General features: G+C 39.6%; 4 protein-coding genes across 5 annotated transcripts; 2 read left to right on the top strand and 2 right to left on the bottom strand.

The window, feature by feature from the left end:
• Positions 1-7,656: 7,656 nt before the first annotated feature.
• On the top strand, positions 7,657-9,529 carry LOC149500747 (uncharacterized). Its single transcript, XM_089735766.1, has 3 exons — positions 7,657-8,325; positions 8,647-9,258; positions 9,458-9,529. Exons 1-3 carry the CDS (start codon positions 7,657-7,659, stop codon positions 9,527-9,529), a joined length of 1,353 nt encoding a protein of 450 aa, XP_089591892.1.
• A 7,628-nt stretch (positions 9,530-17,157) lies between these two features.
• On the top strand, positions 17,158-55,976 carry LOC114242468 (facilitated trehalose transporter Tret1). The gene is made up of 10 exons (XM_089735945.1): positions 17,158-17,225; positions 45,615-45,685; positions 46,794-46,990; positions 47,357-47,520; positions 48,387-48,537; positions 48,860-49,088; positions 49,847-50,018; positions 50,617-50,731; positions 51,484-51,867; positions 53,155-55,976. Exons 1-10 carry the CDS (start codon positions 17,218-17,220, stop codon positions 53,416-53,418), a joined length of 1,755 nt encoding a protein of 584 aa, XP_089592071.1. The 5' UTR covers positions 17,158-17,217; the 3' UTR covers positions 53,419-55,976.
• Positions 55,977-56,327: 351 nt separating this feature from the next.
• Fatp3 (Fatty acid transport protein 3) lies at positions 56,328-83,188 on the bottom strand. The gene is made up of 12 exons (XM_028173650.2): positions 83,009-83,188; positions 78,632-78,898; positions 73,084-73,234; positions 72,197-72,434; positions 69,536-69,767; positions 69,036-69,237; positions 68,283-68,475; positions 67,623-67,701; positions 66,916-66,989; positions 65,335-65,530; positions 57,924-58,014; positions 56,328-57,080 (listed from the first exon to the last, which is right to left on the bottom strand). The coding sequence occupies exons 2-12, from the start codon at positions 78,844-78,846 to the stop codon at positions 56,769-56,771; spliced, it is 1,983 nt and encodes a 660-aa protein (XP_028029451.2). The 5' UTR covers positions 78,847-78,898; positions 83,009-83,188; the 3' UTR covers positions 56,328-56,768.
• A 9,942-nt stretch (positions 83,189-93,130) lies between these two features.
• On the bottom strand, positions 93,131-110,212 carry LOC114242518 (facilitated trehalose transporter Tret1-2 homolog). 2 transcript variants are annotated; one of them, XM_089735625.1, is made up of 11 exons: positions 110,055-110,212; positions 107,821-108,050; positions 104,215-104,324; positions 100,899-101,052; positions 100,221-100,390; positions 99,556-99,679; positions 99,174-99,272; positions 97,335-97,393; positions 96,204-96,359; positions 94,029-94,211; positions 93,131-93,374 (listed from the first exon to the last, which is right to left on the bottom strand). In XM_089735625.1, exons 3-11 carry the CDS (start codon positions 104,248-104,250, stop codon positions 93,147-93,149), a joined length of 1,209 nt encoding a protein of 402 aa, XP_089591751.1. In that variant the 5' UTR covers positions 104,251-104,324; positions 107,821-108,050; positions 110,055-110,212; the 3' UTR covers positions 93,131-93,146. The 2 variants fall into 2 exon arrangements, with proteins under 2 accessions (XP_089591751.1, XP_089591750.1); XM_089735624.1 differs by lacking the exon at positions 104,215-104,324.
• Positions 110,213-115,668: the final 5,456 nt, after the last annotated feature.

The following is a 115,668-nucleotide window of genomic DNA, read 5'->3' on the forward strand; positions in this document are numbered from 1 at the left end:
TAAAATACGTAAATAAGTGAAATCGTTGGTGTTTCTCATCGCGAAGTGGTACGAGTCTGCAGTAAGGACTACATAAAGGTATTGTGCATCCTTCCTTTAACGCAGAACTGCCGCTTCTTATCGTTTCTTCCCGCAGTCTGTGTCCTTCATTTGCAACGACCAAATTTCAAATATTTTCATAGTTTGCTTATCTCGCGTCTACATTTTTTGGTCCAAACGAGCCGGATTCGTATTAAATCAGCGCCAACCATTGCCTAGGTTACCTAATTTACCTAATAATAATATAATTAGAACCGCGTACCAAGTAGGTACTTCGAAAAAATATCGCTTTTCCTGCTTTGGTCTTAAATATCGTTTTCGTTCACATTCTTACAATTAATTCACTTATTTACAATATCAAATTAGGTACCTAGATAGAAAACCCGCGTTCTGGTTTCATAATTATATCGGTTATTGCAAACAGTAGTTTCTTTGTTTAGATCACCGGTCGAGCGTACGCCTCGAGCCGGCCGCATACATTAGTTTTAGGTATTCAGTGTAGGTTCCCCGTGTGGTGTCGGGTACCTTACGTAGAATAGCACCACTCCCGCCTCTTCCTGGGATATCGTAAAAGGCGATAGATAGGAAACGCCAGGCGACGGGTAGTAGCGTATTCCTGTGTGCTAATAAACACCCGCCGCTTCGAATATTATCTTTAGTTTTTTACTCTAAAATATTTATTAACATTTGTACTATTCGCATAAATTTGTACTCGTAGGTAGGTGTTTACCTTTCCCGCCGCTTCGAATATCGTTAGTTTGTTAATTTGAAATATTTATTTTACGTTTATCTTAAAATGGCACCTTCAGATACTAATTTAAAGATGTTATATGCCAAAAGAGATAGGATATTCTCCCGCATGCAAAGCATTTCTAGCCAAGTTAGAGATATGGATTCAAAGTCATTCAACGCTGACGCTTTTTTGTGCGACTTTGAAACAGTAGATTCATTGCGTGAAGATTTTGAAGGTGTGCTCGATAAAATAATCTTGTTGGAGTTAAAGGCTAATCCCGATTATTTAGTTAATTATCAACCTCTTACGGCGTTTGAAGATCTCTTAGGCTGCGTGAAACGAGCTGCCAAAAGGTTACAATCGCAAACGGGGGATCACGTTACGCTGGCTGGTCAACATAGGATTCCAAAACTACCCCCAATAGAAATTCCCGAATTCAATGGCGATATAAAAAACTGGCCTTTGTTTATCTCTAGCTTTCGGAATGTCGTACATAATAATACATCGTTAACGGACTCTGAGAAACTTTATTATTTGATAGGCAAATTAACCGGCAGGGCTCGTTCCATATGCGCGGGAATTACTCCAAGCGCCGAAAACTATTCGTTAATTTTTGATTTATTAAATAGCAAATACGAAGATAAACGTCTATCTGCTACTGCGTATTTAGATCAATTATTTGAATTTAAACCTATCTCTTCTGCGAAGCCTAGTAATTTAGAATTGTTTTTGGACAAGTTCGCATCGTCGGTAGCCGCTTTAAAAAACTTGAAGGTCAATGACCTATCGGATTTTACATTTTTGCATGTTGCGCTTAAAAAATTAGACACAGACACTGCCCGTGCGTTTGAATCCTATCAGCGCTTAAATAATAAGGGATGCGAAAGACCATTGTTTTTTTTTTTTTTTTTTTTTTTTTTTTTTTTTTTTTTTTTTTTTTATGATTGAAAATTTACTGGTGGCCCGAAGGCCTTTCCAGTTTCACCAGGACAGGTGGGCGAGCTAAGGCTCAGCCAAGAGGGGTGGGATTTGCTAACAACTGCCCGAGCGCCTCCGAAGGAGACCTAACAACTCAAGAGCAATTGTTTCGCGAATGAATCTACTACCGGATCGGAATCGCGACCCGCTGAGAAGATCCGGCGAGAAACTCAGCGGGCTGATGCATGGGTTAGGTTGCACGTCGACCTCTTTGTCGAGTTCGACGAGTACGGTTACCGGGGTCCCTAAGCCTGCCCCTAGTATTAGAGCTGAAGGCATCTAATGCAAAGGTTATTGGATCTGATGGATCCGTAAGGACGTGTCTAGGGCGTCGACGGTGACTGGCTCCTGCATGATCAGGATTCGGAGAGTAGTCAGCGGCGGCAACGATAAGGCGATTATCATGACGCATAGCCTTATCGAAGTATCGTTCCGACGCTGACTTCATGTATTTCCGAATTGATTCGAGGCCCAGGTCGTCGTGTAGGTCAACGTTCCTCACGAACCACGGAGCGCCGACAGCTAACCTGCAAAAGCGGGATTGTAGGGATTGGAGGGTGTCTATGTGTGTGCGGGCCGCGTGAGCGAACACCACACTCGCGTAAGTCATGACGGGCCTTATGCAAGTTTTGTAAAGTGTCACCTTGTTCCGAAGGGACATTTTACTCCGCTTACAGATCATGGGGTAGAGTCTACCGAGAATAAACGCGGCACGGTCACGGACTGATTTTATATGCGGGCGGAATGTCATCGATGCATCCAGGGTAAATCCCAGGTACTTGACCTTCCTGGCCCAGGGTATGGGTTGTCTAAAGAGAGTAATCGGGGGTGTGAGATTCCTCCTCCTAATCCGGGAGGAAATCCGTGTGGAGCTTCCCCTCTGAAATAGCACCGCAGTACTTTTCGCTGGGTTGATGTCTATGCGCCATTTTCGGAACCACTGTCCTAGGGCTAGGGCTGCGCTCTGAAGCTTCTTCGCGATTAGGGACTTATTTCTACTAGAATAGTAAACAGTCGTGTCGTCGGCGAATAAAGCTAAATGGGTCGGCGGCGACCGGGGAATATCGTTGACGAATAAGCTAAATAGGAGGGGTGAGAGGACAGAGCCTTGCGGGACTCCAGCTGTGAGAGGTCGTGGGGAGGAGCGGGTTCCCTCGACTCGATATCGAAAAGAGCGGTTCGACAAGAAGTCCCGTATGATGAGCACGAGACTATCCGGCACGCCCATGTTGAATAGTTTGAAAATCAAACCATTGTGCCAGACTTTGTCGAACGCTTTTGCGACGTCGAAGAAGAGAGCTCCCGTGTATAACGGTTTTGGTCGATTAAGCCCCACAAGAATGTGCTCCGTGAGGCGGTGCACCTGTTGAACGCATGAATGATTTGTACGGAATCCGAATTGTTCATCGATGAGAATGCCCTTGGATGAGACGAAATCTCTGAGGCGCTTGTAGAGCAGACGCTCATACAGTTTGCCTAGAGACATGAGGAGGCTAATCGGGCGGTAGCTCGTCGGATGATTTTTTGGTTTACCGGGTTTATGTATGCCGATAACGTCCGCTTCTTTCCACACCGCGGGAAAGATACAGTTCGCCATAGCGGCATTGAAAATAGATGCCAACATCACGATGAGTTGGACGGGTAGAAGTTTAATAACGCGGTTAGATATACCGTCGGAACCGGGAGCCTTGCGAGGACGTAGGTCTTTGATCAAGTCTTTAACTTCCATCGGGGTGACGGGTGGTAACGCATCCGAGGGTGGCAAGGAGGCTCTGCGTTCTACCTCACTGTCTACTAATTCTACATGAACAGGGTCCACGGATTGAGTGCTGGGCGTGCACTGGGTTTGCAATGTATCGGCCAGCAGCTCTGCTTTTTCGTCATCATCAAAGGCCGCGAGTCGGCCTGAGGGGCCTACGAGGGGGGGCATAGTTACTACCGTATCCGATTTGAGAGTACGAGCTAAGCGGTAGTAAGACCTTTGGGAGGGCGCGAGTCCTTCTAAGAAATCAGACCATCTGGCATCTCGGACTTCGGCGATGCGAGACTTTACGTCGCGTTGTAGGGCACGCATTCGAATACGATTTTCCGCGGTAGGATACCTGTCGTAGGCGCGTATCGAGGCGTTCTTAGCTCTAAGGAGTTCCCTAATATCGTCGGACAATTTGAAGCGGTGAAGGAAGTCCTCCGCTACAACTTGTTTCGATGACCTATCTAATGTCGAGGTGATGTGTGATGTTAAGATGTCTATGGCTTCAGCGGTATCCTGAGGAGACGGGGTAGAGTCCGGGTTAAACGGGAGCGATGGTGGATCAGATTCAGCCAGGCTGATGCCCAGCGTGTGCCAATCCACCACAGTCCTCGTGACGGGAACGGAATCGGGAGCGCGACCGAGCTTCATGACGACGGGACGGTGGTCTGAATCTAACTCTGAAACTACTTCGATCGAGTGTAAGCGCAGAGTTACGTTTTTTAATAACGCTATGTCGAGTATATCCGGGCGATGCGCGATATTTAGCGGGTAGTGAGTCGGGGTTAACGGAGCGACGATATCGAAGGCGAGATCATCGACTAACGCGTCAAGCCGCCTGCCATTCGGGGTTGTGGTGTGTGAGTTCCACCTGATGTGTTTACAATTTAGGTCGCCCCCCAGAATGACAGAGCTCCCCATACCGAGCAGCGCCTCAATATCACTGCTTAGAACGATCTTATCCGGTGGAAGATAAACGGACGCGATAACGATCGGCGCGTGTCCCGTCAGTGAGATTCGGCACACTGATGCTTCGATATTAGCGAGCGCGGGAGGATCGAGCGGGACGCAATGCAGGGCTCTTCTATAGTAAATAACGGTACCACCACCACGGGCAGAGAGCCTGTCGTTCCTGACCATGTTATAGTTCGCGATTTTAGGGTCACGGCGCGCGGGCTTAAGTAGGGTCTCCTGCACTAAGAAAATGTCAATTTGATGGTCACGCAAAAAATCACAAACCTGATCACGTTGATTTGCGAGACCGTAAGCGTTAAAAAATCCTATTGTTACGGATAAGGGTTTTATTCTACTAATGTACGCCATTGATTACCGGCGGAGTGAGGGGAGGACGTACGTATTTAACGACGCGTATACGTCAGCGTATTCTTGCACAACGGCGATGAAATGTTGTGCAGTGGAGGCGGCGCGAATGGCGTCACCCAAAGCGTTAACACGCTCAAAGTTGATCGACTGAAAAAAGTCAATCGCTAGAGCGAGATTTTCGGACGCGGTCGGAGGGCAGGTCGCGGGGGAGGGACGTATCGCGGGGGTGGGACGAGTCGCGGGGGAGAGAGTTGTAGCCGTGTTCGTGTACGGCAACGGTTTAGCCCAAGCCGAGACGCTGGGCACCGACGCCGGCACGAAAGCAGGCTTAGCCTTCGGCACAGAGGGTACCGTGGCTTTGATGTCTGGGCCGGAAGCTCGGAGGCGGTTTTGACGGGCGACGCGGCGATTTATTTTTGGAGCTCGGGGGCATCCACGGTAGTTCGCGGGGTGACCTTGTGTTCGGCACAGGACACAGCTAGGCGGTTCCGTCGCGGTTTTTTGGTCGCGAGCGCAGAGGGCCGTGGCGTGATCGCCCAAACACTTAACACATCGGGGGCGCGCGTGACAGTTACGGGAAGAGTGCCCGTACAGTTGGCAGTTATGGCACTGACTAGGAGTGCCTTTTTTATGGGGGACTTCGACGGCAATACCGGAGAGCCTACAGACGGTCCGAATGTTAAAAATTTGCTTACCCTCGGGGGTAGGCTGGAGGGCGACTAAAACCATATTGTATGGCTCCCTACCGCGGCCGGTGTGCATGCGGTGCACGGAATTTACTGGTAGGCCTTGTTCTATCAGATCTGCCTTGACGAGATCGGCATCTAGCTCCTTCGGGATTCCACGTATGACAACGCGGAGTTCGCGCTCCTCCTGGAGCGTATAAGTGTGGAAACTTATACGCTCCTTTCGGAGGTAACTTGAGAGGGCCCTATGGTCGTCGGGTGTCGTTACTTTTATTTGAATCCCGTTGGCGAGATTACGGGCGCTGGCAAAATTAATATTTTTGGCCTTAAGGGCCAGGGAAACTCGGTCCCAAGCTGCCTTCTCTTGAAGGATAACCGGGGGAGGGGTCTGAGTTTTAGATTGCGCCACCGGTCGCGGCGACGGAGTGGCACGGGCTGGAGGCGCAACGGGAGTCTGAGGGCGGGGGCGCGACGCGTTCGCGGCTTTGCTAATTTTAGCGGCCGCGAGAGCTCGAGACTCCGCGGCACGCTTCTTACCCTTTTGTACCAGGGTGAATCCATCCGTCGATGAGGCGGGGGCGAGGTCGACCTCCATCTCCGAGTCAGAGTCGGAGGACGAGGAGGCGGGCGCAGGTGACCTACAAGCAGGAGTTTTAGAGGGCGCGACGGAGGCCGCGGATGATCGCGCTGCTGGAACGGTGGCCACGGCGGACGACGCAGTAGTTTTACTCGCCAGTATAGGCGACGCGGGAACGGCAGGCATGACGGAGGCTGCGGTGCTCGATGTAGACGCTTTGCACGAAGGCGACGCAGGAGCAGCGAGCGCGGCGGAGTCTTCGAGAGAGCTCGCAGTGTGATTGGCCTTGAAAGCCAGAAACTCTGAGGCGAGCTGTGGGTGACGAAGTCGGAGGAATTCCACGAATACAGCGTCCATGATCGCTGAGTACCCAGGTGGGGCGGCCCCGGGTCTTGAAAACACTCGCCTTGCGGCGAGGCCCCAACTTCTCGGACCTGAGCGGTTCTATTGAACACAGGTGGCAATGCGGCGCGATTACTACAGGACAAAGAAAAAGCACAACAAAACAGAAATTACAAAAAGAAGCAAAACAAATAAATACTTGCAGGAAAACACTTTGTCGGCAAATGTTCCACGAACACAAAAATAACTAAAACAAAACAAATAAAAGCTTCCAGGAAACACACTTGGTCGGCAGATGTATCACGAACACAGGCCGCGCGAACAATGGCCGGGCTAACAAAAGCCGGGCGAACAAAGACCGGGCGATCGAGTGGACGATGAGCACGTCCGCACGTGACGGGTGCCTCTATCGGAATGACCATTGTTTGTAGATCTAGTGTCTTTTGTTCGTGATCACATAAAAGTATTAGAGCGCACGTCATCAGTTCCCAAGGCTGCCAACAAAGGGCAGTTTGACTCTAAGTTATCATCTACACAGGCTTATACATCTAGTTCTGAGTCAACGGTATGTAGTCTGTGTCGTGACAAACATGATCAAATTTATAAATGTGGGGTTTTTAATAGTTACAAACCGAATGAGCGGTTTCAATTCGTCAAATCGAACAATTTATGTATAAATTGTTTAAGTAGCGGTCATCGTGTTTCCGCGTGTAGGTCGTCCTCTTTATGTAAAAAATGTAATTCTAAGCATCACACTTTATTATGTTTCGGAATTGAACCCGTCGCGAGTAAAGCGCATTCGAATGCTAGACGCACGCAGTCACCAGGTACACGAGCATCGGCTGTCGCACGGCCCTCCATGCCTTATTCGGTAGGCTTAAATGATATGGGCATTGCTCCAGCTCGCGTCAGCACGGATGACGTAACGCTGTGCACTTTATCGAAAGGTTATAACCGCATCTTACGCAGTCCTACTACGGTACTAATTGCGACCGCACGTGTAGTTATTATTGATTCACGTGGTAGGGAGCATTGTGTACGCGCGTTGTTGGATGGCGCGTCTCAAAGCAATTTTGTCACTCGTGATTGTTGTCGACGATTGGGTTTGAACATAAATAATAGACCTGCTTGTTCCGTAGTAAAGGGAATAGGAGGTTCTAGCAAAACAATTCAAGGTTCTGTAGAAATAAAATTTTATTCTCGTTTCGATCGTAACGTAAATTTTACTATGGAGTCGTTAGTAGTAGATAAAATTACTGAACGTTTACCAACTACCACAGTTGATGCCTCTCTTTTATCGAATTTCGAAGACATAGCATTGGCAGACGATACTTACTTTAACCCAGGCCCGATCCAACTGTTGATTGGAGCTTCGATTTTCCCGCATCTGCTCTTATCGAACAAGGTTCAAGGACGGCCTTCGCATGCCTCGCCGATCGCGTTAGAGACTATCCTCGGTTATGTTATTGTTGGTGACGCTCCCGTTCGTGTAGCTAGCAACGAGAGCGTTTCATATTGCTGTACCCGAGACCCGTTAGACTCCACAATTCGGAAGTTTTGGGAATTAGAGGAGGTAGACGTGCCGTCTGTACTCAGCCCCGAGGACAAAATGTCTGAGGAGTTTTATACCAGTACTACCACACGAGATAGTGACGGACGATACGTGGTGGCTTTGCCCTTTAAAGGTGATGTTAACACTCTCGGTAATTCGCGTCAAGCGAGTGAAAATCGATTTTACTGCTTAGAGAGAAAGATGCAAGCTTCTCCGCAACTAAAATTAGCGTACGACAACATCATTCTCGAATATTTAGAGAAGAACTATCTCTCAGCTGTAGATTGTGACAGTTCAGATATTTCTTATTTTATTCCGCATCATGGTGTAATCAGACAAGATAAGGTCACAACCAAATTAAGAGTCGTACTCGATGGTAGTTGTAAGACTACTACTAATGTTTCGCTCAATGATCTGTTATATCGTGGACAAAATTTCCAAGGAAATTTATTTAATATTATTATTAATTTTCGTTTGTTTCCGGTTGCCCTTTCCGCTGACATTCGTCAGATGTTTCTGAGTATTGGAGTCAGAGAATCTGACAGGCGTTTTCAACGCATTCTATATCGTTTTTCTCCTCAACAACCATTACAAGTTTACGAATTTAATCGTGTAGTTTTCGGGCTTAAGTCTAGTCCTTTTCATGCGTTGCGTACTATTAAACAGCTGGCAGCTGATGAAGGTGTCGCTTACCCGCGGGCCAGAGAAATTATTGATACTAGCCTGTATATGGACGATTTTGTTTATTCAATTCCAACTGAAGACATCGGCATATCGACCGCTTCTGATATGATAGGTCTCATGAAGGCCGGTCAGTTCGAGCTGGTGAAGTGGACGAGTAACTCACAAGTAGTGTTAGATTCGATCCCGCCGTCGCATCGCCTGCCAGGTGTCAAGGAGTTCGATGAGTCGAACCAGCATAAAGTACTCGGCTTGTGTTGGTCTCCTACGTCGGACAGTTTTTGTATAAAAGTTTACACTCCGATTGAAATTTGTACTAAACGTACAATACTGTCATGTGTTGCTAAAATATGGGACGTCATGGGATTTGTCGCACCGGTCGTCCTGTTCGTTAAACTTATTATTAAGCAGTTGTGGCTGAGCAATTGTGACTGGGATGACACTCCATCCGAAGATATAGTAAAAATGTGGAGCCGATTCAAAGAAGAACTTCCTTTGCTTTCTCATATAAAGATCCCACGTCACGTAGGTATGAACGTCGACAGCATCGCGACTATCTTAGGTTTCGCGGACGCCAGTGAGAAAGCATATGGAGGGGTGATATATTTTCACGTTCAAAATAACAATGATAATACAATACGTTTGATAACAGCAAAATCAAAGGTTTCTCCTAAAAAGGTTGTGTCGCTCGCCAGACTTGAGCTTTGCGCGATTCTCATACTCGCTCAGCTCATAAAAAATGTAGTAGTCGCTTGTCAAAATCGCATTGTTTTTCGCAATATATTCGCGTTTTCAGACTCAACAGTCGCACTTTGTTGGACACATTCATCGCCTCATCGATGGAGCACCTTTGTGGCTAACAGAGTGACGAAGATACAAAGCTATTTATCTCCACAAAATCTATATCACGTGTCTGGTAAAGACAATCCCGCTGATTGTTTGTCGCGTGGCCTCACTCCTTCCCAAATAATTAATCACCCGCTTTGGTTTAGTGGCCCCCTTGGGCACATTTGGATGTCGCGCAGTGGCCTGCTGTTCCTTTTAATCCTTCCGTAGAGCCTGAGGCGCCGGAAGAAAAGAAACAGACTTTTCTCGCCGCTACTTTAAATGAAAAATCTCCTATATTATCACTAGGAGATCGTATCTCATCTTGGTCTAAACTATTGCGCAGTGTAGTTTTCGTTTGTCGATTTGTAAAATTGTTACCTCACAGATATCGCATGTCAGCATCGGATTATGAGTTCGCTGAGTCATTAATTCTTCGTGAACTTCAACGGTTTTATTTTCGCGCTGAGATCGCGAAGCTCGAGGAAGGTCAAGTTTGTAGCCCTGCATTTCGACACTTAAAACCATTTCTTAAAGATGGAGTAATTAGAGTAGGGGGACGTTTAAGAAACTCTGACTTGAGCTACGACGAGAAATATCCCATTTTGCTTCCGAGAAAAGATCCGATCTTGAATTTACTTGTCGAATATCATCATAAATTAAATTGTCACGCCGGTCCTGACCTGCTGATGGCGCTCTTACGTCAGAGGTATTGGATACTTTCTGCTCGTAATTTAATTAGGAATAGGATACACAAATGCATGCCTTGCTTTCGACTTCGTCCTAAGCCAACATTCCCTGAAATGGCGGATCATCGTTCTTGTCGTGTCGTTCAATCCGCTAAACCCTTCATTCACACGGGTACAGATTATGCTGGCCCTTTCAAGGTTACCATAACACGTGGGCGAGGTATTCGTTCTACCAAAGCTTACGTGTGTTTATTTGTTTGCATGACTACGCGCGCGGTACATATAGAACTGGCTGGTGATTTAAGCACAGCTAGTTTCATGGGAGCCTTCAAGCGGTTCCTATCAAGACGAGGCCCGGTGGGTAGAATTTATTCGGACAATGGAACGAATTATATAGGTGCTAAACGCAAGCTTTCAGAACTTCATGAATTTCTTTGTTCAAAGTATCATAATACAGAGTTTGGTCACGTCTTAGCTGAAAATCGCATTGAATGGTCCCTAAATATACCGACAGCTAGCCATTTTGGCGGGAATTGGGAGGCTAATATCAAAAGCTTAAAGTCTCATCTATATCGCGTTATAGGTGATACAATTCTTTCATTTGAAGAGCTATGTACTGTTCTCACTCAGATCGAATCGGTAATGAATACACGACCTTTATGTAGAACACTCTCTAGTGATCCTTCAGAACCGCTTGCCTTAACTCCTGCGCATTTTTTGAATCTCACGCCTTTGAAATGCTTGCCTGCGGAAGAAATCGATGAAAATTTAACTACTCTTGCTAGACACGATTTGCTAGACAAGTTAGTTCAATCGTTTTGGAAGCGCTGGAGACGGGAATACCTTCATACGTTGCAATCACGCCGCAAATGGAACACGCCGGTCGATCCAGTCGTCGTCGGCTCGGTGGTGATTCTGATTAACGATAATTCGCCTCCTCTACACTGGCCTTTGGGTGTCGTGGAAGAAGTGTTTCCGGACTCTACGGGAGTTACACGCATTGCACGGGTTAAGACCGCGATCGGATCGTATTTGCGTCCCGTGGTGCGACTCTGCCCACTACCCAACCAGTAGCTCATTTAGATTTTTCATATTATTTAGGTTAGTTGTATATAGATATAGTATAGATTCTTAATTCTTGTAGGAACATAGCGTAGTAGTAGATAAACGTAGCGTACTTATTTGAATTTATTGTTATTCGTTTGTTAGATAATACACTTTTTAGTTTTTTAGTTAGATAATACACGTTTTAGTTAGATAATACTTTGAAGGCGTCCCTTCAAGCCCGGGGGAATGGTTGCGCTGGTTTAAAACTTAGTTAGTTTTAGGTTTCGAAAAATAGCAACATTTTAATTTGGTTTTGCAAATCCTGTCCCATCCCACTCCGGCACTTTACCTACGGACGCGTGCGAGCGAGATCGTGTGGTGACATCAAGACGAAAAAATATGGCTGAACAACCGCGCGCGCGCTTCGTGTCTTTGTTATGTAAAATACGTAAATAAGTGAAATCGTTGGTGTTTCTCATCGCGAAGTGGTACGAGTCTGCAGTAAGGACTACATAAAGGTATTGTGCATCCTTCCTTTAACGCAGAACTGCCGCTTCTTATCGTTTCTTCCCGCAGTCTGTGTCCTTCATTTGCAACGACCAAATTTCAAATATTTTCATAGTTTGCTTATCTCGCGTCTACAACAACCTTCTGACGATAGTAAGCCCGCAGGCTCGATTCTCATCAGTCTCAGACTGATGACTCAGACACTTCTTTCCACATCGTCGGCAATTTTTTTTTTATTGCTTAGATGGGTGGACGAGCTCACAGCCCACCCGGTGTTAAGTGGTTACTGGAACCCATAGACATCTACAACGTAAATGCGCCACACACCTTGAGATAGAAGTTCTAAGGTCTCAGTATAGTTACAACGGCTGCCCCACCCTTCAAACCGAAACGCATTACTGCTTCACGGCAGAAATAGGCGGGGCGGTGGTACATATCCGCGCGGACTCACAAGAGGTCCTACCACCAGTAAGTTTAAGTTTAATTGCTAACTCGACCGGCAAATGTTACTTTTTGAACAATATTGTTTGATTTATTAATTAAGTAGCTATGAGCCGCGGTTGCGCCCGCGTGGTTAAGGTAAATGTCAGTAGGTATAGTTTCTTGTGGGAATGAGACGTTTTTTTGCGGGATTTCATGTCTCCCCTGATCTCAAAAACTTGTACAAGTATGAAGAAAAAAATGTTTTAAGCTGGAATATCTTTCGCGCGCTCCGAACCTGGGCCCCAAATGTTCAAAACGAAGGCAATTTACTTACATTATGAATATATTATTATATATGTATGTATCTCACGAAAATTTCACTCCCACGTCTGCTGACGAGTTAAAGGGCTAAAAGGGTCGAAAGTCCAATAACGTTGGCAAGTTACATCCCTTTCGCGACCCCAATAACTCACTGAAGTTTCAGTGGAGCTTATTCTCAGTGTGGAACAATAATGTGGCTGTACAGTGTCCGCTTAGTATACCACCACTCATATCTACCAGTGGGTGTCATAATAATAAATAAATAATAAACAAATATTTACTAACAATCACGCCACGTTAACTGGTCCCATGGTAAGTTCGTAAAGAACTTGTGTTACAAGTACCAGATAACGGATATAAATGTAAGATTTTTATTATACACATACATATATATATATAATATACATCCATAACCCTGGAAAAGACATTTATATTTATCATACAAATATCTTCCCTTGGCGGGATTCGAACCCGCGATCCCCTTGTATAGTGACTATGTCACTCACCACTACACCAGACGGCCGTTAATAATAATAATAATAATAAGGTCTTCCCAGGCGTGGCAGTGTTTAATACACTATAATAATAATAATAGTCATTTCCACCACAAGCGCTGTCCTCAAGCACCTCCACCACAGCCTGAAGTTAATTGATCTGAAACCCAACACTTTCATGCAACTACAAAAAGCTGCTATATTAAATACCTGTAGAACTGTTCGTAAGTTTTTAGAAACAGAAGAAAACTCAATTAACTAACGGACATTAAATAATATTTATTCCTTATTATTTACTTGGCTAAGGCCCGTAAATGATAAATACGTACCAGCTTAAGCTGAAAAAAATAAAAATAAAAAAAAATAATAATAACTGGGAAAAAATCACTCACGGTCATTCGGATTTAGGCATCTCTATGTTATCGGTACCAGGGACCGACATTTTTTAATAGTTTTAATAGTTAAGTGAGATGTTTGCATTTACTGATTCTCGTCCCCCTGAAGCTCTTCCCCCAACAAATAAAAAAAAAAACACGTGTGGCACTCGGGACTGCCGCGGTAAAGCTATTGCATAGCATTTTTTATCAACTTATGCAATTATAATTAGACAATAATAATTTAATATTAAAACAATAATAAAAGAAGACCACGCTATATTAAACATTAAAAAGTTGTAAATATATCTGGGCTCCAGTAACCACTTCACATCAGGTGGGCCGTGAGCTCGTTCACCCATCTATGCAAATAAAAAGTATAAATTAGTTCAAGAAGTCGGCTTATGCAAAGAATCCAATCACTAGTACAAAATTTAAAAAAATCAAATAACTAAAACAAAAACAAAAGAAATCAATAATTTCATGATGCGCATGCAGTGTGACGTCACGCCACGCGCTTATTCACAAACACTACACAAGCGCAACGTGTGAATGTGTTGAACGCGAGCTACATGCGGTAGGCAGCGGCTTGGGCGGTAGGCAGCGGCTTTGCGGTAGGCAGCGGCTTGGTTGCGGTAGGCAGCGGCTTGGCTCTGCCCCTGGCATTGCTGAAGTCCATGGGCGACGGTAACCACTCACCATCAGGTGGGCCGTATGCCCGTCTGCCTACAAAGGCAATAAAAAAAAAAAACCTGGAAGGCGGAGTGAGGGGTGTAAGGTTTTTTTCGTTACGGAATTTCATGATTCGGTCGCCGCGCTCAAGGCCCGCGATAAAATCTATGCAATAGCTTAAAATTCTTCTTTAGTCGAGAAGAACTATAAAATTGTAAATAGCGACCCGCCCTCGCTTCGCATCGGGAAATGGTAATTTATTATTGATTTCTCCACTATTTAATGGATGTTATTATACATATAAACCTTCTTCTTCAAACACTCTATCTATTAAAAAAGATCGCATCAAAATCCGTTGCGTAGTTTTAAAGATTTAAGCATACATATGGATATAGGGACAGAGAAAGCGACTTTGTTTTATACAATGTAGTGATAAGATGTTGAATTTTCAAATTCTTCACCTGAAAAATGACATAATTTGCATAAGTGCCGTTATAGCGCTGTATGTGCTATATACGTATATAAATAATACTACCAGCCTTTAACTTAAGGTGCTTTTGATGTTGATATTGAGTTTTTGTTTTATTATTATTATTTGTTTTTTTTTGTTTTTATTATTATTATTGCTTTTGTTTATATTTTGTTTGTTATTTAATTCTAGTATAAATGAAATGTAAATGATTGAATGATTTTTACTGGTGGTAGGACCTCTTGTGAGTCCGCGCGGGTGGGTACCACCACCTCGCCTATTTCTGCCGTGAAGCAGTAATGCGTTTCGGTTTGAAGGGTGGGGCAGCCGTTGTAACTATACTTGCAACAGTTAGGAGCGCTAACTACAGCACCACCGAGCTAAACCTGTATTTACAGGGGGTAGAGTGCATCGTTTGTCGTGCAACCTAACCCATGCATCAGCCCGCTGAGTTTCTCGCCGGATCTTCTCAATGGATCGCGATTACAAAATACTATTTTTTTTGTACAAAATATAAAAAATCTTTATTTTCAAAAGCGAGTCAAAACAATACAATGATTGGAGCCTCTTTTTAAGCGTGCAAGCCTTTACTAGGAGACTCCGCTCTTCCATAAAATTACCAACCAACCAATTATACATAACAAATGTATGTGTGTATGTGTGTGTGTGTGCGTGCGCGTTTATTTGTGTGTTTTACTTTAATATATTTAGTATAGCCTCTGTTTCGTCATCGTTTTTAGATCTGAGCCATTTAGAGATACTTATTTTACAGTCAGTGTATAATTTATCATATATCACATTATCATATTTATTATATATATCGGATAACACCCCGTGGGAGATTCATTGCCCACCAGTCCTGGTGAAACTGGAAAGGCCTCGAGGTCACCAGTAATCATTCAATCATAAAAGAGCCCGTACGGGTAAGTACAATAATCATGCCTATTTTAGTCGCTATGCTGTCGTGCATCAGCTCTGATAGGATACAATATATCTCCACCATAATTAGGCCGCAATCGTTGTAATCATACATAATACATTGGAATATCAAAGAAAATGTATTTGATTGAAGCATTTTTAATAAGGCAGTTGTATAGTCAATGAAAAGTTGTGCTTGAATTTAAAGTTCGATCTTGAAACGTAAGCTCTTACAGCTTTAACTAATCAAAGCAGTCAAGCGAAATGCGAGTAAGAAAAAAAGTAGAACGAATATAGGTCGCGTTTGATTAAGTGGAAAATTTGAGAAACACCTTATTGCTACTGTGCAAAGACCTATATTACATTGGCAGAATCTTTAAAGTTATTGCCAACCTCAGCATCCAAGCAATGCGGCGGAGTAAAGACGGTTCTGCTGAGCAAATATTATTGTCAGTTTCGTTTGCAACTTATATCGGTTGGTTAATAGAAGCCTTTCCCGAGAAAGCGATTTGTGTTGCAAGGATTAAAAAAATCTGGGATTATTTTGATACGTAAAATTATTATTGTGCATTAAAAAGAAATTATATCAACAGATTTTAGTAAAATGTAAGACGCGAAGTTTGTTTTCGGTAAAAAAAACGAAGCTCTCTTACCGATGGTATGTTTCACACGTTTTGACCTAAAGCATGTATCTTATGATGGATGGAATTTAAATTGAAACAGATTTGATTTTTAGGTTTGATGTATTGTCTTATCCGTTTCTATGTAATGGCGTCACTAAAAAAATCCTTGATAGGTATTTCCATTTTTTTAATCTAGCAACACTGAACTAACTGTTGCTGGGCGGGCGCGGTGTTCCAATCGGTTCACGCAGAGTTTCAGGCGCCCAACTCACAAGGAACTATATAGAGTTGTTCATTTCTGCAAATTTATTACAATTTTGCATATATTTTTAGTAGACAAACTAACGTAATAGTAACCTACATACCCTCAGTTAATAACATAAAACAGCCTAGCTTTACAATTAATATGTGTATAGAATTATCTTATATATGAAAATGAATCTGTGCAATGTATATCTGAATCTGCGCATAGCTTCAGAACGCCGGCAACAAATTGAATAATTCTTTTTTTTTGTTTTTGCGTTTGTTATTGTCAGGAGAAGGTTCTTAATGAAGAAAAAATTAAGAGAATGTCGCGCAAAATTAGAAAATTTTACCACCATATTAAATTTTTTAATTATTTTTTAATGTAACCTTATGGCGTTCAACATAACATTGACAGAATGCGTGCTGAAAATATTGTAAAATATTAGGTAGTTTATTACGAGTACCTTATAATGATGACAGGACGTAATGTGAATGCAGCTTACCCACCTAAGGCAGGATATTGAAGTCTCACGGAATGCAAACAACAAACGAATAATCAGAAATAAATCAATAAACATAATTTTAAAATTTAGTAAGCAAAAATTTCTTTCATCATGTTTTTTTTAAGATTTTCTGTTAAAATTTTTAAACAGCTGCTTCTTATGGCATTTAAAATCATCTGTATATCTTGACGCCCAAATTCTCTATTCTCGAATAGTTAGTTAATTACTTTTAGATTGTAATATTATTTTAAATAAAATTCATTAAAATCTATAGCGTTCTCTTTGCCTACGTTTTACTGTACTGTTTTTTTTCACCGTGATACGCAATATCATCAGCTCTATACAGTTCAAATACACCCTCGTACAACCAACAGGCGTCAGTCCTCAGTTCTCCCCTCGCTGTGAAGGATAGTACACGTTCACTTCACCACTCACCACGCGGGAGATGCAAAGGTATGATTATATTAGCCAATTAAATTATAAGTAACTCGTTTGTTACTAAAAAAAAAACATGTAATTAATAATTTACGCAAAAAAAAGATTTATTTTAATTTAGTAATATGACATTGAAATACCAGGGTCACATGAAGTGTAAAGAGATTCTAAAGTACATTAGTGACAAATGGATCGCGTCTCGTTAAAGACGAATTGTACTGGATTCTACGCGCCTGGTGACTATTTTGTTTTCTCTTATATTATGATATTATGACGCGCATATTATTAAAAATTAAGCTTCATTCCTTCCTGGCTTAAACAGAAGACAATTTTGATATACACAAATTTCAATTGAGAGAGAGAGAGATATATCTTATATCCAAAATATAGATTAAGGCGGTCAAATTTAGTAGCATTATAAGAATGGACATCGTTTTTGAAGTTCAACATAATAAAATTCAAGCTTCTAATGTTCTAGATAATTTATGCAACCATTTTAGGTTATGATTTGTTTTATTTTGATCTAAATACACAGAATAAATAAGTCCAATAGGCGAGATAAAAGCATAAAATACATAAACATATTTTAAATCGAATGTCAGAACTAATTTTTCTTAAACTAGTGAAACCCGCTTTCGTTCCATACCTAAAGTTATTCTGTTGATTATTCGAAAAATTCTTTGATACGAATCCGGCCTTGACAATTAAAAACGCAATATCAAATAAAGCCATCAAATTCTGTCGAAACATAACTGATGCTCGGATGTGCATGGTCCATTTGGTAATCTATATATATCAACACGTGAAGCAAAAACTTTGTACCCCTTTTTACGACAATTGCGTGGACGGAGGAGTATGAAATTTTCCACACTTATAGAGAATATAGAGAAGGAATGCAAAATGTGATTAATTTTTTAAATTATGCATAAAAAATACATTAAATCAATAAAAAAACATTACACACACGACCATGTATTTGACACACACACGCATGCATACTATTTGTTTATTGTCAAACTTTTCTTTTTGCTTATAGTCTGTGGTCAAATTAAGAATAGCTTAAATAATAATATATCCTATAAACCAATTTATAATTACATAAAAAATACAATTCAAACAATATAAATGACAAAATTTAGTGAAGTGAAGTGTAGTGACCCCAAACTAATGAACATTTTCCAAATAAGATATGACCTAAAGGTCTAAAGGTCTAAAGGTCTGTCACCAGATCATAAAATTAAAAAAAAAAGCTTAAATATTGTTTGTCTTTATTAATATTTGTCTAAGGTGTAGTTTATAGAAGTATAAGTCTTTGACAATAGAATCATAATAATGTACAGACCTATAATTTCAATTAATTATAATAGTCGAATTTCGACTACCGTGGGACCACTAGTCAATAAAATTATGTCATTGTGACCGAATGATTTCCGGGTTTGAACCTTTTTTTAGTAATGCTGTGAGTTGAAAATTGATTAAAACGAAAAAGCGACACCAGAAAGAGATACAATTATAAGATTTAGCTAGATTTGGATTGGATAAATCCAGTATGGAATATGGAATATAAAAAAAAATACATGTGTGCAATTCACACGTGGTAGAAGTGAAACCTTCCAAAATTAAAATACAATTATCCTAAACGTCTTAAGTATATGTAAAATTTTGTCATTAGTAAATAATTGTAAGGTAGCGCCCTCTGTGAATTGATATTTTAATTTCACGTATAATCCTAAATTAAAATTCACTACAAGAGCTTTCATACACACGTTAGTATTAAAAAATCTCACAGATGGCGCTGTATTAAATAGTATGTATATTTCTGTCTCATTCTTTGCTGGCTTCATCCTACACATTTTTGTATTTGAGTCTCTTACCTGTCGTTTTTTCCGTTGCATCCGGTTTGTAATCACAACGATTCTAAAGAAGTTTTCACTTCAATAATATTACCTTTACTGCACACATTCCTTTATATCAATTTAAGCACGTGGTATAACATACGAGTCGCTCCAGCCTATTTTGAGAAATGAACCTTTTTTATTGCTTAGATGGGTGGACCAGCTCACGGCTCACCAACTACTAACACATTTATTTATTTTTATTGCTTATACGGATGGACGACCTCACGGCCCACCTGGTTAAGTGGTTACCGGAGCCTTGAGGCATGAGTTGGAAGGTCTCATTTTTAGCATTACAACGGCTGGCCCGCCCTTGAAACCGAAACGCATTACTGCTTCACGGCAGAAATAGGCAGGGTGGCGGTACCTACCCGTGCGGACTGACAAGAGGTCCTACCACCAGTAAAAAATGAGCAGATGATGTATCTGCTAAAATTTTTTAGCAAATACGTTATTAAAAAGCACGGCGCTGATTATATTTTTGAAAATATCATGCCGCTATTGAGCCAAGTGATTATCAAATCCAACAAGAATTTCGCTCTTGGCTATTCACGCTTTAAGCTGTTATGCAAAAAGTGTTTGGAGCTTTCAATGCGAAGCTTCATCTATTATCTTCTCTCAACGAAAGAAATATTTTGGTGAATTTGCAAATTTTTAAACGATCTGAACGGTTCTAATTTGTTATTCCAGAGTTGAATTTTTTTGTTAATGTTTAGAAGACTCATCCTAGTTTCCACATAATTTGTTTTAAATTATGAATATACCTATCTGAAATGAGAAGTATTTCCACGGAGAGTGACATTGCTGAATCTTTGCTACAAAAGAATATTTTTTTAAAACGCTTTTATTAGTTTTCTTAGTATTTATGTTAGGGTATATTTCATATTTATCTCTTATACTCTCTTCATAGCTGCCACGAATGTGCACGCTAATTACTCGCAATCAGACTATAGGCGAAAGAAGAAACATTAAAATATGCATGGATAAAATATTGCACATCAGTGATTTGGGATTCCCTTTCTTTAGAGTATCCGATCTTTGGTTTCTGTTCAGTTCTTCGCGAACTTACTAACTTTATACTAATTATACTAATATGAAATTTGTACTAATTTCACATTCATAATTATGTCTGAAGATTGACCTTGTAAATTTGGTTTAGAATATTTATAGAATAACTAGCTGACCCGGCAGACTTCGCAGTGCCTCAATCGATAAATAAAAGACCTAAACTTTTGTATAAAATACACTTAAAACAAACAAAAAGAATCCGTCCGACGGGGCATACATCAAAGGAAAAACAAAATTATTTTTTTATATAATTCCGAGCATTTTCATATTTATCTACTTTTTAAACCATCTCTGGACTTCCACGAATAATTCAAGACCAAAATTAGCCAAATCGGTGCAGCCGTTCTCGAGTTTTAGCGAGACTAACGAACAGCAATTCATTTATTTATTTATTATTAATCGTACGTGATAAAATAAGAAAGGTGTAAATAGCCATCCGGGTATCTGGCTCGACGCCAGCGGTTTTAGTTGGTTACATTTATTACTTACGTTACGTAAATTACATTATCTAATTACAAACGTCACTTTATCGATTATTGAGTAGTCATAAAATCTATGAGTAAATAGGGAAACGTTGGTTGTAAATAATAAAGTGATACAAAAACATTTTTCATCATCATCATCATCATTGTCACTGGCATTGTCATTCTTCTGCCCTTCTCCAGTCACCAGGGGTCGGCGCAATATGCTTTTTTTATAGCCTTTGTAGGCAGACGAGCGTACGGCCCACCCGATGGTAAGTGGTTACCGTCGCCCATGGACTTCAGCAATGCCAGGAGCAGATCCAAGCCGCTGCCTACCGCAAAATGCTTTCTCTTTCCATACTCTACTATCATATACCATTTCACCGCTCACTCCCTTCTTACCCATATCGTGTTTCACGCAATCCATTCATTTTTTCTTAGGTGTATATCTTCCTCTAAAGCCTTCCACATTCATAGTTAAAGCTCTCTTAACAACCTCATTGCCATTTCGTCTCATAAAATGTGCATAATATCCCAAACGCGCGCTTCTTAACATCTCTGTCACAGGTGCCACTTTCAGAGTTCCTCTAACTTATTCATTCCGTGTTCTATCAATCCCATTCCATTATTTATTAAATCATAATAAATAATTTAGTGCTTAATTTTTACCTCTAACATAATATTCATACCGTGTTCTATCGATTCCGTTCCGTTTCTTGTAAAATCATCATAAACTAGAGGTCCCATTTACGTACAACCACCACCTTACCTATTTTTAGATGACACCAATTTGAATCGTGGATCAGAGTTATACAATAAAATTGAGATTTCAAATTCGTCTTTTATAGTGGGTAGCGAAATTCACCTTCAGTAACCACTTAATACTAGATAGGGTGCTTATTAGCAGCTTTAGTAGCTTTAGTTTAGTAGCATAAGTAGCTTATTCCCCCTTTAAGTGCAATAAAAACACTATAAAAAGATCTAATTGGACTTGAAGCCATGAATCTGCATTGGAGCTTGAGAAAAAACTTTGATGCTATTATAATAATAGAGGTCCCGCAGTAGTCGAAATTCGACTATAAATAATTGGAATTGTAAGTATGTACACTATTATGATTATATTTTATACTTCTATAATCACAAATTTCGCCAAGGCTACACTATAAAAAAATATTAATAAAGACAAACAATATTTAATCTATTCTCAATTTGACCACAGACGTCAAGTACTTCAGTGTCAAGAACAAAAGTTTGACAATAAATAGTATGCATGCGTGTGTGCGTCAAACACATGGTATGTAGTGTGTGTAATGTTTTCTTTATTGATTTAATGTATCTTTTATGCATTATTTTAAAAAAAATATTATCATTGTGCACTTCTTCTCTATATTCTCTATAAGTGTGGAAAATTTCATACTCCTCCGTCCGCGCAATTTTCGTAAAAAGGGATACAGAGTTTTTGCTTCATGTATTGATATAATATAGATAATTTAATACTTTTTTTGTGTTTAATGCAATTTTGACAGTCGTATAGACATTTTTTAGAAAATATTTTTAAAATAAACTACCCTCGTTCCTTTAAGCCGTTGTCCTGAAAAAGAGGGTACTAACATTTATTCCCACCCTTCCTCAATCTGCACAGTTTCGATGTGTTCTCATTGGAGATATAAATATGTATAGCCCGCAGTGGGAGAGACCGACTCTCCGTGTAATTAGATAATGAGTCTGATGCTTTAGTTTTTGGTCCACGAAAAACGAGGAAAATGGTTTTGGTCATAAATTGTCTTGTATTGCACGTTGCGACTCTTGGATGCACCGATGTAGGGGCTTCCAGAGCTACGACGTGTATTTCTTTAAATAATATTTGATATTTTCACTGGTGGTAGGACCTCTTGTGAGTCCGCGCGGGTGGGTACCACCACCCTGCTTATTTCTGCCGTGAAGCACTAATGCGTTTCGGTTTGAAGGGTGGGGCAGCCGTTGTAACTATACTGAGACCTTAGAACTAATATCCCAAGGTGGGTTGCGGCATTTAGGTTGTAGATGTCTATGGGCTCCGGTAACTACTTAACACCAAGTGGACCGTGAGCTCGTCCACTTACCTAAGCAATCAAAAAATAAAAAATAAATGAAAAAAGCGACAGCTTATCGATGTCGCTCGCTTTCGTGGCCCAAGCTGAATTCAGAACATTTCAAACTTTTCCCCAAAGACTTTGAAAGCTAGCCACAGACTTGCGCGGCTGATGCGGTTTGCCGTTGTTTGTGTGTGCTGAGCAGAAATGCTTTGTCGATTATGAAATGTTTTTTCGTAACAATATTTTAATATTCAATTACTGATTTTTCAAATCGAGGAAACATTATTATAGTCGAATGCCTGACTGTCTCGTCGCTGTCATGTCCAAATTATAATGATGCGATCTTTTTGTGTTTTCTTGTTTATTCTTCGGATGATTTTCCTATTAATATTTCTTTAAAATGTTATTTATACTTAAAGGAAGAAAAACTAATTACATTGTTCTTGATTTTCTTGAAGAGACCAATGTGGAAGAAAGAATTAGTTAGTGGCGGATCTACCCTAAGGCCCGGTAGGCCCAGGCCTAGGCTGGCCAGATTTAGGGGCGGCCCCAATCGTGTCAAAAAACTTATTATATTAACGTATGGCGGGCGGCACTGCATGGTGCAATCTATACCGCATAAAACAATTTTTTTTCCTAAATTTCTAAAACTATTTAGATGAAAGTTGGCAATAATGTAATTTCATTATGTAGTCTATATGGTGGATGCCGAGAAAGGGGCGGATGATGGCTTGGGGCAAATCCGCCACTGGAATTAGTGAAAAACTAAACGAAGTTGGCTAGGAAATCAGTTCAGAGGTCTCTATGTTAATGTCTATGAATCCCGTAAGATCAGGTAGGGTGTGAGCTCGTCCACTCATCTAAGTAAAAAAGAAAGGAACGATCAATCATTACATATTACGTGGAAATTAGGGATATTTTGGCTGAATTTAAATAGCATGTTTTTCTTTTGTGATTACATCTATTGCGGAAAATTTATTTTGTAGAACATCTTCAAGCAGCGTAGTGTAGGAGGAGGAAGTGACATCCTGCTTCCGAACAAAGAGGCAGGATGTTTATTAGATGAAAACGGATCTTTCAGGGAAACTCTGTTATTAAATTTATTCGGGTTCGTGTTGAAAAGTACTAGGCTCTCATGACTTTGAAGGAAGCTCTTTGTCTTTTCTGCTTTGATGAAATCTATATATTAATACGTGAAGCAAAAACTTTGTATCTCTTTTTACGAAAATTGCGCGGACGGAGGAGTATGAAATTTTCCACACTTATAGAGAATATAGAGAAGAAGTGCACAATGCTTTTTTTTTTTTTTTTTCCACAGGAGAAAATCGCCGGATCCCCACCCGCACGGCAGGTGGGGTATGTGGGAGTCGAACCTCACTAAAAACTCCTGCCGCTCACAGCCGGCGCCCTACCCCGGACCGGGTGGGAACCCAGTCGGAGTTATTGAGACGGCGGGACAGGTTTTACGCAGAGCACATTACATCCATCCCGCCGTCCCCTAGACGCCGGACCGGCGGCCGCCAGCAACATGACCGCCGGTTCCCTCGGTCGACGGGCCAAGAGCCCGATTGATAGCGCCGCGCTACACCTTCCCCCGGAGCGGTCGGGGGAACGCGACCTACCACGCCGCCCCACGCCTAAGCTCCTCCCCGCACAAAGCGGGTGGAGCCCGAAGCTCTTAGGGGGCCGGGTTACGGACGAGACCCCGGTCCCGACCCCCTGCTCGGCGGCGGCGGGTTTCTGCGTAGTGAGGAGAGCTTTGCCTCACTCGCCCCGCCGCCTCCTTCTGCGAGATGGTGCACTCGCAGAAGTCGAGCATAGCCTTCCAGGACTCGTCACCGCCAAGCATCGACGCCACGACGCCAGGCAGCGACAAGTCCGGTCCTATCTTTGCGACCAGGACACGGCGCTGCACCTCCCAAGCGGGGCAGACAGCGAGCGTATGCTCCGCCGTGTCCAGGTCGTGTCCACAATGGTGGCACCTCGTCGTCGGCTCAGCTCCTATCCGATGCAGATACTTTCCGAAGCATCCGTGCCCAGTCAGCACCTGCACCAGACGGAAGGTGAGGCGTCCTCGGCCACGATTCACCCAGTCATCAAAGACTGGGTAAACCGCCTCAACGGTCCGTAGACCCCACGTGGGGTTGGCCAACCGCCTCGACCACGATTCGAGCACGGACCGCCGAGAATGGGCCTTCCGCGCCCGCAGCTCACTTTTGGAGGGACGCACCACGCCCAGAGCACGAAGCTCGCTGCGCCACCGATAGTCGGCAGCGAGCGACTCCGCCTCCAGCTCCCATGGCGGCGTCCCCGCCAACACACACGCCGCCTCGAAGGAGACGGTGCGATATCCACGGATGACCCTGATAGCAACGGTGCTAATATTTTTATAAAATAATGCATAAAAGATACATTAAATCAATAAAGAAAACTTCACACACACTACATACCATGTATTTGACGCACACACGCATGCATACTATTTATTGTCAAACTTTTGTTCTTGATGTCTGTGGTCAAATTGAGAATAGATTAAATATTGTTTGTCTTTGTTAATATTTTTTATAGTGTAGTCTTGGCGAAATTTGTGATTATAGAAGTATAAAATACAATCATAATAGTGTACAAACTTACAATCCCAATTAATTATAGTCGAATTTTGACTAATGCGGGACCTCTAGTATAAATAATTTTGAGATTGTTCGATTTTGGTGTTTCAAAATTGGTTTACGAATCGAAGGCGATACTTTATCTTCAGTAGACTGATCCATTTGATGTTACCGATTTCGCTTGTAAATAATTTGTGGCTCACGAATTAAAATTAATTAATATTTGATGTCTAGACACACGATTTCGTCTGTGTTATAATTCAGAAGTAATGAAACACGTTTTTTTTTATTGCCCTTTTAGGCAGACGAGCATACGGCCCACCTGGTGATGAGTGGTTACCGTCGCCCATGTACTTCAGCAATGCCAGGGGCAGAGCCAAGCCGCTGCTTCGTGAGTGCTAGAGATGACTCTGTCATGGAGTCATTTGGTTCATTCTTTTCTTTTATTCAGGCGAAAAACAAGATTCTCGGATCTGACTAGACACCAAACCCTCCGAACCGATTGGACTTCAAAGTCGGCAGGCTATCCAAAGCCCACTTAGGCGCTGCTGCAGACTCGTACCCTTGGTCTAAGCCGCTGGATCAGAGCCAGCGTGTATCACCTGATTGCTCTTTCACAATGACAAATAACCTTCTAGCGTTAAGACTTAAAACAATTTTGTGATCGATTCTTGAAATGTGTGAAAATTTAAATTATCCGCTAAATACATGCAGGTTCATCTGATATATACTTATTCTAGTTCTTACTTCTAATTCTTAATTCTAATACTTATTCTATTATAATTTGCGTAATTACTGGTGGTAGGACCTCTTATAAGTACGCGCGGGTAGGTACCACCGCCCTGCCTATTTCTGCCGTGAAGCAGTAATGCGTTTCGGTCTGAAGGGTAGGGCAGCCGTTGTAACTATACTTGAGACCTTAGAACTTATATCTCAAGGTGGGTGGCGCATTTACGTTGTAGATGTCTATGGGCTCCAGTAACCACTTAACACCAGGTAGGCTGTGAGCTCGTTAATCCATGCAATAAAATAAAATAAATAGTTCGATTTTGAATGGCCTTAACACGATCAAAACTACATAAAACTCGAATATAAGAATTAAACTAGACGAAACCGTAAAATTACTTTTAATTATAATAAAAAACTTTTAAAACTGTATCCATTTTGTTGTGTAAAAATGAGAAAATAATCTAGAGCCTTCCTAGTGGCATACACCGAACTGGTAACAATATAGAAATGTCCATCCGTTTATCGATTTTTACCGAGAAAGGACAATGGCTGATATCGGCGACAGCCTAATTTATGTTTCCTGTAAATATAGGATGGTGATTGAAAATACACGCGCATTTTATGAGCAGCAATTTGTTCAGACAGTCAAATGTGGACATTCCAAATTCCTTGTAATACGACCTAGTGTTTTCAGGCATGACATGATTATCACCGACGAAATTAAATTTAAATTTTTGGATTATCCACGTATTGTTTCATTCAAAAATTTGGGTTTTTTTATTGCCCTTGTAGGCTGACGAGCATCCGGCCCACCTGATGGTAAGTGGTTACTGTCGCTCATGGACATCAGCAATGTCAGGGGCTGAGCCAAGCCGTTGCATACCGGTTGGCATTATTGGTGGTAAGACCTAATTCTAGCGCAATCATGTGTTTCGGTTTGTAATCCGGGAAAGCCGTTGAGACTCCGACCTCACGTCTCAGATGGGTAGCGACGTACAACACGTGAGCCTTGAGAACCCGTTCATCTAAAATAACTATACAATTACAAAAATCATCTCGTTGCCTATTACATTGACTTCTATGCTATGAGGTGTTGATCTGAATTTGCAGCGTTTCTGAAGCACACGTTAATTTATCATTCTGGTATACTTTTTCTCGTCTCGCATATGTTAGTTCTCTGAACCTATGGGATGGAGTTGAAAAATGCTTCAATAGACTCGAGCATCGTTTAATAAATGAATAAAAGTTCACACCAATATATCAGAGTTCCGCGAAGCGTATTCATACCTTCCCCTCATTTTTAGGCGCTACAATTGCCTGATTCATTGTCCTTGGAGATTTTTTTATCTGACGCTGCCCCCCATTATCTTCGAGAGAGCTCCCTCTGTCCCTCTCTTCCTAGATATTCATCCCAATTGGTGGTAGGGTCAGCTTTCCTTATTTTTCTCCTCCACTTCACTCTGTCGTGGACATCATCGTCAGTAACATTTCTTCTTCCTCTTGTCTGTCAGCATTACATTTTTTTTTTCTTAGACGGGTCCACGATCTCGAATTTCGCTACCCACTATAAAAGACGAATTTGAAATCTCAATTTTATTGTATAACTGTGATCGACGATTAAAATCGGCGTCGTCTAAAAAAAATAGGAAAGGTACCTACATATGCTAGCTCACACTACACTGTAGCAATAGTAGATACAAAAAAATTAATTTTAATTATTTTTTTTTTACTTTTTTTTTATTGCCTAGATGTGTGGACGGTCTCACAGCCCACCTGGTGTTAAGTGGCTACTGGAGCCCATAGACATCCACAATGTAAATGCGCCACCCATCTTGAGATATAAGTTCTAAGGTCTCAAGTATAGTTACAACGGGTGTCCCACCCTTCAAACCGAAACGCATTACTGCTTCACGGCAGAAATAGGCAGGGTGGTGGTACCTACCCGCGCGGACTCACAAGAGGTCCTACCACCAGTAAGTCCAGTAGTCTCTCCATCTTGCACTTAGAAAATAGTAATGAGTGTCTGGGCTGATTTCAATAAAACTTTCTGGTTTCACCTGTAAAAGTTTCACGAAGAAACTCCTTGGTGTGTCTTCATGTCGAGTTACTGCTCCGTTCCAAAATGAACCTTATTTTCTTTGGTACAAAGTGCATTGCACAGAACCTCCTGCAGATTGCGGCAATGTGTCGTAAGCATTCTGCAATCCTTAAAACACTCCCGACCCTGCTCTATACACTATCTAGATTAAGTAAATCTAACACGTACGCTACAGATGTCACGTAGATACGTCACGTTTTGATAGATGTTACCGACATGACACTTATTTTTAGAGACATGCGGAATTATTTTAAAATTCGTGTCCTATTTCGACTGTAGCGAGAGCAGAGGACATAATAATATATACTTATATATATATTAATACGTAAGTCAAAAACTTTGTAGGTACCCCTTTTTACGAAAATTAGACGCGGACGGAAGAATGTGAAATTTTCCAAACTTATATAGGTAGAATATATAGAGAAGGAGTGCATAATGTTAATTTTAATTATGCTTAAAAAATATATTAAATCAATAAATAAAAACATTACACACACTACCATGTATTTGACACAACACATATATTTTATGTATATATATTATACTCTTTGTTTATTGTCAAACTTTTGTTAATGTTTGAAGTCTGTGGTGATATTGAGAATAGATTAAATTACTGTTTGTCTTTAATATTATTTGTTTATCGTGTAGTGTTGACCAAATCTGTGATTATAGAAGTATAATGTCTTTGACAATAGAACCTTAATAATGTTCAAACTTATAATTTCAATTAATTATAGTCGAATTTCGATTACTGGGGGAACAATAGATACTTGAGACTTGTCATAGTCCCATTACTCAGTAGGAACACACCGGACGTCTTGTCAGTAAGGCCACGGCCGCTTGATTGTTTCGTGGCCGCTGAACGTAATGGAGAAAGACGATTTTGGAGCTGATTTGTTTGTCGACTCCAATTAGTTTATGATTTTCATTAACCAATAAATTACTAAAGATTAAAGTCGATCAAAAATCTTATGTCATAAAAAAATTGTACATTGTGCACCAAGGGAGAAAAGTTGGACATTTCCTCCTGCGTGTATAATTGCCAGGCTTGCCAGATTGCTGACCGGACGTATGGGCGGGGAGCCCCCAGGAATCCTAAAAAAAAAAAATTAACTGTTTTTTTATTTTTAAATAAACTACTACTAATTGAATAAGAACTGTCTGATGAACTCATCTTTGTTTAATACTTCACTATTAAATTTTATTGCATTTTGTTTATTTCACTTTTACACTAAACACAATATTGCAAATTACCCGAGCACAATAGTGAGTGCAGACGTAGACACTAACACGCATGCGCACTTGTACAGTACCCAGGGAGAAAAAGTTTCAATTTCTTCCCTGTACAGCGGGACGAAAACCGAACATTCGGCGTAGGTAGGAGAAAAATGATATTATTTCCATTGAAAGGAAAATTTAAGGAAGTTTCGTATAAAATACATTCAAAATCTGTTAAAGTATCATGAAAGATTTTTTGACAATCTCTATATAGACAAATCCGATAGAGCTAAGCTACATTTTTTTGTTTAGTAACGGTATAGGAGGGGACTTTTTGGCGGGAATGCGAGTAGTAAAGTTGTGTGATTTGTTTTATTTTGTCTATTTAGTGTTTCTTCAGGTTTAAATGTGTAATAACGATGGTTTATTAACTGTTTAATATCTGTGAAAGTTCACAAATGTGGGAAATGCAACAAAGCCGCTGGACGTAACTTCTCAGAATCCTCCAAAAAGTCCACTGAAAAAAATTCAGTAAATGACCACCATTTTACTGAGATTATATTTCATCCCATATCATCTCATCTCACTATATTTAATTTCATCCTAGTTGATTATTGTCTCAAATTAATCATCTTCATTTCATTTCACTTCATTCCATTATATAATTTTTCATAAAATTAAAAATATAAATTAAAATAAGACATGACCTGATAAAGGTCTTCGTTACCAGGTCATAAAATACAAAAAAAAAAAAACGGTATAGGAGCATTGGCGCTGACATATTTTTTGCAAGACAACGCATTGTGATGTCATGTCAAAACAATTGACAATGTCATAATCTATATCTAATCTATACTTTAATATATAAAAATCTATACTCTAATATATAAACCTACAGTGGTTTTTACGGATGTTCCGTTATAACTACCAAACCATGCATCTGATTGATTTGAAACTTGGTATTCCTGTAGAAAATACATTTACTTAATGGATAGGCTAATATTTATATGAGTGTTGGACTCCCTAATAATAATGATAATAAATAATAATATTAATTTTAAATGCCCAGCGAAGCGGGCAAGTACAGCTAGTATAAAATAGAGTCGTGAAGTATCGATGCCTGATCCAGTGATACGATTGATTACAATTTCAGATCATTGAGTAAGCACTAGCAAATGTGTTCTTCACTTCAACGTCTATAATAAGAAAAACGAAAAGCAGTGGATTTTAGACCCAAAAAATTCAAGGGATCCTCTTATGACCTCCTTAATAATGTCGGTTTTTCGACTCTTATGTGTATACTGTCCCTATAACACGAAAAAGATGTTAAAAATACCACTGAAACAATTATTTTATTTAGGCAAACGTATCTTAAGAAAATTATGAAGGCACCACAGAAATAGATTTAAGACCGCTTGTCTACCCAAGTCACTCATAAAATATATTTTATATGGCAACACTAAACCACTGTCAGTCATTCGGGGGTTACGGCCTCGTGAAAAGGAAATAAAGATTTCTTGTAAGGGCAACACTGATTTACAAATGTTGGCCCTTTGCTATCAAGATTTTCTTGGGTATAGAAATAAATTTTAAGGCAAGATATTAGTATTGTATAACATTGTTATTATTATTTTTGTTGGTCATTGGGTGAATGAGCTCGCTTTCAGACCTGGTGTTAAGTGATTACCTAAAACATTGAGCCGTGAAGTATTGTATATATTAGTGTTATATATAATGACATGGAATATTCTAAAAGTGGTTAAACAATAATAAAATACTTAATTACGTTTTCTGTACAATATTAAGAAAACAAAATTTAACGCCATTATTTTCCACAAATTCTTTTTATAGTATTCTTGAATTAAATAAAACTGAACTGGTCATTTTTCTCAATGACAAAGAGTTCTGTCAATCTATCTAAGAAAAATACTAAAAAAAAATGTTTATATAAAAAAATTACATAAAAAAAGGTTTTTCTTTACATATCACTGCATAGTATAAAACAAAGTCGCTTTCTCTGTCCCTATATCTGTCTGTCCCTATGTATGCTCAAATCTTTTAAACTACGCAACGGTTTTTGATGCGGTTTTTTTAATAGATAAAAGTGATTGAAGAGGAAGGTTTATATGTATGTATAATAACATCCATTAAAGAGTGGAGAAATCAATAATAAATTACAGTTTCCGAAGCGAAGCGAGGGCGGGTCGCTAGTTAAATATAATGTGCATTTAATTTATAAAAATAACACGAGTCGAATCGCGGCTTGAACATAGTATAGACTTGTTTCGACCTCTGGTACATTTCAGTCCCGTAATTCAACTCCGGGCAACTTGAAGATCGTTATTTAAAAAGTTTCAAAGCTATAACATGTTACAGAGTGAAGGTTTGGATTGACTAGGCAGTAGTGGGTGGTGGTACGTTATGATGGAATGAAATCAAATTTGATATTTTTGTTTTGCCATAACAGTTTAAGTTAGAATCTTGTTTGGTGATTTATGACCTGGTAGTCTGCATGTTCGTCGTTCTTAGATGGTGACACTGGTAAATTTGTTATTGGCATCGTAAGTATGCGGCCCATCTGATGCTGAGTAGTCAGCGGCACTCATAGAAGCAATTTTTTTTTTTTTATTGCTAGATGGTTCGACGAGCTCGCAGCCCACCTGGTTTTAAGTGGTTACTGGAGCCCATAGACATTTATGGCGTAAATGCGCCACCCACCTCGAGATATAAGTTCTAAGGTCTCAAGTATAGTTACAACGGCTGCCCCACCCTTCAAACCGAAACGCATTACTGCTTCACGGCAGAAATAGGCAGGGTGGTGGTACCCACCCGCGCGGACTTACAAGAGATCCTACCACCAGTAATTATTACGCAAATTATAATTTTTCGGGTTTCATTTTTATTACACGATGTTATTCCTTCACCGTGGAAATCAATAGTGAACGTTTGTTGAGTACGTATTTTATTAGAAAAATTGGTACCCGCCTGAGATTCGAACACCGGTGCATCGCTCAACACGAATGTACTGGACGTCTTATCTGTTGGCCACGATGAATTACTCATAGATATCAAATAATATTGCATTACTGTTTGGCAGCAAAAAGAGGCACTTTGGTGGTACCTACCCGTGTGGGTTCACAAAACGCCCTACCTTGCCAAGCCGTAGCGTCGAATTTCCTTAAAACGCCCAAACACAATCTTATTAAAAATATAATTTATCCTCTTTATTTATTTTTTTGTGAAAATTAATCTTTATTGTGAGATGTCTTAATATTCATAAAGATTACAAAAACTCGAAGCAAATTCGAAAGTTGGATTTGTGTTATTACTTCGAGACGACTAAAATTTACTAGTAGAAATAAAGTCGTTTATACTCCCTATTGCTTGATGAAGCTCCGTAATAGCGGCCCCAGCTACTGACGGGCTGGCTTCGTTTAATTTTCTCCAGCGCACCGAAAACGATTTGCGTAAACGGAAATTGCGCGTTGACTCTTTCAGTTTATGTGCGCCTGGTATACGAGCTTGTATTCAGAAGGAATGTTTCTGTTAGTTTCACTACAAAAAAATGTTAATTATTTAATTAATATTATTATTTTTTATTGCCCTTTTTGTACAAGACGAGCATACGGCCCACCTCATGGTGAGTGGTTACCGTCGCCCATGGGCTTCAGCAATGCCAAGGGCAGAGGCAAGCCGCTGCCTACCGTTAATTACTCTCCACAGGCCTTTTTTTTTTATTGCCTTTGTAGGCAGACGGGCATACGGCCCACCTGATGGTTAGTGGTTACCGTCGCCCATGGACTTCAGCAATGCCAGGGGCAGAGCCAAGCCGCTGCCTACCGCTTAACACTCTCCGCAAGCCTCGTTTGAAGGAGGACATGTCATAGCGCTCGGGAAACACCGTGGAGGGGAGCTCATTCCATAGCCGGATGGTACGTGGCAAAAAAGTTCTCTGGAAACGCACTGTGGATGACCGCAGTGGCTCCAGGTAGTAAAGAACGCCTTGTTTGAAGAAGGACATTTTGAAATTGCGCGTTGACTCTTTCAGCTTATATGCGCCCGGTATACGAGTCTGTATTCAGAAGGAATATTTCTGTTAGTTTCACTACAAAAATGCTAATTATTTCTCTTCTTTTTCTCCACCTTACCCCCTAGGTGGGGTTGGCACAGCTAATGTTTCTCTTGCATTCTCTTCTATCAGCCGTCATCTCAACACTTACTTCCTCTCTCTCTTATATCGTCATTCACACACTCCATCCATGTCTTCTTCGGTCGACCTCTTCCCCCTCTTCCTTGTACTACCATTTCCATACATCTCCCAGTCACATGCATCTTCTCTCTACGCATCACATGTCCATACCACGCCAACCGTCCGCTCTTTAGTTTGTAGATTACCGGGGCTACTTTCACACTTTCTCTGTGAAGAAAATGTTAATTATATAATTAATATTATAATTTTTTATTGCCCTTGTGCAAGACGAGCATACGGCCCACCTGATGGTGAGTGGTTACCGTCGCCCATGGGCTTCAGCAATGCCAAGGGCAGAGCCAAGCCGCTTTCTACCGTTAAGTACTCTCCACAAGCCTCGTTTGAAGAAGGACATGTCATGATGCTCGGGAAACACCGTGGAGGATAGCTCATTCCAAAGCCGGACGTTGCAAAAATGCTGGTGAAAACGAGATGATACTATCTATCATCTCAAACAAATTAATTATTATAATCTTTAATAATGAAATTAACACATTGAACTCCATGACGGACATCGTGTGGCTACAGCATACTTATCCCTAGGACCGCATCAAGATAACAGGATCGTCCAAAAGTCTGTTTTTTCGCAAACATAGTCAAGAAATAGCTCGAAAATAATCAATAATTTACGGAAACAGTGATTACTTATTATTTCCCGAGAGATGTTAAATGCAGACATGGTTTCTTGTGAGGGGTCCAACGTGTTAACTGTTCTTATGCTACATTAAAATGAACTTAGGTTTTATTTGATCTCTCAAAACAGAAAATCGTGAAATTTCTAACAGTTGTCAATCAAATACGGTGGAATTAATTCAGAGGATCAAAAGTAAAGTAAATATTGGAAGTAAAACATTTTATTCCATGAATTAATCATTTATTTATGTTACCTTGGATCCCAAGCCGAGTATAAACTTGTTTTCTTTTCGAAAACAGGCAGGAAAAGTAAATACGTAAATATTGCCCACAGCCGTCATAATGATGGAACCAACCGATAACTTTTCAATTTCAATAACACGTTAGTAAAGTCGGTGGTCTTTTGGGCAAGACGTCCGGTGAACTATATATTATAGAGTAATGCAACTAGATAGCGGTTCGAATACCAAATTCTCAAAGAAAATGAAGTGTAATGAAAATTTAAATTGATTTTATTGTAATACTATTGCTACAGTGTATTGTGAGCTAGCATATGTAGGTACCTTGCCTATTTTTAGACGACGCCGATTTGAATCTTGGATCAGAGTTATATAATAAAATTGAGACTTCAAATTCGTCTTTTATAGTGGGGGTAGCGAAATTCACCTTCGGTAACCACTTAATACCAAATAGGGTGTGAGCTTATTCCCCCTTTTAGTGCAATAAAAACACTACAAATAGATCTAATTGGACTTGTAGCCATAATTCCGCATTGGAGCTTGAGAAAAAACATTGGTGTTATTATAATAAAAATGATGTAAATTTATACTGAAAAAATGTCAATTCATTTCACAAAGTAATGTCCTAGAATAGATATTCTATGCTAAGGGTGGGTGCTGAATAAATAATAGGTAGATCGATACTCAGTGTGTTGAGATCCCATAATAGCCGGCACTGATGTCACGTCACTTCATAAAATACAATATCCGATATAGACGTCAAAAAAGTTCAATATGATCATCTTTCACGAACAATACTTGGATAATTATGACCAGTCAGGAACATATTTTAGTTCTGTAATTCTCGAAATTAAAAGAATATAGTCTTATAGATTATTTACCCGCGTGGGCCTATACATATTATTATAAAGTACGCCTTATACCAGTAATTATTGTTCAGATAGATTCTTACTGGTGGTAGGACCTTTTGTGAGTCCGCACGGGGAGGTACCACCACCGCGCCTATTTCTGCTGTGAAGCAGCAATGCGTTTCGGTTTGAAGGGTGGGGCAGCCGTTGTAACTATACTTGGGACCTTAGAACTTATATCTCAAGGTGGGTGGCGCATTAACGTTGTAGATGTCTATGGGCTCCAGTAACCACTTATCACCAGGTGGGCTGTGAGCTCGTCCACCCATCTAAGCAATAAAAATAAAAAGATAAAATCATTATTTATCGAATTTATTATACTCGCATACATTACGCTAATATGTATAAAAAATACATTTTTATTTATTTAAATACCTACTTTAGGTAGCTTCACGAATGTGCTAGAACACAAAAATGTTTCACCCTCTTCTTCTTCTTCCTAGCGTTTTCCCTTCCTACTTAAACTCCTCCACTTTGCCCGGACTTCGGCATCCTTGTGGGTGAGGTTGTTCTCCTCCATATCGACTTTTACCACATCCAACCTCGTCAAATGCAAAAAAATCAAAACCACACATACAAGTAAATCCATTAATCCATTTGATGTTATAAAATCTCATTTCGAGTGCATTGAACCTAGGATTGTGTATTCAAATTTATACATTTCATGAAGGCTTAGACTCGCTACGGAGCAACTGCTTAGTATTCTCAGATGCTGGTGTAGGTTTTAATGTGAAATGCAATGGGTATAGGCGTGCTATGCACATATTTTTGCAGCGTAAACATTGAATCTAAATTTAGACACGTCATGATTTCAGAACTTCTTTCAATATGGTTGTTATAATGTAACAAAATTAGATGAACAGACCGAAGCCTTGACACAATTGGGACTTAGACCTCGTGTCTCAAGGTGGGGGCCGGCATTGACATATCTGTGTGCTGCGCTACCACTTAACACTGAGTGGGCCGTGAGCTCCTCCAGTGCAATCAAAAATACAATAGTAGAGGTCAACTTACCAGGACAACAAGTGTATTAGGAAGTAATTCGCGGTACAACGTACAAATTGATCTCTCGAGAATCCTAAGATATTTTGGTTTATCTTGAACCATTATAAATTCTAATTTTCAAGTTTATATTTGTTTGTAAACGCATTGAGATAAATCCAGAAATCGAAGAACAGCTTTATGGCTATAAGTTTCCAGTTAATTCAAAGTATTTTCCAACGCCCCAAGAACAGAGCCATACTTTTTGTAGAATTTTGAATACTTTTTTACTAGCTTCGGTTTTTATTTAAATTCAATGTTACACTCATTTTCATCTGCACATTATAATGTTCCAACTACTTTTCCTACTGTTTGCTATATTATCTATTAGGATGACCTCTTACCATGAAAATAATTACGTGCTGCTTATATGGGAGGACGAGTTCATGGCCCATCTGGGGTTATGTGGTTATCGGAGCCCATAGACATCTAAAACGTAAATGCCACCACCACCTTGAAACAAAAGTACTAAGGTCTCACTTTTTAACAGTACAACGGTTGCCCTGCCCTTCAAACCGAAACGCATTACTGTTTCGCGGTAGAACTGGGCAGGGTGGTGGTACCTACCCGTGCGGACTCACAAGACGTCCTACCAGGCATATTAAATAACAAAACCAGTCTTATCTTACACAAAATTAACATACGTAATGCAGATATACACAAAAAAGTACCAGGGACACATGAGTATTTAGAAGTAGTAGCGTGCACAACAGCGTTTTTTCATCTAAATTTCAAAGCGGCCTCGTGGGTATTCGTAACACGGTTTTAATGCAATTCACCTCGACTATGCAAACAAGGGTCGCGTGCTTAGTGCATTTTTAGCTTCGGCTGTGAAATTTGTTTTCAAAGAGACTAATTTATTACGGTGAAAATGAAAACGTTTCATTTCCTGGAATGCAGAGGTCTTAGGATTGTCTTAATTTGTGGTGAATTTATCAGACACAAAGCCATGTGAAATCAAAATGTTCTAGTATTTTCTTCGGTTTTTGGAGGTCGTCGATATATTAAGACTACAGACTACTTTTAAGATTTAATCTCGGTTTTGAAGTTATACTTCTTTAGGCGCGTTATGAAAAATTGATGAGAGTGAAATTTTACGATGCGCGCGCACCGTGACACAAAATTAACAGAAATGAAGTTGCCCACCAAAGAAAAAATGCTACCAATAAAACAGAAATGGAACCTCTGTTAGTGGCGCATGTTGGCACGCACGCCGCCTCTTTTCACTGTGTATTTATATTTATAATAATTATCCACATGCTTTGAGTTTCTACATATAAAACACGTGTTTTCATTTTGTTTTCAATATACATGTGCGAATTTTATATGTGCGTCTGAATTATAATCAGAAGTGATTTAAATTGAATATTTAAATCAATACTAATTAATATTATAAAATATTTGTGAAAAAACTGTGCTCATCAACCTTCCTAAGTGCTCCAATACAATTGAGGTTAACTATCCGTATGTATTATTTAGTAATATAAATGACAAAATTATTATTTAATATAATTCATACTAAATATTATTAAATTATTAACGTTAAATATTTATTATTAATTATTTAATATTAAAAAAAAAAAAAAAAAAATTTAATAAAAATAAAGTATAACTTCTTACGCGCGTACATAAGTACACGCACCCTTTTTTTTTTTTATTGTCATTAAATATTGCTAAAGTTTATATAATACGCTAATAATATATAAGGACGCTTACCGTCATACCGTTCAATTTATTCTATGTTAATATTTAATGAATGAATGATTTATTTTATTTCAGACAACAATAAGTCCATATGTATACTAATGACACGATAAGTAAGCTGAAATTGTTATTTTACCATTATTAATTTTTAGTAGACACTGTATTGATGTGAGAATATTCAGAAGATGATTAATGTTTAATTTACTGTTTAAAAAGACAAATTACTGTCAAAATACACAAATATTGATAACCATAAATATTAAAAATAAAATCTGTTACAATTAACATTAATGTTTTGAATAAATATTGTAATTATTGAGAAAATTATATTGTTGGGGCCATCTATTATCAGTCTGGTAATGATAATGTTTGTTTATATTAGTTAAAAGTAATGAATGTAAAATAATAATAAAATTACTTGGGAGTCTTGTAAAATTCACAAAAATATTTGTTTTGAATATTAAACTAAATTTGATGAATTGTTTCGTAGTAAATCTATTTGTTTGTATAAAATAAGTTGTAGTTTCTACAACCATCACAACAATTAAAACTGGCGAACTGTCTAAAAATAAAAAAACTTAACTTTTTGTAATATTAATGCAATAATTGCTTGGATGGGTGGACGAGTTCACAGCCCACCTGGTTTTAAATAGTTGCTGGAGCCCATAGACATCTACAACGTAAATGCGAATGGTTTTGTTTTTTCATTTCGTTTTCGTTGTGTTGCCGTAAAGCAGTAATGCGTTTCGGTTTGAAGGGTGGGGCAGCCGTTGTAACTATACTGAGATCTTAGAACTTATATCTCAAGGTGAGTGGCGTATTTACGTTGTAGATGTCTATGGGCTTCAGTAACCACTTAACACCAGGTGGGCTGTGAACTCGTGCACTCATTTAAGCAATAAAAAAAATCTTACGTGTGAAAACCCGGGCGTATCGCTGACATATACGGAAAAGTAGTTTAATTTAATAGAATTTAGCATTCGGTACCGCCATCTTGAAGTTGACAACCGATCTGTCATGAAGACATTCATTTCGTGAAAATAATAATCTCAGAACGCGCTTAAATTAGGTCTTAATTCTCCTATTGGTGATCGTCGCAGTTGGCATCTGTATTTATGTGAAGGTATTACTCATACGCGCTCTGTATTCTTAGTGAGAATATTTTCACGTTCTCTATAGCGTAGAAGTTAACTCAAACTTGTATGGTATTGGAACGTTTGCCTGTTTTACTGGTGGTAGGACCTCTTGTGAGTCCGCACGGGTAGGTACCACCACCCGGCCTATTTCTACTGTGAAGCAGTAATGCGTTTCGGTTTGAAGGGTGGGGCAGCCGTTGTAACTGTACTGAGACCTTAGAACTTATATCTCAAGTTGTTTGGCGCATTTACGTTGTTCATGTCTATGGGTTCCGGTAACCACTTAGCATCAGGTAGGCCGTGAGCTTGTCCACTGCATACCTACAAATTTCAGTTAACTTTTACGCTATCGAGAACGTTAGAAATCTCGCACTCCGCACACTAAATGTGTTTGTCTTTGTCCCCCACATATACGGCTCTAGCCCAAATCACACATCAGAACCTCTGGTTGGCGCCGTTCTCTGTAAATAGTTTATCTTACTCTTGTCTCATTTATACAGCTCTGATTTCGAGTCACGTATTTTGAATTCGGGAAGGTATTTCTCGCCCAGTACAGGGTCAGTTGGAAAAATATTTGAGTGTATAATCCCGTTATTTATTTGCGAAGGTCGGTTATTGGTTAAATAGTGGTTCTTTGGGCCCTTACGTTTACTCTACAAAAACGTGATTGATTTTTTTTTGTGGACAACCAAATGAATATTAATAAATTGAATAATGATAATGTTTTTATATTGGGAATACGAGAAGAGTTTCTGGTAAATTAGGAAATCATGAGATGATTGGTACGTTAAAGGACTCAGGTCTAATAAAATACAAGAGCTCATTCAATATGACAACAAAGTAATAAGTAGAAACATTCAATCTGTGAAATTACCTTTTTTCCCTACCTAAGCATTGGTAGTCTAAGAGGCTATTCCAAAACGGGTGGAGTGGTATTTAAAACTTACGGGCTCAACCTGAGGAGACTTGCTAACATTAGCAACATTAGCAAGAGCAGTGCTTCCAAAGATTAGCTATTTTTTTTTATTGCTAGTTGGGTGGACGAGCTCACAGCCCACCTGGTGTTAAGTGGTTACTGGAGCCCATAGACATCTACGACGTAAATGCGCCACCCACCTTGAGATATAAGTTCTAAGGTCTCAAGTATAGTTACAACGGCTGTGGTACCTACCCGCGCGGACTCACAAGAGGTCCTACCACCAGTAATTACGCAAATTTTAATTTGGCGGGTTTAATTTTTAATACACGATGTTATTCCTTCACCGTGGAAGTCAATCGTGAACATTACCAAACTAATGACCAATGACCGTCTCCGACACGTATATTGAACGGTAATGTGTGTTTTACTTAAGAGGTTTTCAGATAATCAGTGAGTATCGGTTTTCGGGCTTACCTGCGGCAATTCAAAAAGTATAATTAGAATTAAAAAAAACGACTTTAACCAAATAAAAAGAGAATGTCATCAACGTAGTCAATTAAATATGCATTAACAAGGTAAATTCAAAAACTACTTGTCAGCTGATGTTGATGGAATTTAAATGGAACCACATGAGAAGTCCTAGTTTTCGATCTATAGAAAATCATCAAAATGGTTTGTTGCAAATGATGTGACAAAAAAACCAGCAGCATAACGACAAGTTCTTTTATTTATGCAAGAAAGCAGAAAGCAGGTAGAAATGGCTGGCATGGCTTCTCTTATTAACACTATCCCCCCTTCGTTGGCTTTGGCTAGCGGCAGTGGCGGAAGGGGGCGTGTTAACATGGCTTGGCGGCTTGGCTGGCGGCAGGGCATAACAGCTGACGTCACGTCCGTTGCAGGTTTCACTTAGAAAAAATAAATAATAGTATAAAAAACTAACAAAATACGCTTTTATAGAAAATCCAACTAAAAAAGCGTGGGGTGCTTTTCAGGATATTATCAAAATAACCCTTCTACTCATATCTGTTCATAAAATATTTATAACTACTGATACCATGCACCCCACGCTTTTTTTACAATAAAATCATTTTTTCTTACACTATTTTTAATTCAAATTTATTAAAATTTATTTTCTATTTTTTAGTTGAAATTCAATTGTTTCAATATTTTTTTTTCAAAATTTTTTTAATGTTGAATTGTCATCGGTCCTTATTAAGTATACTAAATTTCGAGTTAATCCGACGTTTTGAAGGGGTCTAAGTCAAAATCGTGTTCAAAGATTCCGTTACATACTAACATACATACGTCTGAAGCTAATAAAAGCCTATTAAAATCGAGTCGAATTGACAACTTCTTTTTTCGAAGTCTGTCAATTTCGATGGCACAAATATCCGGATTTAGTGAATTGGAACTGTGACCTCATGTCTCAAGCTGTGTGTGAATAAATAAATAAATATTTACTAACAGTGACGCCACGTTAACTGGTCCCGTGATAAGTTTATAAAGAACTTGTGTTACAGGTATCAGATAACGGAAATAAATGTAAGATTTTTATTATACACATACACATATTTAATATACATCCATAACCCTGGAAAAGACATTTATATTTACTATACAAATATCTTCCCTTGGCGGGATTCGAACCCCCGACCCCCTTGTATAGTGACCATGTCACTTACCACTACACCAGACGGCCGTTAAATCTAATCTTCTTGTTTTAATTGATCCCATTAGCTGGTCAAACTAGACGACTTTATACTGGTGGTAGGACCTCTTGAGAGTCCGCGCGGGTAGGTACCACCACCCTGCCTATTTCTGCCGTGAAGCAGTAATAGGTTTCGGTTTAAAGGGTGGGGCAGCCGTTGTAACTATACCTGAGACCTTCGAACTTTTATCTCAAGGTGGGTGGCGCATTTACGTTGTAGATGTCTATGGGCTCCAGTAACCACTTAACACCAGGTGGTCTGTGAGTTCGTCTACCCATTTAAGCAATAAAAAAAAAAAGACGAGTCGTTTCATGTGTCATTTTTTTATGTGCTAGTTGATGACCATAGACATTAAAACGTGAGACCCGTCATCCACCTTGAGACACTGCGTGTAAATCTCAACATTAGTATTTTTATAGGGTACATTCCGCCCTCTAAACAAAAACGGATTTCTGCTCCGAATTTAATTTTATTTATTTATTTATTTATTTGGGAAACAAACAGTACAATACAAACATATAATATTTTTTAAAAATATAGCTAAAACAATAACCAAATATGTTTCCACAATCAAAATCACATATAAGTAGAAAGTGAACAAGAAGAGAAATTTAGAAATTTAAATTACAAAAAAACAAAAGCAACACAATACGCTCATATTATTTTATACATCAACTTACACTATAAAACTATAATGCTCATCGGGCTAAATCACCTTATAAATATTTTAAAATAGCTTTTCTATATGCTACAAGTGACAAGCAAAAGATGTCAGCATTAGAGAACTTAGCATCATACAACCTACAAGATCTACGGACAAAAGAGTTAGAAGCATATTTCGTTCGAGCCGTGGACATGTGGAAGGAATCCACTAAGAATACCCGATTCGCTTAGTTAATAATGAAGAAAGGCTTCAATTTATTATGCGGACCTTCAATAAGGCCGGACGAGACACTACGTTGTTATTATTAAATACGAAGCAGCCATTTCATGAAAACTATATGTACCTAGGTACTGCCCGCATGAAATTTTTATGTCCGGACGTAACTGTGTCATCGGTAGATTAAATTCTTTGAGCGATTCTAAGATTTTTACCTCTTTTTTATTTATTATTATTTTATTGCTTAGATGGGTGGACGGGCTCAGAGCCCACCTGGTGTTAAGTGGTTACTGGAGCTCATAGACACAATGTAAATGCGCCACCCACCTTGAGGTACCCCACCCTTCAAACCGAAACGCATTACTGCTTCACGACAGAAATAGGAGAGGTGGTGGTGCCTACCCGTGCGGACTCACAAGAGGTCCTACCACCAGTAAAAACCTCTCTTAGTTAGCATATCTGTGTAATAGAGGTATTTATGATGAATATGCGTTATGAATATTTTACTATCTTATTTTAGTATCTTAGGATTTGTTTTTTCCAGAGTCTACTAGATGTTTTGTTGCCTTAATAATAGAGACGGAAACAATTACTTCAGTGCGCCATGTAGGACACCAGTGACCTACAGACAAAGGGTTAATTTTTTATTGATTAAGTGGGCGGACGAACTCACGGACCACCTGGTGTTAAGTGGTGACCGGAGCCCATAGACATCTACAACGTAAATGCCCCACCCACCTGGAGATATAAGTTCTAACGAGATATAAGTTAACTGTATAATAACATCTTAAGGTTAATAATTTTTTCAATTTCTTTTTAGTTAAAAATAATTTGTTTTTTTTTATAGCATCAGCTTAATAAATATTTTCGGTGTCATACACAATATATTTTTTATAATTTTCACATTATTACGCGTCCTGTTTGCTTGAGATGCCTTTTGACAATTATCCATGGTCGTTTACATGTGTAGTAAGACGAAGAAATAGAAGAGGAAATCTTGACAAATAGCTCTGTAGCACGATAGTGTCGGGCATAATTGCCGCAAGCTCTTTAACTTTAAGAGCATGCTCGAAGTTTTCCTCGTCCCAAATTTTTCTGGAACATATCCGATAGCGTATCACGTGTAGCCACAGAGTCTCGCTTCTTAGCTTTAACGTTAGTATTATCAGTGAAGACTGAGTGAAATCTTTTAAATAAACTTCCACCTTAAATTAATACGATCAAATTGGTTTTTAGCTTGTTAAGGGACCAATAGACACATTGATGAGAATTTTGGTGATAATTTTTATTACATTGCTTGGGTTTCTTGAATAAAACCTCCAAATCGATCTTGAGCTTGTATTTTCTTTATTCGGGTTTTTTCTTCATTTTTATGTTGCGAATAAGTTAGCTTTTTTACTGGTGGTAGGACCTCTTGTGAGTCCGCGCGGGTGGGTACCACCACCCTGCCTATTTCTGCCGTGAAGCAGTAATGCGTTTCGGTTTGAAGGGTGGGGCAGCCGTTGTAACTATACTTGAGACCTTAGAACTTGTATCTCAAGGTGGGTGGCGCATTTACGTTGTGGATGTCTATGGGCTCCAGTAACCACTTAACACCAGGTGGGCTGTGAGGTCGTCCACCCATCTAAGCAATAAAAAAAAAAAGCTTGGCACGGCGATTTTTAATGAAGTGTAAATGGTGTAGAATTGTAGACAAACAAATAAAAATTTCAACATTGCTCCTTAAAATGTCGTAGGCGTTATAACATTGCTATGTCTTTTCTCTGAATGAAAATTTCTGATTACTGGTTGTAGGGCGTCCTCTGAGCCCGCATTGATAGGCACCAGCTTCCTACCTAGTTCTTCCGTGAAGCAGTAATGCGTTTGGATTGTAGAGAAAATCGTTGTGCTATAAAATTGAGATTCAATATCTCAAGGTCGGTGGCGGCATCTACATTGTCTACGGTCTCCGGTAACCACTTACTATCAGGTGGGCCTCTGGTGGTAACCTCTTCTATCCACATTAGTAATTACATGTCCTCAAATGGGCCGATATCATCATTTTTTCTTGACATAGCGGGCGTATGGTGGGTGCAAAGAGATAACTAACTTATGTGTATTATCTATGCAGATGTGGAAAGGGCCAATTGGCAAAAGAAGGGTAGGGAGACCGAAAAGACGATGGACTGACGATATAACCGAAATAATAGGAAAGGACTGGCAAACTATCGGCAAGGACAGAGATTAGTGGAAAGGACTGGAGGAGGCCTTCACCCGAAGAGGGGTCCATATCCAATAGCAAAAACTAACTCTTACTAACATTTAGACAATATCTCCTTGCGTCGATAATCCTCAATGCTGAGGATCGTGGACGTGGTCGTCCTCTAACAACTTTCTCCTGCGCCATTCCTGCCTGTCCTAGGCTGTGTGGGTAGCAACATTTAGAAAATAAGCAAAACATTAATAACTAACTAAACATTAACAAACAGATACCACATTTGCAATGAAAATGAAGGATAAGGCTTTTTTATTTTATTTATTATCTATCCATGCAGCGCAGACGAGCATATAACCCACCTGATGGTGAGTGGTTACCGTCGCCCATGGGCTTCAGAAATGCCAAGGGCAGAGCAAAGCCGCTGCCTACTGCAAAACGTCTTCACTGTTCCACTGTTGATTCCACTCTAGCGATGACACCTCGATTCTACCGAAGCATACGACCCGAAGTGAGCCGATGTTTGACGAGTCGTTGCGGCTCGCATCCACTAGGTGGCACTCTTTTCTTTCGTTAGCCGTGTACGATACGTTGCCAGATACGATATATATTTAAATTATTAACGGATTTATTTTACAGGAACCGCATCGAGAGAACCGCTTCAAAACAATGGCGTGGCTCGGTGCGGCGCATCATCTCCGCAACTGTCTGTGAGTACTTTTTTATTTCATTTAACTCTTAGAACAGTGAATCTCGCCGATCTGCCGCGGCATTCTTGTATGCCGTCAAATTCTTCAAGTTTGACGCAGAAGTTTTTAAGTGCGTCCTCTTTTTTCCTTAAGAGGCTATGCCAGCGTAGCCCTAGCGTGTAGCCGAGCTCTCAGGGCTCAAACCGGAGGTGTTGATAATACTGGCCCTAGCAAGAGCAGTGCTTCGCAGAATCTACCACCGGTTTGGAAACGCGACCCACTGAGAAGATACGGCAAGAAACTTAGTGGGCAGTGTGCCCTCAAATTCTTAATATCTGCTGCCACCTTTTTAAGTGTGACGTCAAATTTTGCTTTGAAAATTATTACCATACTACTAAGCATAGATGAATATAGAAAAAATGATTATGTATAATATGCCGGAGAAATCACAATTATTAACACCATCGTCAGACATCGTAAGGGCGAATAGGGTGATCGAGCTAAGAGAAATATTGAGTACACCAATCACGTTTGTAGCCTTAGAACAATTTAGAAATCTTCTCTTGACGTTAGCAAACGAAAACGAATGACAGTTCTTAGGATGGAGGCACCGCTCTTCAAGAAGGCTGGTTGGTAAGTGTGATGACGTCTACGCTCCTCCATCGGCTAGGCTCTGTCGTAGCACGAAGTTAGCCGAGTTCCGACGATACCGCAATCGTGCTGCCATCTCTCGGGAATCGTGCTGCGTTTCGTTTAGCTACCAAGCTTATACATAATATCATCTTTTCGCATTAAAAGTGTACCATTTTCAAAAATATTCGAAATTGAGTTAATATGCGGAATCATTTGGTATCACAAGTATTTTTCTCATAAATACTGTCCAAAGAGCGTATTTTAGTTTTTTTTTTTTTTTACTTTACCTATGTTTCGACTACTATTAATAAAATTAATACATAATTTTACTATTTAACTGGAAAAAAAATAAAAAAATAAAAATGTTGCAAAGATGATTAATATTAAAAATATCACATGTTAAACCTTTAAAACACTCTCCTGTAAAATTAGTAAGTTTTGAGATTGTACAGTTTTAATGCGAGAAGACGATTTTTTGTTGTTGTTAAAATTCCAGATAACCTGTCCTGTTTCACACACGGGTGTAGCACCGGCTGGGTGTCCGGAGTCCTAGGAAACGAAGCGTTGACGGGCGGGGCGTGGCTAGCCGCCCTGCCGTGCCTGGTAGCACTACCGGCAGCTCCATTCTTCGCCGTGCTGGCTGACGCGAGGGGAAGGAAGGCGGGCGCTTTTTGCATTTGCATCAGTTTTATCGTACGTTCCACTTTCAAGAGTAGATCTGTGGTGGCATCCACGCTTCTCAAGCGAGAGTTTTGAGGCCGATAGTTAGAATACTTACGACTTTTTTATTTTTTTTTATTGCTTAGATGGGTAGACGAGATCATAGCCCACCTGGTGTTAAGTGGTTACTGGAGCCCATAGACATCTACAACGTAAATGCGCCACCCAGCTTGAGATATAATTTCTGAGGGCTCAGTATAGTTACAACGGCTGCCCCACCCTTCAAACCGAAACGCATTACTGCGTCGCGGCAGAAATAGGCAAGGTGTTGGTACCTACCCGCGCGGACTCACAAGAGGTCCTACTACCAGTAAAAAAATCTTCCTTTCTAATTTTCAGTTGAGCTGGTCTTTAGCGGCGTGGTGTGGCCCGCGAGGAGTATGGGCTGCCAGGGTTGCAGCTGGCGCAGGGGGTGCGGGCGCGCTTGCCCTCGCACCCTTGTACTGCGCGGAGATAGCGCCACGCACGAGAGGGCTGGCTGCGATGCCAGCACTGGCTTGCAGGTTACAGACCTATGATTTTTTTTGACACACATGGGCCGGTTTCACCGATTTTTTTCCTTACCCAATCTGATAGCCTTGAGAAGCTATGTCAGCGTAACTCTAACATGTCACCTACATACTACAGTTATCGGGGCTCAAACCAGGAGGCGCTGCTAACACTGGCCCTAGCAAGAGCAGTGCTTCGCGGAATCTACCACCGGATCGGAAACGCGACCCACAAAAGTTCCGGCGAGAAACTCAGTGAGCTCGCCGATTTGTCGTCCACTATATGGCCTATATCTTTTTTTTATTGGTGTACTTAACGCAGGACAACTAATAAAGCTGTGTCCGTGTTTACTCAGGAAACCGGCTGGAGTTTTATTGTCCTAATACGATAAGTTTATTACACAGAATCTATCTATCTATATATATAAAAATGAATTGCTGTTCGTTAGTCTCGCTAAAACTCGAGAACGGCTGGACCGATTTGGCTAATTTTGGTCTTGAATTATTTGTGGAAGTCCAGAGAAGGTTTAAAAGGTAGATATATATGAAAACGCTCGGAATTAAATAAAAATAACAATTTTGTTTTTCCTTTGATGTGTCCCCCGTCCCGTCGGACGGATTCCTTTTGTTTGTTTTAAGTTTATTTTATGCAAAAGCTTAGGTCTTTTATTTATCGATTGAGGCACTACGAAGTCTGCCGGGTCCGCTAGTACTATAAATTCTCACAGCACATAAGTAACATGGCTATTGTATTCCTATATCTTGCAGAAGTCGGTTCCTTTATATAATAAGTATTGAGGACAACTAAGCTGATTGAAAAAAGATAAATGTATACCAGGAATACCATAAACTTGAAGAGTAAAAATTACATTAATTTTCAGTTGCGGCATCCTGTTTGCATACGCGGCAGGTGGCATGCTATCAGCGCACGCATTGTCCTTATCAATGGCAGTACCGCCTTCCGCACTCCTGGTGTCGCTGATATGGCTGCCAGAGACACCTTCGTTTCTGATCAGCATCGGAAGGGTTCAGGTCAGGAATCTTTAAAACTTTTACTGGTGGTAGGACCTCTTGTGAGTCCGCACGGGTAGGTGCCACCACCCTGCCTATTTCTGCCGTGAAGCAGTAATGCGTTTAAGTTTGAAGGTGAGGCAGCCGTTGTAGCTATACTGAGACTTTAGAAGTTGTATCTCAAGGTGGGTGGCGCATTTACATTGTATATATCTATGGGCTCCGGTAACCACTTAACACCAGGTAGGCTGTGAGCTCTTCCACCCATCTAAGCAATAAAAAAAAAACTTAACTAAGTTTTCTGAATACCACCTTTAAATGGTCCCACAAATCTTCCTTGCAGGATGCGGCAAAGATAATTTGCTGGTTCGACGGCTCCGATTTCAGGGAAGATCTCACCGATGTCATAGAACAACAAGAGGTGAGGATCAGGACCTCAGACTGCTACGGGAGTAGACGAGAGGCGATGCGACGTCAAGACTCCGACGCGTTCCAGCCCATGTTGAAACGTAGCAGCGGCTTAGAATCTAACAGCGATAAAAAAACCGAGCAGTCAGCTTGCAAAGAGTTATGTGAGTGTTCCTAACTGGTTATGTTTTCCTGGTAGTAAGATGATAGTGCTTCGGACTTGACTTCTTGTACTGAATAATAGTTTAAAAAAACTAACAAAATCGCTTTTATAGAAAATCCAACTAAAAAATAGAAAATAAATGAATGCATGTTGAAACGTAGGGAATCCAACTCCGATAAAAAAACTGAGCAATCGGCTTGCAAAGAGTTATGTGAGTGTTCCTATACGGTTATGTTTTCCTGGTAGTAAGATGATAGTTCTTCGGACTTGACTTCTCTTGTAACTGAATAATAGTTTAAAAAAACTAACAAAAAATACGCTTTTATAGACAATCCAACTAAAAAATAGAAATCAAATCTTAATAATTTGATTTAAAAATAGTGTAAGAAAACATGATTTTATTGTAAAAAAAAGCGTGGAGTGCATGGTATCAGTAATTATAAATATTTTATGAACAGATATGAGTAGAAGGGTTATTTTGATAATATCCGGAAAAGCACCCCACGCTTTTTTACAATAATATATCGATTGAGGCACTACGAAGTCTGCCGGGTCAGCTAGTAAAATATAATATTTATAATTTCAATTGGCAAACAAAAAGTAATTTTTCGTAAGCAAGCAGCGTTCTTGATGCACGAGATATTTAGTATCAGAATATATTATATATCAGATATTTATTATTATCAGAATTTTTTACTCCTTTTTATGTTTTGCTATTAAAGTACCAGGCAAACAGAACAGGCAAAGAGGTTGTTGCAGTTAGGCATCGCCGCTCTCGGCGAGCTCTCCTCTCGTGTGCGGTGCTCATCTGCGCGGCAGCCGGATCTGGTGCAGGGGCCGTCAACAGCTTCGCAGCGGCAGTACTGAGGCACTCCTCACACGCTGTGCCGCTTCTAAACATGACAGCTTACAACTTCACGATCAACGATGGGTAAGCCTAATATTTTATTGGTAGCTTTCAGTTATAGCATAAGCAATGTTAATGCAACACTGGACACGTGTGCATTTTGAACACTCTGGATCCAGACCAGCCTTTAGGTTAAGGTAGTTTTGATTTTAATTTTGAGTTTTTGTTTTATTATTATTACTAGCGACCCGCCCTCGCTTCGCTTCGGAAACTGTAATTTATTATTGATATCTCCACTATTTAATGGATGTTATTATACATATAACCTTCCTCTTCAATCACTCTATCTATTAAAAAAAACCGCATTAAAATCCATTGCTTAGTTTTAAAGATTTAAGCATACATAGGGACAGATATAGAGACAGAGAAAGCGACTTTGTTTTATACTATGTAGTGATTATTTGATTTTTTTATTTTTTATTATTATTGCTTTTGTTTTATTTCGAGATTGTATTTATTGTTCTTATTTAATTCTGGTATACTAAATAAATGTAATATGGATGCAAAATCTGAAGTAAATGAAATAAATATAATAAAATTACGTCGCTGCTAAACAACAGCAAACAAAGCTGAGGAAGTTTGTTTGTCCGTTATTTTGTAGCTGAAACAAATTATTTTGTAGGTCTCTTCCAAGGCCACTATTCGAGACCTCGGAAGCTGGTGCAATACTTTGTGGTGCCGCATTGGTACTCGGAGCTACGATAGCTACGATTACTGTTGACAAACTTGGAAGGAAAGTAAGTACGGACGTAAACTCTTTATAGTTATGTTGTCCTAGTCATAATTACTTATTACTGGTGGTAGGAACTCTTGTGAGTCCGCGCAGGTAAGTACCACCACCCAGCCTATTTCTTCCGTGAAGCAGTAATGCGTTTCGATTTGAAGGGTGGGGCAGTCGTTGTAACTATATTTGAGACCAAGATGGGTGGCGAATTTACGTCGTAGATGTCTATGGGCTCCAGGAACCACTTAACACCAGATGGGCTGTGAGCTCGTCCACCCATCTAAGCAATGAATTAAAAAAAAGAACATCTGACGATAGTAAAAGGACAAAATTTAATTTTTGTTAGACAAAGGTCCTTTAAAAAAAGGGTGCGTGTACTTATGTACGCGCGTAAGAAGTTATACTTTATTCTTATTTTTTTTTCTTTTTTTTAATTTAAATTTTAATAAATTTGAAAAAAAAATCGATTAAACAACATCCTCAAACACGCATATTGGACATCCCTTTTCTTGACATCGTATAAATTCGGTAATTCTCGGTACGGTTCGGAAAGTTCAAATGCGACTATATTCAGACTCGCCAAGTTACGTCGGTCGTATTGTAATGAGCGATTTAGTGGGCAACTTCATTCTGTTAATGTTGTGTCACGGTGCGCGCGCATCATGAAATTATACTCTCATCAATTTTTCATAACGCGCCTAAAGAAGTATAACTTCAAAAATATCGAAACTAAAACTGTCGTTTTGAATTTCCGTCCTATTCCAGATGCTCCTACTGTGGTCCTGCTCAGGGATAACGTGCTGCCTGATCGTTCTCGGGGTGTACTGCGACCCCCACCTGCGCCTGCACTCCTGGTACTCGCAGCGACTGTGGCCTTACACAGACGAAGACACCCAATCAAAGGAATCGATAGAAGCTTTTAATATTACGAGTAACGTAAATTACACAAAGCCTTGGGATTATAGGATTAGTGTGGAAAGTGAGAATTTGACTGACAGCTTCATGAGGAGTACGAAGGCTGCTTGGACACATGCAGAGGAGCAAAGGATGTGGGCCCCCGTGGCCTTGCTATCAACAGTATTATTTTTGTACAACATTGGCTTGGGTTCCGTGCCTTTTGTACTCGTCTCGGAGCTTTTTTCGATAAATGTGAGTATTTTTGGCATAAAGCTTTATTTATTTTTAATTGCGCATATGGTCACTCAAATGGCAAGGCAGAAAGAAGGCTATACTCGGAGTTTCCCAGCGAGAGTGAATTAAGAATGAGGAGATTGGGAGCAGAAGCACCATGGTCGTAGCCGACATAGTTCGAAAGGTTCCGAGGTTGAAGTCGCAGTGGGTTGAGCGTGCTGCTTGCAGAACAAATGGTCGCTTTGGCCAATAAATTTTGAGTGGCGACCGCGTATTGGACATGCAGTTTGGGGAAACCTCCCACAAGGACCAACGACCTACTAAAGTTCGCTGTCATAGAGTGGATGTGGACGCGCAGGTTGGTTGTTATGAACATTTGGAGGGAGGCTTACATACAGTAGTGAACGTCAGTGGGCTGATGACGATGATATATATGGTCATGACTTGCTGTTACCGCAGCCTATGTACACTGCCGACATAGCGAAATCCTTTAATTTGGATCGTAACTGATAGTTTTAGCAAAGATAAATGAGTTATGGTAAAAGTACTAGGGTTTTAACTATGACTTAAACGACCCGTTTCAAGCATAACCGCTGGTCAGGTAGAAAATTAGAGAGAATTTACTGGAAAAGATGAGGGTGGGTGGCTACGAGCGAAGAATACCTGAGCATTAGCATTAAGTCTGAAGACAGTGGTTTTCTGTGCATTCCACCTATTCTATACGATAAAGAACAACAGCTCTCTTAGACCTTGGAGAGAGCTGACTGATTCGAAATTTTATGGATCAGTCGCAACCTACACTTCTTGACATTGCCTTGTACTCTTATTTGGATAATCGAGAGCGAAGAGAATTGGTGTGAAGAGAGCTATGTATAATACATGCGCTAAGACAATCAACTCAAGCGACATTATTTTTGTAGAAGCCGAAATCTTGATACCTTTATGGATGCTGCATAAACATCTAAACAATATAGGGCCTTGCCTTATTGTCGATTTATTTTCAAAAATGTAATTTTTTTTTGCTTATTGCTTAGATGGATGGACGAGCTCACAGCTCCCTTGGTGTTAAGTGATTACTGAAGCCCATACACATCTACAACGTATCATCTACAACGTAAATGCGCCACCCACATTGAGATATAAATTCTAAGGTCTCAAGTATAGTTACAGCGTCTGCCCCACCTTTCAAACCGAAACGCATTACTGCTTCACGGCAGAAATAGATACGGTGGTGGTACCTACCAGCGCGGACTCACAAGAGGTCCTACCACCCAGTTAACCAAATTCTCAATTCAAAATTTCCAGGTCCGTAGTCTGGCATCAAGTCTGCTCATTTCATGGACGTGGCTGAGCAGCTTTCTCCTTCTGAGGTACTACGGTACTATTGCTGTCTCTCTCGGTCTCCACGGAACCTATTACATATCAGCTTCCATCACGTTTCTGGCATCCTTGTACATATTCCTGGTCTTGCCCGAAACAAAAGGGAAATCGCAAGAGCAGATTGAAGAAATTCTCGATGGGCCAATGTTGGTTTTGAGGAGCACGAAGAAGAACCAAAATCAGCGATGACGTTTTTTAGATATTTTTTTGGTCTTCTAGTTGAAGTCAGGAAGGAAAATGGCCAAATACGTAATTTGTAATTTAAGCAATCAATTATTTTTTTCATTTTTCAACAAATAAAACTAAATTTATCTTTTTAGTTTGTATGTCCATTAAGAAACATTTTTTGTCCGCTTATAACAGCCTAAATATATGGATTTGTTTAGAAAACATAACTTTATGAACCAACCCTCGTATTTATAATTGAGTATTGATGTATTCTAAGTACTACGTGCACGGAATCCCAAAGTAGATAACTGATGTTGTTGTAATAAGAACCTCAATAGACAAAGGTTTCCACTGCCTCAATAGTATATTCATAAAATGAGGTTCCTGACCTTTTTAAAGAATTTATAAGGAATATGGATGGAAGAAGTACGGGTCAGACAATATGACCATTATACGTACCGAGTCCATTTTGGAAGATACTTTTTTGACAATGTTTGTGATATTATTAAAACCAATGTCATATTAAAAGGAATTGAAGATACACATCGCAGGACCAACAAACATATTTTTTGTGTTCTACGTGTGCATTTAGAATAAGCGTTAGTTTTTATAGATAAGTTAAAAGAAAAGCACATGTTAGAAGATCTACACGCTATTAATAGTTCTACTGATGACTTAAGGAGTAGGGTAGGGGTCATGCCATATATTTAAGACCAGTGGTGGTTATGTATGGTGATAGATTTTTAGATGCCACTCCACACTGTGGGTCGTGAGTTAGTCGCTCATCTACAGCCATAAAAATCGCATATTTATTTGGTAATTAAAATGTAGTAGCATGCCCTGCGCACACGGGTATGTAGCTACCTATTTCTTGAATCAATTTCAAAAGTTAATTTATGACTCGTATTTGTGATGTTTTAGCTACAGATTTTCTGAAACACAATGCCTTATGTGCCCCTACGGTTGCTGGAAATTTTAACCTAATGGTAACCGTATTGAGGGCTCCGTACCAAGGCATGATGTTCAACCGAGCGGTGATTTTGCTGTGTAAGCCGATTGTCATTGTCAAATCTATACTAAATTGTTTTCATTAATCTGAGATTAGTTTACAGCTTCAAAGTGGGTCTCTATACATCCTATGTGCTTGTTGCTCGAAGATACTCGTGCTCGGAGTTAACAGCAATTAAAAAAAAAAGTAGCCAGTGGAAAATGAATTATTTACGAATAAAAACATAGGAACATGGAAGCAGTAGATTTAGATGATATTAAAATGTTTGCTTTAGTATCGTTGACCGGGGAGAAGAAAGAACAGGGTAATACTTGTGAATAGACAAAAAAAAACTCACTTTTGATTTGTATTAGAAATCTCCACGATAATTTCTAGAGTGAAAAATAAGAAAGCGAATAACACCGCTCAACTTGGAACGGAATATTAACCTTGAGTATATTGGCATAGCAACTATTTACCCTTTTAACTTACTTGCGGTAGAAATAGTCAGAATTACGAAGAGTAATTTTTTTCCTTAAGCTTTGAAAGTAAGAGCTACCTCAGAGAAATCTGTCTCTATAGATAACTGGAGTGTTTAGTCCACTACTCAGGCTCCTCGCCAGTATTATACTTAGAACATTAAAATGAATGGTGAATAAATTTGAACCAAAATGCAACCAAATATATTAGACTTGTATAATTATAATAATATAGTAAATAAGTGTTGAACATTTTGCGTAGATATTACATTTATTCATAACGGATATTTTTGATGACACAAACACGCCAATTTGCCTGATAGACTTATTTTCGATAATAGCTAAAGTGCTGTTCGTTGAAGATTTTTTTAAGGGATCGTTTTAAGATGATCCGACAATGTCCTTTAACAAATCGTTTTAGGAAATCACTACCACTGTATCATAGTTCGCTTCTGCTGTCTGGAATCTTTGTGAAATATTAAATTGAAGACTCCATTTCTTATGTTCCAGATCAGGAAGATTCCGAATCTTTGTTTCTTAATATATTTTATACTGTATGCTTTATGGGAAGTGTTCTGAAGAATCATTTGAAAATATCCTGTAATCTCCCGTCACCTCAGACCCTATTCCTGCTGTGGTGGCTGCGCGTATCTTCGGCTAAGGTACTTTTGCTACACATCATCAGGCTCTGGGAGGAATTTCCTTCTAGGGTGGTTTCCAGAATACTAGGACAGGTCCTGTTTCAAATTAAGTTTGAAAATAGCCCTCGCCTTTAGATAGAGAATGGTTTAGATGTGTTCCTAGCAATTTTTTATGTTCCTGATATGATAAGATGCCAGATATGATCCTTTATTATCTGAGTGATTGCGCAAAAAATATATTTTTCATGTTCATGTTTTACGATACCCAAATCGGGAATCTCAAAATATATTTTGTTAAAATGTCTCGTGAGTACACAGCTTAAGGAATAGAATTCGATTTTTATGTACAGAACCAATACTTAGATAATAATGCTCGAACCAAAAAAAATATTCTTGTTGAATATAATTTATTTGTGGATATATTGTATGTACGTTGTATGTTTTGTATGGATGAATAAAAGCTTTATATGTGTTTGGCTTTTATATTATAAATGTATCGTAAGGCCATTCCTAATAAAAATCCATTCATTACTTTTTTTATTGCCTTTGTAGAGGCAGACGAGCATACGGCCCACAAGATGGTGAGTGTTTACCGTCGCCCATGGACTTCAGCAATGCCAGGAGCAGAGCCAAGCCGCTGCCTACCTACTGCAGTATTATTGAGACAGCTAATATTTTTAGAAAAATACACGTCTTTCAATACTTTGACGGATACCCAAGCTCACGGCTCACCAGTTGTTAAATATTTACCGGAGCCCATAGACATCAGAACGTGAATACTTAAAAGATGAGGTCAAAATCAAGCATATATAAAAATAATAATTAAGACGCATCTTTCATTTATTTCAATAACCAACAAAATGAACATATTATCTTAATCATAATATTTAAATAACGTTAGATCAATAGTCTTTTACGAACACACACAGCCTAATTACAAAAAAAAAATGGTGTGCATGCACATGCAAGAAGTGAAACATCTTTTGCGGTGTGCAGTATTGTGGTTATCTTTATTTATCATCCTTAAATCAAATTTATCTTGTAATAGGGAATGCTGTGTATAAGAGAAACGACCTAGCTTGCTTTCTCCCTCTCTCCAAAGTCAAGTGGATCGCGAGACGCTTTTTCTATTTTCTCGCTCTCGCTCGTCCTAATTTGTATATTTTCTCTCGAGCCGTAACGAATCTGTCGCTAGTCAAATTTTACTCTCAACGCGCCTAAAGAAGTTTCACTTCAATAATAGGAAGTCAAAGGACTCCGCTATCACAGCCTAATATTACCTATAACGATATCTTCATACATTTTTTGTGTTAAAGGCACGTATTCCCCTAACTTCTGATCTAAGAAGTAAAGGGGATCCTTACAGACGTTCACGTTATAAGCTACTTCCATTAGCTCTTTCTTTTTTAGTTTAAACGTGGCTGTTAACGGAGTTTGGGGGAGGATTCTCAGAAAGAGCGGCCGAGCGTAGACCGGCAGGGAGGTCTTGAGTCCTTTTGATAATGCAGCTATGTCTATATTGTGATCCGGGTCAGCTAGTGCCGCCATACCAGCTTTGCCTTCGGTGTTCGGTATCTGTTAAGGAAGTTTAGCAGATATTGTTATGGGAAACAATGTTTTTGGGTAGAAGGTACCGGAAAACCGCATAGATGCTTCAGCTTGTAGAATGGTATCGATAATATTATCAAACGATTTGTGAATGTAAATGAACCGGCTTTAAATATTTTTTAGGGCTATAGACATTTTATTGTGAATCCAACCAACCACTTTGAAATTTAAGTTTGAAGGTTCTCTCGCCCTCCAAATCGGAAGGTGAGAGTTTTGGGTCAAAATAGCCAGATAGTACTTTTTTGGGTAATATGCTTATGTTTCATTTAAATATGCAAAGATTAAAGGGTTTAATAAAGTGATTTTCTTTATAATTTTTTTGTTGGTCTAGTGCTCAATAATCCATTTCATCATGGAATGCTGCTCCGGTTTTTAATCCGTGTTGTTGAAGATAGTTATTCCTGTTAGGTCTGTTTTCTGTGCTCGTAAAAAAGGAGAGGGAAATCTCGAGGTCATCGACATTGGAACGTTCGTTCTTTTTTTTTTATTGCTTAGATTGGTGGACGAGCTCACAGCCCACCTGGTGTTAAGTGGTTACTGGAGCCCACAGACATCTACGACGTAAATGCGCCACCCACCTTGAGATATAAGTTCTAAGGTTTCAATTTAGTTACAACGGCTGCCCCACCCACCTTGAGATATAAGTTCTAAGGTTTCAATTTAGTTACAACGGCTGCCCCACCCTTCATACTGAAACGCATTACTGCTTCACGGTAGAAATAGGCGGGGCGGTAGTACCTACCCGCGCGGACTCACAAGAGGTCCTACCACCAGTAAATTCGTTCGTAATTAAAGAACTGTTCGACTTACTGTAACGCCATAGACAATAGCATCCTTTAGTCCAACTAGATTGCTAATAACCCCCTCAACCTCTGCAGTCGAAACGTTTTCGCCGCGCCATCTGGAAGGCAACGCATAAACAATTTGAGTTCCTATTTAATTAGCTAAGTTGAGTTGAGCCCATCAGATTTTCCTAGTAGACGCCGTCATCCATCAAGAGATGAGGTCTAAATCTCCATCGTCTTGTATAAAGGCTGATAAAGGCTTCAAACCAGAACGCTTGAATGTTTTTTTTTAAAACCTAAGCTGATAGTCTAGAGAGATTATAATAGGTGAGCTCACGGTGCTCAAATCTGACGATGTTGCTAACACGAACCCTAGCAAGAGCCGTGCTTCGCAAAATCTACCACCAGTTCGGAAACGCGACCCACTGAGAAGATCCGGCGAGAAACTCAGTGGGCTGTATCTATGGGTTAATGTACTCGCCGAACCCTTCGCCGTAAGCGACGGATTCGACGAGAACGAACAGTGAAAATGAACTACATCTTGTTACCACGAGCTCACAGTACGCCATATAACTAGAAATCATGCAATTTCATTTTTTCTGTTCAATTCCTGTCACGCGACGCGTAAATACTTCTTCAAGAAGTGGCAATTTTACAGCGACACACCGACACTCCTGGCTATATCGCGCTGACTCCGGCCGGTTTCCAGCATTGTGAGGATTCTGGTGCATTCTTCAGTTATAAGCAACATGATTACAGATTACAGGATTATAATAAATATTGAACACTATCAATATGGTTTATTTACCCCCTTAAATGACATATTAGAAATAAAAGCAAAATCAAATGCAGTAATTTCGTGGTTCCATTTTCGAAAGTTTTCCTGTTTCAAATTAGATTTTTTTATGATACAACCTTGGAGTAACTAAGAAGTTTTAATACCTCAATTATTTAAAGAGTATTTAATTGTCTACTAAACACAATTTATTTGAAGAAGCTAGCTTTCTCAGTTTCCGAGGTTTATAGGTTTTTTTACGTGACCCGGATTCATTGCTCTCGAGTTGCTCTCGAGTCTTAGTAAATCTTATCAATCGAGCTTAGTCGGAAACGTCGAGTAGTTCACTAGGGTAAGGTCGACACAGCGATGGCAACACTAGCTTCCGACGGTTTGACGTTTGATGTTTGAGATATTTTACGATACGGTACGGTAGTACGGTTAGCCCACTAAGTTTCTCGCCGGATCTTCTCAGTGGGTTGAGTTTCCGATCCGGTGGTAGATTCTGCGGAGCACTGTTCTTGCTAGTGCCAGTGTTAGCAACACTCCGGTTTGAGCTCCGTGAGCTCAACTACATGTTAGGGTGGCATATAGCATAGGTAGAAAAAAAAAGGTAGTACGGACCGCCATCATTCTGTATTAGAGCACTATCCGAACGGTTATTACTTGGTCACGTGCATCGATATAATGAACTGTCCTCGTTTCTCGACCAATCTCGATCTATCTGTAGGCTTAGTGCGAGTTTCAAAAATCGAATCGAATGACTCGCATCGAGTGTACGCTCTTCACGGTGAAACGTGCGGAGCTCTGAGTGCGAGTTACTCGATTTGCAGGACGTTTATTCATCTTTAGAAGCAATAATTTTTTCTTTTATGTTGGTAGCATGCAAGTTTTTTTTTAAGGCGTTTAATTGAAATGCCAAGCTTTCTAACGATATTTATAATTAGTCGGGTAATGGGTAATGTACCTGTGCTTAGTGCGAGTTTTTTTAATTACTCAGTCGATGTTAATGTTATGTTTAATTTGTGTGAGTTTGTATCAGTGCCACCTAGTGGTAAGCTTATGAATCTCATTTTGTGGGAGAGAGAAGGTTTGTTTATGTTGCTGTCTCATGTATCGAATAGCTTTACCGAAGTGAGCCTCTCGATTATTGTATGTGCGAGTGCGAGTTACAAATTAATGGATTTTGAGAGTATTTCTTCACTTTCAAGCAAGTTAAGTAGTCACTAAAAATTTTGCCGTGAAACCAATACAATATCAAGATTTTTTCTTTCGTTTTTAATAATAATGTTGTTTTTTAAGGTTTTATCTATTCTAATGGTTTATACACATATATTTTTTCGGTTAGAAAATTTTATAGACGTCTAGCTAGTTGTAAATACATATTAATTATTTGCTTTTTCATTTAATTCTTATTAAATCATTGCTTTTTTTTAAAGAGTTGTTTGATGAGAGAGAGAGAGCGAGATAGAGTTGTTTTTTTTTTATTGCTTAGATGGATGGAAGAGCTCACAGCCCACCTGATGTTAAGTGGTTACTGGAGCCCATAGACATCTACAACGTAAATGCGCCACCCACCTCGAGATATAAGTTCTAAGGTCTCAGTATAGTTACAACGGCTACCCCACCCTTCGAACCGAAACGCATTATTGCTTCACGGCGGAAATAGGCGGGGTGGTGGTACCTACCCGTGTGGACTCCCAAGAGGTCCTACCACCAGTGAAAGAGTATTCTTTATTGTACACAAAATGAATAAATATTGTGAAACATTTTTTCTTGGTCTTATCGCTAAGAGTGATCTCTTCCAGACAACCATTAGATGGGCAAGAATAATTTCGAAATGAATTGCACACTGTGTATCTATCTATTATAGAAATATATACACACACGCCCATACACACGCGTACACACACACACACACACGCGCGCGCAATATACATATTTACAGGTACATACGTACAGATTTATATTTATAAATTATATAGAAATTTGAACAATGTAATAATAATTTTGCTTCTTTACACATTTATAAATAAGGATGGATGCTCGTAATAATTTTAGTATATTTGGGCCACCTAATGAAGATCATCAACACTATTACCGTAAATACAATCATTTTATAAACGTTCAACGGGTAAATGATTAAACCTATGTAAAACATAATTTCTTTAATTAAAAAAAGCTGAAATAATTACCTATTCCAAGATTAATTATGTTAAGTATGTCTAAATATGTAATTACAATTAAATAAATTCTATAATAAACTTCTAATTCTAATACTTCTATTAAAGTTACTAAAAAAATATGTTTATGCTGGGCAGTTTTCGTGTATTTTAAAGGTTACGCCATTACGGCAAAGTTTGTTTACGAAATTGCACCCTTAGAATGGAAGTGGTATAACTAAAAAATTTAAGATTAGTTTTATATTTCAAAACACTTATGTATTATTATTAAGAACCTACATTTTAAGTAGGTAATACGTGCAGCAAAAATGTTAGACTCCTTTTCACGAAAATTGCGCGGACGGAGAAGTATGAAATTTCCCACACTCATAGAGAATATAGAGAAGTAGTGCAGATTGCTATTTTTTTTTTTTATTGTGCATAAACAATATAAAAATAAACTAAATGAATAAAAAACCCTTACACACATTACCATGTATTTGACACACACACACGCACACACACATGCATTTATACTTTTTTTGTTTATTGATTTATCAATCTGTGGTCAAATTGAGAATAGATTAATATTTTTTGTCTTTAATATTATTTTTCTATAATGTAGCCTTGGCGACATAGAGCAATGATTATTATAGAAATGATGATAATAGAAAGGTGACAATAGAACTATAATAATGTTCAAACTTAAAATTTAAATAAATTATGGTCAAATTTCGACCACTGGACTACCATTAGTAGATAATAATAAAATCATTTATTGCCTTTCACACAGATTTAGATTATTACAGGCAGCCTACAAGGAAACAACAAAAAAACAAAACACTATTATATCATTTCTGGCAAGCAGCTCAACATTTGCACTTGTATATTATTAATAGGAATTTTATTAAGAATATTGACAATTTATGAGGAATTTGACAAGTACGGATTAGTTATAGATATATGTAGTTACATATTGTAAATTAAATTAGTTTTATAAGTGCAATAAAAAATAATTTAAATGATAAAGCCATACCTTTTTCCAATGTGACGATTAGAGGGTATCCTATTATTCTTTTCTATATTATTCTATCAGCTTATAAAATTAAACAGTCTCTTTTAGTCTAGAAAAGGACAAAGTACTCTTTCTGTCTTTTTCAAATAAAATGGCATGCCTTAAAGTGTTTAAACCGAAAAACTAAAAAAATACAATTATTGTATTACAATATTGAAGTTTACCAGAAACTAAGAATTTTGGGTTGAGCCACTTTAATTCTAAAGGTACAAAATAGTATTGAACACGTGACATTACCCGAATAATTTTGAAAGTAGTTGGTTCCCATTAAAATGCTGTTAAAATGCGTTGTATTTCATTTAGACGGTCTAATGCCAAAACATCACGTGCTACCAATATACGAGAAATGATATTATTGCTGCTCTCGGTGAATAAACGCCCTGCGAAGCGAGTAGCATATCTCAACTCACACTCACAATTCTTCATTTTTCACCGTATAGAACGTAAACTCGATTTGATTTTGATTTATTCATTTACAATAGAACAACTAGGAATAAAAGATGAAAAGACATTTTGGAGGGACCGCGAGGAGCTAAATTGTGTGAATTGTTTTATTTTGTCTATTTAATGTTTCTTAGTTAATGCGTATTTAATATTTCTTCGTGTATAAGTGTAATTTTGAGACCGTCCTGGCCTAAAGGTTAAGGCGTCCGGTGTATTCGTATCTTGCAATGCACCGGTGTTCTAATCCCGCCGGCGGGTATCAATTTTTCTAATGAAATACGTACTTATCAAATGTTTACGATTGACTTTCACTGTAAAGGAATAGCATCATGTAATAAAAATCAAACCCGCAAAATTAATTTTTGTAATTACTGGTGGTAGGACGTCTTGTGAGTCCGCACGGGTAGGTATCACCACCCTGCCTATTTTTGCCGTGAAGCAGTAATGCGTTTCGGTTTGAAGGGTGGGACAACCGTTGTAACTATACTGAGACCTTAGAACTAATATCTCAAGGTGGGAGGCGGCATTTGCGTTGTAGATGTCTAAGGGCTCCAGTAACCACTTAAGATTAGGTGGGCCGGGAGCTCGTCCACCCATCTGTGCAATAACAAAGTAACGTGGGTTTATTAACTGTTTAGTATCTGTGAAAGTGCGAAAATTTAAAAAAATTAAACAAAACCGCTGGACGTAGCTTCTCGAAGTCTTCGAAAAGGTCCACTGAAAAAAATCTCAGTATATAATCAGCATTTTGCAGAGATTATATTTTATCCCATATTATCTGATCTCATTTCATTTCATTCCATGCCAATTGATTAATGCTTCAAATTTAATGCTTCAATTTCACTCCATATTATCATTTTTCATAAAAAAAGATTAGGCTCTATAGCATGATATTTTTGCCTCTCTAGTTGGAAAAATAAAACTACTAAAGAAATACTCGATCGAAACGTTAAAATCCACTAATTTGTAACACGCACTCGCACAAATGTCATTCGTAGTACTCATTTCGGTAAAATTACTCGGTTACGAGATCACAACGTTAATATGAACTCGCACTCACAAAATAACACCGAGTACGTTTGCCGCTAGGGGCGCTGTTCCAATTGCATACAAATTTGAGCAAACTGGCTCGCTAGTGAGAACGTTACAAAACTCGCACTAAGCACACTGTTCTATCATTAGTGATTATCTGTTAAATTGTTTGCTACAGTGAAAATAAACGTTTGTATTGATTGTCCAAGCTGTTATTTTGAGTTTTAAACGATGTGTGATCAACCTCATAACGAGTCAACCTACTCCGCTCCTTTGTATATAACTAGTACTATTAACTGTCTGTGATAATGTGCATCGATCAATATTTTTAAGCTATTGAATGGCTTTTATCGCGGGCTTCAAGCGCGGCGACCGAATCAAGAAATTCCGTAACGAAAATAAAACCTAACATCGCCCCCCACTGTAGTAGCTCGCGTTCAACACATTCACACGTGGCGCTTGTGTAGTGTTTGTGAATAAGCACGCGGTGTGACGTCGCACTGCGTGCGCATCATGAAAGGTCTGCCCATCTCTCTCTCACGCGTTCTAGCTTATGAGTGTGAAGGGGACAGTTAATGTTTACTTTTGTTAATGTTTATAAATATAGCGTGGTCTTATTTAATTATTATTGTTTTAATATTAAATTATTATTGTCTAATTATAATTGCATAAGTTGATAAAAAATGCTATGCTTTACCGCGGCAGTCCCCGAGTGCTACACGTGTTTTTGTTTGAAGGGGTATTCCCTCGAAGTGGTCACATTTTCAAATCGAAATGATGCATCACACTTGAAGTAGGTTTGTGTTTTTTTTGTATCAGTCACTGGGTCATTGACAGAGCTTATCGACTAACTTTAGCGTTTCAAGGTCGCAGATAAGCGGTGCTGTGACCGATAAGCATACAATGTTGTAACTACAATAAATATGTGGATATTTTTTAGGAAGCGTTTTAGTACACTAATGAATTCTTCAATAGCGCTGCTCTGCTTTTTGAATTTGGTTTTCATTTTTTTAATGATTTTAGGTTCTTTGAGTAAAAGCCTCTTTCACGTTTTATAATTGGAAATAATTAAGTGAAGTTTATTAACAATTTCATAAGAACGGTGCTTTATTATATGATTTGATAACACAAATAATCTATCTATATAATATATAAAAATTAATTGCTGTTCGTTAGTCTCGCTAAAACTCGAGAACGGCTGGACCGATTTGGCTAATTTTGGTTTTGAATTATTTGTGGAAGTCCAGAGAAGGTTTAAAAGGTAGATAAATATGAAAATGCTCGGAATTAAATAAAAATAACAATTTTGTTTTTACTTTGATGTGTCCCCCGTCGGACGAATTCCTTTTGTTTGTTTTAAGTTTATTTTATACAAAAGCTTAGGACTTTTATTTATCAATTGAGGCACTACGAAGTCTGCCGAGTCAGCTAGTTGGAAAATAAATAAGTGAAGCTCATTAGCAATATCATAGGACCAGTGCAAATTTATTATATGATTTAATATCACCAATAAGAATGTTATAATAATAGAAAGTATAAAAAAATAATTGAATTTGTTCAAAAGAAACAGAGTGCCTTAGATAGCATTTGTTTTTATATTCAACTATATAGCTGTACCCGTCCGCTTAGTTGGGTATTTAAAATTAACATCATTATTTCTCACCCCCATAAAGATTCTTATCATTAACGCCCTCGCAACTGGTGTAAGGAGTTCAACACTAATATAAATATTAGCCTATCCATTAATTACATGTATTTTCTACATAGATACCATGTTTCAAGTCAATCGGATGCATGGTTTAGTAGTTATAACGGAACATCCGTAAAAACCACTGTAGATTTATATATTAGTATAGACAAGGCGAAACGTGGATTTGGATTATTTCTAGAAGATTTTTCTTTTTACACAAAATAGGTACTAGGTAATCATAGCTTGGGAGGAGCTTACCGGAACGTGTCTCCGGTCCGATCCTTGAAATAAAAGTAGCCATAGTGATCCATCACTAGAATGTCTCCAGTGTTGAAGTAGCAATCGCCTTCGATCCTCACGTTGCGGACCATCTTCTTTTCGGAAGCAGTCTTGTCAGCGTAGCCAGCGAACGTCAGAATGGCTTTCTTTGGATCAATTTTTCCTAACAACAATCCTGGAATCGAAAACGTCTTTTAATTCCAACCTTTAATCATATCAGTCAATTTTAAGCCTTTTTTATTGCTTAGATGGGCGGACGAGCTCACAGCCCATCTGGTGTTAAGAGGTTACTGGGGCCCATAGACATCTACAACGTAAATGCGCCCCCCACCTTGAGATATAAGTTCTAAGGTCTCAGTGTAGTTACAACGGCTACCCCATTTTTCAAACCGAAACGCATTACTGCTTCACGGCAGAAATAGGCAGGGTGGTGGTACCTACTCGTGCGGACTCACCAGACGTCCTACCACCAGTAATTACGCAAATTATAATTTTGCGGATTTGATTTTTATTACACAATGTTATTCTTTCACCGTGGAAGTCAATCGTGAACATTTGTTAAGTACGTATTTCATTAGAGAAATTGGTACCCGCCTGCGGGATTCGAACACCGGTGCATCACTAGACACGAATGCACCGGACGTCTTATCCTTTAGGCCACGACGACTTCAGCCAACGATAAAAAGTGTGTATGTGTTCGAAGCATGCTTAAAAGCGCACACTAAGAGATTAATAGGTTTGTGATGAAACAGAAAATACTATCTAGTAGGGTATGGTAATAGTTCTCCTGTTATGACGATAATTCCCCTCAAATTATCATAACTATCCGGAATTTTTAATCGACTTCAAAAAAGGAGGAGGTTCTCAATTCGAATGTATGTTTTTTTTTGTTTGTTACCTCATAGCTTTTGACTAGGAGAATCGATTTTGATGATCCTTTTTTTATTAGAAGCTGACGTTCCCATTTCAATTTAATCCAGTTCTGATAATGGTATCCATGAGAAAACCATATGTCTTAAATTTGCATTAAGTACGTGCGCGACAAATAGATGAATAACTCAATAAAACGCCAAACGATTTAAATGATTATTGTTTTAGTGTATATTAATTTGTTTTGGAATATCTGTTTTTTTTCTATTTGAAGTCGGTTTTTGTTACAGTATGTCTATTTACAATTTTATTATTATATCTAGAAGGTAATTATATTTTTATTTTCATCTTACGTTTCTAAATGTAACTAATACTACAATCTCAAAATATTTTATGAAATCAATTTCTTCAGTGATCGCTAACTAGTTGCTCACAAAGATTTTATAGATGACTAGCCGTACTCGACCTCTTCGCTGAGCATTTAAAATTAACAGTTATTGTCATTATTATTAGGGAGGGAGTCCAACACTCATATAAATATTAGCCTATCCATTAAGTACATATATTTTCTACATGGATACCCAGTTTCAAGTCAATCGGATGCGTGGTTCATTAGCTATTATAACGGAACATCCGTAAGAGCCACTGTAGATTTATATATTAGTACAGATATAATATAACATTACGTACCAGGTTCATGTGGTCCACAAGTTATACAACGTCCATTGTCGTCTCTCAGTATTTCACCAGTTATTTCGTCACACCTTAAATCGTTAACTGTGCTCGTTAATTTTAATTAACCAAATAACAAAAAAAAAAGTTTAAAAAAACTAACAAAATACGCTTTTTTTAAAAATCCAAGTAACAAATAGAAAATAAATTTTAATAAATTTGAATTAAAAATTGCGTAAGAAAAAATGATTTTAATGTAAAAAAAAGCGTGGGGTGTTTTTCAGTATATTACCAAACCCTTCTACTCATATCTGTTTATAAAATATAAAAAAGCGTGGGGTGCATGGTATCAGTTATAACTGATACCATGCACCCCACGCTTTTTTACAATAAAATATTTTTTTTCTTACACTATTTTTAATTCAAATTTATTAAAATTTATTTTCTATTGTTTAGTTGGATTTTCTATATAAGTGTGTTTTGTTAGTTTTTTTAAACTATTACTCAATTTTCATTTTTTAGTTGAATTTCAATTTTTTCAATTTTGTTTTAGATATTGAATTGTCATCAATCCTTAACACGTATACCAAATTTCTAGCTAATCCGACGTTTTGAAGGGGGTCAAAATCATGTTCAAAGATTCCGTTACATACTGACATACATACGTCTGAAACTAACAAAAGCGTATTAAAAAAAAATAATTGTAGACAACAAAAAAAACTTACCTAACTAGTGTTAAAGGGTATATTGAAGAGACCAGTCTGCTCAAAAAACCGATCGCGCCGACTTTGTTATCCAAATTAACTGAAAATATCAGGAATAGGTTTAATAATATATAATTTAATAATCACTAGGGCAGCATTTTTACCGATGGTAGGACGTCTTGTGAGTCCGCCCGGGTGGGTAACACCACCCTTTTTTTTGCTTAAATGGGCGGACGAGCTCACAGCCCACCCGCTATTAAGTGGTTACTGGAGCCCATAGACATCTACAACGTAAATGCGCCACCCACCTTGAAATATAAGTTCTAATGTCTCATGTATAGTTACAACGGCTGCCCCGCCCTTCAAACCGAAACGCATTACTGCTTCACGGCAGATATAATATATAATAGGCAGGGTGGTGGAACCTACCCGTGCGGACTCACAAGAGGTCCTACCACCAGTAATAAAGGCTACCTATTTCTGCCGTGAAGCAGTAATGCGTTTCCGCTTGAAGGACAGGGCAGCCGTTGTACTGTTAAAACTGAGACCTTAGAACTCACGTCTCAAGGTGGGTGCGGGATTTACTTTGTAGATGTCTATGGGTTCCGGTAACTAATTGACACCAGGTAGGTCATGAGCTCATCCACCCATCTACTACCCAGTAGAAAACGAATTACTCACTGAGATTGCTGTTTCCTTCTGTGGCTCCGTAGAATTCTAAAACTCTGCCTACTCCGAAACGATCAACGAACTCTTGCCAGATCTGCGGCCTTAGTCCGTTGCCGAAGATAACCTTAACTTTATGCGCCTTATCGCTAGGACCAGCGGGAACAGAGAGCAAATAACGGCATATTTCACCAATGTACTGTGCCGCCTGAAACAAAAAATCTGTTTTTATAAAATAGTTTCATAAAATCAAACTTACAGCACAGATAAAATTAATTTATAGATAGATATTGGACAGTCAAGATAAAAGAAAAGAGAATCGGTTGGCAAGAAATAAGAAATTGGTATTAAAGTTATTATTTCTCATTTAAAAACATATTATATTATTCTTATATTTCTTAAATAACCCTAATATAAAGCTAATCGATAGCTGCTAAATAAAAAACAAATTTTAGATGGCAGAGGAGAAAATAGTTTTTGAGTTATCCTTAATACTTCCAATTTGTTTGATTTCGACTACATTGTTCTACATAAGACTTCGTTTTATTTTGTTGAAGCCGGGTTTTTATTTGTTAAAATTTTGAATTATATCAATTACATTTCTTGCTCATCTTCTTCTTGCCTTTCTTCCACATGTCGGCTCGACGCTGCGTGTCTTCTTTTTCTCTGCACTCACACTCTTCTCTCGTATATTTTCTTTCACACAGTCGATCTAATTATTTTAATGAAAATTCCTTCCAAACAAAAATAAATATTACTCCAACTTACAGTGCATCCATGCTTCGCTGCATCACTCCAATAGTTGGAAGCTGAGAATTTCCGTCTCAGTACCACGGTGCAGCCTTGGGTTATTGCTTGCCCAGCCCCTAGGACCCCACCAGCCGTGTGGTGCAACGGTAGTGGATCGTACACCACGTCCGCCGGAGAAAGTCGAGCTGATGTAAATACTCCTAGAGGGATTAGGAGAAATCTGAAAGGAAATCGGTGGATTATTGTACAACGGCCATCTGATTTATAATTAATGAAATCAAATAAATTCCAAATAAGAATCATCGCCAGCGTTTGAAGATCTTTTCGTACCAGGGAATTTTACTAAGCAGATATAGTGCTCAAGATAAATGCCTTTTATTTAATGCCTTGTCTAGTGGTGCGTGGTGCAACAAGAATTTGATTCTCTTCCCTGGTATGACGTTCAAGTCTCAAATTCCATGAAAGCTTTAATTGGAGGAACTGCGACAATATTTTGAGTGGACAATCATTAGGTATACCTGATATTTGTTATAATGGCCGCTTTAGGAAACCCAGTCGTTCCGCTAGTGTAAATATACAATAAGGTGTCTCTTGGATTTGTTGGCACTATAGGAAAAGTTTCAGAGGACATTTCCTCTAGCTCAGCGGCTAATGGCACTGTATCTTGTAAGACTGTAGTGCCGTCTCTCTCTGGCGAATTGAATTGAAAGAGAGGCATGTCATGAATTTCGCTCTGAATTTCTTTTATAGCTGAAACAAAGAAGTTATTAATTGAATATATAAATAATTCAACCAGTTTCGGTTAAACCAAAGTCTGCGTCTGTTTTTAAATGCGAATAAATTAACATAAGTTGGAGTAGAATTTATTTTCGCGCCAACATGAAATGCCTTTTTGCCTCAAATAAAACGTTTATAATTTATGGCGTTTTGCGGCCACAGCTCACATTAAATATTGCTAAAACACACCCAACTGCGTGTGGTCACCCTCACTTATCAGCTTTGCCATTGCTATTATCGAGGTCTTACAGTTTAGGACTATTTACAAATTTCGCTGGAAGAATAGAATTACACTTTAATTTTAAGTCACTTTTCGTCACTTTAGTTTTAATTACGCCAGCAATGCATTTTAAACAGTTGACGATAAACGTCTTTGTAATAAAATTAAAAATTTTAATGTCACCTTCAAAGGCTTACAGTAACTGGTACAGAATTTTTGTTTTTATAAATACAATTAAATACAAACAATTTAAACTCGAAATTAAAATAAATGGCTACATAAATTCACGGGCTAGATAGCTTTAAGCAGTTACCATAGTTTTTGGATTATCGACTTCGAAATTTTAATTGTATTGTTGTGAAATTTTAATCGTATTTTATTTAATTGCATTATTACTGGTGGTAGGACCTCTTGTGAGTCCGCACGGGTAGGTACCACTGCCCTGCTTATTTCTGCCGTGAAGCAGTAATGCCTTTCGGTTTGAAGGGTGGGGCAGCCGTTGTAACTGTACTGAGACCTTAGAACTTATATCTCAAGGTGGGCGGCGCATTTACGTTGTAGATGTCTATGGGCTCCAGTAACCACTTAACACCAGGTGGGCATGTAAGCAATAAAAAGTATATATATAAGTATATTGTAACAGCTGTTGTATCTTCCGAACTGGAATGTACGTCTGCTTTGCGGGAGGCAAATGCGAAATAGCTGATTCCCCTATTTTTAGGGGAGAGACTGAGCCTCAGACGAGGTCCCCGCGGCTAGGGGGCGTGCGAGGTATGTGGGATTGGACAATTCGATAATGGACGATGTAGGGAGCGGACCGCAGGTTCAAGGATAGTATTTAAGGCCATACCCGCTCTCACTATACCTACGCCCTGCCAAATGTAAATCAAGTTTTTTTTTTCTATATACGTGCGTTGTAATTTAATGAGTTTTTTTTAATGATTGAGAGATTACTGGTGGCCCGGAGGCCTTTCCAGTTTCACCAGGACAGGTGGGCGAGCAAAGGAGGGGTGGGATTTGCTAACAGCTGCCCGAGCGCCTCCGCCTTCGGAGACCTTACAACTCAAGAGCAGCTGCTTCGCAAATAAATCTACTACCGGATCGGAATCGCGACCCACTGAGAAGATCACGATTTGGGCAGTTTTTTTTTTTTGTTTTTTAATGCTTAGATGGGTGAGCAAGCTCATAGCCTACCTGGTGTTAAGTACTTAGGAGCCCATAGACATCCACAACGTAAATGCGCCGCCTACCTTGAGATATAAGTTCTAAGGTCTCAAGTATAGTTACAACGGCTGCCCCACCCTTCAAGCCGAAACGCATGACTGCTTCACGGCCGAAATAGACAGGGCGGTGGTACCTACCCGTGCGGACTCACAAGATATCCTACCACCAGTAATAGTAGTCAGCGGCGGCAACAATAAGGCGATTATTAAATTTAATGAGGTGCAAATTAACCAACCGTTGTCACATAGGTCGCAGACATAAAATGACTTTTTTTATTTATTGCTTTTACGGTTTTTGTCGAATCATCATATTCATTTTTCATTTCTTTTATTTCATGTTTCGAATGCTGTATGGTTTTAAAGTCGTCGTGGCCTGCGGAATAAGACGGCCGGTGCATTCGTATTTAGCGATGCGACTGTGCCGATGTTTGAATCCCAAAAGCAGTTACCAATTTCGGCTGACGAAATACGTACTTAACAAAAGTTCACGAATTCCTTCCACGGTGAAGGAATAGCACCGTGCAATAAAAATCAAGCCCTCAAAAATTAAAATTTGCGTTATTAATAGTGGCAAGGCAAGTTTTGAAGGGTGAGGGTAAAAAAGAGCCGATGTACTTAAAAACTGATACTTAAAACTCATGTCTCAAAGTAGGTGACAACAATTACACTGTTGATGATTATGGGCCCTGGTAACCACTTAAAGTCAGGTCTACTCCTCTCTTTAACAATAATAATAAAATAGTAATCATAGAATATTGGAGTTCTAAAGTCAGTCCACAACCTGCGGTAAGTGGGCATCTTGTCCGCTCCCCACAGTAATAACAAAAGATCTAGAGGGTTCATAAATATTAAAAAGATTAAAAAAGCATTTGACTGTGAAGTTTACAAAATCTTTTACAGAAAAAAAATACACAAGAACAGTACTAAGTACTGGGTCATCATAAACATTAAGAACTTACCGTCCGCCATTTCATCGCCAAATACGACAGCTTTGCATCCAACTATTCTCAAGCAGTGAATCAATTGTTGACCTCTTAGATTTGTATTCACTAATGCAGTCGTGACCTTCATTTTAGCTAAACCTAGCCACACAAAGATGTATTCTGGTTGTGTCTCCATGAATAGAGCTATTACCTCACCGCTTTTGAAGCCTTGACGTTTGAAGTACCAGGCTATGCGGTTACTAAAGTCTTCTCCCTAAAAAAATTAAAAATAAATACAGCTCACGCTCAAGTTTAGGAACTATCCTTTATACATGAAGATCAATAAACTAGCAACCTTTTCCTTAATTGCTATAGCTAAACAGGCGATTTCGAGGCCCATCTGATTTATAAGTGGATACCGAAGTTCATAGATATCACAACGTGAATGCCTTTAACGACCTCAAAATATGACGTCAACATCTCAAACCTCAATTTTCCGTGCGTGACCACATGTGATCTAATGAGCTCTAAAAGAGTCTTCTCGATTAGGAAATTTATTACCAGGTGGGCCGAATGTTGGCTTGCCTTCGAGGATTTTTAAAATAATAGTTTAAATCCTATGACTCTGTAGAATCTTATGTATCTAAGTAGAATTTTAAGCATGATGAATACCAATTAGGCCTTGAATACCGATAATACCTTTTCTAATCAACGCTATCCTTAGTTATCTACGTTCCTACATTAGATAATAATATGACATACAACCGATGTAAAAATTTGGCTCAAAAGTGAAACATACTTTTTTAGTTTTGAGATCACAAAGACTTAGGGAGGTTTTGTTAGATTTGTCAACGGTGTACGATTGATTTATAAAACCCCTTGTTTAGGATGTTAAAAGATTACATCTTGCGGCCAATATTTACCTGACGAAAGGTGAGAGCCCTGTCCCCCATGATAAAAGCCTTCTTTTCCGGATACAGCTTCGCTATTTCCGCCCACCTTGACACCACTGACTGGCCTTGTTTTTCCCAACGCCATATCCTGAACATTGTCGCTAACAGTACCCTTAGACCTCTGAAAGAATACATACCTACCGTAAGTTTATTTAAAACTAGCGACCCGCCCTCGCTTCGCTTCGGAAACTGTAATTTATTATTGATTTCTCCACAATTTAATGGATGTTATTATGCATATAAACCTTCCTCTTCAATTACTCTATCTACTAAAAAAAACCGCATCAAAATCCGTTGCGTAGTTTTAAAGATTTAAGCATCCATAGGGATATAGGGACAGAGAAAGCGACTTTGTTGATTTATACTATGTAGTGATGAGAAAGCAGAAACACAAAGTTGAAGTTTAAGTGTATTCTTTTTACGGTTTTGTTTTTAAAAAACAAATGAAATCTTTGAATTTGATTATTGCACTTGGATTAATCACGTTGATGTTTCTTCAGTCCCTCACACTTCAAACCGAAACGCATTACCGCTTATAAGACGTCTAACTACCAGTTATTATTTATGAAATGGTGAATACCATTGATGTTAAGGCAGGGCACATTTTCTCGAAGCAAATCGCATCGGAAAACGTAGCGTTGGCCTTCCACGTCGGAGACCAACGACCTGCTAGAGGTCGCGGGAACCTGCTCGAATGTGGGCTGTATAGGACCGGTCATTATGACGTAACTTGGGAGAAGTCTAAGTCCAGCAGTGGACGTCTGTGGGCTGATGATGATGATGAATCACCGGGATCAGCACGGCCGAACAAAATAAAACCGAATAAGTCTTTAATATTAAATTTCCTCAACTACCAGGCAATCATAAATTCACAAGAAGTAACCACTCAATGTACGTATGTCGGCTGGAGCCAATCATTCAATAAATAATACAATTATACTTAGGGGACATCGCGTTATATTATTTACTGCTATAATAAGGCATGTACAGTAAATCAAACAATGGCAATTTGTCACATTATTAAATCATTTGCGTAATTATGCACGTCTTTTTACAGTTTCATACTAAATCAAGATTCAAGGCAGAATAGTAATTAGCTAAAATACTAATTGTAATCTAATAATTAGACTTGCAGCCTAGTATGTTGGTATTTTCAGTCCAATATAAATGTACTATGTACATATTATTATATTTTTATGCCTAATTAATTTGTTAAATTATTATATAATGTGTAAATAGGTATATGATTTTATATGTATGAGGATAATTATACAAATATGGAAATTATATATTTTGATTATGATATTACGAGATAATATATACGGCGTTGCATGTATGTGTATGAATATATACTGTGTGTGTTTGTATACATATGAACACATATATTATTATTATTTTTTCTATTTTTCTCAAAAAGGAATGCACCCACCGCAGGACTCTCTACACCACTCTTGGTTGGATGGTAGAGAATGACTTGCCTAAAATAAAAATAAAATTGCAGATATTCGAAGCTTACCACTATAAGAATTGATTCCACACTAGTGGTCTCCCGGTAGTCGATATTCGACTATAATTATTTGAAATTATAAGTTTGAACACTGTTACAGTTTTTTTTACTACAGTTCTCGCTCTATGGTACTTAAAAATCGACTAAGCATGAATAGGTTCTCCTTATTACATAAAATTTGTTTGGTCTGTGGTACAAAAATTTTTCAAGTTCGTAGACTTTTTGGCGGGAAACCAAGGAGTGAAGTTGTGTGATTTGTTTTGTCTATTTAGTGTTTCTGCAGGTTTAAATTTGTAATGTCGGATGTTTATTAACTGTTTAATATCTGTGAAAGTGCACAAATGTGGGAAAATGAAACAAAGCCGCTGGACGTCACTTCTCGGGATCCTCCAAAAAGTCTACTGAAAAAATCTCAGTAAATGACCACCATTTTACTGAGATTATATTTCATCCCATATCATCTCGTCTCATTTCATTTAATTTCATCACAGTTGATTAATGTCTCAAATTAATCATCTTCATTTCATTTTATATTATCATTTTTCATAAAAATAAGAATATAAATTAAAATAAGACATAACCTAAAGGTCTTAGTTACCAGGTCATAAAATCCCTTATAAAATTTTTTTTTTTCAATTTTGTTGATTTACTTGGTGACAATTTCAAACAGTGTTTCCCGCGAACTAGTTTGTCGTGCAGCAATTAATTGTTTTATTATTGGTTAGAGACTATTTGTTATACTTCTTTAAACACAGATTTCGCAAAGACTACTCTATAGACAAACATTATTAATTTATTCCCAATTTGACCACATACTTTAAACAATAACAAAAGTTTTACAATAAGCAAAGAGTTTAAATATACATGTGTTGTGTCAACTACATGATACTGGTGGTAGGACCACTTGTGAGTCCGCACGGGTAGGTACCACCGCCCCGCCTATTTCTGCCGTGAAGCAGTAATGCGTTTCGGTTTGAAGGGTGGGGCAGCCGTTTTAACTATACTGAGATCTTAGAACTTATATCTCAAGGTGCGTGGCGCATTTACATTGTAGATGTCTATGGGTTCCAGTAACCACTTAACACCAGGTGGGCTGTGAGCTCGTCCACACATCTAGGCAATAAAAAAAATAAAAAACAAAAAGTGAGTCTAATGAGTGTAATGTTTCTTTTTATTGATTCAATGTGTTTATTATGCACAATTAAAAAACTAATACCATCTGCACTCCTTTTCTATATTCCTTATAAGTGTAGGAAATTTCATACTCCTCCGTCCGCGCAATTTTCGTAAAAAGGGGTACAAAGTTTTTGCTTCACGCATTAATACATAGATACTGCGTTAAAATAACAGAGAGAACATATCCCCCGGTACTCAGAGCACCTATTACAGTGCCATTAGGTACCAGGCGCTCATCAGAGACCAAGGTCCAACCAGCAATTGCCGGCGACACCTTGCGTCCTACAATAGATCTATCAACTGTATCCGGCGTTCAGACTGTCGTTAATGCGGCATGGAATATTACAGTTAGGAATAATGGACCTACATTGAATTTAGACAGGATATATAGACTACAATTTATTGACAATGTACGTCCGTACGCATTTCAAGCGATCATCATAATTTATTTTGGTATAAAATATGTATATCTTTTTTTGTTTGGATGAGCGTAGAAGTCACACAGTTACAGCCAAAGTTATAAGACAAATTACTTAAATTATAAAAAAAAGGTTTCATTTTTATAAAAAAGTTTTAATAAAACGTGTATGTGTTTATTAACTATATAATAATTAATAAAGGAGTAACATTAACAAAAACGATGAACATATGTATTAAATAGTAAATTAATAATATTAAAATAATATTAATGATATTATGCCCCGCCTTCCATCCCCAGGGGAGGGGGAGGGCGGAAGTCCGGCGATTTCCTCCTGCCCAAAAAAAAAAAAAACGTGTATGTATGTGTGTGTATATGTATATGTCAATCGATAGGTACATCGCGTGTAATTTGTTTCCAATTGATTCTTGTCCAACTGTTGGTTGTCTGGAAGGGAAAGCTCTACTGCTTCGTGGCAGAAATAGGCAGGGTGGTGTTACCTACCCGCGCGAGCTCACAAGACGTCTAACCACCGACGTTTCTTTTTGTTATTATTGATTGCAGTATGGTATTCAGGTCATACAAAAAATTTAAATTATTGGTTAAACAAACAGTTGATATTAATAGAAGGAGTACAGTATATATGTACATACGTAATATATATAATTTTATTTAATTCAAATTAATTCCCATTAAAGCGAACGAATTTTTTAAGACACTTAAAAATCAAAATTTACAAAAAAAATTAAAAAAGATATGAATTTATTTCTCTCAATTTCCTATAATCGTGGGACGACTTTCTTGAATATAGTTGACGACCGTGATCTTTTGAACAAAAACTACGTAATTAATTTTGTTTCATATTAAAATTGATTTAATTTTGCAAATGAATAAAACTATTTAAATATTTTTAAATTAATTTCAAAATACACACACACACACACATTCTCTCTGTTTCATATTATTAATAGATAGATATAGTAGGTAAAGTAATGAAGACAGTCCATCGATACCAGGATAACAAAGGTCAGAAGAGGTGTCAAGTGTCTGAGACACGAACCACTCATTCATCGCGACCCTAGTACAAATACCGCCGCGGTGCCGAAGTCCGCTATTCAACGGACATTGTTTGTAAACCATCGGACATTCATCCGACACGTAAATGAAAAATAATATCTTTAAAGTAGTCTTGTTTTAAAACAACGGCTCGTATGCGCTGTCCACTATAAAAATATTTTTTTACAGATTATCACAACTCTACAAAAAAAAATTCATTATTAAAATTTGTCCTAACGTTTTTACTAGGTTTTTCCGGTTAATTAATCATAAATACGAAAATAAAATACCTTTTTTTGGTATAAGCTTTGCTTTTGTGATAGTTATAGTAATAATACTCATTTTTCAATTTTTTTATAAATTTTAATTAATTTTAATACTTTCAAAAAAAGAACCGCGCTATGAGAGTGGGTTTATTTATTTATTTATTGTTTATTTATTTATTATTTATTTACTGTTTATTTATTTACGTTTACACAGTGCCACTGGATGGCACTCGAGTCATAAACAAAGATCAGGTGTTTTGTACAAGCCCAGAAAAACTTAAAATGTCTCCGAAAGTGTAATTAGTGTAAATACGATGCTGATGCATTTTGTTTCATATGTGGTCAATTTATTAAAGTTCAAAAGCAAACTGTTTCATGCCATGTATTTTTTCTTCGTCTAATTACGATCTAAAATATCGAAATTTTATGCTTTGCAATCAAGTCAAATTTGGTGTTGACCCGTGTTATTTTGGCTAGTACAACAACAGATTCATAGTTTTTTTTATTTATTGATTCACACGTTAATTTCAATCGCTAATCGACAACAGAATTCGGAAGGCACTTGAAACACGCTAATTGTAACTTTATTTGTGTATATTACATCAATTTTGCCATATATCTGGCTTTTTCTTTCTTCACACAGACCAAAGCTTGAAGCTGTAATGTGTAAAATACCGCAAAATTGTTTCTCATGGGAAATTTTCAGAATGATGGTACCAACATGATGGCTGATACACAACTAAAATAAAAATTTGCGACCATCATTTTATTACAAGATGCGATTAAATCGTATCGAAAAATAAACTGTCCAAACAATTTGAGCAACTCCTGAGCAATCTCAACACTCGATGTGATTATTATAATCTAACCGGGGCAACATAAAAACAAATAACTAAACAGGATTTAAATTATAATTTGCGTAATTACTGGTGGTAGGACCTCTTTGTGTGTCCAGACGTGTAGCAGTAATGCGTTTCGGTTCGAAGGGTGGGGCAGCCTTCGTAACTATACTTGAGACCTTACCATTTACGTTGTAGATGTCCATGGGCTCGTCCACCCAGCTAAGAAAAAAAAATGAAAAAAAAGAATACTCACAGAAAATCCCTCTTGTGCGTCTTCTTCCAAAGGTAAATCCATTGGTATCTATCACCGGTTAATAGATACGCTCCCAGCGTCGCAACAGCGCTCATCATGGTCGGGGAGCCGCGTAGAAGCCATCCCAGTCCAGCTGTTGTCAGCGCTATGGACGTGAGGATAATCCCCTTACACCGCTCGGCCTCTTCAAATCGAACCCCTCTCTTCTCTGACATCCTGGTACTTGAGATTCTATTTGATCTGGTGCATATCTTTTACACCCGAATTCTAAAAGTGCAAAGTTAAGTTTTTATAAGCAGCATATTTTTTTTTATAAGAATGTTTTAGGGCCCTACCGCACTAAACGACTCCCCTGCACTCTTACACCCGACGTCCGATCTTTGTCCGGGGTCAGAATCCGGTCAGAGTAGGGAGTTCCCGCGGTCAACACCACAACCAGACACGCGGCGCCACCCCGAGGACGCCCGACCGACGGGTCGTCAAGGCGATAGTTGACGACCAACGACGTCGGTCTCCGCGGTACGGCGGCCCTACCAGACCGCCCGGACGATACCGCTGGTGTTCCGGGATACCCCGCTGGGCCAGAACTAGCCTGCCGGGTCGGAACGCGATACACCGCCGAACGGGAACTTACATAGCTAACCTAAGCTTTGTGAATTTACTGACTTCGGCTTGACAACAACGACGGCAGCCGTAGCTGAATTAAAAAAACTCGAGACTAAGCCGCAAAAATAGTTATAATAATATCTGCGAATCATCAAAATCGAAGAAAATATTTTAATGTTTTATAACTTAAAAAAAAACCATTTTTATTATTAAGCAGTGTTCCAAACCAATCCGCGGGTGTTCGAATTTTTACCACGGCAACACGGGTCGCGATTTGACGGTGCCTTCGCGATTTGACATCTGTATCTTTGTGTTGTTTCTCGAACAGGACGATACCCGCATATGTGACGATCTACGGTAACGGTTTTCATTATCACTAATCCTTATCCATTCCGTCCCTAAACCCTTCTCCCTAAGTGATACGGCGTGAGACGACGAGGTCATCGGTTCCGGTGAGTGATTAGATTATATTTTGTTAAAATAGTACATACGGCGCCGCGGATCGCGGCACACGTTCGACGGGCACTTCGTGTTGATTTACGGAGCCCTAGGCTGCCACGAGGGCGCTGGGTTTGGATCGAACAAACAGAACATTTGTAAAGTTTATACCAATTTACAATTATGCTATAGCTTAGATCAGTACAATTAATTTCGTTATTTCCGATCTGGGGGTAGATTCTGCGGAGCACTGCTCTTGCTAGGGCCAGTGTTAGCAACGTCCTCAGGTTAGAGATCCGTGAGTTAACTTACTCGCTCAGTGAATCTAACATGACCACTCGAGGTTACTAAAATAGGTAGGGAAAAAAATCGGTTTTCTGTAAATTCGGTTTACTGACGATAGTTGAACGTGACAACGTCATAAGAAAATACTGATGGAATGGTTTCATTTTTCAATTATCGCAATTAACGTTGCTATAACCAATTGATACCACATTCACTTTTCACTCAACTTCATACTTAACGAAAACATGTAAATGTATTATTGTATTGCAGCTGTCCACGCGGATGCATCGCTCACTCAAATAGGAGAGAGACAGATGTCAAACGCTGCCGAACGCGGAGGCCGATTGTGCCTCTTTGTCGCTCGTTGCGCGCTCTCGCTTGCACTTAAAGCCTTAAATGGAACGCCTCAGAGCGAGGTAACGCCGCATGAGTCATGTATTTTCGTACGTGCAGCCTGCTCCATCGAATTATAAGACGTTGTCACGTCAAAAAAATGAAAAAAAATTTCGTTATTACTAGGCTGTGTTAATATTCTCATTTCTACGAAGACAAAGTCCGACATCGGTATTTGTCGACATAGTAATAAATTCTGATAAAGTGACAGATAAATTTGTAAGCCTTACTACTTGATAATGTCTAGAGTAGCTTCGTGGTCAAGCGTTATCTCAATCAATGCGAGGATATAATATATTAACATTGTTATTATCACGACAGTTGCTTTTTTATTGCCTTTGACTAGCAGACGGTGCTGTTAGGGCGAATTGCAAACCTACAAAGGTATATTCATCCTACCTAATCCTTTTTTTCCGGGCCGGGGGCTTAACCTCCTACGAGGTACCCGCGCGTAAGGGGCGCGCGGGGTATGTGGGACTCAACAATCTGCAGGTGTGGAGAGCAGACCGCGGGCCAAAGGAATTTTAGGGCCCACCCACTAAACGACTCCCCTGCACTCTTACACCCGACGTCCGATCCCCTCCGAGGCCAGAACCCGGATGAGGTAGGGGGGTTACCACGGTCAACACTACAACCAGACAGCGCGGCTCACCCCAAGGACGCCCAGCCGACGGAGTCTTCGAGGCGATCCTTCCTAATCCTGCCATATACATATATATCCTGCCTGATACAGTTATGATACTGATACCGTTTGGAAAGGTAGGACAATCATTACATAACAGATGAGAGTTTAACCTCATCTGTTATGTAATGGTTATCAAAGATACTTATCGTGTAGTTTCGCAAATGGCCGGGATCTCCAAATAACCAAATTATTCTTTAGACAGCCAATGGAAGGTCTTTTTTTTAGTACAAACATATTTTATGTGACTAATTAAAAATTATATCCTCAACGGTTACAGAGATATCAAATACATTAGAACCAATGTCTTGAATTGAACTGAACAAGTTCCAATTGAAATCTTAGATGTTCGACTCCATGCCTCCGATGTCCGAAAATAATTCCGTGTACTTTCAGACATACTTCACTGATAATAAAATTAAGTTATATTAAAAGAAAGCAGAAGACAAGTAAGGTACTTTTTACTGGTGGTAGGACCTCTTGTGAGTCTGCGTGGGTAGGTACCACCACCCTGCTTATTTCTGCCGTGAAGCAATAATGCATTTCGGTTTGAAGAGTCGGGCAGCCGTTGTAACTATACTGAGACCTTAGAACTTATATCTCAAGGTGGGTGGCGTATTTACGTTGTAGGTGTCTATGAGCTTCAGTAACCACTTAACACCAGGTGCGCTGTGAGCTCGTCCACCCATCAAAGCAATAAAAATAAATAAATAAAAACTCAATTATTTTTATATGTTTCTTCAAACAGCAAATGGTTGAACCGCTTTATGTGTCAACTTTATAGTTTAAATGGATCGAAATGGGGCTTAAATGGATCGCCGCGGAGCGTCCTTAGAGTATTTTAAATGACACATCCTGACAACGACCTTTCATCCGAACCGGATTCGGTTAAGCGGTCGCCAGGCGATTTGGCCATCAGTACCGCCATTTTACCTAAAAAAATATTATTGTCCACTTCTGAGGCGACAGTCTTAATAAAATAAATTTAATAAAAAAAAACAATCTAATATCCAACCTAACCTAATGTTCTAATCTTCAGAAACTAAAAATATTGTTGTAGTTAAAAAAATCAGTTGATATTAAAGAAAATAGCATTGAAAGATTGCATTACATAGATCGATAGATAGATAGACGAAGTCATAGATCAAGTAAACAAAATCTTAGTAAAGTTAATAATATTCTCTGGTACATTTCGGATTTGGATTTGATATTGGGGTCATATGACCCCAATGGGGGGTTTACCCTATCTAGTTTGTTATTGTCATCAATAGACAGAAGAGCTCGCGGTTCAACCAGTATTAAGGGATTACCAGAGTTCGTAGACAGCACAGTAGGCAGCGGCTTGGCTCTGCCCCTAGCATTGTTGAAGTCCATGGGCAACGGTATCCACTCACCATCAGGTGGGCCGTATGCTCGTCTGCATACAATGGCAATAAAAAAACCCAGTTCAAACGTGGATAGGCACTTTAAGACATGGAATCGAAATTCCAACCCTAACAAGCCTAACTAGCTTGAACCGATCCTTGAAACCGCTACGCATGATTGATTCAGCAAAAATAGGCCGAAATCATTATACGATAGATGATTTATAATTAGCATTAACATCTACACTAAATTCTTTCTGTGGGTGTTCTTTGATTTTACGATCAGAAATAAAAATAATGTTTGGTGATGTGCAGGAACTAGCGACCCTAATGGAACTCAGGGATTCGCCCAAACTATTGCAGATTTAACTCGATAATTAACATAGAATCAGCCAGTGCGAAAGCAGTTATATTTCTCGATTTAAAATTCACAACCTATTATGTAAACAGCTAAAATGCACCAGTGTCTCTTAAATTTTGTTTATTATTCTTATGCAGCTGTGACATCTTATGTCTCGCAGTGGGGATGTAGTTCTTTCTACGACAATTTGGTTTGAGACAATACGAAGTTGATTGGTGAGAGATAAATAAAGCAAAAGACTGACTTACCTCGAGACAAATAAACAATGTGCTAGTTTTAACGTTACGATAGCTATTTTTGAATAGCTATTAACGACACGTTGTATCCGTTATAAATACGATAGTGAACTGAGTTGTTTGGCCCGCCGCCGCCTGACCGTGGCACGACATACGGACGGGTGTAGCAGCTCTTACACTAATGAATTGATAGATATTGTGTCTAGGGACGTTCGTAAAATAACAGATATTAAAACGTAACTGGTATTAATTTTTTTTTGTTATAAAAAACTTTACTATTTTAATTTATCAAAATTCAAATATGTACTTAATTGTTTTTTTTTTTGTTCGTTTGGTGATGTGTAAGATGTTAACAAAGGTGTAAAATTATTATTAAGTACGAGTTCTTCAGAAAATAAATAAATGTTAGGTTGTAGTTTATACTTTATTAAATTTAATTAATTAATTTTCTACCTTTTTACTTAACATAATATTCACAGAAAATATATAAGAAGTTGAAAAGAAGTACAATCCATTAATTGCATAGATATTTAAAAAAATACCTGAAAATGACTGCTATCACAAATATAATTAAAATCTGAGTGATTCCAGAGTCCATATAGTTTGAATACCACTGGTTATGTGACATGAGGAACTAATACTAAGGGTGATTAAAAATAATGGTTTTGATTTTATTATCATATTCAATAGTTGCTTCGTCAAACGTTTTTATTATTCACATAATATTAAACCTCCGTAAATAAATCTCATTACATCAATTAGAGCTCGCATCAATTTTAATTGCACCAAATACACACTTTCTGTTAGAAATTTTCTACAGGCGCCGGTGGGAATCGTCAAAAGACCATAACTGCGCCGCTGTCTTCTCGAATATTCTCGAATAAATATCACGAAAAACTGATACTAGATAATCTTGAGTACTAGATATTAAACTAGTCTCAACGGTCACGTACTAACACTTCAAACCATCCAATTGGACGTGATAAATTAAACCATAAAACTCAAGTTGCTTAGGACCTATTAAATTGAAACTCCATATCAACTATATGCGCAATGGATTTGAAACAACATAAGTGCCAACCACAATAGCGTTTTATATATGAACAATTTAAATGTTATATTCATTCAATGTTATTACAAAGTTATTTTTGAATTTAAATTCGAAGCTGATTCCAATAAATGTTCTAGATAATGAAAATTCAACGGTAAAACGTAAGTTTGTTCGATCGTTGTAAGCGAAACTGATTTTGAGGTCAACGACGTTTCCAAAACGGGTTTCTGCTAAAATGTTCTTTATGTCTCTACAGTTAAGGAACAGTTTCAGCTGCGCGTTCATGTTTACGTGGTTTTATCAGTTTGGATAGCCGAAAAAAAAAAGCACCTGTCATATTTTCTTATCAGTAATATGATGATTCCTTTATTGGTAAACAAAAATATAGTTGGCATTCGAAAAATTATTAATCTTCCTGGGTTTTTCGCACCGAGAAGTTGACTACGCTGACTTTTCCGATGATATTACCAGTTGCTGATTGCCCTTCGGTGAAGATTTCGACGGTGTCATTGGTTATTGGGTTACTAAGCCCAGCTGACGTCACAGCGTGTACGCCCCAGACACGAGGATAAAATCTTAATTGCATTAGATAATTGATTAGATTTTGACTGGTGGTAGGACCTCTTGTGAGTCCACACAGGTAGGTACCACCACCCCGCCTATTTCTGCCGTGAAGCAGCAATGCGTTTCGGTTTGAAGGGTGGGGTAGCCGTTGTAACTATACTGAGACCTTAGAACTTATGTCTCAAGGTGGGTGGCGCATTTACGTTGTAGATGTCTATGTGCTCTAGTAACCACTTAACACCAGGTGGGCTGTGAGCTCGTCCAGCCGTCTAATCAAACCGAAACTGCTTTACGGCAGAAATAGGAAAGATTTCATTTTATTACGTCACGTTAGATCTCCATCGTGGGAACTTCTAGTGACAAGTACTATGTTTTTTTTTTTTTTTTATGATTGAAAATTTACTGGTGGCCCGAAGGCCTTTCCAGTTTCACCAGGACAGGTGGGCGAGCAAAGGCTCAGCCAAGAGGGGCGGGATTTGCTAACAACCGCCCGAGCGCCTCCGAAGGAGACCTAACAACTCAAGAGCAATTGTTTCGCGAATGAATCTACTACCGGATCGGAATCGCGACCCGCTGAGAAGATCCGGCGAGAAACTCAGCGGGCTGATGCATGGGTTAGGTTGCACGTCGACCTCTTTGTCGAGTTCGACGAGTACGGTTACCGGGGTCCCTAAGCCTGCCCCTAGTATTAGAGCTGAAGGCATCTAATGCAACGGTTATTGGATCTGATGGATCCGTAAGGACGTGTCTAGGGCGTCGACGGTGACTGGCTCCTGCATGATCAGGATTCGGGGAGTAGTCAGCGGCGGCAACGATAAGGCGATTATCATGACGCATAGCCTTATCGAAGTATCGTTCCGACGCTGACTTCATGTATTTCCGAATTGATTCGAGGCCCAGGTCGTCGTGTAGGTCAACGTTCCTCACGAACCACGGAGCCCCGACAGCTAACCTACAAAAGCGGGATTGTAGGGATTGAAGGGTGTCTATGTGTGTGCGGGCCGCGTGAGCGAACACCACACTCGCGTAAGTCATGACGGGCCTTATGCAAGTTTTGTAAAGTGTCACCTTGTTCCGAAGGGACATTTTACTCCGCTTACAGATCATGGGGTAGAGTCTACCGAGAATAAACGCGGCACGGTCACGGACTGATTTTATATGCGGGCGGAATGTCATCGATGCATCCAGGGTAACGCCCAGGTACTTGACCTTCCTAGCCCAGGGTATGGGTTGTCTAAAGAGAGTAATCGGGGGTGTGAGATTCCTCCTCCTAATCCGGGAGGAAATCCGTGTGGAGCTTCCCCTCTGAAATAGCACCGCAGTACTTTTCGATGGGTTGATGTCTATGCGCCATTTTCGGAACCACTGTCCTAGGGCTAGGGCTGCGCTCTGAAGCTTCTTCGCGATTAGGGACTTATTTCTACTAGAATAGTAAACAGTCGTGTCGTCGGCGAATAAAGCTAAATGGGTCGGCGGCGACCGGGGAATATCGTTGACGAATAAGCTAAATAGGAGGGGTGAGAGGACAGAGCCTTGCGGGACTCCAGCTGTGAGAGGTCGTGGGGAGGAGCGGGTTCCCTCGACTCGATATCGAAAAGAGCGGTTCGACAAGAAGTCCCGTATGATGAGCACGAGACTATCCGGCACGCCCATGTTGAATAGTTTGAAAATCAAACCATTGTGCCAGACTTTGTCGAACGCTTTTGCGACGTCGAAGAAGAGAGCTCCCGTGTATAACGGTTTTGGTCGATTAAGCCCCACAAGAATGTGCTCCGTGAGGCGGTGCACCTGTTGAACGCATGAGTGATTTGTACGGAATCCGAATTGTTCATCGATGAGAATGCCCTTGGATGAGACGAAGTCTCTGAGGCGTTTGTAGAGCAGACGCTCATACAGTTTGCCTAGAGACATGAGGAGGCTAATCGGGCGGTAGCTCGTCGGATGATTTTTCGGTTTACCGGGTTTATGTATGCCGATAACGTCCGCTTCTTTCCACACCGCGGGAAAGATACAGTTCGCCATAGCGGCATTGAAAATAGATGCCAACATCACGATGAGTTGGACGGGTAGAAGTTTAATAACGCGGTTAGATATACCGTCGGAACCGGGAGCCTTGCGAGGACGTAGGTATTTGATCAAGTCTTTAACTTCCATCGGGGTGACGGGTGGTAACGCATCCGAGGGTGGCAAGGAGGCTCTGCGTTCTACCTCACTGTCTACTAATTCTACATGAACAGGGTCCATGGATTGAGTGCTGGGCGTGCACTGGGTTTGCAGTGTATCGGCCAGCAGCTCTGCTTTTTCATCATCATCGAACGCCGCGAGTTGGCCTGAGGGGCCTACGAGGGGGGGCATAGTTACTACCGTATCCGATTTGAGAGTACGAGCTAAGCGGTAGTAAGACCTTTGGGAGGGCGCGAGTCTTTCTAAGAAATCAGACCATCTGGCATCTCGGACTTCGGCGATGCGAGACTTTACGTCGCGTTGTAGGGCACGCATTCGAGTACGATTATCCACGGTAGGATACCTATCGTAGGCGCGGATCGAGGCGTTCTTAGCTCTAAGGAGTTCCCTAATATCGTCCGGCAATTTGAAGCGGTGAAGGAAGTCCTCCGCTACAACTTGCTTCGATGACCTATTTAATGTCGAGGTGATGTGTGACGTTAAGATGTCTATGGCTTCAGCGGTATCCTGAGGAGACGGGGTAGAGTCCGGGCTAAACGGGAGCGATGGTGGATCAGATTCAGCCAGGCTGATGCCCAGCGTGTGCCAATCCACCACAGTCCTCGTGACGGGAACGGAATCGGGAGCGCGACCGAGCTTCATAACGACGGGACGATGGTCTGAATCTAACTCTGAAACTACTTCGATCGAGTGTAAGCGCAGAGTTACGTTTTTTAATAACGCTATGTCGAGTATATCCGGGCGATGCGCGATATTTAGCGGGTAGTGAGTCGGGGTTAGCGGAGCGACGATATCGAAGGCGAGATCATCGACTAACGCGTCAAGCCGCCTGCCATTCGGGGTTGTGGTGTGCGAGTTCCACCTGACGTGTTTACAATTAAGGTCGCCCGCCAGAATGACAGAGCTTCCCATGCCGAGCAGCGCCTCGATATCGCTGCTTAGAACGATCTTATCCGGTGGAAGATAAACGGACGCGATAACGATCGGCGCGTGTCCAGTCAGTGAGATTCGGCATACTGATGCTTCGATGTTAGAAAGCGCGGGGGGGTCGAGTGGGACGCAGTGCAGGGCTCGTCTATAGTAAATGACGGTACCACCACCACGAGCAGTGAGCCTGTCGTTCCTAACCATGTTATAGTTCGCGATTTTAGGGTCGCGGCGCGCGGGCTTAAGCAGGGTCTCCTGCACCAAAAAGATGTCAATTTGATGGTCACGCAAAAAATCACAAACCTGATCACGTTGATTTGCGAGACCGTAAGCGTTAAAAAATCCTATCGTTACGGATAGGGGCTTTATTCTACTTATGTACGCCATTGATTACCGGCGGAGCGAGGGGAGGACGTACGTATTTAACGACGCGTATACGTCAGCGTATTCTTGCACAACGGCGATGAAGTGTTGTGCAGTGGAGGCAGCGCGAATGGCGTCACCTAAAGCGTTAACGCGCTCAAAGTTAATCGATTGAAAGAAGTCGATCGCTAGAGCAAGATTGTCGGACGCTGTCGGAGGGAAATTCGCGGGGGAGGGGCGTATCGCGGGGGTGGGACGAGTCGCGGGGGCGGGACGAATCGCGGAGGAGGGAGTTGTAGCCGTGTTCGTGTACGGCAGCGGTCTCGCCCAGGCCGAGCCACTGGGCACCGGCGCCGGAACGAACGCTGGCTTAGCCTGCGACACAGAGGGTGCCGAGGCTTTGATGTCTGGATGGGAAGCTCGGAGGCGGTTTTGGCGGGCGACGCGGCGATTTATTTTCGGGGCTCGGGGGCATCCGCGGTAATTTGCGGGGTGACCCTGTGTTCGACACAGGACGCAGCTAGGCGGTTCCGTCGCGGTTTTTTGATCGCGAGTGCATAGGGCCGTAGCGTGATCGCCTAAACACTTGACGCATCGGGGGCGCGCGTGACAGTTACGGGAAGAATGCCCGTACAGTTGACAGTTATGGCACTGGCTAGGAGTGCCTTTTTTATGGGGGGCTTCGACGGCGATACCGGAGAGCCTACAGACGGTCCGTATGTTAAAAATTTGCTTACCCTCGGGGGTAGGCTGGAGGGCGACTAGAACCATATTATATGGTTCCCTACCGCGGCCGGTGTGCATGCGGTGCACTGAATTTACTGGTAGGCCTTGTTCCAGAAGGTCGGCCTTGACGAGTTCGGCATCCAACTCTTTAGGGATGCCACGTATGACGGCACGGAGTTCGCGTTCCTCCTGGAGCGTATACGTATGGAAACTTATACGCTCCTTACGGAGGTAAGAAGAGAGGGCCCTATGGTCGTCGGGTGTTTGAACTTTAATTTGAATGCCGTTCGCGAGGTTACGGGCATTCGTGAAATTTATATTTTTGGCCTTAAGGGCCAGGCAAACTCGATCCCAAGCTGCCTTCTCCTGAAGGATAACCGGGGGAGGGGTCTGGGTTTTATTTTGAGCCACCGGACGCGGCGACGGAGTGGCACGGGCTGGGGGCGCAACGGGAGTCTGAGGGCGGGGGCGCGACGCGTTCACGGCTTTGCTAATTTTAGCGGCCGCGGGAGCTCGAGACTCCGCGGCACGCTTCTTACCCTTCTGTACCAGGGTGAATCCATCCGTCGATGAGGCGGGGGCGAGGTCGACCTCCATGTCCGAGTCAGAGTCGGAGCACGAGGAGGCGGGTGCAGGCGACCTACGAGCAAGTGTAGGTGCTTTAGAGGGCGCGACGGAGGCCGCGGATGATCGCTCAGCTGAAACGATGGTCACGGCGGACGACGCAGCAGCTTTTCTCGCCAGTATAGGCGACACGGGAGCGGCAGGCACGACAGAGGCTGCGGTGCTCAATGCAGAAGCTCTGCACGCAGGTACAGGCGACGCAGGAGCAGCGAGCGCGGCGGAGTCCTCGAGAGGGCTCGCAGTGTGATTGGCCTTGAAGGCCAGAAACTCTGAGGCGAGCTGTGGGTGGCGAAGTCGGAGGAATTCCGCGAATACAGCGTCCATGATCGCTGAGTACCCAGGTGGGGCGGCCCCGGGTCTTGAAAACACTCGCCTTGCGGCGAGGCCCCAACTTCTCGGACCTGAGCGGTTCTATTGAACACAGGTGGCAATGCGGCGCGATTACTACAGGACAAAGAAAAAGCACAACAAAACAGAAATTACAAAAAGAAACAAAACAAATAAATACTTGCAGGAAAACACTTTGTCGGCAAATGTTCCACGAACACAAAAATAACTAAAACAAAACAAATAAAAGCTTCCAGGAAACACACTTGGTCGGCAGATGTATCACGAACACAGGCCGCGCGAACAATGGCCGGGCTAACAAAAGCCGGGCGAACAAAGACCGGGCGATCGAGTGGACGATGAGCACGTCCGCACGTGACGGGTGCCTCTATCGGAATGAGTACTATGTATGATACTGATGATATTTGATTACTAAAATTGGTACCGATTTGAGAGATTTTAACCTTGGCATCGCCTTTGTGGATGAGCCGAACGCCTGGCGGCCTGATCCATTCAAAGGCAGGTCACGCAATAATCAGAGCATTCGTTGTTCAATTTAGCTTTTTATTTATTTATAACTCTGTATACTTGACAGTATAAAGGCGGATTTAATGCCACAGGCATTCTCTGACAGTCTACCTTATGGGAGTGCAGAGATTAACATTGGTAGGTATAGTGTGATAGTGATATTACTTAAACATACGTATAATATTTATAGATACAAATACTCGTACTTAAACAAAAACATATACATAAATATATACATGTCAGCGGAAGCAGTCGAGTTGATTCTTGATACATGCATAACGCTTATTATTATTATTTTTACGTTGTAATTACTTTTATAATTCCTAATTTTATTTTATTTGGTTTGTTACGTTTTCCTATAGCTTTAAAACCTTTTATTTGTAATAAAAGGTATCAAAACTGTAAATTCACGTAGGTAGCGACCAATCAAAGCAGAGCGTTTGTCTCGAGCGTGGTCGAAGCGTCATCTTTACTTTGGGAAGGCTTGTATTGTCGGTTGACACATTTTTGGAGCATAAAAACGTATCGAGTTGGATCGTTGGGGATAGTTAAAGTGAGATTGGTGCACCGAACTCGCTGCTCGGTCTCAACTGTTATATTCTCGTATAATATTACTGTGGATAACAAAATATTGCTTAAACTGAATGATAAAGCTGATAAATAGTGATCATTGTGTTTTGTGCTCGCACTGCATCCCAATGAAGCCCACTAAGCCCACAGCCACTAATGACGATGCCGCTAAGAATAGCCTTTCCCCAACATACATATAAATATTATATATTATTACCGAGTCCAGGCAACCCCCACCAGAGTCAGCACTAAACTACCTAGTCAGGTCATAAATTCTGTCACATGTTTAATGTAAAATAATTGAAACAAGTTTATTCATTATGTAACCATTCATATACCAAAATGGACTTAACAAAACATAGATTCTTATGACACTAAAGTTTATTCAAAATGACCTCCGTGATTTTGAATACAGGCCTTCAATCTGCGCGGCCAGTCGTCTATCGCAGCACGAACGAGGTCCATGTCAATATCGGCGGCTGCCTTAATCAAGGATGTCTTGAGTGACTCCAAATTGGGATGAGGCTTTGAGCACGCCTTTTCCTCCAAGTGTTGCCATATCTTGTAATCTAACGGATTCAAATCTGGACTGAAGGAGGGCCAGTTTTCGTGCCGGATGAAGTCGAATTCACGCGCCGCCAGCCAGTCTTGTGTGCTCTTCGCTCTATGAGCTGACGCCGAATCTTGTTGGAATACCCAGTGCCTGTTATTGAACATGGTATGAGAAACAGGTTCCACTAGGTTCGTCAGGACTGTATTTTGATAGACAACTGCATTCGTTTTTACACCTTTCTCACAAAAATGTACCTCTGTTAATCCCCAATAAGAAACTCCCAACCATACCATGAGCGAGGATGGAAAATGACCTCGTTGGACACGCGGAATACGGTTGCTCGCTTCTTCACTACTGTGTGCGTACACCTTATCATTTTGTTTGTTGTAGCTCTCTTCTACGGTAAAAATTTTTTCATCCGAAAAAAGAATTTCCCGATTTTTTTTCCCGCGTACCGCTTCAACAAAGCGCGGCATCTCTTCAGTCTCAGGTCCATTAGACGAGCATTCAAACGATGTCCTGTTTTTCTTCGATACGCCCGAAGCCCTAAGTCTTCATTCAACACCGTTTTCACCGTAGTTCTGCTTAACCCCATCTGAAGGGCCAACAGTTTCTGCTTACGTTTGGGATTTCTTTGAATTCGCGCCCTCACAGCTTTTATCACTGCTGGAGTCCTAACAGACCGAGGGCGACCACTTCTTGACCTGTCATCTACACTAGAGTCTTCATTGTATCGTTTGATGGTACGATAAACGAATATTTTGGTTATATTCAAATTTTTCAGTATGTTAAAAATTTGAATTGGCGCGTAACCGCAACGATGCAACGCAATAACTGCAACACGGTCTTCTTTAAGCGTCACTCCATATTTAAAAATGAGTAAAATTCTAAAAGTATACATTTTTATTTTCATGAATAATTTGAAATTCGAATTCAATAAACTTTTTTGTGGCCAGCATTCTAAAAGAAAAGTTTTTACTGTGTGACAATACTTATGACCTGACTTGTTATAAAAACGATCTCTCGCTGCGCCTTTGGCTCCAGGTTTGAGCCCCGTGAGCTCACCTACTAGTTGAGGTTACGCTGAAATAGCCTCTCAAGACTATCAGCTTAGGTAGGGAAAAAAAAGCCTTTGCCTCTTTTTTGTGCGTGCGTTCTTATTGAAACATATTGAGACTTTCTGTGTAATTTTAACAGTTTTCGATCGTAGTAGATTAATTCAGTCAAATATAATTAGGCCAGTTCTGTGTAATTTCTTTCCTTTTTTTACCACCTACCTCATTTCTGGTCGATAATAATATATATAAATAAAATATCAATTAGATGACTCTGCTAACTCTCTGAGAAAGAGTTTGAGAACCCTCGTCTTAAACGCTTCACGTGTAGTGGCCGATCTTATCTTAAGTGGGAGCGTATTCCATAGAAGATTGATAGATTTAGCTACTTATCTAAGCTTACAGTGTGCCCTATCACTGATAAAATTAGGCGAGATGAGAAATTTCAAGTAAAATCATTAATAATGATATTGAACAGATAATGGACGAAAAATTTACACGTAGATTTTTTTTATCGTGATTCATATCTCTAAATCTCAAGAGTATATTTGAGGAGTAATTCCCTGTTACAATGCAACACAAAAGGTTTGACATTAACGTGGTGAGTATTTCCTATACAGCTGTTTAAAACTGTTTAAATAGAAAAAAAATTAAACATAGGATATTATAAAACAAAATTTATTTTTTTCTCTTCAGAAAAACATCCTGTATCTGGGAATTCGATAAACCCTTCGTTTCCGGTACTAAGATGTAACTAATAGCCATATTACACAGAGCCACAGTCGCGAAGCAGTAGAACACGCCGTGGATCCCAACTAATGTGGTCATGTAGTTGAATATGATCAAGATGAAAAAATTGAGGAACCAGACCCATTCAATTATCAGTATTGATGCTAAGCTTTGAACCTAAAAAAAATTACATTAAAATCAATATTTGTTTAACTGCTTCATTATGATAATTAGGATCAGAATTACTACCTTATCGAATAGATAAAACGACTGTCTAAAAAACTATCATGAATTGCTTCTGGATGCACATTAAAAAAATTACAGTATTAAACTGTGACGTCACTATGAAGTTACACCCGGCGTTTTAGGTCACATGACCAAACCGATCTTTTTTTTTTTTTATTGCTAGATGGGTGGACGAGCTCACAGCCCACCTGGTGTTAAGTGGTTACTGGAGCCCATAGACATCTACAACGTAAATGCGCTACCCACCTTGAGATATAAGTTCTAAGGTCTCAAGTATAGTTACAACGGCTGCCCCACCCTTCAAACCGAAACGCATTACTGCTTCACGGCAGAAATAGGCAGGGCGGTGGTACCTACCCGCGCGGACTCACAATAGGTCCTACCACCAGTAGATTATTCTGCTTAGAAGCCTTTTGACACTCAGGATATGAATATGATTAAGCCCCAGCATTACTTTTGCAGAGAAGTCATATTACAGTTTAAAGATCAAAGTATTCTAAGAGAATTTGACTCCAGGCTGGCGAATAACTTTCACGCTGATGTTCTGATACTTATGTGTAGGTTCTAAAAACTCAAAGTCCTCACCTCAGGCACAAACACCTCTGCCAGCAGGACATAAGGCACGCTACCAGCTCCGAACATGAAGGCGAAGCAGTAAATTAAGATTACCAGAATGGTGACCCAAGATGGCGCACTTTTACTCTGCAGAAGATATCCCAGCGAGGCCATGCAGAGGGACACAAGCGCTGAAGACGCTATTATTAACACCTAGAAGTAAATTTCAGATTTAATTAGGTACGGTATGTAGTTAGTTTGTAATTAAATTTGAAGAATGAAACAGCTACTTTTAGTAATACTATTGATACCATTTCTTTAGTGGTGATGACACAGATGATGTTTCTGGACACCAGTAATCACACCAGATGGGCCGTGAACTAGTCTGTCCATATACAATACTAAACCTCTCCTTATCGAAATATACGAGCAATTTTTCTCAATGCTCTAAGCATGTGAATGAACACACGAGCTCATCTTGGTGGCTTAGGGCCCATTGATGCAACGTATAATCGCCATTAGCCTCAGTAAATTGTTTAAAAAATCCAAAGAAGTCGTCGTGGCTTAACGGATAAGACGTCCGGTGCATTCGTGTTGAAGCGATGCACCGGTGTTCGAATCCCGCAGGCGGGTACCAATTTTTCTAAAGAAATACGTACTCAACAAATGTTCACGATTGACTTCCACGATGAAGGAATAACATCGTGTAATAAAAATGAAACCCGCAAAATTATAATTTGCGTAATTACTGGTGGTAGGACCACTTGTGAGTCCGCGCGGGTGGGTACCACCGCCCCGCCTATTTCTGCCGTGAAGCAGTAATGCGTTTCGGTTTGAAGGGTGGGGCAGCCGTTGTAACTATACTTGAGACCTTAGAACTTATATCTCAAGGTGGGTTATGGCACACATTTACGTTGTATATGTCTATGGGCTCCAGTAGCCAGAAACGCATTACTGGTTCACGGCAGAAATAGGCAGAATGGTGATACTCACCCGTGCGCGTTTACTATAACATTCTACCACCAGTGATGGTACTTAACATTTCTCAAAGTTATAAATGATGGCGCTAAGTGTAGCGTTAGTCCTAGCTGCCAGAGCATGACTATACTCGTGTCATAGATTACAAGTTTCTATTTATATCCATAACGTTAAAAACTTTTAAGTTTTAATTCACTCAATGCTAACAAATGGGACTGCGGTTAGAAGTTGACTACGGATTTTAGGCTTTGTTTGTCTTATTATCTCTCTTTCTATCAACATTTAATCTGTGGGAAAGTTATTGTATTCAAATTTCCAAGAATAATATAACACATGGGAGAGAGGTGATAGATAGGACTTGAGAATGCCCAAGTCTATTCCGGTCGGCGGACGATACAGCGATTTGGACATCAATCTGCCAATATTCTACCTGCTCATCTGCTACACCTTTTTTGCAATTACTCTAATATATTCAACGGCCGTCTGGTGTAGTGGTAAGTGACATGGTCACTACATAAGGGGGTCGCGGGTTCGAATCCCGCCAAGGGAAGATATTTATATGATAAATATAAATGTCTTTTCCAGGGTTATGGATGTATATTAAATATATTATGTATATGTATAATAAAAATCTTACATTTATTTCCGTTATCTGGTACCTGTAACACAAGTTCTTTACGAACTTATCACGGGACCAGTTAGTAAATATTTATTTATTATATATTTATTTATTATTTATTTATTTGGCCTGGGTTTCAAGTTAAATTGAAAAAAAAGGTTAATGATTACAGTATCGCGAAACAGACTGTTCAGGCCAGTGCCTTCAATTATTTTAGAGCAAAGTCAAAGATGCTAGCCTTCTAAGGCGCTATTATTCATTCATTCACTACCCGCTCTTCAAGCATGCTGTACGTTTCCATTAAATATTATAAGAATAATATCAAGTGCTGGAGTTTTATTACCACAAGAAACTCCCCTATGTACCACAAGCCGGTACACAGTAGGCTTTAAATACATGAAAAAGTTATTGGAAGTGATGCAAATGAGGCACTAAATTCCTACTTACCCCAAAGAAAAATATAGCGCGCAATAAGACTTCAGACAAATAATAATTTGTGTCGATTATTATCAGAGATACGTCTGTGCATCTGTCTCGAAAGCGTCACACTCTGCGTCACACAATATTTGCTAAAAATCTTTCAAAATCAAAATTAAAATAGAACCTACCCTTCTACCAGCTTTGTCAGCTACAGTGGCAGTGACAAGTGTCCCGCTGCAGAGCGTCAGAGCGAACAGCACTGTGTATAAATCAGACTTGGCAGGGTCTGTCTGTCTGAAGACCTCCTTAGCATATACTTGTACTGGAACTATGCCCATGAAAACCTGAAGAATCATTAAAATCATTTGCGCCTAAGGTCTAAGGCCAAGCGAGTGGCTTACAAAGTAATTTTTTTTTTTTTTTTTATTGCCTTTGTAGGCAGACGGGCATACGGCCCACCTGATGGTGAGTGGTTACCGTCGCCCATGGACTTCAGCAATGCCAGGGGCAGAGCCAAGCCGCTGCCTACCGCAATTAATTACCGATTTTACATTTACCGATTTCATTACCGATATTACAATAAGTAATTACCGAGAGTACTGTTATAGAATTATTTGGCTGTGTACATTAAAATGCGAACTCCATTAGCCTTTAGACGTGAGACGGAAGCCTTAATAGTGGATCTCACAGATAGCATAGCCTATCTGTGCCCTTAGTATTATCAGAGTTTTTGTTAGAGTTCATGGCAATAAAAACAAATCTGTCCTACTTCACAATTTCCTCTTCTAACTGAATTTCGTTATTGTACGAAAAGCCCTTTCAGGTTAGTCGATAGAAAACAAAAAATGGCCTATGCCTATGCTTAAAATTAACCAGCCAATTTAATAACGTTACGCGCTGGGGTTCGGGACAAATAAATTTTCCACCAAAGTACAACTTAAAACTGTATTTATCACTTAGAACACACACAGAACACTTTAAAATTCTCAATTCGCTTCTTCCGCTTCGCTTCAGGTGATCCGTTCGCTGTTTCGCTTCGAGTAGCTCCGATTACTAACTGACTGCATGCCGACTCTGCAACGCTTTTATAGTCGAGATGAAATCCTTAGTATCGTCGAGAATATTCCACAAAAATCTAGTATTGTGTGTTTCCGCTATCTGACAATAGATGGCGTTGTGCTTCTCGAAGCGTTCTAGATGCTACTAGATCCTTCGATTTTCGTTCGACTATTCGGCGATAGATGGCGTTACACTTACCAGCGTAACAATTTAGTAATAATATGGACACGAACGCTTAAAAATAATTAGAGATAATTTACCTGCATCGAGATCACAGTTAAAACGGTGAGAAAGCCCCGCAGTGACGATGGCGTCGTAACTGAAAAATATGAAGCAAAACTTAATGTTATCAGGAATTAATAGTTTCTATTATTTGTGTCTATTCGCTACAATGAGTTGTCTGAGAGTGTCAAAGAGAAAAGTCACTGGAAAAGATGTAAAAAAATATTTTATGTCTATAATAATATCATGACAGAAAAAATATATAAAAAGTGCAGTATTTACTTCAATTTAATTGGTTTCAAGCCAATGCCACATATATGTACAAAAATCAAGTTATCTCAATGTCATCGTGGTACCTACATAACTAGTCAGGTCATAAGTATTGTCACACAGTAAAAACTTTTCTTTTAGAATGCTGGCCACAAAAAAGTTTATTGAATTCGAATTTCGAATTGTTCAGGAAAATAAAAATGTATACTTTTAGAATTTTACTCATTTTTAAATATGGAGTGGACGCTTAAAGAAGACCGTGTTGCAGTTATTGCGTTGCATCGTTGCGGTTACGCGCCAATTCAAATTTTTAACATACTGAAAAATTTGAATTTATCCAAAAGATTCGTTTATCGTACCATCAAGCGATACAATGAAGACTCTAGTGTAGATGACAGGTCAAGAAGTGGTCGCCCTCGGTCTGTTAGGACTCCAGCAGTGATAAAAGCTGTGAAGGCGCGAATTCAAAGAAATCCCAAACGTAAACAGAAACTGTTGGCCCTTCAGATGGGGTTAAGCAGAACCACGGTGAAAAGGGTGTTAAATGAAGACTTAGGGCTTCGGGCATATCGAATAAAACAGGACATCGTTTGAATGCTGTCTAATGGACCTGAGACTGAAGAGATGCCGCGCTTTGTTGAAGCGGTACGCGGGAAAAAAAAAAAATTTTTACCCTAGAAGAGAGCTACAACAAACAAAATGATAAGGTGTACGCACATAGTAGTGAAGAAGCGAGCAACCGTATTCCGCGTGTCCAACGAGGTCATTTTCCATCCTCGCTCATGGTATGGTTGGGAGTTTCTTATTGGGGCTTAACAGAGGTACATTTTTGTGAGAAAGGTGTAAAAACGAATGCAGTTGTGTATCAAAATACAGTCCTGACGAACCTTGTGGAACCTGTTTCTCATACCATGTTCAATAACAGGCACTGGGTATTCCAAAAAGATTCGGCGCCAGCTCATAGAGCGAAGAGCACACAAGACTGGCTGGCGGCGCGTGAAATCGACTTCATCCGGCACGAAGACTGGCCCTCCTCCAGTCCAGATTTAAATCCGTTAGATTACAAGATATGGCAACACTTGGAGGAAAAGGCGTGCTCAAAGCCTCATCCCAATTTGGAGTCACTCAAGACATCCTTGATTAAGGGAGCCGCCGATATTGACATGGACCTCGTTCGTGCTGCGATAGACGACTGGCCGCGCAGATTGAAGGCCTGTATTCAAAATCACGGAGGTCATTTTGAATAAACTTTAGTGTCATAAGAATCTATGTTTTGTTAAGTTCATTTTGGTATATGAATGGTTACATAATGAATAAACTTGTTTCAATTATTTTACATTAAACATGTGACAGAATTTATGACCTGACTAGGTATAAATCCTCCCGTGTCTTAAGAGTGTCACTAGCAATTGATAATGGGGGCTATTCTAAAGAGCTACCACCAACCTTACTATTTGTTTCGAGAAATCATTTGTCCGATTTGAAATGTGAGTGAAAAGCTATACAATATAATTGAGGCTTGAACCTCATGTCTGTTTCAAGGTGGTTGGCGATGTTAGCGGCGTGACATCTGTCCATCTAGTGTCGTACGAAAATCCCGTACTTACACAACTGTTTGATAGTAGATACGTTTTTGGTTGGTTCCTGTACGTCATCATCATTGTTAAGTTTCTCCTTTTCAGCCTCTTCTGCTTTGCTGTCGGGCTCTGAAAGGTCCATATGTAAAGACCCAAATGTATATTTAAATTTAGTATCTGGAAAATCATCTTCAGGAGAAATAAAAAATTCAAATCGAAGCCAAATTATTAAGTTATACAGTGAATACAATAGTTGTTAAAAAGTTTTTTAACTCGTACTATTCCTTGGGAATGTCTGGAACTCATAGTTTTGACTAGTTTTTTTTCTTCCAAAATTTCTTAAATCTAGGAAACGAAAGTCACAAAAATTTTGTTTCGAATTCTCTAAATCTAACTGAAGTAGTTTTGTCACCTGCGGTAACAGAAACGAGTTCAATAGCTGGCACAACTTGTTGCTTTATCCTTATCAGCTCATCAATGACTCCCATGGAAGCTGGCGACAGACCTTTGTAGTGTGCGATAGATGCGCGGGCGTCCTGAAAAATTAAATGCTTTTTATCTGAGATCAGTTAAACGTACTAATCGATCACACTAGTACATCGATCAGTTTGAGCTCTTGTTTCGCGAAGATTTGATAGGATCTACTGTCTGTGAGGGGTTAAATTTTAAACTCATCCCTTCTTTTCTTCCCTCGCAAGTTCTTATTATCGATTCTTTTGCTTTTAGACTCTGCACTGCTACGATCGATCATTCCTATCCAATTTTTAAAAAAATATGTTTTTATTTGTGTAACTGGTGATGTTTGTGACTGATTATTATTTATACCAGTAGTATTAGTAGTAGTATTTCCACTAGGACTAGAGCTACGGTTCTGAATTCTCATTTATTTGAAATTTTGTAATATTCTGGGTAAGTATCAGATAATATTGGACACTTTTTACACAATAGTAGATTCATCAATTGATTTACCGATATTTCCTGACCAAACTAAAGTTACTAATTTTAATACTGTTTTTTTTGTTCTATTACGTTAATTATTTGTACGTGTGAATAAAATGATAACAATTATTTTCCTACCTCTTCCCTTTGTTTCCTCATGTAGTAAATGGGACTCTCTGTACTCAGCAAAAAGAGAAAAACTCCGGTCACGCTCAAAGCTAAGCTTATCCATATTATAACATGGTAGGTAGAGAACCAGCCTATGATGTAGGATAGTAAGACTCCCACGCAGTAGAGAAATAAAGGACCTGTAGGACAAATTATAGGATTCATCAGCCGTTTCATAGTGCTACGATTTTCCTAGTGTAATCCAATCAATAGACTAGATATGTTCAAAATAAGGCAGATAGATTTCTCAACCAAAAATGATTGTGTTTGTTTAAATATGAAAAATTTCACGAACACACACTACACAGTGACCTATGTTATGTTAGCAGTGGAATCAAATCACACATCACAAAGCTTAGTCTATAGCTAAGCCTAGGCTAGAGTCTAGTCTAAAGAATTATAGTCTCTTCAGATAATATCATAAAGTTTGTTGATAAGCTCTGGCTTATTTACCGCTAACTCAATCAAAGAGGTTGCCACTCGTTAACTTTTTAGCATAATCACAGACGATATTTTCACTCCTTTTGCCGATTATTCCGGGTTGTGAGCTCACGTGATTAGTGCATTAAAGATTAATATAATGTTAGATAGATTAAGTACATGACCAATCAGAGGCAAAGTGAAATGAAAACAGGAAAAGGTCTTTACTTGAAGCCAAAGCCCCTCTGATGGAATCGTCCGCGATCTCCGATATAAATATTGGGGCCATCACCAGCAAACCCCCACCGGAGATTCCGGCTAGGAACCTCGCAAGCAGGATCAGTATCGGTGAGGAACATAGCTCCACTATGGTCCATGATAACTGGAAAACAAATTGTAATTGATTGAAGTTGTGGTAGAATGTGTTCGATTTTTACTCAAGAGAGTATAGTAGTAGCTCCTTCAGGTTTTTTTATTACTTCCATGGGTCGACGAACTCGCGACCCACCTTTTTTGTTTTATTGCTTAGATGGGTGGGTGAGCTCACAGCTCACTTGGTGTTAAGTGGTTACTGGAGCCCATAGACATCTACAACGTAAATGCGCCACCCATTTTGAGATATAGGTTCGAAGATCTCAGTATAGTTACAACGGCTGCCCTACCCTTCAGACCGAAACACATTACTGCTTCACGGCAGAAATAGGCAGGGTGGTGGTACCTACCCGCGCGGACTCACAAGAGATCCTACCACCAGTTGTAACCTGATGTAAAGTGTGTTTTAAGTAAGTCAGTTTTATAGTACAACGACTGCGCTACCGTACCAACCGAAACCATTTCTGGTTGACGGAAAAAATAGGCAGGGTGGCGCTACCTACTTGTGCGAGCTTAGGAGACATCTCACAATGAGTAAATTCCACTTCTGTTACAGTTTCATACGTTCTGCCTTGAACCATAACATGACATTCATATAAGAGTATTAAGCGGTAGGCAGCGGCTTGGCTCTGTTGAAGTCTCTGCCTCTCTCTTGCTGAAGTCCATGGGCGACGGTAACCACTCACCATCAGGTGGGCCGTGTGTTCGTCTGCCTACAAGGGCAACAAAAAAAAACCTATTATTTATTTTTGAAACTTAACTACCACAACTTAACACATTCGAATTAAGTTAGTAAGGCATTTTAAGCTTAAGTCTTCAAAGCTTCTTATAGTATAGTTTTATCTTATAGTCATCAAAGCCTATAGAAAACGCATGCTTGTTTTTCTGCAGAAACAGGCAAGTCGTTAATACCGGCCAGTTCGAGACGCTCCTCCGCGACACGGGGGGTGCCCTAAAACAGCAGCAAACGATCTTTTCGTGTTGGTGACGCAAAAGGCGACTAAGAAATTCACCTGATCATTGGCTTTTCTGAGTATTATACCAGCCTACTGTGATCGCTAGCTGTCATTCAAGTAAATCGTAATCACAAATGTTCATGCTGTGTTGCTTTATATCTATGTTGGAGGTAGGTTTACTGATAGTAGGACCTCTTGTGAATCCGCATGGGTATTTCTGCCGTGAAGCAGTAATGCATTTCGGTTTGAAGGGTGGGGTAGACGTTGTAAATATATTTGAGACCTTAGAACTTATATCTCAAGGTGGGTGGCGCATTTACGTTGTAGATGTCTATGGGCTCCAGTAACCACTTAACACCAGGTGGGCATTGAGCTCGTCCATCCATGTAAGCAATAAAAAAAAGGTCATGTTGTGAGCCCACACGGCCCGTACCATCATACTTCCTGCTTCTACTACAAAGCTATCACGAGCTCCGGTTTGAAGGGCGAGACAGCTTTTATACTGTCCAACCAGGGCTTATAACTAGTCAGGTCATAAGTATTGTCACACAGTAAAAACTTTTCTTTTAGAATGCTGGCCACAAAAAAGTTTATTGAATTCGAATTTCGAATTGTTTATGAAAATAAAAATGTATACTTTTAGAATTTTACTCATTTTTAAATAAGGAGTGGACGCTTAAAGAAGACCGTGTTGCAGTTATTGCGTTGCATCGTTGCGGTTACGCGCCAATTCAAATTTTTAACATACTGAAAAATTTGAATTTATCCAAAAGATTCGTTTATCGTACCATCAAACGATACAATGAAGACTCTAGTGTAGATGACAGGTCAAGAAGTGGTCGCCCTTGGTCTGTTAGGACTCCAGCAGTGATAAAAGCTGTGAAGGCGCGAATTCAAAGAAATCCCAAACGTAAGCAGAAACTGTTGGCCCTTCAGATGGGGTTAAGCAGAACCACGGTGAAAAGGGTATTAAATCAAGACTTAGGGCTTCGGGCATATCGAAGAAAAACAGGACATCGTTTGAATGCTCGTCTAATGGACCTGAGACTGAAGAGATGCCGCGCTTTGTTGAAGCGGTACGCGGGAAAAAAATATCGGGAAATTCTTTTTTCGGATGAAAATTTTTTTACCGTAGAAGAGAGCTACAACAAACCAAATGATAAGGTGTACGCACACAGTAGTGAAGAAGCGAGCAACCGTATTCCGCATGTCCAACGAGGTCATTTTCCATCCTCGCTCATAGTATGGTTGGGAGTTTCTTATTGGGGCTTAACAGAGGTACATTTTTGTGAGAAAGGTGTAAAAACGAATGCAGTTGTGTATCAAAATACAGTCCTGACGAACCTTGTGGAACCTGTTTCTCATACCATGTTCAATAACAGGCACTGGGTATTCCAACAAGATTCGGCGCCAGCTCATAGAGCGAAGAGCACACAAGACTGGCTGGCGGCGCGTGAAATCGACTTCATCCGGCACGAAGACTGGCCCTCCTCCAGTCCAGATTTGAATCCGTTAGATTACAAGATATGGCAACACTTGGAGGAAAAGGCGTGCTCAAAGCCTCATCCCAATTTGGAGTCACTCAAGACATCCTTGATTAAGGCAGCCGCCGATATTGACATGGACCTCGTTCGTGCTGCGATAGACGACTGGCCGCGCAGATTGAAGGCATGTATTCAAAATCACGGAGGTCATTTTGAATAAACTTTAGTGTCATAAGAATCTATGTTTTGTTAAGTTCATTTTGGTATATGAATGGTTACATAATGAATAAACTTGTTTCAATTATTTTACATTAAACATGTGACAGAATTTATGACCTGACTAGGTACACTTTGTCGATTGTACCACGTAGAAAAAACCAAAGAGATTTTTTATCCAAAACAAAACGCTATTCTCAATAAATTAAGATTTCTATATCAGCCCGAGTGAAGCCAATAAAACCAATTAATAGATAGACATTAATAAATTAACAGCTACCAATCGAAGGTCCCAAACTAAGGAAATCTTTGTTGTTATTAACGAAATATATTGGAACGAAGTTCCTTACGGCAGGCTTGGAGGGGATAGGGATTTTGCTGCGCGACCGAACTGAAAAAAATGTGATAGTAAAACCGTAAGAAAAAATCCGTGGAAAAAAGTGCGTGGAATAAAACCGTTTAATGAGACGTGCGCATGCGCGACAGTCGTATACACAAGCGAGTAGTGTATAATACCTTTCTCTTTCTCCCTCTTTCTTTTCGTTCTCTCATCCCTTCTCTCTCTATTGGAACGAAGTTCCTTACGGCACGCTTAGAGGGGATAGGGATTTTGCTGCGCGACCGAACTGAAAAAAATGTGATAGTAAAACCGTAAGAAAAAATCCGTGGAAAAAAGTGTGTGGAATAAAACCGTTAAATGAGACGTGCGCAGGCGCGACAGTCGTATACACAAGCGAGTAGTGTATAATACCTTTCTCTTTCTTCCTCTTTCTTTTCGTTCTCTCATCCCTTCTCTCTCTAATTTGTAATTATTTCTATTTCTATGTAATTTTATGCTGTCAAACACAAATAAAGAGACATATTTTGTTATTTTAATTGATAATTTGAATTACGATTTTATTTTTATTTTACGTAATTATTATTTCCTAAAATACTGAATTTCCTAAATACTTTCCTGTACTTAAATAAAAACTAATCAGCAAAATTTAAGAGAAAAGTCAAGAAAACCAACATAAAATTGAGTACGATTTTTTTTTTGCAATTTGTGTCGATTCTACATTAGCCGAAGGAATTTCGTTCCTACCTGAATTATTATTTTACGTAATTTATTATTTCCTAAAATACTGAATTTCCTAAATACTTTCCTGTACTTAAATAAAAACTATTCAACAAAATTTAAGAGAAAAATCAAGAAAACCAACATAAAATTGAGCACGATTTTTGCAAATTGTGTCGATTCTACATTAGCCGAAGGAACTTCGTTCCTACCTGGTGTCCCACGACACCACATTTTTTTTTTTTTATATATTTTACTGGTGGTAAGACCTCTTGTGAGTTCGCACGGGTAGGTACCACCACCCTGACTATTTCTGCCGTGAAACAGTAATGCGTTTCGGTTTGAAGGGTGGGGCAGCCGTTGTAACTATACTGAGACCTTAGAACTTATATCTCAAGGTGTTTGGCGCATTTACGTTGTAGATGTCTATGGGCTCCAGTAACCACTTAACACCAGGTGGGCTGTGAGCTCGTCCACCCATCTTAGCCATAAAAAAAAACCAAATAGAAGAAAATAAAAGAATATCTAGACCTTGAACTTAAGACCCGTCGGTTTGTTGGGGCCATTGGCAAACTGGATCTACAATATCAGAGAATGCTCGTAGTTTACAAAGGCCCATCGACGTCATTAAAATCGTGACGTCATAAGGGGCGTTTGAGTTAGCCAGTATAATATATTATGTTTGAAATGATATATTCAACACATGTGTGGTGAATTCGATGATAATCAGCCGTTTTAAAAGAGCGAGTATCGCGACCCAATTTTCTGAAAAAAAAATATTATTTTTTTATTATTTTGTTTTATTATTATTTTGCACTTATTTAATTATTATTTTGCACGGTTTTCTTGTGAAGCTAAAGCGCGTGTATGAAGTTGCTATTATCAAAAATAACTAGCGCTATAAACATAGATCGTACACAAATATTACCTACATATGACGTCACACGTTGTGATGTAAACATTTAGATTGAGGTGAAAAAATATTGCATTATTTTTTTTTAGTTATTTCACAATTGAAAATTCTAATCGCTATTTTTGTTCAATAAAGTTTCTTATTTAATTAAAGTACCATAATATAATTTTTTTATTATTGTCCGATTGCCTATTTTTAACTGACTTAAAAAAGGAGGAGGTTCTCAATTCTACTGTATGTTTTTTTTATGTTTGTTACCTCATAACTTTTGACTGAATCGATTAACTGAACTTTTGGGTGAATCAATTTTGATGATTCTTTTTTTATTAGAAAGCCGACGCTTCCCATTATGGTCCCATTTCAATTTTGTCCAGTTCTGATAATGGTATCCGTGAGAAAACCATATAATTATTAAATTTGCATTAAGTACGTGCGCGACCAATAGATGAATAACTCAATATCACGCCAACCGATTTCGATGATTATTGTTTTTAGTGTATATTAATTTGTTTTGGAATATCTTTTTTTTTTCTATTTGAAGTCGGTTTTTGTTAAAGCATGTCTATTTACAATTATATTATTATATTATTATTTTCGTCTTACGTTCCTAAATGTAGCTAATGCTTTACAATTATGCTAAAGGGCTTTTAATAGTTTCGACTATCGTTCGTCTCTTTCTCTCTTTCGGAATCTTTCTACGCAGCTTTCACGGCACTACTTATTATTTTTCTATTCCCTACCTAGTCGATGGTGGCTTGTTTCAGCTACACTCCGGCTGGTATTGCAATAATTGTTACGTTATAATACTCATTGTAAAAATGAATACTTCAAAAAAACCCTAATATTTAAAAAAAAAAAGAAAAAAGACATGCCCGCTGAGTTTATTACCAGTTCTTCTGAGGACGGAGGCTAGTTTTTGTGAATCGGCGGTAGTTCTTTTGACGTTCAACAAGTATGTACCTTCATTTATGTTGAATAAAAATAATTTTTATTTTGATTTTGAAAAATTTTTGATTTTGATTTTGCTCGATAACCTCACGGGGTTCAAATAGAAAAAGTTTGCTAACACTGACCCTAGCAAGAACAGTGCATCGCAGAATCTGTCACCGAATCGGAATGGCGACCTACTGAGGAGATCCGGTGATAAGCTTTATAGGTTGAACCAACATCAACGTCCTATTAACTTGAAAATAGACTCACGTATCATGGTCCGATGATGACGAAGGATAGTTAAAATCGATGGTTAAAATGGTATTTTACCTTCTTTTTTTTATTGCTTAGATGAGTGGACGAGCTCACAGCCCACCTGGTGTAAAGTGGTTACTGGAGCCCATAGACATCTACAACGTAAATGCGCCACCCACCTTGAGATATAAGTTCTAAGGTCTCAAGTATAGTTACAACGGTTGCCCCACCCTTCAAACCGAAACGCTGCTTCACGGCAGAAATAGGCGGGGTGGTGGTACCTACCCGTGCGGACTCACAAGAGGTCCTACCACCAGTAAATACCTTTTGTTACATTTTTATTGTACTTTAGAATTTTATTATTTTAGTCTGATTGCATGACCCGAAACACCAGGACAAAAGTTTATTTATTTATTTAACTTCAATTTGTAATTGGGTGCTATTATTATTTTATGTTGCTTTTAGTGGGTGTCTTTACTAAATGCCGATTTTATTGGGTGTTTTTTTTATATTATGTGGTGATATTAGTTGTCGTTTTTTTAGACAATATATCATTGCCATGGAAATCGAATTTACGAAATTAGCGAATAATAATAACTAGTGGCCCCGCAGTATTCGCCAAAACCGTATTGTAGATCAATAATATTGAAGGCAAACAATATTAATCTATTTTCAATTCGACCACAGACTTTAAGCGATAACAAAAGTTTCCCAATTGACAGTAAGCAAAGAGTATATTTTTATGTATGTGTTGTGTCAAATATGGTAGTGTGTGTAATGTTTTCTTTATTGATTTAATGTATCTTTTATGCATTATTTAAAAAAAATATTAGCATTGTGCACTTCTTCTCTATAATCTCTATAAGTGCGGGAAATTTCATAGTCCTCCGTCCGCACAATTTTCGTAAAAAGGGATACAAAGTCTTTGCTGGATGGATAAAATAATAATAATAAAAAACAAACATACAACATTGAACAGAGTTAAAACGATTCCACCATTTTTTCTGCCCAGACTGTTGATCAGCGTTCCGGTTATGGCTGTACCGAGCATCGCTCCCAACGACGGTAGACTTCCCAGGAGAGATACGTGCGTTTCTGTGAATGGCGTCGATAGCGGGGTCAGCTCGGACGTGAAGAGCTCCGTCGTGTACGAAGGCCAGACGTTGGTGAAGCCCATCAAAAGTGAACCGTAGCCACCTAAAAATAAAGTGACTATTAAAGATTTTGCCACTCTTGAATATATTGGTTTGTTGCCTATACTGGGAGTCCTCAATAGAGCGAAGCGGTACTTCACGCCTGGACAAAGACTTTTGCTTTATAAAGAACAAGTCCGGCCTCGCGTGTAGTACTGCTCCCATCTCTGGGCCGGGGCTCCCAAATACCAGCTTCTTTCATTTCACTCTATACAGAAGAGGGCCGGACGGAATTTCGATAATCCCTCATCCTCACGGATCGTTTGGAACCTCTGGGTCTACGGAAGGACTTCGGTTCCCTCTGTATTTTGTACCGTATGTTCCATGGGGAGTGCTCTGAGGACTTGTTTGAGATGATTCCCTCATCTCCTTTTTATCATCGCACCTCCCACCATCGGAGCAGAGCTCATCCATCTTATCGGAACCGCTGCGTTCATCGACAGTGGGTTTCCAGAGGTTTTTTTCGCCACGTACCATCCGGTTATGGAATGAACTCTCCTCCGCGGTGTTTCCCGAGCGCTATGACATGTCCTTATTTAAAAGAGGCGAGAGGCGAGAGCATATGTCTAACTATTATAGTTATGCCGCAATAATTGTTCCTTTATTTAACAAAAATAAAACAACGTCAAATGTCGTTGAAATTTTTCTTAAACCCGAGGGGAGCCGAAGCGGGTGGCCTATACATAATAAAGAACTACAAGGCTATCCCAAAGAACAGGCAACGAGAATAAAAAAAAAATATGCAAAAGATTCCTTAGAATTATACATATTGCGTAAGCTTCATCTTCTTTCTAGCGTTTTCCCAGTCTAGTTTAAGGATCAGCTTTCCTACTTAAGCTCCTCCACTTTGCCAGTTCTTCTGCATCCTTCTGGTTGAGGTTCTTCTCCTCCATATATTTCTATAATAACCCATACGATTTTTTTAAATTAACGCAGTGATCTTACAGAATTACCCTGAGCTCTATTGTGTTGTAGTAATGGCCATATAGATACATGAGATTTGCCCATTTATCGGTAATAACTTTACGGCAGGCCACATTGATTTCCTTTGTAGGCAAAAGTGGACATTTCTATTCTTTTGCATGAAGCCCCAAAAATATTAGTTACTAGCTGTACCCGTCCGCTTAGCTGGGTATTTAAAATTAACATCATTATTTCTCACCCCCATACAGATTCTCATCATTAACACCCCCGCAACTGGTGTAGGGAGTCCAACACTCATAATAATATTAGCCTATCCATTAAGTACATGTATTTTCTACATGGATACCAAGTTTCAAGTCAATCGGATGCACGGTTCAGTAGTTATAACGGAACATCCGTAAAAACCATTGTAGATTTATATATTAGTATAGATGTTGTTGCTGAAATGAGCCTTTTAGGACGATCGTTCTCTCGGGCACAAGCGAAACCGAGAGACAAACACTTCATAGACAAAAAATAACGGAGAATCTTCTTCTTGATAAAATCTAAATTATGGTTAGCACACTAGTAAGTTTTTGGTACAGTAGGCTCGATACTCAGCGGCTTGATTGTGCCCATGGGAATGTTGATGTCCTTAATTATCGGTAACCACTACCATCAGATGGGCCATGTATTTTTTTTTTGCTTGGGTGGGTGGACGAGCTTACAGCCCACCTGGTGTTAAGGGGTTACTGGAGCCCATAGAAATCTACATCGTAAATGCGCCACCCACCTTGAGATATAAGTTCTAAGATCTCAGTATAGTTACAACGGCTACCCTACCTTACAGACCGAAACAAATTACTGCTTCACGGCAGAAATAGGCAGGGCGGTAGTACCTACCCGCGCGGACTCACCTACCACCAGTAAAAGTACCATGTGCCCGTTTGCCTAGAAGTGCGATTTAAAAAAACACACTCTTAGTCAGCTTTTCACGATTTCATTCTCATAGACCTGTTGGCACCAGCCTTCTTTATAACAAGCAAGAGACGAAAACATGTCAAAACAAAAGATCATTATTACAAAAATAAATAAAAACACTTACACGCAAAAGAAGTGAACACCTGATTCAATTTTCCTTTCATTTTCACCAAAAAAAAAAACAAAAAAAAACAGAATACCACCGCACTCCACATCCGATATAATTACAGACTATAAAACATTATGTTCAATGAAAGTAAATCTTAAGTAAAGTCACGTAGGTATTAATTTAAATAAACAAGAACGGAAGATACTAAATATGTGTTAAAGTCAAATGTTTTACGAGCTGACAGATGTAATAACGTTATAACACTATCTGCATTGAAATACAGAACTGCGCGTGGTTCTGTATTATGCATTATATTTTATGTCGGCAATGCACCGTGAGGTACGTGCGCACACACATCTAACACCGGGTTATCGGAGAATTGACCTTTTCAATATGACCGCTGGGTGCAATGCCAGGTGGGTTAAGGCTTCCGCCACCCAGGAGATGTGAATAGGCTGACGGGCTAACAGAAATTGACAAGGTATTGGCGCTTAATCGACTGTATCCATACCTGTTACCACTAATTACATGACTAATGATGTACTGTGTGCTTAGTGCGATTTTTTTAACATTCTCGATAGCGTAAAAGTTAACTCATATTTGTATGGAATGGGATCGTTTGCCTACGTTTGCCGCTAGGGGCGCTGTTTCAACTGCATACGAAATTGGGTTAACTTTTACGCCATCGATGACGTTAAAAAACTCGCACTAAGCACACTGAAGTAAGCTTTTAGTCGTGAGAGTCTTTTTATTTTTATTAAATACGCTTTTATTAGCTTCAGACGTATGTATGTTAGTATAGTAACGGAATCTTCGAACATGATTTTGACCCCCTTCAAAACGTCGGATTAACTCGAAGTTTGGCATAGGTACTTATTAAGGACCGATGACAATTCGATATTTAAAAAATAATAATTGCAAATATTGAAATTCAACTAAAAATTGAATATAAGTAATAGTTTAAAAAAAATTAATAATAGGTAAACTAACAAAATACGCTTTCATAGAAAATTCAACTAAAAAATTGAAAATAAATTTTAATAAATTTGAATTAAAAATAGTGTAAGAAAAAAATATTTTATTGTTAAAAAGCGTGGTAGGACCTCTTGTGAGTCCACCCGGTAGGTACCACCGCCCTGCCTATTTCTGCCGTGAAGCAGTAATGCGTTTCGATTTGAAGGGTAGGGCAGCCGTTGTGACTATACTTGAGACCTTAGAACTTATATCTCAAGGTGGGTGGCGCATTTTCGTCGTAGATGTCTATGGGTTCCAGTAACCACTTAACACCAGGTGGGCTGTGAGCTCGTCCACCCATTTAAGCAAATAAAATAATAATCATGTATCTCTTATCTTTTCAACACCGCAGATATTTCCCGCAGAAGTTCACTAGGAATCCTTCATTCGGAATCCAAAACAATGAAAATACGCAAGGATCCCCGACAATGCATGTCACTGCTATTTTGATATGACACTTGTCTATTTATACTACGATAACCTTAATTGTGCGTTGTACTTACATCATATTCGATATAATTTGTTCCATCGACCTCGGCAATAAATAATTTGAGTATTAGACGCAAGAGACACAGCGTATTTCGCTTTGAACGACACCTATATATATAAAAGAAAGACGTGTTAGTTACACTATTTATAACTCGAGAACGGCTGAATTGATTTGGCTGAAAATTGGTGGGTAGGTAGCTTAGAACCAGGAGAAGGACATGGGATACTTTTTATCACGTTCCCGTGGGACGTGACATAAAACGTAGTATAAGAAAACGCAACTAATATGGAATAACAAAACGCAGTTGACAGATAAACGTAATGTAGTCTATGGTTAAATAAAGTAGAATTTTGAAGTTGACTGGTTGATGTGTTTGTTTCGAGTTTCTATTAGCTTGATGTGCTGAGATAGGTAATCATTAAGAAAGCCATGTCGCGACCAACACGATCACATCTTTTCCGACGAAGCCGTAATGCAAGGATTCGAAATATTGCGAGTGAAAGAACTAAAGAAGAACAAGAAATAAAAGTATAGTTATAATGATAACAACTAAAATACATGTCCATTATAGGAATCATTAAAATACTTGCTTTTTTTATTTACATTAATTATCCAAATCAAAAATTTACCTTCATAAAATCCAAAGTCTACGCATTTATTGCCTCTAAGGCGGAACAAAGTTCACGGGTCAGCTAGTTTATTAAACGTCGTGAATGTTGTAAAAAGTGCAACCAAAAAACTAGAAAAGTCCCATAGTCAAAAAGGTATTGACTCCTAGAATAAACTCAGTATTAATCTATACTTATAATATTATAAAGCTGAAGAGTTTGTTTGTTTGAACGCACTAATCTCAGGAAGTACTGGTCCAATTTGAAAAATTCTTTCAGTCTTAGATAGCCCATTTACTGAGGAAGGCTATAGGCTATACAACATCACGCTAAGACCAATAAAAGCGGTTAAAAAGCGTTATTAAATAGCTCCTTAACATTCTATTATTCAAAAATATTTTCACTTTCTACGTAGATGAAGAGGCGGGTAAAATTTAGCGTTATGCCAAAGTAAGTATTCCACGCGGACGAAGTCGCGGGCAAAAGCTAGTTTAATAGAAACGAATGGTTTTACTACATTATTTTGAAGGTGAACTCACGACCACGGATACCGTTATATCAGGATATCGTTATTGTTATTATCACAGTTATTGTTGTGATGTCCAAAGACACCCGTAACTGTGAGTTATTTAGGGTAAAAAATATCCGTCACATCTGATTTGATGTCTGTCCTACTCTAAAGAAGTCCTACTATAGAATTAGCCCAGTCAGTATCTACTCCTTCACTACCAGACTTGCATTCTCTGCAACTCTTATTTTCCCAAAGCATAGAATATAGAGCGTAAGCATAAGAGCATACCGCCCACCTGATAGTGAGTGGCTATGTGGCTATCACTCACGGACGTCAGTGATACCAGAGGCAGACTCAAAACGTTGCCTACCGCTAATGTATTATTAGCCTATAAATATTCACACTATAAAATAGATTCACAGTTATCATCCAAATGCGTATATACTATTGGTAATAGTATAAATTGGTAATAGTATATTAAACCTGATTGAGCTTCACAGAGGGATGCGACAGAGTGACGTTATATCGCCGAAACTGCTCACTGCTGCTCTCGAGGATGTCTTCAAGACTCTGGACTGGAGTAAGCTGGGCATCAATGTCAATGGCGAGTATCTCTCACACCTCCGATTTGCCGACGATATCGTTATAATGGCAGAGTCGCTGTAGGATCTCAGCTGTATGCTGGGTGAGCTCAATGCCGCGTCACGACGTGTTGGTCTGGGAATGAATCTGGACAAAACCAAGGTCATGTTCAACGACCATATCATTCCTGGACCGGTAATAGTCGAATCCGCGGTACTCGAAGTTGTCAGAATCACTCAGTCTCAGAATACACCTATCTAGGCCAAATTGTTCAGCTAGGCAGGGCCAACTTTGAGAAGGAAGCTGATAGGCGCATACAGTTCAACAAACTCCATGCAATCCCGCAATGCCTAAAGACAAAAGTCTTCAACGCTTGCGTACTGCCGGTCATGACATATGGCGCTGAAACGTGGACATTGACCGTAGGTCTGGTCCGTAAGCTCAAAGTCGCTCAGCGTGCTATGGAAAGGGGTATGCTCGGAGTTTCTTTGATGGATCGAGTCAGAAATGATGAAATCTGTCAAAGAACCAAAGTAACCGACATAGCCCTAAAGATTAGCAAGCTGAAGTGGCAATGGGCCGGACATACGTGTCCCAGAACCGATGGCGGATGGAGCAGACGTGTTCTGGACTGGAGACTGCGTACCAGTAAGCGCAGCGTTGGGCGTCCCCCTGCCCGTTGGACCGATGACTTGCGGCGATATGCTGGGAGAGATTGGATGCGGAAGGCGGAGGATCGTTCATTGTGGCGGACTATGGGAGAGGCCAACATCCAGCAGTGGAGAGATACAGGCTGATAATGAAAATAATAATAAAAATAGTGTAAACTATTTATACCATGAAGCACCTTCCGAAGGTTTTAAGAGTGAATAATTCCAAAATCGGCGAACACAATTGCGCATCGCGTTCTATACTCTTCAGTGGTCGTGACTTAATTTTCAAAAACTTGCATAAGGCCCGTCATGACTTACGCGAGTGTAGTGTTCGCTCACGCGGCCCGCACACACATAGACACCCTCCAATCCCTACAATCCCGCTTTTGCAGGTTAGCCGTCGGAGCTCCGTGGTTCGTGAGGAACGTTGACCTACACGACGACCTGGGCCTCGAATCTATCCAGAAATACATGAAGTCAGCGTCGGAACGGTACTTCGATAAGGCTATGCGTCATGATAATCGTCTTATCGTTGCCGCCGCTGACTACTCCCCTAATCCTGATCACGCAGGAGCTAGTCACCGCCGACGCCCTAGACACGTCCTTACGGATCCATCAGATCCAATAACCTTTGCATTAGAGGCCTTCAGCTCTAACACTAGGAGCAGGCTTAGGGACCCCGGTAACCGTACTCGTCGAACTCGACAAAGAGTTCGCCGTGCAACCTAACCATGAATCAGCTAGCTGAGTTTCTAGCCGGATCTTCTCAGCGGGTCGCGATTCCGATCCGGTAGTAGATTCATTCGCGAAGCAGCTGCTCTTGAGTTGTTAGGTCTCCTTCGGAGGCGCTCGAGAAGTTGTTAGCAAATCCCACCCCTTCTGGCTGAGCCTTTGCTCGCCCACCTGTCCTGGTGAAACTGGAAAGGCCTCCGGTCCACCAGTAATCATTCAATCATAAAAAAAAACTTCATTTTCATACGATATCAAACAAAAATATACAAAATAGTTTGTTTTGTTTGTTTTGCTAGTAAATACTATTTAAATAAACTATTTAAAAACGTCTAGTGCTATAAATTCTGAAGCTGAAGCCTTCCGCGAAACGTTTGCAGATAAGTTTTCAGTATAAATCTCGGTTATCTTCGCTAGCGGGGAAAATTTTCATGTATGTAGTTTAGGAATCTACCGAGTCGGCTACGTATTACTGATAGCACTAAAAGCATTATTTTGTTTTGACGATCTTGATATACTTAGCTAACTGGAAATAAATCACGCACGATTATCCACTCCCAAATTAGGATTCTTTTTTTTTTATTGCTTAGTTGGGTGGACGAGCTCACAGCCCACCTGGTGTTAAGTGGTTACTGGAGCCCATAGACATCTACAACGTAAATGCGCCACCCACCTTGAGATTCAAGTTTTAAGATCTCAAGTATAGTTACAACGGCTGCCCCACCCTCAACACGAATGCACCGGACGTCTTATCGCTTAGGCCACGACGACTTTCAAGTCCCTGTGTTATGTGTACCAGATACATACTTATATACTTTTAAATATATATTTTCGTGAACGATCACTTTGAGAAGGCGGCACGACACAAAAACCCTCTTGTCGTGGCCGCCGGAAATCACATACCCGATCCTGTGGACCGAATGGTAAACAGTCGCCCTACACACGTCATTTCGGATCCTCCCGATCCATTAACGGTGCTTTTGGGTACCTTAAGCACCGGTAGCCGAACCCGTGGCTCGCGACGAAGGGCTCGACGAGTAAA

The sequence above is a fragment of the Bombyx mandarina genome, chromosome 20 (genome assembly GCF_030267445.1).
Source record: "Bombyx mandarina strain Sakado chromosome 20, ASM3026744v2".
Taxonomy (NCBI): Eukaryota; Metazoa; Arthropoda; class Insecta; order Lepidoptera; family Bombycidae; genus Bombyx; species Bombyx mandarina.

What these genes read in the sequence shown, in the direction of transcription:
- LOC149500747 (XM_089735766.1), top strand. Translation starts at nt 7,657, where the DNA reads ATGGAGTCGTTAGTAGTAGATAAAATTACTGAACGTTTACCAACTACC. An exon ending in GTGTAATCAGACAAGATAAG is followed by an intron (nt 8,326 to 8,646) that starts GTCACAACCAAA and finishes ACTATTAAACAG; the next exon opens with CTGGCAGCTGATGAAGGTGT. An exon ending in GTGAGAAAGCATATGGAGGG is followed by an intron (nt 9,259 to 9,457) that starts GTGATATATTTT and finishes TCGCGTTTTCAG; the next exon opens with ACTCAACAGTCGCACTTTGT.
- LOC114242468 (XM_089735945.1), top strand. An exon ending in CATCATCTCCGCAACTGTCT is followed by an intron (nt 45,686 to 46,793) that starts GTGAGTACTTTT and finishes TTAAAATTCCAG; the next exon opens with ATAACCTGTCCTGTTTCACA. An exon ending in TCAGCATCGGAAGGGTTCAG is followed by an intron (nt 48,538 to 48,859) that starts GTCAGGAATCTT and finishes TCTTCCTTGCAG; the next exon opens with GATGCGGCAAAGATAATTTG.
- Fatp3 (XM_028173650.2), bottom strand. Translation starts at nt 78,846, where the DNA reads ATGTCAGAGAAGAGAGGGGTTCGATTTGAAGAGGCCGAGCGGTGTAAG. An exon ending in AGAAGGAAACAGCAATCTCA is followed by an intron (nt 67,702 to 68,282) that starts GTGAGTAATTCG and finishes TGATATTTTCAG; the next exon opens with TTAATTTGGATAACAAAGTC. An exon ending in TACCCTTTAACACTAGTTAG is followed by an intron (nt 66,990 to 67,622) that starts GTAAGTTTTTTT and finishes TAACGATTTAAG; the next exon opens with GTGTGACGAAATAACTGGTG.
- LOC114242518 (XM_089735624.1), bottom strand. Translation starts at nt 110,145, where the DNA reads ATGTGGAGTGCGGTGGTATTCTGTTTTTTTTTGTTTTTTTTTTTGGTG. An exon ending in ATCTACTATCAAACAGTTGT is followed by an intron (nt 97,394 to 99,173) that starts GTAAGTACGGGA and finishes CATATTTTTCAG; the next exon opens with TTACGACGCCATCGTCACTG. An exon ending in CTGACAAAGCTGGTAGAAGG is followed by an intron (nt 94,212 to 96,203) that starts GTAGGTTCTATT and finishes ATTTACTTCTAG; the next exon opens with GTGTTAATAATAGCGTCTTC.